Here is a 144,179-nt window from a genome sequence, read left to right as displayed (position 1 = left end):
CAAAACATAACAGCACAGTGCACAAAGCATACACCAGAAACACCTCCTGAAGTGCCAAGCTCTGGACAATGTATAACCCCTTTTTAATATAATATTACTTTCAGGTGCAGGAAAGATAACAAGCTTTTAAAACATGCAAAAGATAGAAATTTAGCCAAAATGACAAGATGGAGGAATTCTCCCCAAAAGAAAGGTTGAGAAAAAATCACAGCCAGGGACTTGCACAAAACAGATATAAGCAATATATCTGTACAAGGATTTAGAACAACAGTTATAGACTACTAGCTGGGCTTCAAAAAAAAGCATAGTAGACACCAGATAAACCCTTGCTGCAGAGGTCAAAGACCTAAAAACTAGTTAGGCTAAAATAAAATCTACTATAACTGAGATGCAAAATAAACTGGGTACAGTGATAGAAAGGATTGAAGAAACATGTGAGAATAGGTGAAATAGAAGATAAAATTATGGAAAATACTGAAGCTGAAAAAATAGGGAAAGGAAATTATTAGATCATGAGGGAAGAATTAGAGAACTTAGTGATTCCATAAAATGAAACAATATCCATGTCATAAGAATCCCAGAATAAGAGTGCGGGAAAGGGACAAAAGGTTTATTGAACAATTTATAGCTGAAAAATTCCCGAATCTGGGGAAGGAAACAGGCATTCAGGTCCAAAAGGTACAGAGAACTCCACTCAAAATCAACAAAAACAAGTCACCACCAAGACATATAATAGTGAAACTTGCAAAATACAAAGCTAGAGAGAATTCTGAAAGCAACTAGAGACAAAAGATCCTTAACCTACAAGGGTATACACATAAGGTTAGTGGTAAATCTGTCCACTGAAACATGGCAGGCCAGAAGGGAGTGGCAGGAAATATTCAACATACTGAATGGGAAAATTATGCAGCCAAGAATTCTTTTTTTAAATGTTTATTTATTTTTGAGAGAGAGAATGCAAGTGGGGGAGGGGAAGAAAGAGAGGGAGACAGAATCCAAAGGAGGCTCCAGTCTCTGAGCTGTCAGCACAGAGCATGATGTGGGGCTCAAACCTATGAACTGTGAGATCATGACCTGAGCTGAAGTTGGATGCTTAACTGACTGAGCCACCCAAGTGCCCTTGCAGCCAAGAATTCTTTATCCAGCAAGGCTGTCATTCACAATAGAAGGAAAGATAAGGACTTTCCCAGACAAAACAACAACAAAAACAACAACAAAACCCTAAAGGTGTTCATGACCACTAAACCAATCCTGCAAGAAATGTTAAGGAGAACTCTCTGAGTGGAGGAAAAAAAAAAGACCAAAGCAGCAAACACTACAGAAGACCAGAGAACATCACCAGAAACACCAATGCTACAGGTAACACAATGGCACTAAATTTGTATCTTTCAGTAATCTCTCTGAATGTAAGTGAACTAAATGCTCCAATCAAAAGACATATGGTATCAGAATGGATTAAAAAACACCAAAATCCATCTATATCCTGTCTACAAGAGACTAATTTTAGATCTAAAGACACCTGCAGATTGAAAATGAGGGGATGGAGAACCATCTGTCATGCTAATGGATGTCAAAAGAAAGCTGGAGTAGCCATACTTATATTAAAACAAAGACTGTAACAAGAAATGAAGAAGGGCATATCATAATTAAGGGGTCTATGCATCAAGAAGAGCTAACAATTATAAATTTTTATGACTCGAATTTGGAACACCCAAATATATAAATCACTTAATAACAAACATAAAGAAACTTATTGATAATAATCAAATAATAGTAGAGGACTTTAATATCCCACTTCCAGTAACGGACAGATTATCTAAGTAGAAAATCAATAATGAAACAATGGCTTTGAGTGACATACTGGACCAGGTGGACCTTATCAGATATATTCAGAACATTTCATCCTAAAGCAGCAGAATACATGTTCTTCTCAAGTGCACATGGAACATTCTCCAGAATAGATCACATACTGAATCACAAATTTTCAGATCACAGTGCTATGAAACTTGAATTCAACCACAAGTAAAATCTTGGATAGCCCTCAAATACATGGAGGTTAAGGAACATCCTACTAAAGAATGAATGGGTTAACCAGGAAATTAAAGAAGAAATAAAAAAATACATGGAAGCAAATGAAAATGAGTACAGGACAGTCCAAACCCTTTGGGGTACAGAAAACTGAGTCCTAAAAGGAAAGTATATTGCAGTTCAGGCCTACCTCAAGAAGCACAAAAGGTCCAAAATACACAATCTAAACTTACACCTAAAGGAGCCAGAAAAGGAACAGGAAATAAAGCCTAATGCCAGCTGAAAAATGGAAATAATAAAGATAAGAGGAGAAATACATGATATAGAAACAAACAAAAAAACCTGACTAGATCAAGGAAATCAAGAGCTGGTTCTTTGAAAGAATAAACAAAATTGATAAATCCCTAGTCACACTTATCAAAAGAAAACAAAGGACCCAAATAGATAAAATCAAGAATGAAAGAGGAGAGATCATAACCAACACCACAGAAATACAAACAGTTATAACAGAATACTATGAAAAATTATATGCCAACAAACTGGGCAATCTAGAAGAAATGGACAAATTCCTAGAAATATACAAACTACCAAAACTGAAAGAGGAAGAAATAGAAAATTTGAATAGACCCATGACCAGCAAAGAAATGAAATGAGTTACCAAAAATCTTCCAACAAACAAGAGTCCTGGGCCAGATGACTTCCCAGGGGAATTATGAGTCATTTAAAGAAAAGTTAATACCTATTCTTCTCAAACTGTTCCAAAAATACAAATGGAAGGAAGGCTTCCAAACTCATTCTGTGAGGCCAGCATTATCTTGATTCAAAAACCAGACAAATACCCCACTGAAAAGAATTTCGAGCCAATAACCCTGTGGAACCTGGATGCAAAAATTCTCAAAAGATACTAGCAAATCGAATTCAACGGTACATGAAAAGAATTATTCACCATGATCAAGTGGGATTTATTCCTGGACTGTAGGGCTGGTTCACATTCACAAACCAATCAACGTGATGTACCACGTTAATAACAAAAAAAGGATAAGAACCATATGATCCTTTCAATACATGCAGAAAAAACATTTGACAAAATATAGCATCAATTCTTTTTAAAAATTTTTTATGTTTATTTGTTTTTGAGAAAGAGACAGTGCGAGTGGGGGAGGGGCAGAGAGAGAGGGGAACACAAAACCTGAAGCAGACTCTAAGCTCTGAGCTGTCAGCACAGAGCCCAATGCGGGGCTCGAACTCACAAACCAAGAGATCACGACCTGAGCTGAAGTCAGATGTTTAACCAACTGAGCCACCCAGGCACCCCAATATAGCATCCATTCTTGATGACACCTCTCAACAAAGTAGAGATAGATGGACTATACCTCAACATCATGAAGGCCATATGTGAAAGACCCACAGCTAATGTAATCCTCAATGGAGAAAAACTAAGAGCCTTTCCCCTACAGTCAGTAGCAAGACAAGGATGTCCACTCTCACCTTTACTATTTAACATAATACTGAAAGTCTTAGCCTCTGCAGACAACAAAAGAAATAAAAGGCATTCAAATCAGCAAGGAAGAAGTAAAATTTTCACTATTTGCAGACGACATAATATTCTATGAGAAAACCTGAAAGGCTCCACCAAAAAATTCCTAGAACTAATAAATGAATTCAGCCAAGTTGCCAGATATAAAATTAACCTGAATAAATCTGTTGCATTTCTATATACTAATAACAAAGCAGCAGAAAAAGAAATCAAGGAATATATCTCATTTGCAATTGTACCAAAAGCAATAAGATACCTAGGAACAAGCCTATCTAAAGATATAAAAGATCTGTACTCTGAAAGCTATAGAAGATTTATGAAAGATATTGAAGAGGACACAAAGAAATAGAAAAACATTTCACGCGCATGGATTGGAAGAATAAACATTATTAAAATGCCTATACTACCGAAGGTAATCTACACATTTAATGCAGTTCCTATCAAGATACCACCAGCATTCCTTTACAGAGCTAGATGAAACAATACTACAATTTGTATGGAACCACAAAAGACCCTGAATAGCCAAATCAATTCTGAAAAAGAAAAACAAAACCAGAGGCATCACAAATCTGGATTCAAGCTATATTATAAAGTTGTAGTCATCAAGACAGTATGCTAACATACAGTTTGTGCCAGCAAAAACAGACCCATAGATCAGTGGAATAGAATAGAAAACCCAGAGATGAACCCGCACGTATATGGTCAATTTGCCTTCATCAAAGCAGGAAAGAATATCCAATGGAAAAGAGTGTCTTCAACAAATGGTGTTGGGAAAACTGGACAGCGACATGCAGAAGAATGGAACTGGCCCACTTTCTTACACTATACACAAAAATAAATTTGAAATGCATGAAAGACCTAAATGTGAGACAGGAAACCATCAAAATCCTAGAGGAGAACACAGGCAGCAACCTCTTTGAACTCGACTAGAGCAGCTTCTTACTAGACATGTCACTGAAGGTAAGGGAAAGAAAATCAAACGTGAACTATTGGGATCTCATCAAGATTAAAAGTTCTGCTTTTAATCTGCATCAAGATTAAAAGCAATGGAAACAACAAAACAACCGATTGAATGGGAGAAGATACTTGAAAATGACATATCCGATTAAAATTTAGTATTGAATATCTATAAGAACTTATCAAACTCAACACCCCCCAAAAAACCCAAATAGTCCAGTGAAGGAATGGGTAGAAGGCATGGACACTTTTCCAAAGAAGACATCCAGTTGGCTAACAGACACATGATAAGATGCTCAACATCACTCATCATTAGGGAAATACAAATTAAAACCATTATGAGATGTCACCTCACACCTGTCAGAGTGGCTAAAATGAACAGCACAAGAAGTAACAGGTATTGGTGAGGATGTGGAGAATGCTGCTGGTGGGAATGCTGGTGGGAATGCAAACTTGTGCAGCCACTCTAGAAAACAGTATGGAGGTTCCTTAAAAAAAACTAAAAATAGAACTATTCTACGATCCAGTAACTGCACTATTAGGTATTTGCCCAGTGGATACTAAAATACAGATTCAAAGGGTTATGTTCACCCCATATTATTGCAGCATTGTCAACAATAGCCAGACTATGGAGAGAACCCAAATATCTATTGACTGATGAATGGATAAAGAAGATGTGGGGGTGCCTGGGTGGCCCAGTCAGTTAAATGTTGGACTCTTGGTTTCAGCTTGGGTAATGATCTCATGGTTCGTGGCTTCAAGCCCCGCATTGGGCTCTGTGCTGACAGTGTGGAACCTGCTCTGGATTATCTCTCTCTCCCTCTCTCTCTGGGTCTTGCTCACTTACATTCTGTCTCTCTCTAAAAATGAATGAATATACTTAGAAAAAGAAAGAAATGGTATATGTACACAATGGAATATTACTCAGCCCTCAAAAATGAAATCTTAGCATTTGCAATGATGTGGATGGAGCTAGAATATATGATGCTAAGTGAAATAGGTCAATCAGAGTAAGACAAATACCATGATTTCACTCATATGTGGAATTGAAGAAACAGAACAGATAAACATATGGGAAGGGCGGGGGAAGAGAAAAAAGGGAAGCAAACCTCAAGAGACTCTTAGGAAGTACAAACTGAAGGTTGATGGAGGGAGGTGGGTGGGAGAGGAGCTAGAATGATGATGGGTATTAAAAAGGGCACTTGTGAAGAGCACTGTTTATTGTATACAAGTGATGAATCACTGAGTTCTACTTCTGAATCCAATATTGCACTATATGTTAATTAAAATATAAAGAAAACAATAAAGAAAAAAAGGCAATATGCTTCAGTGGTGGTTTACCATTAATATCATGCAAAAGAAATAAAATGTATATCCTGGCCTTTAACTCTACGTATACATTGTGAGGAGGGGCTATAGGATAGGCTTGTACATAACCAAAAACTCTAGGTTTTTATTCACTGTAACCAAAAGATGCTGCTACAGTGACATATAAATGCAGTACACACACACACACACACACACACACACACACACACACACACAGAGTCACAAAAGCCTGTACAAGCTCAAGGTACTTTATTAATGTCTAGTGTCCTAAACAAGTGAAGGAAAGAATAGTGTCAAAATACTTTATACTGGTCAAACCACATCTTCTATATTATGTTCAGCCTTAGGCACCGTATTTTAAGATTGACAGTGACAAACTGGAACATATATAGGATTGGTGATAAGAATGGTAAAGCATACGGAAATGGTATCAGAAGGAATGGTTGTGGGGACTGAAGATATTTAGCCCAGGATTGAAAACAGAGGAAATATAGTAGTGATCTCCAAGTATTTGAAGGACTGAAAAGGAAAAGAGATTACATTCATTTTTGCATGGTTTCAGAGGGAAAAACTAGAATCAACAAGTAGAAGTTGCATGATGTATTTTGACTCGGTATAAGGAAAACTTTTCTGACCATTAAAGCTATTTAATAATGGCTGATCAATGACATCATAAGTTTCATTTCAGTGACATCAAAGTTTTCAGAGGCTATAAGCCTATCCTTCAGTGACATTTCAGGATGGGTTTCTTCATTGGACAGGATTTAAAATATGGAAAGCAGTGGTTCTCAAACTTCAGAATGAATCCCATAAGGAGAGAGCCTTAGGAATTAGGGCATGAGTACATATATTCTTTTTTTTTTTTTAACGTTTATTTATTTTTGAGACAGAGAGAAACAGAGCATGAACGGGGGAGGGGCAGAGAGAGAGGGAGACACAGAATCTGAAGCAGGCTCCAGGCTCTGAGCCATCAGCCCAGAGCCTGACACGGGGCTCGAACTCACGGACCGTGAGATCGTGACCTGAGCCGAAGTCGGACGCTTAACCGACTGAGCCACCCAGGTGCCCCAAGTACATATATTCTTAAAACCGTAAGTGATTCTGATACAAATGGTTCACAGCCCCCCTTTGACCTAATTTATTATCATGGTAATATGTAAAATTCTGTTTCTTCTGAAGTGAAAAGAAGACACTGGTTAACATGAGATTAATAATATTTTAGCCATTCTGAAATTTTCTGTTAACTAAAAAAGTTTTAAAACCACTCTTTAATATCAGTCTAACCCATAGAATATGATATAATTCTGGGAAGAAATTTCATTAGTTTTCATTAAAGACCAGATAAGTATATAAAACATTGTGTGCAACTTTTAAATGATACTCATTCCTGTTTTATTTTTTTTCTGGGAAGAGTGGAAACACTGATCAACAGCAACTGAGTATGTTGTTGAATGTCCTGAAAGTCCTCAATTTATTTTAAATCTTTAACATATCCTAGAGGCATTCTTTTTATAAGGGCCTTTGGCATAACCAGCATTTCTTGAATTATTATAGAACAAATAACTACTGGCAGGTAAATTATTCAGAAGAAATTAAGTGTTACCAGAGAATTTAAAAAGACCTTTTGGTTTTCCTTCCTCTAAATTTGCAAAAGAAAAGCAACCAAGGAATTGGAAATGAAACTTGAATACTAATATATTACTTATTCTCATGGTATTTGGAAAAACTCATTCTTTGTATTTCTCTGCATGTACTTTCTAACCACCATTAGAGCTCAAATCAAGGGAAAAATAATTTCTCTCAGTGTATGCGGAAAACTACTTGATTAACATCAAGGAAGAGAAATTGTCTAAAATGAAGTTAGTTTTGTCTTTCCATGCATGTAATTATTAGGAAACTTAGCATCACTATTTTTGTCTGTATTTACTTTTTTTTTTTTTTTTTTTTACTATTTATAAGTGAGAGGCATTTAAATCAGGAGTCCCTTCTTCCATCTACTTCCAAAGGGACTCACCTGTCTACAACCCTTAAAGCCAGTTTTTTTTTTTTTCTATGTCTAGGTTGTGTCCCAATCTCACAGAGTTTTGTGAAGTACTATTTGATTGCTAATATAATAAATGTGTCAATGATTCCTGAGGGCATTATATTCAAGGGAAAGACATGTGGACAGAATTTTTCACTCTGTGGTAAGTCAATGTAAGAGAGCATTTTGAGCAAGCAGATCCTATTTTCCTTAAATCACCCTATATACCAGTTTGCCCTTGCTGGTTACTTATTCCATCAATTACTTTGGTGAGTCAGGCCTTTTAGTGTGAGCACCCTCTCTTGGGTACATGTCTTTCCCTCTACTCAGCATCTTGGTATCTGGATTTGGTGAGAGCATTTCTGTGACTGTAAGAAAGTGTCATGGATTATTTCACACCCTAAATACTTGCTATGATTCTTGCTCACCTATTCACCAAGAAATGCCTTCCCCAAGAATATGGAAGAGAATATTGGGCTCAAAGCCCATGACTGCATGATCTTTTGTCAAATTGGTTTGGGGCCACTGAATTAATGTAGCAACTAAAGCCAGACACTTCCTCCAGAGCCATCAACAATTCAAAAAGGGATGAATCTGTCCCCAAAGCAGAGCAACTGAACAGTTGCAAGAGAAAATTCCTACCCAAGAGAATGATATAGAACGTGTCATTTTTTTGGATGATCTTTTATAGGGTGATCAAGAGGCTTTCATTTAGTGAATACATTTGCTCACTCAGTTTTGGAGAGTCGCCCTTCATTTATTCTTTCCCTTTGGAAGTACTTTCGAGTGCAAATTACTGCTATCAGAAGCCTTGAACTGAGAGGCTATTATTCTCCTTGCTCAGATTAAATTAATTTTGAACAGTTTAATGCAGCATGTCCGAGCTGCAAGTCCAAGTGGTGTCAAATCTATTTCTCTGCTTTTTTAAGCTGCACCTTCAAGGGCAGTATGATTCATGGTGAATGTGTTCTTCTAATGTCTTGCTAAGCGTTATTATTTTCTTTCATTTGCAAGTCATGAGGCTACAAATGTTAACCATTCTCCTCCTAACATTGTATAAAGAATGCATGATTTAAGCCAGGCTGATTTTCCAAAAGGGAGCTTATTACATTTACTTGCTTTACAAATGAAATAAAGAAAAAATACTCTGGATCAAAGCAAGAAGTTTAAAAAGCTAATGAAACATTAGAGAACTGATTTGAGAAGCATTGCGACATCATCACTGTTGTGTTAAAAAGAAATTATCTTGATCTAAGCTTATGTAATAAAATAAAGGGGTTTTAATGATTGGCTATTTAATTCTGTTTGTGTTTTTGCAGACTTGCAAGAAAAAAAAAAAACAAAAAAGGATATAAATCTACTTATCTTCTCTCTTCCAGTTCAGGCAATCTACTGTCTCTCCAGTATTTACTCTGTCTAAAGTGTCATTGAAATGTGTAATGAAGTTTTTTTTTTTTTTTCCTGTGTTATTGTGGAACAAACAGTCAAAAGAGTGCAATCGATTAATGACAGAGTAGAAGATGTGCTTTAAGCAGTTAGACGTTTCAAAAACCTATCAACCTTGTGTCTATGTAAAGTACTTAAATTGTAAAGTCCAGGACAGTCTTTTCTACAGCTCTAATCACTAGTCCTATGGATTAACTAAATTAATGTTTTTAAAGGTTCTGAATGAAGATTGATGAAAATACTATATTGCAATCTTCCTTTGGAGTAGGGAGGAGGAAAAGATCAAGGGTATTGTCCCTTCAAAAGCTGGATAAGCATATTGCTCTTGTAATATTACTTTTTTTTAACAGATGAAATAGACTTATGTGAATGTAGTGATTTAATAGAAATGAATAATTGTTATAGTCTAAAAGATAAACATAGTAATAATATAATTTTATTACATTATTGCTATGAGCATTTGAGTCCTTTATCTTTATTCTATACCAAAACACAAGAATCTGTAACTCATGAAAACTTACCTGAGATTCTGGCACCACATGTGAAGAAGGACACTCTAATTGTTGAATAACATGCAGAAAAGGACCAAAAGAGCCTGCAAGAAATGGGGTAAGGGTCGGGGAGAAGGAGAAGGAGAAGGGCTACCATATGAATACAGACTAAGAGGATTAAAATTTTGTTCTTAAACAGTGTGAAATCTAAGTCTCTAAGATAAGGGGATAAACTGAATATGTATGGATTTGTTTACTAAATGCTAGAATGTCACAGTTAATGGACCTCCTTGAAGTTGGAGGACAATACCAGTTAGTGTACTGGAAAGGAATAGGTTTGAATCCCAGTTTCATTATTTCTTAGCTGTATTATCTTGAGGAGTTATTTAAATAATCGGTGCCTCTGTTTTCTCATTTGCAAAATAGGAGTAATAATAATACCTACTTTATAAGTCTGTTGTGAGGATTAGATTTAATATGTGTAAGATACTTAGAACAGTGTCGAGTACTTGGTAATCGCTATGTAAATATTAGCTATTATTATTATTGCTATTTTAAAAGAAAGTGTGAGTGAATGAAAAATAGTAATCCACATATGGAATGTAATTACCCTACAAAATGGTAGAGAACAAAAATATGAATAGTTCCACAGGGTTTATATTAAAGAGAAACTTTTATAACTCAAGCCAAGAATATTTGGGAAGTGACTTCTGATGTTGATGTCAAGGATAACTAAGTTTCTTGCCAGTATCTATCTAGGTTCTTTAGAACTTTATGTAGCTTAATAGAAGTTCCTTGTTATATAGTGTAATTGAATTATATTAGGAGTCAGCAGGCCTAGATTTTTGTACTGATTTTGACATTTAAAAGTTAAACCTTTGGGAATCTTGTTCAGGTTTTCAGGTCCTCAAATTCAAAATGAGAGTAAGTGTAGCTTCCTCTCTCACAGTGTATTGTTGTGAAGATTAAATCAAATAAATAAATACATGAAAGGGCTGTGTAGATGGTGAAGTACTGTGTAGATGGTGAAGTGAATAATGAAGGCATTATTCGTATATTCTGCTGTCATGGCATCTCATAAAAGATAGGATGATGCTCTGGCTGATCTAATTTCTGTCTCTTATACACCCAATCTATGTGGGCACTTTTTAGTCCTTATCTTACTGTACTTCCTTGGATCACTTGACCCTTTTCACCATTCACTTTTGAAACTCTCATGTCACTTCTTGGACACTAGTTTTTTTTATTTGTTTGTGTTTTACTGCTTCTCGTCCTGTATTTCTTAATATCTCTTCTCATTCCATTTCCATCAGCCCTCTTGCTCCACTCACCCTCTAAATATTTTTACATTTTTGGGGTATTTTATACTTTGTCCCTAGGTGATGGCAAATGATTCCTACTTATATGTATGCATTAGTTCAGGGTTCTTCAGGGAAGCAGAACAAATAGAATGTGTGTGTGTGTGTGTGTGTGTGTGTGTGTGTGTGTGTGCATATGTGAGTGTATGTGTGTATACATACATATGTATAATATACATATATAAAATATATATTAGGGGCACCTGGGTGGTTCAGTCAGTCAAGCATCTGACTCTTGATTTCGACTCAGGTCATGATCTCACAGTTTGTGAGTTTGGGCCCCACATTGGACTCTGGGCTGACAGAATGGAGCCTGCTTGGAATTGTCTCTCCCTTTCTCTCTTCCCCTTTCCTGCTCACATGTGCGAGTGTGTGTGCATGCTCTCTGTCTCTCAAAAATAAATAAACTTAAAAAAAGAAGCAAATGTCTTAAAATATACATATATAATATACATGTTATACATATATATTATACATATGTATAACAAGAAATTATACATATATATAATAAGAAATTGACTCACATAATTCTGGAGGCTAGCAAATCTAAAATCTGTATGGTGGGCTGACAGCCTGGACCTTGGGAAAGTCAACACTACAGTTCTGATCTGAAGATGATTTTCTATAGAACCAGGATGAGCTGATGTTGCAAATGAGGTTGGAAGGTAATCTGCTGGAAAATTCTCTCTTGGTCAGAGGAGGCTGGTGTTCTTGTTCTATTCTGATCTTCAACTGATGGCATGAGGCCAACCCATATTATAGAGGGCAATCTGCTTTACTCAAAGTCCACTGATCTAAATATTAATCTTACCCAAAAGTACCCTCACAGACACATCCAGAATAATGCCTGACCAAGTATCTGGGCATCCCATGGGTCAGCCAAATTGACACATAAAAGAAACATTCACATTATACAAGGAGAGGACTTTGAATTATTACCTTCAGGGCAGACCCTTTCACTTGAGTCTCACATTTTAATTTCTATCTGGATATCTCCATTTGGATGTCTTCTAGGAGCACAAATTATGTTGAAAAGTGACTTCAGTGTCTCCTTCCTTTTGCCCAGCCAGTCTCCCCTCAAAACCTGAACTTTTTCTCATATTTTCATTCTCAGGTAATGATCAAGAAATCTTAGAGTCATCCTTGACCTTCTCTCCCTGACTAAATCACAATTAGTCATCAAGTGTAGATTTTACCTTTCAGATCATTCTCAGTCTGTTTCTGTATATCTTTATGGTCATTTTGAGCCCACAAAACCTGAATCATTGTTTCTAATATTTGCTTTTGCTAATTTTTATTATCATTCTTAAATTCAAATCTGATTATGCTATTCTTTACTTAAAATTCTTCAATTACTCTTCATATTTAATAGTATGAAATATAAGGGCACCTGGGTGGCTCAGTTGGTTAAGCGTCCGACTTCGGTTCAGGTCATGATCTCATTGAGTCTTTGTACTTACAGCTCACAGCCCTGAGCCTGCTTTGTATTCTCTGTCTCCCTCTCTCTCTGCCCCTCCCCTACTCATGCTCTGTCTCTTTCTGTCTCTCAAAAATGAATAGACGTTAAAAAATTTTAATAGTATGAAACATAAAAGTTTTGACGTTCTATATGAGGGTTTTGTGATCTAAAGTAAATTATAATGAATTGCTGCTACTTATTAACGAATTACAACTTTATCCTTTATGTAGTCTGTCCTTCCTATAAATAAAATTAAGATGCCTAGTCAAAGAATTGCTCCAACTCTCTGACAGCATGCAGTACAAAGCAAGCCCTTGCTTCCTTAGACCCTCCACAATATCACCCAACCAAAACCTTATCATAAATTCTTCCTAACACCTTCTTACTGAAGACACTGAAATGAGTAATAAACCTAACATGTTCACCTATAGGTATGTTCCTGGTGGTCCTTGGCTGAAATGCATTAGCAACATAGTAAACCTCTTACTGAGAACTTGTATAAAACAAAATTTAATTTTAGTTAAAATTTGCTGAGGAAGTATATAATTTCAGATGAATCCTTTTTTGAAGTAAGCAGTTACTTATTAACTGATCTGTCTTATAAACCGATATTTCTGTTTATTAAGTTTGCTTAAAGTGAGGCCATACCTGTGTTTGGATTTCAGTTCAATAAATGACTGGCAAAGACCATCTTGAAAACTTCCTCAGTTTCTTACATACTTGTTGCAATGGTATTACTTATATGGAGAAAATAGATTTGATGAAAGGGGTCATATGTATCTCTCTCCCCTAGGACAACAAATTAAATATAATACAAAATAAAAATCAAACATGATCTGCCAAAATGAAGTGAATATATTGATTCTCAGTGCAACTAATGGTATTCTTCTAAAAGGAAATTTACTTCAAAAATGCATTCAAGGCGCCTAGCTGTCTCAGTTGGTAGAGCATGTGACTCTTGATCTTGGGGTTGTATGTTTGAGTCCCATGTTGGGTGTAGAGATTACTTAAAAATAAAATCTTTATTTTTCTCCAAGCTTTTATTTAAATTCCAGTTAGTTAACAGTGTAATATTACTTTCAGGTGTAGAATTTAGTGATTGATCACTTACATACAACACCCAGTGCTCATCACAGCAAGTGTCCTCCTTAATACCCATCACCTATTTGACCCACCCCCCTGCCCACATCCCCTCCAGGAATAAAATCTTTAAAAAATGCATTCAAAGAACTGGAGGCTTTATTTATAGGAGCCAGTGCTGCACTTTTATTTTAAAATCAATCTATAACTTTTCTGGTTTATTGTCATAAACTATGCTAGACTATAATATCTGTGATATATTTTCTGCTAGTGTAAATGATAAGCATTTAGCTGTTAAATTACTTCTAAGACTAGTGTGCCATATATAAATTAACTATTATTCTCGTAATATTATCTATATATTTGTCTTACTTATTATGGTTATATGTACTCTTATATTCATATACTGGATATATTTTAAGGAAAACATTTCCCCAAAACTCCAACCAATAGATATGAATTATTTTACCCAGAACTTATGATAGCCAAACTAGTTAATTTTGGCCAAGAAATGTCAAGTAATAATCCACCTAACATTTCCTTTTTTTCCTGAGTCCAGTCGCCCCTTTGGGTAGATATCATCTTAGTCTACCATAAAATAGGACAACTCTCCACAATTGGAGATACACACACATTTAATTAATTTTAATTTTTAAAATTGTGATAAAAACACATAACATAAAATTTACCATCATAACCATTTGTTTAAAAGTTTATAGTTCAGTAGTCTTAAACATATTCACATCATTGTGCAATAGATCTCCAAAACTTCTCCATGTTGTAAAACTGAAATTTATGCCTATTAAACAGCTTCGCATTTTCCCCTTATCTCAGCCTCAGGTAACCACCATTTTATATTCTGTTTCTATTAATTTGAGTACTTTAGATACTTTATATAAATGCATATAAATGTATATATACAGCATTTGACCTTGTTACTGGCTTATTTAACTTAGGATAATGTCATCAGTGTTCATCTACATTGTAGACAAGAATTCCTCCTCCTCCTCCTCCCCATCCTCCTTCTCCTCCTTCTCCTCCTCCTTTTTCTCCTCTTTCTTCTTGTTAGTGTGTTCTACTTTAAGACATATTATTCTTTGTGGTTAATGTCACAGAAAAATGATTTTTGTATAGAATTTTTTCTCTGAAAATTTGTACATGGTAAAAAATTTTTTCATGGACATTTTTTAATTCAGTTAAGACACAGAGTGGAAGCTTTGGAAAGTTAAATTCCTTCTTGGAAGAATAATCTATCTTTTAATATTCATGTTGCTTTTTCTTTAGAGTCATCTTCAGATTTCAGAATGTCTGTCATCATTAACCCTGTGATCATTGACTATCAGAAAAAAAAAGATTTATTCTATATAGTGCTTTAGGGGGATTTTCTTCCTTTTTAAGATTGAATACTATTCTATAGAGTGTGGGGCACGAGGGTGGCTCAGTTGGTTGAGCGACCAACTCTTGATTTCAGCTCAGGTCATGATCTCATGGTTCCTGGGATTGAGTCCTTCATTGAGCTGCACGCTGACAGCACAGTCTCCTTGGGATTCTTGCTCTCTCTCTCTCTCTCTCTCTCTCTCTCTCTCTCTCTCCCTTTCTGCCCCCCATAGTTTTTGCTCTCTCTGTCTCAAAATAAAAATATAAATAAACTTAAAAAATTCTATAGTGTGTATATACCAGAATTTGTTCATCCATTCCTCAGTCAATGAACATTTGGGTTGCTTCTACATCTTGGCTATTGTGAATAACGCTGCTATGAATGTAGGTGTGCAAGTGTCTCTTTGAGACCCTACTTTCACTTCTTTTGTATATATATACAGAAGTGGGATTGCTGTATCATATGGTAGTTCTATTTTTAATTTTTTGAGAAATGCATATATTTGAACTGCCAAAAATGACTCAAATATGAAATGCAATTCTTAGAATATTCTTGAGGAAATGAGCTACTAAATATTCTTAGAGTTAGGAAGTATACACTCCCCAAAATTTTCCTAATAGAAAGGAACTCTAAGGGTGGTACATGGAAATGAAAATGGAAAATGGAGATATAGCCAAGTCTGTTACATATTTGGAAAGGCAAATATGTTACAACAATTTCTTTATAAGTTTGGATTTCTAAATATGAAACTGTATTTCTTCTGTATACATTATAGTAGCTACTTTTTTGGACTTTTTTTCCTTTTCTAATTTTTCCTTCCAGAAAAATAACAATGCCTTTTATATTCAGAGGTGTGGCTCATGCCAACAAATGTATTTATTGAGTGTATTTCTGCTAGTATGAATAATGCTGCTGCTGTTGATGATGAGTGTATGCTATTGCCTAAGCTCTTCCCTAGAAATGATGAAAATATATTTTGACCCCTTTTCTTCAGCCCCTCAAATCTAACCCCATTGTTTTAATTGTATTCATTTAAGTATCACAAATGGTTTCTTAAAAGCCATGGCAACTACCACTATTAATGAATTATATCTAATTTAGTTTAATTTTCTCTTACTTTGGAAATTTAATATGAAGTTTCCTTTTTATAATTTTTTTCAAGAATGAAGAATTATAACACTCTCACCATTAACTGTTGTATGGTATAGTACTATGTCAATGTTAATTATTATTTTTTAAATTTTATTTGAGAGAGAGTGCACATGAGTGGGAGAGGGGCAGAGAGAGAGGGAGAGCAAGAATTCTATGCAGGCACCACACTGTCAGCGCAGAGCCTGACATGGGGCTCAGACTCACAAACCATGAGATCGTGACCTAAGCCAAGATCAAGAGTCGGATGCTGAGCCAACTGAGCAATTCAGGTGCCCCTGTTAATTATTTTCTAAATAAATCAGTAAATGAATAAAAGTTAATCATTAGAATACTGTTTCAAATAATAAAACTAGGGAGAATGATTGTTAATTGGAATCACCAGAAGAGATGGCTTCCCTAAATACCTGGAATATGAGATTTTTACTGGTCACATGGTATGACAGCAAGAGAGGGATTACAATGGATGTTTAAGGTTACAAAAAAGAAAAGATATTCCATAGAAGTGATATATGTGGTTGATAACATTAGGTTAAACAGTCTGTATCTGAAGATAAAATGAATGGCAGATGCAACAATGCAAGACCAAAATTCTCTAACAATCAGAAGCTGAAATAGAAAAAAAAATCTTAAGGGAAGGGATCTCAGTTTTTCTGCATTGAGTATGATGTTGTCTGTGGGTTTGTCATAAAAGGCCTTTATTATGCTGAGGTATGTTCCCTCTAAACCTGATTTTCATGGATTTTTATCATAAATTGATGTTGTACTTTGTCAAATGCTTTTTTTTTTGCTTCTATTGAAACAATAAGTATTTACCCTTTTTCTTATTGATGTGACATATCACGTTGATTGTTTTGAGAATAATGAAACATCCTTGAATTCCAGGAATAAATCCCACTTGATTGTGGTATATGATTTTTTTAGTGTATTGTTGAATTCAGTTTGCTAATATTTTGAGGAGTTTTGTATTTATATTCATGAGAGATACTGACCTGTAGTTCTCTTTTTTAGTTTTGTCTTTATCTGGTGGTATCCAAGTGATATCTGGTTTCAGTTTGGAAGTTTTCCTTTCTTCTTTATTTTTTGTAATAGTTTGAGAAGAATAAAGAAGAGTAAGTTTGAGAAGAATAAAGAACAATAACTCTTCTCTAAAATTTTTTTAACATGTATTAATTTTTGAGAGACAGAGACAGTATGAGCAGGGGAAGGACAGAGAGAGGGAGACACAGAATCTGAAGCAGGCTCTAGGCTCTGAGCTGTCAGCACAGAGCCCAACGTGGGGCTCAAACCCACAAACAACGAGTTCATGACCCGAACCAAAGTTGCATGCTTAACCGACTGAGCCACCCAGGTGCCCCACAATAACTCTTCTTTAAATGTTTGGTAGAATTTGCCTGTGAAGCTGTCTGATCCTGGACTTTTATTTTTTTGGCAGTTTTTGCATTACTGGTTATATGTCTTTGCTGGTAATTGGTCTGTTCAGATTTTCTATTTCTTCCTGCTTTAGTTTTGTTAGATTATATGTTTCTAGGAATTTATCTATTTTTTCAAGGTTGTCCAATTTGTTAGTACATAGGTTTCCATAATATTCTGTTACAATTGTATTTTTGTGTTGTTGGTTGTTATTTTTCTTTTCTGATTTGTAATTTTGTTTATTTAGGTGTTCTCTCTCTCTCTCTCTCTCTCTCTCTTTCATAAGATTGTCCAGAGGTTTATCAATTTTGTTGATTTTTTAAAAGAAGCATATCCTGGTTTCATTGATCTGTTCTATTTTTTTTTTAATTTTTTTATTTTGTATATCATTTCTGCTCTAATCTTTATTATTTTCTTCCTTCTGCTGGTTTTAGATTTTGTTTGTTGTTCTTTTTCTAGCTCATTAGGTGTAAAGTTAGGTTGTGAATTTGAAATTTTTCCTGCTTCTTGAGGTAAGCCTGTATTGCCATAAACTTCCCTTTTAGAACTGCTTTTGCTGCATTGCAAAGATTTTGGACCATTATGTTTTCATTTTCATTCATTTACATGTCATTTTTGATTTCCCCCTTGATTTCTTCATGGACCCATTCATTGTTAAGTAGCATGTTATTTAACCTCCATGTATTTGTTGTCTTTCCAGATTTTTTTTTTTGTGGTTGATTTCTAGTTTCATAGCATTATAGTCAGAAAAGATGTATGCATGGTGTGACTTGATTTTTTTCAGTTTGTTGAGACTTGTTTTGTGGCCTAATGTGATCTCTTCTGGAGAATGTTCCATGTGCACTTGAACATGTATTCTGCTGTTTTAGAAAGGAATGTTCTTAAATATGTTTGCTAAATCCGTCTGATCCAGTGTGTCATTCAAAACCATTGTTTCCTTAATGATTCTCTGTTTGGATGATGTGTCCATTGATGTAAATGGGATGTTAAAGTCCCCTACTGTTGTTGTTTGTTAGTAATTGTTTTATGTATTTGGATGCTTTCTATTGGGTGCATAAATATTTACAATTGTCATATCGTCTTGTTGGATTGTCCTTTTATTATTATAGTGCCCTTCTTTGTTGTTACAGTCTTTGGTTTAAAGTCTAGTTTGTCTGAAATAAGTATTGCTACTACATATTTTTTTTTTACATCCATTTGCATCATAACTCTTTCTCCGTTTCCTCACTTTCAATCTACGGGTGTCTTTAGGTCTGAAATGGGTCTCTTGTAGCCAGCATATAGATGGGTCTTTTTTTAAATCTATTCTGTCACCGTATGTCTTTTGATTGGACCATTTACTCCATTAACTTTTAAAATAATTGTTGATATATATCTATTTATTGCCATTTTATTGTTTTGTGATTGTTTCTGAAGACTTTCTCTGATCTTTTCATATCTTCTCTTTCCTGCTTTGTAGTTTTCTTCAGTGATATATTTGAATTTCTTTTTCTTTATTCTTTGAAGATTTATTAGTAGTTTTTGATTTGTGGTTTCTGTTGAGTTTCTACATAACATCTTCTGCATATAGCAGTCTATATTAAGTTGATGGTCGCTTAAGTTTGAACCCATTCTTTACTCCTCTGTCTCCCAGGTTTTAGGTATATAGTCATATTTTATATCCTCCTATTTTATGAATCCCTTGACTGATTTTTACAGTAATAATTGTTTTTACTGCTTTTGTGTTTTTTTCCTTTTCATACTCTCACTTAAGGTCTTTCCTTCCCACTCAGAGTCCCCTTTAATATTTCTTATAGGACTGCTTTAGTGGTCATGAACTCCTTTAATTTTTGTTGGTCTGAGAAACTCTTTATCTCTCCATATATTCTGAATGATGGTCTTGCTGTCTGGAATATTCTTGGCTGCAGATTTTTCCTATTCAGTACTTAAATATATCATGCCACTTCTTTCTTGCCTGCAAAGTTTCTGCTGAAAAACCCACTGATAGACTTACAGGATTTCTCTCATATGTAACTGTCTACTTCTCTAATGCTGCTTTAATTTTTTTTTCTTTATCACTACTTTTGTCATTTAATTACTGTATCTTTTGGTGTGGACCTGATTGAATTGAATTTTGGGGGAGATCTCTGTGCCTCATGGATCAAGATATATGTTTCCTTCCCCAGATTAGGGAAGTTTTCAGCTATTATTTCTTCAAATAAATTTTCTACCCCCCTTTTTCTCTCTCATTCTATAATGTGAATGTTTTTATGCTTTATGGAGTCATTGAGTTCCCTAAGACTATTCTAAATTTGCGTATTTTTCCCTGTCCCTTGCTCAGCTTGGTTACTTTCTATTACTCTGTCTTCCAGGTCATTAATATGTTCCTTTGCTTCATCTAGCCTGCTGTTTATTCCATCAAGTTTATTTTTAACTTCATTTATTGTGTTCTTGATCTCTGATTGGTTCTTTTTTTATCTCTCTGTTAAGGGTCTCACTGATATCCTCCACCATTTTTCCAGTCTAGTGATTATTTTTATGATCATTTAATTTGTAATTTAATTATAAATTATAATTATTATACATTTATAATACTCAATTCTCTATCAAGCATATTACTTATATCCATTTTGCTTAGGTCTTTTGCTGTGGTTTAGTCCTCTTCTTTAATTTGGGACATATTCCTCTGTCTCTTAATTTTGTCTAACTCTCTGTGTCTGTTTCTGTGTGTTAGGAAAGTCAGCTACTTCTCTTGTTCTTAACGATAATAGTCTGATGAAGAATAGGTCCTATAGTGCCCTGCAGTACAATATCCCTCGTTCTGCAGGGCCTGGTGATTCAGGGAGTGTCTCCTATGTGTGTTCCATGTGCTCTGCTTTTGGGTCTGCAGTCTGCAGAGGCTCTCTTTGCCTATTGTGGGCAGTATTTGGTCCCCAGCAGGGGTGGGGCATGTTTTTAACAATGTGTGCAATGGTGTCCTTGCAAAATGAGACCTGCCTCTGCCACTGCAGGAACTGAGGTCTTGCAAAACATGTGGGTTGGGAGATATTGGTGTTGGTAGGGTTTGCACAAGTCTTCCAGGGAGGCAGCTTGCAGTGTCAAGACTACAGCAAATGTGACTGGGAAGGATGGTTCCACTGAAGTGTGGTGGAGGGAGGCTTGGTGTAAGCAAGTTAGGTAATGAGTGTCAGTGTTGTGCTGGTTCTTGCAGGTGGCTATTTTTTATGCTGGGGAGTGAGGGAGGGAAACGGTGCCTGCCAGCTCCTTTGTTCCTGGAGTGGTCTCCCCACAATTCTTGTCTCTCTGGGCAGGGAGATGAGCAAATCACTCTCCCTCCTGTCTTCTCCTGACATTTTTTTCAAACTGGTGGTTCTGCATTGTATCTGCAGGGGCTGCTTGTTATGCTGTCACTGTGAGAGTGAGTACTCCACTTCCTAAGGCCCTTGGGACTCTACCAAAGCAGAGACTGCTGATTTTCAAAGCTCCAGGCTTTAAGTCCCTCTGGTTAAAACACACAAAATTCAGACTCTCTTGTTTTCAAGGACAAACATTATGGGGATTCAACCTCCCTGTTTGTGGGCCCCTGGTATGAAAGTCTGTTCTTTGCCCTTCTCCACACCACTGGCTCCTTCCCCACCTAGGAGTGCCATGTCTCTTTTGTTCCCAGACCATGCCTTCACCCTTCATACCTTCTTTGATGTGGCCTCTTCTCTACTTTTAGTGGAGTTTGTTGCATCAGTCTTCAGATTGTTTTCTGGGTTATTTCTTCTGACGTGTTATTTATTTGTATCCATGGGATGAGGTGATCTTAGAGTCCCCTAAAGTCAGGAATGAGGCATGGATGTCCATCTCACCATTTTTATTCAACATAGTGCTGGAAGTTCTAGCCATAGCAATTAAACAACATAAAGAAATAAAAGATATCCAAATGCATTAGGCATTTGGTAAGGAAGAAATAAAACTCTCCTGTTTGTAGATGACATAATACTATATATAGGAAACCCCAAAGACTCCATCAAAAAACTACTAGAACTGATAAATGAATTTAGTAAAGTTATATGATACAAAATCAATGTACAGAAATCTGTTGCATTTCTATACACCAATAATGAAGTAGCAGAAAGTGAAATTAAGAAAAGAATCCCATTTACAATTGCACCAAAGCAATAAAATATCTAGGAATAACTTTAACAAAGAGGTGAAAGCCTTGTACTCTGACAACTATAAAACACTGATGAAAGAAATTAAAGGTGATGCAAAAAAAAAAATGGAAAGACATTCCATGCTCATGGGTTGGAAGAACAAATATTGTTAAAACTGTACTACCCAAAGCAATCTATAGATATAATGCAATTACTATCTAAATACCAACAGCATTTTTCACAGAACTCGAATAACCAATCCTAAAATTCGTGGGTAACCACGAAAAACTCCAAATAGCCAAAGAAATCTTGAAAAAGAAAAAACTAAACTGGAGGTATCACAATTCCAGACTTCAAGTCATATTATAAAGTGTTAATTAAAACAGTATGGTACTGGCATAAAAATAGACACATAGACCAATAGAATGAGACAGAGTAGAAAATCCAGAAATAAACCCACAATTATATGGTCAATTAACCTTCAACAAAAGAAGAATGAATATACAGTGGGAAAAAGATAATCTCTTCAACAAATGGTTTTGGGAAAAGTGGACAGCTGTGGACCACTTTCTTACACCATATACAAAATAAACTCAAACTGGATTAAAGACCTGAGCGTGAGACCTGAAACCATAAAAATCCTTGAAGAGAGCATGGACAGTAATTTCTCTGACATCAGCCACAGCAACATTTTTCTAGATATGTCCTGAGTCAAGGGAAACAAAAGCAAAAATGAACTATAGAGACTACATCAATATAAAAAGGTTTTGCACAGTGAAGGAAATGGTAAGCAAGACTTGAAGGCAACCTCCGGAATGGGAGATGATATTTGCTAATGACATATCTCATAAAAGGTTAGTATCCAAAATATATAGGAACTTATACAAATCAGCACCGCAAAACCAAATAATTGAATTAGAAAATGGGCAGAAGACATCCAGATGGCCGACAGACGTATGAAAGATGTTCAACATCATTTATCATCAGGGAAATGAAAATCAAAACTACAAGAGATATCACCTCACACCTATCAGAATGGCTAAAATCAACAACACAAAACATAACAGGTGTTGGGAGGATGTGGAGAAAAAGGAACATTCGTGCACTGTTGGTGGAAATGCAAACTGGTGCAGCCACTGTGGAAAACATATGGAGGTTCCTCAAAAAGTTAAAAATAGAATTACACTATGATTCATTAGTGAGTATTTACCCAAAATATTCAAAACACTAATCCAAAGAGATATATGCACCCCTACGTTTATAGCAGCCTTATTTACAATAGCCAAAGTATGAAAGCAACCCAAATGTCCATTGACAGATGAATAGATAAAGATGTGGTGTGTGTGTGTGTGTGTGTGTGTGTGTGTATACACACACACATACATATATACATATATATAATAAAGTGTTATTTATATGTATAATCAAATATTATTCAGCCATAAAAAGGAATGAAATCTTGTCATTTGCAACAACATGGATAGAGCTAGAGAGTAAATGCTAAGTGAAATCAGTCAGTCGGAGAAAGACAAATACCATATAATCTCACTTATATGTGGAATTTAAGAAACAAAACAAATGGGGAAAGGGAAAAAGAGAGAGAGCAAGAAGCAGACTCTTACCTATAGAGGACAAACTGATGGTAATCAGAGGAGGTGTGTATGGGGAGGATAGGTGAAAAAAGTGATGGGGATTAAAGAGTACATTAGTCATGATGAAAAGAAATTAAATCTAAATAAAACAAAACTTTTTACATAATAACTGATATGTATGGAAAATAAAATGAATAAAACTAATATAACATCTTTAGATATTTGATATATTAAACATATTAATTAAATAGTAATATATCAGTATATTTTGTGCAAGATATGGGTGACATCTAATATTCTGATACACATATGAGTTTTCTAAGCCATTTGAATTGTGTCCAGAATTCATTTTCTTTATTCTGACACTTGATTATCAAGATGAATAACTTGGGATCCTAGATTAAAGTGAATAAGTAAAGGGAGTTTTGTTTGGTAGCTTTTCTTTTTCTGTTTTTAAAGTTTTGTTGAGGTATAATTGATATATAAATTTGCACATATTTAATTTATACATTTTGATGAATTTGGATGTATGCTAGTGGAAGGGGGAAATGGAGAATTGTAGTTTTTTTAAAAAGGTTTTATTTCTATCTTTGACAGAAAGAGAGCACACGAGTAGGGGAGAGGGACAGAGGGAGAGAGAGAGACAGAGACAGAGACAGAGACAGAGAGAGAATCTTAATCAGGCTCCACGCTCAGTACAGAGCCTGATGCAGGCCTTGACCCCACAACCCAGGGATCATGACCTGAGCTGATTCAAGCAATTATATATAATTATATAGAAAGTAATTTTAGTAATTACTATATAAGTATAGTATTATAGTGGTTACTATATTTTGGTTATTATATATATTCTCTGATTATTTTTATCTATATATAACATACATAAATATATATACACATATGTTATCTAATATATAGGTTTTGGTTTGTGAAATTTCTGAGCTATAAATTAGCATCAATGGCTAATAAATTGAAGTGAGGTTCATTCAAAATCCATTTAATAAATATAATATTTTATATAACATAACACTCTCTGCCAGGCACTATTCTAAATACTATTTTATATATGTTTATATGTACACTATATGTAAATTATTATATATGTATACATACATATATATAAATGTAAAATACACACATATTAGTGTCAAAACAACCATCAAGCAACCTTGTATTTCCTTCTTTAAGAAAGGAGAGTTTAAGCTGCGAAAGTAATGTTAGATTTTATTCCACTTTTTTCAGTTGCTGATCATGTCATTCGGCTGATTTTAATTGGGGTGTGTGTCTACTCTTGACTTTTTTTTAATTTTATTTTTTAAGTAATCTTTACACCCAATGTGGGGCTCAAACTCATGACACAGAGAGATGAAGACTCAAATGCTCTATTGACTGAGTCAGCCAGGTGCCCCTGTGTCTACTCTTTACTGATTTAAATAACTCTTTACAAATAATCTGTCATATGTGAAAAACACACTTCAAAGTTTTTTTTATTATTCATATTTTTGACATTTAAAGTAAGCCTGATGTTAGACTGTACATTTTGTTTTACTAGTTTCATTGTATATTCTTTTTCTGGCCAGTGTTATTCTGACAACAATAGTTTGAAAATAGTTTTTATTCACTCACCCAACTTCTGAACATAGCCTCTAATCCTACCCCTCCAGGAAGCATGCCTGCAGACCACCAGCTGAAGCAGAGCACAATCTGTGGTCCACCTGGATATGGGGCTAAGCCAGCAGCTCTGCCCAGCTACTGACTGTAGACTTTGACCCCAGACAACCAGGGAGCCCGGACAGTGACACTGAGCAACCTTGGAGCCCAGTCTATACTATCATCTGGCTGCAGAGCTCAACCTACCAACTCATCCAACAGCTGAACCCAGCATACAGCCTACCTTATTGGTGAACACAGCCTTGGGTGTCTCACCCAAGGAGGGAACACAATCCTTGATCCCACCCAATTGTAGAGCATTGTGGTTCCACCTGACCAGAGCAACTCTGCCCAACTTCAGAGCACAGTCTCCATCCCCACACAAACATTGGGTATAGCTAGAAGCCCTGCATGACTAGAGAGTGGGGCCAGTAACCTGACCCAACAGAGCACAGCCAATGGCCTACCCAATCACAAAGTCCAGCCTGAGGCTTTACCCAACTTTTTGGCACAGCCTGCTGCCCTGCCTGATCACAGAGCACAGTGGGAAACCCCATTCAGCCATGAAACCTGGCCCCACCTGAATGTGGAGTCCAGCCAATAGCATCATCTGGTCAGGGAGCACAACCTGGAGTGATCACCAGGAGTGATTGCAGAACATTGTCCAAAGCCTGTGACACCTACTGATCAAAGGTGATTGCAGAGCCCTGCTAATGGTCCCACCTGACTGTGTAATAAAGCCAGCAACATGGATGAAACTTGAGGGTATTATGCTAAGTGAAGTAAGTCAGATAAGAGAAAGACAAATACTATATGATCACACTTATATGTGGAATCTTAAAAAAACACTCACAGAAACAGAGTATATTGGTGGTTACTGGGGGTATGGATGTGGGCAAAGGTGGTCAGAGGGTACAAACTTCCAGATAAAAGATGAATAAATTCTGGGGATATAATGTACAACATGGTGACTATAGTTAACAATAGTGTGTTGTATACTTGAGTGTTGCTAAGAGCAAATCTTTAAAGTTCTCCCCAGAAACACACACAAAAAAATGGTAGCTATGTAAATTGATGGATGTGTTAATTAATCTGACTGTGGAAATCATTTCACAGTACATATGTATATCAAATCATTATGTCGTTTAACTTAAATTTACATAATTGTATATGTCAAATATATCTCAATAAAGCTGTAAAAAATTAAAAATAAAACAGTTCTTTTCATCTGATAGTACATTCTATTTTTATTAGTAATCTTTTTCAACATGTATCTGGCTATTTTGGTCTACTCAGTCTTACATGTAAATTAAAGAATAATTTTATATAGATACACAATAAAACCCACTGAGATATTGATTTAAATTTCATTAAATGTATAAATTAATTTGGGGAGAGTTCACATGTATATAGTATTAGGATTTTCCATTTTTACAAGAGAAAAGAGGCAGCGATCTCTTTGACCTCAGCCAAAGAAACTTCTTACATGACATGTCTCTGAAGGCAAGGGAAATAAAAGCAAAAATGAACTATTGGGACCTCATTAAGATAAAAAGCTTCTTTCTGCACAGCAAAAGAAACAATCAACAAAACTAAAAGGCAACTGATGGAATGGGAGAAGATATTTTCAAATGACATATTGGATAAAGGATTAATATCCAAAATCTATAAAAAAACTTATCAAACTCAACACCCAAAAAAACAAATAATCCAGTGAAGAAATGGGCAGAAGACATGAATAGACACTTCTCCAAAGAAGACATCCAGATGGCCAACAGACATACAAAAAGATGCTCAATATCACTCATCATCAGGGAAATACAAATCAAAGCTGCAATGAGATACCACCTCCCACCTGTCAGAGTGCCTAAATTAACAATTCAGGAAACAAGAGATGTTGGTGAGGATGTGGAGAAAGGGGAACCCTTTTTCACTCATGATGAGAATGCAAATTGGTGCGGCCACTCTGGAAAACAGTATGGAAAGTTCTCAAAAAGTTAAAAATAGAAATACCCTGGGGCGCCTGGGTGGCGCAGTCGGTTAAGCGTCCGACTTCAGCCAGGTCACGATCTCGCGGTCCGTGAGTTCGAGCCCCGCGTCAGGCTCTGGGCTGATGGCTCGGAGCCTGGAGCCTGTTTCCGATTCTGTGTCTCCCTCTCTCTCTGCCCCTCCCCCGTTCATGCTCTGTCTCTCTCTGTCCCAAAAATAAAAAAATAAAAAAAAAAAAAAACGTTGAAAAAAAAATATAGAAATACCCTATGACCCAACAATTACGCTAAGAAGTTATCCAAAGGATACAAAAATGCTGACTAGAAGGGACACATGCACCCCAATGTTTATAGCAGCACTATCAACAATAGCCAAATAATGGAAAGAGCCCAAATGTCATCAACTTGTGAATGGATTAAGAAGATGTGGTGTATATGTACATATATATATATACATATATGTATGCATGTATATATACATATATATGTACATGTATACATGTACATATACACACATATACATGTATATGTTTGTGTTTATGTATATATATGTATATATATATGTATATATATGTATATATATATATATATACATATACACACACACACACACATATACATAATGGAATACTACTCAGCGATGCAAAACAATGAAATCTTGCCATTTTTATCAACGTGGATAGAACTGGAGGGTATTATGCTAAGTGAAATAAGTCAGAGAAAGACAAATACTGTATGGTTTCACTCATATGTGGGATTTAAGAAACACAAGAGATGAACATAGGGGAAGGGAAGGAAAAAATAAGAAAAAAAAACAGAGAGGTAAACCATGAGACTCTTAAATATAGAGAACAAACTGGAGGGTTGCTGGAGGAGAGGTGGGTGGGGGGATGGGCTAAATGGGTGATGGGCATTAAGGAGAGCACTTGTTAGGATGAGCTCTGGGTGTTCTATGTAAGTGATGAATCACTGGATTCTACTCCTGAAACCAAGACTACACTGTGTGTTGACTAACATGAGAATAAAAAAATAAATAAATACAGAAAAAAGATTTTCTATCTAAGCATGTAATGTATCTTTCCATGCATTTACTTCTTTAATTAAGCTTATAGTTTTCTTTATATGTTCTTCAACATTTCTTGCCAAATTTATTCGTAACCACTTTGCATTTTTTTATTCTTTTATTGAGGAGGTTATTTTTTTTCCTGTTGTATAGATTGGGTATTATTGCTTTAATGGAGTGGTTCTCAATCAAGTTTGATTTTTTTTTTTTTTTTTTTTTTGCCATGGAGGATATTGGCAATGTCTGGAGGCATTTTTGTTGTCATAATTATGGGAGTAGGGTGGTACTACGGTCAACAAATTGGTAGAAATCAGGGATTCTGCTAAATATTTTATAGTGCACAGGGTAGCCCTGCACAACAAAAATTATCTGACTCAAATTGCCATTTGTGTTAAGATTGAAAAACCCTAGTATAAGATAAAGCTATTATTTTCTTTTTAAATATGTTAATTTTGTAACTGCAAGTTTATTGAACTTTCTTACTCTATTTTTTCTTTTTGATTATCTTGGATTCCTCATGTATATATTTTAACTATAATATACCCCATTCTCTCAAATATTTGAATCTCATTTTATTTCTTATCTGACTATAGTGGCCAGAGTGTCCAGAAGGTTTAATAATGATGATGACTAAAAACATTGTAGTCTCATTTCTTTTTTGAATGGCAATACCCTTGGTTCAGCATTTCCAAAATTATGTTTCACAGAACAGTGGTCCAACCAGATGCTTGACATTAAATAGTTTTTGTGTAAGTGCTACATACATATCCTTCTCTAGTAGAGTCACAATTTATATTAGCATGTTAAAGGAACACTTTGAAAAAATGGTGCTAGAGTGTGGTGGTTCTCAGTCTTCATTGCACATAAAATCAACGTGGCGCTTTAAAAAAAATATTGGTGTCTGAATCCCGCCTCCAGGGATTCTGAATTAATTGATCTCTGGTGGGACCTGGGAATAAAAAAAATTCTTTTTAAATCTCTCTGTGTGATTCTAATGTACAACCATGTTAGAAAACCACTGTTTTTGTTTCTCACCATTAAACATGAAATTGTTTGTTGTTTTGAAATAAACAGTTATATTATGTAATGGGTGAAATATTTTGCTCCTATTTAAAAATAGGTTTTATAGTTAAGAAGGCCAATTTGCAGTTAATTTTCTATTGTTTTTCTTCAGCAATCTTTTATTTGCTATCTTTTCTGATTTCAGATTACTCTTTATTTACAATTGCTTTGGCTTCATAAATGCAGGATTCTTTCTAATCACTTCAAAAAACCAAATTAGCTTTTTTCCTATGTTATCATAAGACTAGATAAAACATGTTGAGTTTGATTCTTGAAGCGTTCCCCTTCTTCTGATCTATAGTATCTCTTTGTAAATCCAGCCACCTTTTAAATTTTCTCACTTTATAGAAATATTTAGGTATATCAGCTTTTGCTTGTGTCTACTTATCCTCCTTTCCCGACTACACTCTATTCTTGAAGGGAATATGACTTGTCAGGAAGGGTAGTGTCCATGTTATTCTTCACTTGCTGTCAGTGGTTTAGAAGGTCTCAGGAGGGATATGTCAAGGTCCTCCATTTGCTTCCCAAACTTGTTGTTCTTTCATAAGAGAAAACACTCTGGGCATCTTCTTATATTTGTTGACATGCCTTTTCTGCATTTAAGCACCATTGCAAGTTTTTACCTATATTTATATTTTTCAATTAATTTCTATAGGAGTGTGGGAGGGAGGAAAGTTAACACTTCTGATTATGTGACCAGCTTACCTGGAATCTGTCATCCTTATACTCTTTCACTCATAAAGCCAATATAATGGCCTTCATAAATAAATTGAACTTTCTATTTTACTTGTTCTTATGGATTATTATTTCTGTCACTTTATATCTCTTTGCCAGTTATATTCATTTGGTATATAAATACTTCGTCTGATCCATTAATAATTATTGTTATTGTTTTGTTTTCTTTCTGCTTCTTTTTAATACAGTGTACACCAATATTAGCCTTTTTTTTAAAAGTACTCTGTGAAAAACAGATTGAAATTTACTATAGGTAACAGGTGGATTTACAAAGAAAACACTTTTCAGTGTACATTTCCAAGTCCAATACACGCTGTATTCTCTATGAGACATGACTATTTTCTATTGAAACCATATTAGAAAGGTTATGTGTAGATACTAACAATTTATTTCAATGCATACAAAAAATCATTTGGATAATTCATATTATTTTTGATGAACTATCAAAAGAATCCATTGTCTTAAAAGAATTAGAACAGTGATATAAGTGACTATCAGGTGTGTTTAAAGAATGATAGTGGATATATATTTAAAAACAAATATAATATTCTAAACATACCCATTGCTTGAAAAAATTAGAATTGCATCATATTATGGGCAATAGTTTGTCTCCTAATTCAGTGTAGCAGCATGATGATTCCACATTGTGTGATTACAAAGTGAGCAGATGTGTTTTCTAAATTTTATTTAAAAATATTTATTTATTTATTTATTTATTTATTTATTTATTTATTTAGGAGATAGAAGTATATTGAATACACTGCAAGAGAGTGGTGGGCAGGACAGCAGAAGATAGACTGCCAAAAATATTTATTTTTCTAGTAATGTTCCAATCCTTTTTTATCATGTCATTTTAGTGTGTTCTGTCTAATCATCTATATCTGATTGCCTCAAGTATTTAATCAGCTTTTTTTAAGCGCATTGCCTGTTTATTTGGGCTTACTGCTCAAACCCATACTCTGCTTGATTATCCCCGCCATAATGTTGTATATCAACAGTTTGAGGAAAATTGATGCCTTTAAAAGACAAAGGTGATGATTTGATTGTATCACTGTATTCAAGATATATTATACAATTTAAATATAAAGAAAATCCCTATACTTTAAGCCATTTCCACACCAACATGCATGGCAAACTGTGAGATATATTCACATAAAATACAGCCCCCAGATAAAATAAACATGCTTAAAAATGCAGAAAGTCATTCCAAGGAAAACTTGAAAAAAATTATGAGAAATTTGAAACATTTTAATGGATTAATGTTGTTATTGATATTAGAACGATATAATTAAGCAACAGTATATGAATATTATAAGGAAATATGAAATATTATTTCACAAACATTATTTAGGAGAAATATAAGCAATGTATATTGTATTCCATATTCTCAAAAAAGTTACGTGTTAGGGCAGTGAAACTGCTCTATATGATACTGTAATGGTGGATACATGACATTATGTGTTTGTCAAAACCCATAGACCTTTATAACAAAGAGAGTGAACTTTAATGTATTAATATATTTTTTAATAATTATAACAATTGAGGCATCTCAGGGAAGAATGCAGATTGTGAGAAAAGAATCTAATTGTAGCACAAATGTATGAAATAACCTTACTGAAGAGGATGGGAGAATGATACTGATTTGAGTAACTTTGGAAATGAGTGGAATCTATAAGACTAAAGTTAAAGGGAAATGTACATAAGCAATGTACTAAACTTGATAAATTTTTTTCTTATGGGAGTATGAGTCAATAATTCTAAAACTATTATATAAGTATATAAGAATTGAATCACTGAGTTAGTTGATGATGGGTGTTGGAAGCCTGATATCTTACAGTTGGAGTTTGAGATTATAGGTAAGCAGTGGAAGGAGGCTGTGACTCGTGATGATGAATTAGAATTGAACACATCAGTATGAACACATGTTTAGCTCACTATAGATACAGATGAAGATTGTGTGCGTGTGTGTGTGTGTGTGTGTGTGTGTGTGTATGTGTGTTTATACACGGGTTAGTACACACACGTATATTTCTTTGCTGTTTTAGCTGAGAGGACCTAGAAACAATGGCATCCCAATAATAAAAGAACCTTTAACACCCAGATCTTGGTTTTTATTAGTATTGTATCACAAAAAGAATCAGGGCTCTTTGGAGAAACAGCTGATTCTAGAACAGGGACTGGAAATATGTAAGCCTGGAAGGTCTGTTAGTTCCAGAAAATAAGGGCTAAGAGGAAAAAAAATAATGGGAGTGTGTCAAAAGGACATAAGGACCAACTGAAAGAGCTCCCAATGACCAAATAGAATAGTTTGAACAATAAAAATAAATAAAGTAGGTTAAATTATATACTGAAGTATAAAATAGACATCCACGTGTCCATAAAGATGAAAATAAATGATATAACAAATAAATGGGAGAGAAGAGACAAATCTCACATTCCGAAGAATTCCAAATAATTTAGGTAGATATTCCATCCACAGTGAGGTGAAGCATAATTCCCCTTAGGATTTTTGGGATACACATAGTGACTTCCCTTCACAGAGTACGTTGCTCAGGAAAGAAGGACACCTAACAAACACTGCCTCAGCTTGGTGAATAAAATTAACATCTACAGTGATAAGCCATGTAACCTTGATGAAATGAAATGAGAATAGCACTTTACCTCTGTGATCTTCCCACCAAAAACCTATAACCCCAGTTTAATCATCAGACAAATGAAGAAACATTGAACAAATTCCAATTGAGTCTACAAAATATTTGACCCACACTCCTTGAAATTGTCAAGGTCATAAAAAACTAGGAAAGTCTGAAAAATTATCACAGCCCGTAAGAAACTACAGAGACATGCAGCTAAATGTATTTGATATCTTGGATGGAGTCTGAGAATATAAAAAGGATATTTGGTAAAAAGTAAGGAAATCTTAATAAAGTGTGTACTTCTGTTAGTAATAATAATTAATATTGGTTCTTATTATGACAGATGTACCATACTAATATAAATGTTGGTTACTACTGGAAACTGGCTATGGAGCATAGGGAAAAGCTGTACTATTTTTACAATTTTTCTGTGAATCTAAAATTATTCTAAAATAAAAGTTTATTTAAAAAGAATGCCAGAATGGTTAACCCACTCCATTGAAGATACAAAAACACCAGATTGAAATTATAGCAATAATGCTATAATATCTGAGATGAAAATACACTGAATGGGCTTAACAGCAGATTAAACATAGATTCGTGAACCTGAGGAAATTGCAGTAGAAACTTCCAAAAGGAATTCAGAAAAAAATAATTAATTTTGTTAAAAGTATACCAAGTATTAATGAACTACGGGACAACTTCAAGTGGCCTCATGTATGTATATTTAGAGTCTTCAAAAGCATAGGAAGGAACAGAAAAGAATTTGAAGAAAAATGGCTGAAGTATTTCCAAATTTGATGAAAATCATAACCCCAAATACCCAAGTAGTTCAGAAACAAGAAACATGAAGGTAACTACATCAACACATATCAAAATTAATTACTCAAAATCAGCAATAAAGAGAAAAATCTTAAAAGTAACCAGGGAGAGGGGGAGATCCTTATATACAAAGGACCAAACATAAGGATGACATCAGATTGCTCATAAAAAACAATACAAGTGAAAAGTCAGTGGAATAACAGCTTTAAAATATTAAAAGGAAAAAAACCTCATACATAAGCTGAAATAATTTGTCACTGGCAAACCTGAACTATAGGAAAATTAAAGGAAGGTTTTCAGGCAAAAGAAAAATTATTCCAGATGGGAATATGGGTAGAAACAGAAGGGAGAGATTACAAAGGTATATAAAAATGCTTTTGAAGGTGATGGATATGTTCATTGTCTTGATAGTGGTGATGATTTCAAGGGTGCAGACACATGTCAAACTTGTCAAATTGTAACTTTAAAAATGTACACTTTACAGTTAAACATACAATTAGCATGTGACCCAGTTATTCCACTTCTAAATATTGAATATAAATAAAACTATATATCCATACAAAACCTTGTACACTAGCATTGATAGAAGGTTTATTCATAATATGGATAACAAACTGGAAACAACACAACTTCCATCAATAGTTGAGTGGATAAATAGTATATTCATACAATGGAATACTACTCAGTGATAAAAAGAAATGAATTATTGGTATTCTTAAAAAGAGATGAATCTCAAAATAAACATGCTGATTATAAGTAGGCACAAAAGACTAAATACTTCATGATTCCATTTGTATGAAGTTCTTTTTTTTTATTGTTGTTATTATTGCTTATTTTTTTTTATTTTTTATTTTTTAATATATGAAATTTACTGTCAAATTGGTTTCCATACAACACCCAGTGCTCATCCCAAAAGGTGCCCTCCTCAATACCCATCACCCACCCTGCCCTCCCTCCCACCCCCCATCAACCCTCAGTTTGTTCTCAGTTTTTAACAGTCTCTTATGCTTTGGCTCTCTCCCACTCTAACCTCTTTTTTTTTTTTTTCCTTCCCCTCCCCCATGGGTTTCTGTTACGTTTCTCAGGATCCACATAAGAGTGAAAACATATGGTATCTGTCTTTCTCTGTATGGCTTATTTCACTTAGCATCACACTCTCCAGTTCCATCCACGTTGCTACGAAAGGCCATATTTCATTTTTTCTCATTGCCACGTAGTATTCCATTGTGTATATAAACCACAATTTCTTTATCCATTCATCAGTTGATGGACATTTAGGCTCTTTCCATAATTTGGCTATTGTTGAGAGTGCTGCTATAAACATTGGGGTACAAGTGCCCCTATACATCAGTACTTCTGTATCCCTTGGGTAAATTCCTAGCATTTGTATGAAGTTCTAAGGAATGCAGAGTAATATGACAGAATCAGAATAGTGGTTGCCTAAGAAAGGACAACTTGTAGATACACTTCTTCACCACCCCCCAACAAAATAAATCAGAGTTCTTGGAAATGATAAAGTGCTTAAAAATCAGATTAATATAACTAAATATTGGTTTAACGACCAAGGACAGCCAAGGTCATTTTTCAAAATGGGGGATTTCAAAATGGGATTTTTCAAAATGGTAGTACAAAAGGGTAAAGAGATGAAAAGTGTGAGTGAAATGTTCTGACATGGAATACTTTGTAAAATAAATTCCCAAGCAGAGGAAGGAGAAGAGGAAATATTCAAAGAAATAAAAATATAGAAATCTATACACGTGCACATGTACACACTTACTTGACATATTTGAGTGAGGGGTACATATATGCAATTCTGAAACCCCTGACTCTCTAGAAACATTCAGTATTTCCTCTCTGTGAAATGCAGTAAATAGAGTATTTCAGAGCCACACAAAAATTTTCTCTCCATCTGCCCCCAAATTGGGCCTTTCATAATTTTTATTTATTTTTTATTTATTTATTTTATTTTTTAATTTTTATTACTTTTTAAAATTTTTTTATATATGAAATAATTTTTTTAAATGACAGTCTTCAAATATTTTTGTATTTTGCCACATAGAAAATTAAATTTTCAGTTGAGCCACTATGAGGGATTTGTCATAATAGGATTCAATAGCTTGGATTTATAAAAATTTTTAAAAATGTATAATTAAACCTCTGACACCTGCTATTTATGTCTCTATCTATCTATCTATCTATCTATCATCTACCTATCTATCTATCTATCAGTCATCTACCTATCTGTTTGTCATTCTATCTATGCAAAGGCCATGTTTCCACTGAATCAAGACTAGGTGTTCTTTTGACTAATGCTTGTAATGTCTTTGAAAAGAAACTATATTAGAGAGAATATGAAAATATTTAAATGATAGTCACTTAAGAATTATTAGTTATTTCAAGACATAATCTAAGCTACCATTTTTCTCTCTTGAATGACAAAAACAAGGTGGCCTGCTAGGACATTAAACAAAGGAAGCTGAGAGAATAAAGGATGCTTCTATGGTTTTCCTCTCTCCCTTTTTTTTTCTCCCCTTTCTCTATATTCATCTGTTTTGTTTATTAAATTCCACATATGAGTGAAATCATATGTTATTTGTCTTTCTCTGACTGACTTGTTCCACATAGCATAATAGACTCTAGCTCCATCCTATTTTTTTTTTATTTTTATTTTTTTAACGTTTATTTATTTTTGAGACAGAGAGAGACAGAGCATGAACGGGGGAGGGTCAGAGGGAGGGAGACACAGAATCCGAAATAGGCTCCAGGCTCTGAGCTGTCAGCACAGAGCCCGACGCGGGGCTCGAACTCACGGACCACGAGATCATGACCTGAGCCGAAGTCGGCCGCTTAACCGACTGAGCCACCCAGGCGCCCCTCTAGCTCCATCCTAAAGAGAACAAACTGAGGTTGATGGATGGGAGGTGGGCAGAGGATGGGCTAATTGGGTGATGGGGATTAAGGAAGGCACTTGTGATGAGCACTGGGTGTTATGTGTAAGTGATGAATCACTAATTCTATTCTTGAAACCAGTATTACACCATATGTTAACTAACTTGAATTTAAATAAAACTTGAAACAAACAAAAAGAGGATGCTTCTAATTTTGCCAGTGATTTCTTTAACAGATACCTGAAAAAATCATTATATCTTGTATTTTAAAATTCTAGATATATACGTGCAGTAATGTAGTGAGAAGTGTACAAAGCTGAGAATCAGAATCAAATTCTTTAATCATACACTGACATTGTGATCTTGGACATATTACTTATGAGTTCTGAATCTAATTCCTCATTCATAAAGTAGGATAGTTGACATATACTCTCTGATGGAGTTGCAGAGAGAATTGAATGAGACAGTAGATGTGAAAAAGCACTGAATGTATTAGGCATTAGTGTAAACCTTAATTTAATTTAAATTAATGTAAAATAATCTTATACATTAATTCATTCAAACACATTTCTTTATAGTTACATACAGTGGTGAACAAAAGATCTTCACAAATCTATGTTCTTGGCATACGTTTTAATGCAAGGGGACATGTAACAGACAAATACATTAAAGAATGATTAGTGCTACCGAGGAAAGTAAGTTAGAAAATAGTAAAGGCTGTTGAGAAGTAAAATAATTGGTCCAACTTTCAGTAGATAATCAGAGAAGGCCCCACTGAAAAGGCTACAAATATCTGAAGGGAGCAAGTGAGAGAGCTATATGGATATATTACAGAAGTGTGCTCCAGCCAAAGTAAACAGCAAATGCAATAACTGTGAAGCAGAACTATGCCTGAGTGCTGGAGGAGAACAAAGATGCCATTTTAACAAGAATGAAATTCATTTGGGGAACAGTAGTATAAGATGAGATTAGAAGATAAAGGGGTCCATATTATATAGAGCTCTGCAAGCCCTTTTAAGGACTTTGTATTTTAAATAATTTGAGAAGTGATATGGGCTGGATTACATTTAGCAGAATACAAGAGGACAAATGTGGAAGCAGAGCTTTAGCAGTGACCCAGAAGAGAGGTAATGCTGGCAACAGAGCATTATGAGTGGAGGAGGAGAGAAATGGTGAAGAGAAATGGTCGGATTCTAGATACTTTAAAATATTGACTTAATTCAACATTTTAAATATTGACTATGTTGGTGGCTCCACACAGTGAAGGTTTTTCACCCCTTAGTCTTTGTGGCTTGATTTTTTAAAACATCTAACGTATCCAGCTTTATTGGATCCTATTAGTTTTACAAAGTGATTTTACCATTGTACACTACTACTGTCAATACCTGAAAGTTCTAGTTGCTCCACATTCATGCAAGAATTTATTTTTCATTTTTTTCATTTTAAGCATTTTGGTGAATATATAATGATATTGCACCATGGCATTGGTCTTCTTTCTCTGATGACTAATGAAGAGCATCTTTTCATGTTAATTGAACATATGCTCTTCTCTGAAGTGCTTGTTCACCTATTTTGTCCATTTTAGGGGGTAGGACTGTTTTCGTTTCTTATTGATTTGTAAGGATTACTTACATATTTTGGATACAAGTCCTTTCTCAGATATATGGATTACAAAAGTGTTTTCCACTGTTCCTTGACTTTGTACTCTCTTAAAGTTCTCTTTTGATAAATAGAAATTTAAATTTTTTTTTGTTTAGTGCTTCTAGTGTTCTCTTGAAGAAATTATCTAATTCTATTTATATTTCACGTTTAGTAACACAATCCATATGTAATTTATTTTTGTGTATGACAGGCTGGAGGCAAGATTAGGGTGTTTTTTTCCCATATGAGTAATTAAGTCATTTGTCAAAAATTTTATTTTTTTCACATTTTACAGTAGGTATCCATATACATATGGTTCTACTTCTGGACTCACTATAGTGATCCACTGTTCTATATTACTAATAGCATACTGTCTTATTATAGCTTTATAATAATGTTTTTTATCTAGTAATGTAAGTCCTCCAGCCTTGTTCCTGTTCTTTAATATTGCATTGCCTATTTTTGTCCCTTTGCATTTCTATGTAGATTTATATTCAGATTGTCAATTTCCACGAAAAAACTTCTGGGATTACTATTAGGATTTATTGAATAGATCAATTTGTCGGCAAAGTGACATTATTACAATATTGCATCTTCTTATATATGAACATGTTGAATTTCTCTACTTATTTGGGTCTTTAATTTCTCTAACAAGTTTTTTATTTTCATTTTACAGGCCTTGCACATGTTTTATTATATTTACTCTGGGGATTTGATATTTCTGGTATTACTAAAAATGGTTTGTTTATTTTAAACTTCATTTTCTATTTGTAGTTGTTATATAAATAAATACAGTGCATAAAATACTGAACTTATATCAAGCAACCTTGCTCAGTTAACTCATTAATACAAATTGGAAATCATTTTGGATTGTCTACATACATAATCATGTAAAATTAACTCTACAAATAAGGGAAACTTTATTTCTTCCCTTCCAATTCCTGCGTCTTCTATATTTTATTCTTGCTTAATAGCACCGACCAGGATCTCCAGTACAATATTTAATAGAAGTGGTAAGAGTTGGCATCCATGCATGCAATGTGTCTGTTTTTAGGAGAATTGAGTTCAATTATATGTCCCTAAATTGTTTTTAAATATAATCTATTGTCAGGTTAGCTAACATACAGTGTATACAGTGTGCTATTGGCTTTCAGAGTAGATTCCCATGATTCATCGCTTACATACAACACCCAGTGCTCATCTCAACAAGTGCCCTCCTCAATGCCTATCACCCATTTCCCCCACACACACCACCCCATCAACCCTCAGTTTGTTCTCTGTATTTAAAAGTCTCTTATGGTTTGCCTCCCTCTGTGTTTGAAACTATTTTTCCCCTTCCCTTCCCCCATGGTCTTCTGTTACATTTCTCAAATTCCAGATATGAATGAAAACATATTATATCTGTCTTTCTCTGACTGACTTATTTCACTTAGCATAATAACCTCCAGTTCCATCCACATTGTTGCAAATGGCAAGATGTAATTCTTTCTCACTACAGAGTAGTGTTCCATTGTTTATATATACCACATCTTCTTTATTTATTCATCAGTTGATAGACATTTAAGCTCTTTCCATAATTTGGCTATTGTTGATAGCACTGCTATAAACATTGGAGTACATGTGCCCCTATGAATCAGAACTTCTGTATCCTTTGGATAAATTCCTAGTAGTGCTATTGCTGCATTGTGGGGTAGTTCTATTTTTTATTTTTTTTGAGGACCTCCACACTGTTTTCCAGAGGGGCTGCATCAGCTTGCATTCCCACCAACAGTGCAAGAGGGTTCCCATTTCTCCACATCCTCGCCAACATCTTTTGTTTCCTGAATTGTTAATTTTCGCCACTGTCACTGGTGTGAGGCAGTATCTCAGTGTGGTTTTGATTTTTATTTCCCTGATGATGAGCAATGTTGATCATCTTTTCACGTGTCTGTTGGCCATCTGGATGTCTTCTTTGGAGAAGTGTCTATTCATGTCTTCTGCCCATTTCTTCAATGGATTATTTCTTTTCAGGTGTTGAGTTTGGTAAGTCCTTTATAGATTTTGGGTACTAACCCTTTATCTGATATGTCATTTGCAAATATCTTCTCCCATTGCATCGGTTGCTTTTTAGTTTTTTTTTATTATGTCCTTCACTGTACAGAAGTTTTTTTATATTAATGAGGTCCCAAGAGTTCATTTTTGCTTTTGTTTCCCTTGTCTTCAGAGACATGTTGAGTAAGAATTTGCTTCAGCTGAGGTCAAAGAGGTTGTTGCTTATTTTCTTATCTAGGGTTTTGATGGTTTCTTGTCTCACAGTTAGGTACTTCATCCATTTTGAATTTATTTTTGTATATGGTGTAAGAAAGCTATCCCGTTTCATTCTTTTGCATGTTGCTGTCCAGTTCTCCCAGCATCATTTGCTAAAGAGACTGTCTTTTTTCCATTGGATACTCTTTCCTGCTTTGTCAAAGGTTAGTTGCCCATACATTTGTGGATCCAGTTCTGGAGTCTCTATTCTATTCCATTGGTCTATGTGTCTGTTTTTGTGCCAATACCATACTTTCGTGATGATTACAGCTTTGTAGTACAGGCTAAAGTCTGGGATTGTGATGCCTCCTGCTTTGGTTTTCTTTTTCAACGTGACTTTGGCTATTTGGGTCTTTTGTGGTTCCGTAAAAATTTTATGATTGTTTGTTCTAGCTCTGAGAAGAATGTTGGTGCAGTTTTGATTGGGATTGCATTGAATATGTAGATTGCGGTAGTACCAACATTTTAGCAATATTTGTTCTTCCAATCCATGAACATGGAATGTTTTTCCATTTCTTTGTTTCTTCTTCAAATTCTTTCATAAGTTTTCTATAGTTTTCAGATAGAGATCTTTTACCTCTTTAGTGAGGTTTATTCCTAGGTATTTTATGGTTCTTGGTGCAATTGCAGATGGATCTATTTCTTGATTTCTCTTCCTATTGCTTCATTGTTGGTGTATAGAAATACAACCGATTTCTGTACATTGATTTTATATCCTGTGAGTTTGCTGAATTCATGTATCAGTTCTAGCAATTTTTGGTGTAGTCTTTCATGTTTTCCATGTAGAGTATCATGTCATCTGCTAAAAGTGGAAGTTTGACATCTTTGCCAATTTCGGTGCCCTTTATTTCGTTTTGTTGTCTGATTGCTGAGGCTAGGAGCTAGGACTTTCAACACTATGTTAAACAACAGTGGTGAGAGTGGACACCCCTGTAGTGTTCATGATCTCAGGGGGAAGGCTCTCAGTTTTTCTCCAGTGAGGATGATAGTAGCTGTGGGCCTTTATATATTGATTTTATGATGTTTAATATTGAACCAGCCCTGAAGCCCAGGAATGAATCCCACTTGATCATGGTGAATAATTTTTTTTTAATATACTGTTTAATTCGACTTGCTTGTAACTTGTTGCGAATTTTTGCATCCATATTAATCAGGGATATTAGCCTATAATTCTCATTCTTTAGTGCGGTCTGTCTGGTTTGGGAATCAAGGTAATGCTAGTTTCACAGAATGAGTCTGAAGCTTTCCTTCCATTTCTGTTTTTGTGGAACACCTTGAGAAAAATAGGTGTCTGCTTTAAATGTCTGGTAGAATTCCATTGGGAATCCATCTTGCCCAGGAATCTTATTGGTTGGGAGGTTTTTGATAACTTATTCAATTTCTTTGCTGCCTATGGATCTGTTTAACTTTTCTATTTCTTTCCATTTGAGTTTTGGTAGTGTGTGGGTGTCTAGGAATTTGTCCATTTCTTCCAGATTGTCCAGTTTGTTGGCATATAATATTTCATACTACTCCCTTCTGTGGTGTTGGTTGTGACTCTTCTCTTTCATTCATGATTTTATCTATTTGGACCCTTCTTCATTTCTTTTTTGATAAATCTGATTATCTCTTGCTGGGCTGGTTTAGTGGTCATGAACTCCTTCAGTTTTTGTTTGTCTGGGAAACCTTTTATCTCTCCTTCTATTCTGAATGACAACCTTCCTGGATGAAGGTTCCTTGGCTACATAGTTTTCCTATTCAGCACAGTAAATATTTCCTACACTTGCTTCTGGCCTGCCAAGTTTCAGTGGACAGATCTGCTATTACCCTTATGCGTCTACCCTTGTAGGTTAAGGCCTTTCTGTCCATAGCTGCTTTCAGAATTCTCTCTTTATCTTTATATTTTGCCAGTTTCACTATGATGTGCCATGGAGTTAACCTGTTTTTGTTGACTCTAAAGGGAATTCTCTGTGCCTCCTGGATTTGGATGTCTGCTTCCTTTCCCATATTAGGAAAGTTCTCAGCTATAATTTGTTCAAATAAACCTTCTGCCCCTTTCTCTCTCTCTTCTTCTTCTGGAACTCCTATGATATGGGTATTGTTATGTTTCATTGAATCACTTAGGTCTCTAATTCTCCCCTCATGGTCTAGTATTTTTCTATCTCTTTTTTTCGGGTCATGATTTTCCATACTTTTGTTTTCTATTTCATTTATTCTTCCCTCTGCTTCCACCATCCTTGTTGTCGCTGCATCTAGCTTATTTTGCATCTCATTTACAACATTTCATAATTTCTCGTGACTATTTTTTAGGTCCTTGATCTCTGCAACAATAGATTCTCTGCTGTCTTCTACACTTCTTTCAAGCCCAGCCCAATAGTCTCATGACTATTATTCTAAATTCGTGTTCAGATATATTGTTTATATCTGTTTGGAGCAATTCTCTGGCTATCATTTCTTCCTGGAATTGCTTTTGAGGAGAATTCTTGTTTCATCTCTTTGGCTAGTTTTCTGTCTTTTACATGTTTGAATGGCTTGTTATGTGTCCTGCACCTGCAAGTACTACTATGTTAAAAGGGGTCACACACTGTCCTGGGCCTGTCCCTTCAGGAGGTGTTTTTGGAGTGTGTTGTGTACTCTGTTTTTATGACTCTGGTTGCTTTATCTCACTACTCATAGTGTTGTCTTGGACCATCCACCAGGTGTGCTTTGATTTGTTCATTGAAGTAACCCTGGGAAAAATTAAAAGTGGGAGGTGGTGGAAAAGCCTCATCCCATACAAAGAGAGAAATGACAGGGGTGGGGGGAAAAATGACCAGGCAGAGAATTGGAGAAACTATACACCTTAATCCAGAGACAGAGGAAAATAAAGAAAAGATACACAAGAGGAGTAAAAATAATAGATTAAAAATGCCTGCTTAAACAAGCCAACAACCAGAATAGAGAAGGGAACAAAGAAGAAGAAAAGAAAAACAAATATATCTGTATATCTACATATAGATATATAGGTATATAATAAGAATATGTATATATAGATATATATAATAAGAATTGACTAAAAATCAAATCAGAAAATGCAAAACCATGGGACCATTGTATGATGGTGCCTTGGAACCGGTGGCTGTGCTGTTCTGGAGGAGGGGCCCTCTGGTTGGTCAGTGTCAATTTTGCTTGGTTGCCAGGCATGGAGGGGCATGGAGGGGCAGTGGTCCACTGGGGGCCAACTGTCCTAGTCCCTGAAGCCCCACTGTGTTGATGATGGGGAGAAAAATGGCAACACCCCGGTCTCTCCTCCCCTGACCAGGTGTTCCAAACCATATGGTTTAGGCAGTCCTCAGCACCACACGGGCATGAAGGGGTCACTTTGTCTCTGCTCCATAGCTTCCTGTGCCTCCCAGGTGCTAGGATGGGATTCAAACCTCTAGGTCTTAAAAAATCCTGCTCCATGTACCCTGGTTCAGGGGTAGTGCCACTCTGCACAACCAACAAAGGACTTCTGGCTGGTGCCTGCAGGGTCCTTTGTCCTAGGAGCACAATCTTTCCACACCACTCAAGGGAGGAGACTGCTCTCCCAATGCACTTGTGAGCTAGCTATGAAGCCCATGGCTGGCTCCCCCTCCCCTCAGGGCAGCTGTGGTCTGGAGAAAGTCATGCCAACCCTGGATTGTCACTCCTAAGACTGTTTGCAAGTTAGACTGGCCTCGTTTTTTCCACTTCCCAGTCCGTGGTAGTCTGGAGAGGTTTTTCTCTTGTCCAAATATAATCCCACACTTCCACAGCCTCTCTTTCTCTTCCTTTTGTCTCTCCACCAAAGGGATTCCTTGATCCATGCCCATGCTGCCTGCTTTAACTCTCCCAATTCGCAAGCATGCACCTCTGTCCCACCAAGCCATCTCCATGGGCCCCTGGAGTGGTTTCTGTCACTTTATAGCTTGTATTCCTGGAATTCCAAGTCTTCTGGCCTCAATACTGCTGTATTTGAGGGACAAGGGAACTTCGGGCCCCCTCCTTCTCTGCCATGTTGGCCCACATCCATCCCCAAATTGAATGTTTACTGCAGAATTTATTGTAGATTTTTTTTAGATTTAAGAAAGTTTTCTTTAATTCCTATCAGGGTAATCTTTGTCATGAATACAAGCTGAATTTTATCAAATATTTGTTCATCATAGTGTTATTTTCTCCTTTTTCTGTTAATAAAAGAAACTATGATTACTGATTTTTTCATTGAATTATTATTTATTTTTGATTACTAAACCAACATTGCACCCCCAGGACAAACTTCTCTTGATTATGTTGTATTAGATTTTTGCATATATCAGGATTCAATTTGCTAATGTTTTGTTTAGAATTTTTGCATCAATGGATAAAAGAATGTTCCAAATGTATGTGGTATACAAGAGTGGTATACAACATTTTAGATTTAAAGATACCTATTGCTTCCTTCTAAAAGAATGTAATTAGAAATATCATGCAAAGGTTATCCGAAAGAAAGCTGGAGTGGGTACACTAATGTTAGATAAAATAGGCTTGAAGTCAAAAAAGTCAATTTTATAATGTTGAGAAGGACAGTTCTTCTAACGAATATAACAATTACAAACATAAATTTACCTAAATATGTAAATCCAAAATATAAGAGGTAGAAACAAATAGTTTAAGAGAGAAATAAGCATAAATACCTCACTTTTATAAGTGGATAAGACAGTTAGAAACAAGGAAATGGGAGGCTTGAACAACACTATGAACCAACTAGACCTACTAGATATCTGTAAAAAACACTCCCTCCCTTAACTGCAGAATAAACATTCTATTCAAGTGAAGATGGAATATTTTCTAGAATAGATGATGTGTTAAGCCATAAAATAAGCCCAATAAATTTAAAATGATTTAAATCATATAAAACATGTTATCTGACTACAATTGAATTATGACTTAACAGAAATAAAAAAGGAGTATAAGATAATAATATGAATAATTATATGTCAAAAATCAGTTATTATGTATGAACAAATTTCTAGAAGGAAACAAACTCAAGAAGAAAATATTAGAGAAAAACATTAAGAGGACCAGATTATCAGTTCAGGTGGCCCAATATCTGATGAGAATCCCCAAACAGAGAATAGACAACATAGAAGAGAGGAAACTATGAAAGTAATAACAAAATTTTCTAAAACTAAAGAACATGAGTCTTCAGATTTTAAAGGCTCATTATATACCCAGCATAATAAATGAAAGAAATAAATACTTGGAAAAACAATAACAGAAAAAACATCTAAACCTAACTTCATCCCTCTGAAATTTTGGAACCCCAAGGATAAAAAGGAATTTCTGGAGAAAATTATACAAGACAAAAAAGCAAACAGATCATTTATAAAAAAGCAGTACTCAAACTAGCATCAGACTTTTAATCAACACTGGATAAAAGTATCTTCCATGTTCTGATGTACAATGTTTTTAATTTATAATTCTTCATCAAACCAAACTATTAAGACAATGGTAGGACACAGAGCAGTGCTATCAACAGTAGCCAAATTATGGAAAGAACCCAAATGTCCATCAATTCATGAGTGGATAAAGAAGATGTGGTATATGTATACAATGGAATACTACTTGGTGACCAAAAAGAATGAATCTTGCCACTTGCAACAACGTGGATGGAATTTGAGTGTATTATGTTAAGTGAAATCAGTCAGTCAGAGAAAGACAAATATCATATGATTTCACTCATGTGGAATTTAAGAAACACAACATATGAACATAGGGGTAGGGAAGGAGAAAAATAAGATATAAATAGAGAGGGAGGCAAACCATAAGAGACTCTTAAATACAGAGAACAAACTGAGGGTTTCTGGAGGAGAGGCGGGTGGGTGGAAGGGCTAAATGGGTGATGGGCATTAAGGAGGGCACTTGTTGGAATGAACACTGGGTATTATATGTAAGTGATAAATCACTAAATTCTACTTCTGAAACCAATGCCACACTGTATGTTAACTAACTTGAATTTAAATAAGTAAATTAAATTAAGATGGTATATAAGCTTTTAAGCTTCAAGAATTTGGGGGTCTTCATTTTCCTTTTGAAAATTCCCATGTACATGTAAAATTATTAAATTATAACATAAATTTTATCTGCTTTTCCTGTTAAAAATATTTGCACATATAAGGACACAAAAATCAGTCTTCCTACAATTTCTTTCTTATGATAGTTCTTGACTCTATAATTTAGCAAAGCAAATGGTACAAGGAAGAGAAATACATTGTATTGCATGGATTAATCTCATCTAGTCCAAGGTTTTTTTTTGCTTATCTGTAAGTATTGATCCTTGGTCAGTACTGTTAAATATATTAAATAAAGATAAATGATGTTCTTAAATTCTGTCAGCATTGTTTCATAATTACTGGATTGATGATTTGCAGTCGGTTTTAGTGAGGCTTGGGGAATTGTGATGGGTAAGCTAGACACATAGCTAGTACATGCTTACATGACCAGCTTGCTATAAAAGACCCCTGCAATGAATAGGCTTTGGGCTTCCTGGTATCAAAACACTTTGCATCCATGCTGGTAATCATTTGAGATCTGGAGACAAAGTGGATCTTTTCATGTTCCAACAGTTGGAAAAAAAGAAAGCCAGCACCTGAGACCTTTGGGCATTTTTTCAATGCATAGTCGTCTTATGATAATGCTGAATCACATCCTTTGCCTGTTATGAAGCTATTTTATGAATATAAACAGTGTGAATCCTATTACCCTCACAACAATTAAAAACTTAAGGTGACATACATAACTTAATACAACATGAGATTTAAAAAATAATGATTCGAATCTTCTACTTCTTCAGGTGATATCTGTGTAGATGTGCAGCTGACCTAGAGTGCCACCAGCAAAGCATGGAACAACTCTGGAAGGCAAAGAGGGTTAAATGTTGGTGAGTGCATTAAGTTTCCTATTGCTGCTTTGAAATATTACAATTTTAACGGGTTAAAATGACATAAATCTAGTATATTACAGTTCTTTAGTTCAGAAGTCTGGTGTGGATGCGACTGGGCTAAAATCAAATGTCAACAGGGCTGTATTCTTTTTTTGGAAGCTCTAAGAAAAAGTCCATTTCCTTGCTTTTTCTAGCTGGTAGAGGCTGTCCACATTCTTTGTATCATAATCTGTCCCCCCATTTCCAAAGCCAGCAATGGGTGGTTGGATCTTTCTCACATTGCCTCAATCTGACATTGACTCTTCCTCTGCCTTATACTTCCACTTTTAAGGACCCTTTTGATTACATTGTATCCAATGGATAATCCAGAATAACTTCCCATCTCAAGGTGTGCAGATTAGTAACCTTCATTCTATCTGTGAACTCAAATTTCTTTTTCCCTAAAACTAACATATCTACTGGTTCTGGGTATTAGGACATGGTATCTTTGGGGAGACACTTTTCTGCCTATCACAATCAATTTAAAACCTACATTTAAGACAAAGGTAATTAGAAATCCCAAGTAGGGGTTACTTATGGGTAAGCACAGAGGAATCTCTTTTGTTCAAGAAACAACCATTTAAATAAAGAAAATTTACATATGTATTACATTTGTGTATATATATATGTGTATATATATGTATATATATTTGTATGTAAATACATACAAATATATGTATATATATACATATATATAAATAATGTGCACATTAATAAATACATACAAATATATATTTACACACATATATATATACACATATATATAAATAATGTAAATGTAAATAAATACAAATATATATTTACACACACATATATATACACATATATATAAACAGCTAGTTATGAATAACACATATTATAAATTTATGTATATTATACAACAACAATCATTGAGCATTTCTATAAATTGTCCTGAGGGTAGGGGCGCCTGGGTGGCGCAGTCGGTTAAGCGTCCGACTTCAGCCAGGTCACGATCTCGCGGTCGGTGAGTTCGAGCCCCGCGTCAGGCTCTGGGCTGATGGCTTGGAGCCTGGAGCCTGTTTCCGATTCTGTGTCTCCCTCTCTCTCTGCCCCTCCCCCGTTCATGCTCTGTCTCTCTCTGTACCAAAAATAAATAAAAAACGTTGAAAAAAAAAATTAAAAAAAAAAAATTGTCCTGAGGGTATACAACAAATGAGGAAATAGTCAAGGAAATCCACTGAATCTTGGTAAAAACAATGAAACTTTGTAGCATTTGAGCTAGCTGAAGAAAGAATCAAAGACTGGAAGATAGACAAATAGAGATTATGCAATCAGAAGAATAGTAAAGAATGGAAAAAAACATGGCCTCAGAGAAATGTGGAACACATATATATATAATGGGAATACCAGAAGAGAGGAAAGAATGAGAAAGAGGCAGAAAGAATATTTGAAGAAATAATGACTGAAAAATTGCCAAATTTGATGAAAATATTCATGTATATATCCAAGTAGTGCATAAAACCTCCAACTAGAATAAACACAAAGAGATCCACACCTAGACACATCACAGTCAAAATGTTGAAAGAGAAAGAACAAAAGAAAGAGAAAAGCAGTTTATCACATAAGAAGAAACACCAATAAGATTAACAATTGAGCTTTCATTAGAAACAATGGGGGCTAGAAGGCAGTAGGGTGACACATTCAAACTGCTGAAAAACCTGTCAGATTACTATATTCAGCAAAGTTATCTTCCACAAATGAAGGAGTAATTAAGGCATTTTCAGGTAAACAAAAACGGATAGAATCAGTCACTAGAAAATCTTCACCGCAAGAAATACTAAAGAGAATCTTTCAGGCCAAAATAAAAAGAAACTAAACAGCAACTCAATCCAAAAGAAGGAATAATTAGTGCCAGTAATGTTAACCACTTAGGGAAATATAATAGTATAAATGCATATTTATTACTTTATCATCTCTCAAATGATTTAAAAAGTAATTGAATAAAACAATAGCAAATTGTTGTATTTTGGGCTTGTAACATATATAAATGTAATCCATTTGACAATTGCAGTACAAAGGCAACAGATGGGAGAAAAGCAGTATTAGAGTAAGGATATGAAACTGAATGGTAACTCAAATCCTTGCAAATAAATGAAGAAATTATAAATGATAAATAAGTTTAAATATAAGAAGAGTGACATCAGCAAGATGACAGAATAGTTTTCTACTGTTATTCCACCAAAGGATGTCAATTTTGATATTCACCAATGGTATCCACCTTTGTAGGAATCTAGGAGTACAACACAGAAGTTTCAACACACCTTTGGAGCAAAAAATCTGAATGATGCATTGAAGAAGATAAGAACAGTTTCATTTTACCCATGTTACCTCTCCCCCAAGGTGGCATTACTCAATGCCAAGAGAGAAGCCCTAAGCTTGTGATTTCTTCCAGGAGAGTGAGAGCATAGTGAATGAATGCCTGCTTCCCCAGCTTTGTGGGATGCTGCCAAAGAGGCCCACTTCTCATCCAGTCCACCCAGTATACTGAAGTTATCTGTACAATTGAGGAGATAAGGGAGACTGGAATCACAGCAGCCAGTGTTCGGAACTCATCAAAGAGGCATGGATCCTACTATGGCTTCATGGACTTCATCAAGAAGTCTGTCCAGAAGCCAATGGGAACACCTTACCTATGGACCTTCCAACTGGTCCGCAGACATCCCCCAGTGCTGCACACATTTTACCCATACATGGCCTCATAGCCACTGCTCTATATGTGGCCATATGGGCATCAGGTGCAAGCCTTTATATATAGTTAGTGAGCATATGCAGAAAGCTAGCTTAACTCTTCAGGATTAGAAGAAAGCACAAAAACTTGAGCATTTCAGGATACCATCCTAGGGAAAGCAAGTGAGGGTCTCTCAGCACCTGGATTAGTTTCGCAGGATCAAGAGAAGGTAAATAATCTTAAGAATTGTCATTCAAGAAGAAACAAAAAATGTGGAGTGGAACATGCACAGAAAAGTTCAGAGAAAGCTTCAGAATCCCTATAACAGCTAATTGGTGAAGGTCTTGCCTGAAGTCAGTCAGTAAAGACTGGAGGAAGTGAGTGCTTCTTCAAATGTGAAGACAAAAGTTCAAGAAACACAGAAAATCAAAGTAACATGATAACACTAAAAGAATACAATAATTTTCTAGTAAATGACCCTAAAGATATGGAGATATACACATTGCCTGGCAAAGAATTAAAAATAATTGTTTTAGAGAATCTCATGAGTTGGGTGCTTGGGTAGCTCAGTCAGTTAAGCCCTGGACTCTTGATTTTTGCTCAGGTCATGATCTTGCAGTTTGTGAGACCAAGCCCTGCATCAGGCTCTGCACTGACAGTGTTTGAGCCTGAATTTCTTTGGGTTTATCCTACTTGGCATTTTATTAAGCTTCTTAAATCTGTAGGTTTAGTTATTTACTCAAACTTGGGAATTTCTTCACTATTATTTCTTCAAATATTTTTCAGCACCATGTGTTTTCTCCTCTACTTTTTGATTCTGATGATGTGAATTCTAGATATTTTGTTATAGCTCCACTGGTATCTGGGGTTCTGCTCATTTTAATTCTCAATAATTTTGTTCCTGTTGCTCAAATTTGATTATTTATATAGATCTATTTTCATGCTCACTGACACTTTCCTGTGATGTCTATTCTGTTATTGAGCCTATCTGTTGAATGTCTTACACATTTCTGTCAATGAACCTTTCAGCTCTAAAATTTTCATTTTTTCTACATTATATCTTCTGTTTCTTTGATGAGAGTTTCTGAGTTTCTATCTCAACAGTTGTAAAAGTACTCAAAATTCGGGGCACCTGGTGGCTTAGTCAGTTAAGTGTCCGACTCTTGATTTCAGCTCAAGTCATGATCTCATGGTTCATGGGTCAAGCCCTGCATTGGGCTCTGTGTTGACAGGTAGAAACCTGCTTGGGATTCTCTTTCTCCCTCCATCTCCCTCTCTCACTCTCTCATTCTCTCTCTCTCTCTCTCTCTCTCTCTTTCTCTCTCCCCCTCCCCTGCTCCCCCTCCCCCCTCCCCAAATAAATAAATAAATAAATAAGCATTTTTTTAAAAATGCACTCAGGGGTGTCTGGGTGGATCAGTTGGTTAAGTGATTCTTGGTTTCAGCTCAGATCGTGATCTCACAGTTTTATGAGTTTAAGACTTGCATTGGGCTCTGCACTGGAAGCATGGAGCCTGTTTGGGATTCTCTGTCTCCCTCTCTCTTTGTCCCTCCCATACTCGTGCTGTGTCTTTCTCTCTCAAAATAAATAAATAAACTTTAAAAAAACAAAAAATAAATAAACATGCATTCAAAATTTCTTGCTTAAGGATTTTTATAACACCCACTTTATTTTGGGTTTGTTTTTGGTTTTTTTCCAGATTTATTAAGATATAATTGACATACAACATGTGTAAGTTTAAAGTGTACAATGTATTGATTTTATACTCATATATTGCAATATGATTACCACTAGCATTATCTAACACCTCCATCATATGACATAATTACCTTTTTTGGTGCGGTTAGAACATTTAAAATCTACCCTCTTAACAACTTTCAAGTACTTAATAAAGTATTGTTACCTATAATCACAATGCTGTGCCTTAGACCTACAAAATTTATCTTCTGACTGGATGTTTGTACTCTTTAACCAATATCTCCCCATTGCTCTCCCTTTTCTATCTCCCCTTTCTCTCTCACAAAATAAATATTTAAAAAATCTCACTAGCTACAAGATAACACAAATAGACAATTCGACAAAATCATGAAAACAGGGAAACAAAAGCAAAAATGAACTCCTGGGACCTCATCAAAATAAAAACCTTCTGCACAGCGAAGGAAACAATCAGAAAACTAAAAGGCAACTGACAGAATGGGAGAAGATATTTCCCAATGACATATCAGATAAAGGGTTAGTATCCAAAATCTATAAAGAACTTATCAAACTCAACACCAAAAAAAAAAAAAACAAATAATCCAGCGAAGAAATGGGTGAAAGACATGAATAGACACTTCTTCACAGAAGACATCCAGATGGCCAACCGACACATGAAAAAATGCTCCACATCACTCATCATCAGGGAAATACAAATCAAAACCACAATGAGATACTACCTTACACCTGTCAGAATGGCTAACATTAACAACTCAGGCAACAACAGATGTTGGTGAGGATGTGGAGAAAGAGGGTCTCTTTTGCATTGTTGGTGGCAATGTAAGCTGGTGCAGCCACTCTGGAAAACAGTATGGAGGTTCCTCAAAAAAGTAAAAATAGAACTACCCTACAACCCAGAAATTGTACTACTAGGCATTTATCCAAGGGATACAGGTGTGCTGTTTTAAAGGGACACATATACCTCCATGTTTATAGCAGCAACTATCAACAATAGCCAAAGTATGGGAAGAGCCCAAATGTCCATTGATGGATGACTGGATAAAGAAGATGTGGTATATACACACACACACACACACACACACACACACACACAATGGAGTATTACTCGGCAATCAGAAAGAATGAAATCTTGCCATTTACAACTACGTGGATGGAACTGGAGGGTATTATGCTAGGTGAAATTAGTCAGAGAGAGACAAAAATCATATGACTTCACTCGTATGAGGACTTTAAGAGACAAAACAGATGAACATAAGGAAAGGGAAACAAAAATAATATAAAAACAGGGAGGGGGACAAAACAGAAGAGACTCCTAAATATGGAGAACAAACTGAGGGTTACAGGAGGGGTTGTGGGAGGGGGAATGGGCTAAATGGGTAAGGGGCACTAAGGAATCTACTCCTGAAATCATTGTTTCACTATATGCTAACTAATTTGGATGTAAATTTTAAAAAATAAAAAAATAAAATTAAAAAAAATCATGAAAACTGTGTTCAAACAAAATGAATCATAAATTAGAAATTATAAATAGAAATTCTGAACCAAACAAATTATGGAGCTGAAGAATGCAATAAGTGAAATGAAAAATGCAATATAAAGCACTAACAGCAGGCTTGATATATAAGAAGAAAAAAGCTGTAAACTTGAAGATAGGTTATTTGAAATTATCCAGTCAGAGGAAAAAAAAGAAGGAATGAAAAAGAGTGAAGAAAGCCTACATGAAGTATAGGAAATTATCAAATGAAACAGTAAGATGTACAGACTAATAGAATAGAACAAAGAGCCCAGAAATAAATTCACACATGTACAGTGAACTGATTTTTGACAAGGGTGCCAAGAATATACAATTTTAATAGAATGAAGGACAAAAAAGCACATGATCACTTTAGCAGATGGTGACAAATTATCTGACAAAGGTCCAACAATGATAAAAAAATCAACAAAATAACAATGGAAGGGAACCTCCTCAACCTGAATAAGGATGTCTATTAAAAAAACCTCACAGGTAGCATAGTATTTAATGGTGAATTACTGAATGCCTTATGTTAAGGGCAGAAACAAGGTGAAGATGCCTTTTTTCAGTACATTTATTCAACATGCCCTAAAAGTTTTAGTGAGGTCAACTAGACAAGAAAATGAAATTAAAACCATCTAGATTGAAAAGAAGTATCCATATTCACAAAGGAAAAAAAAACCATATAGATATTCTTAGTAACCTCTACATCCAATATGGGGCTCAAACTCAAGACCCTGAGATCAAGAGTTACATGTTCTTCTGATTGAGCCAGCCAGGCACCTGGGAAAATATTCTTTATGTAGAAAAAATCCATCAAAACCACTATTAAAACTGTACTATTGGAGTATAATTGACATACAATGTTACATTAGTTTCAGGTGTACAATATATTGATTTGACAATTCTATAAATTACTCAGTGCTCACAAGTGTAGTCATCATCTGTCACCATACATCATTACAATATCATTAACTATAAAAAACACTATTAAAACCAATAAGTTCAGCAAGGTTGTAAGATCTAATATCAACATATAAAATCAATTATATTCGTACATGCTAGCTAGTTCCAAGGTGAAATTAAGAAAATAATTTTAGTTAAAATAGTATCAAAAATAAAATAACTGGATGTAAACTTAACAAAAAATGTAAGATTTGTATACCAGAAACTACAAAATATCATTGTAAGAAATTAAAGAACACATAAGTAAATGGAAAGACATACCCATGGTTTGGATTGGTAGATTAAACATAGATGTGATGTCAGTACTCCCCAAAATAATACAGATTTGGTGTGATCCCTATCAAAATTTGAGCTGGTCCCAGTGCAGAATTTAGGGACAAGCTATTCCTAACATCCATATTTAAATGTAGGGACACATAATAGCTAAAAAAAATTTTGAAAAATACAACAAAGTTGAGGGACTCACACTTTCTGATTTCAAAATTTAATACAAAACAAGAGTAATCAAGACAGTGTGGTGCTGGCATAAGGTAGACATATAAGTTAATGTAAGAGATTGAGAATTCAGAAATAAAGATTTACATTTATGATCAGTTGATTTTCAACATGATCTCAGGAAAATTAAATGGGAAAAATAACCTTTCAATAAATGGTGCTTGGACAAGTGGATATCCACATGCAAAATAATGAAACTGGACCCTTACCTCAAACCATATTAAAAATTAACTCAAAATAGATAATAGATTCAATTGTTATAGGTAAAAATATAAAATTATTAGAAGGAAACTTAGGAGTAAATCTTTGTTATTTTGGATTTGGCAATGATATATTTGATACACCAAAATCAAAAGCAGCAAAAGCAAATAAATTTTACTGCATCAAAATTTTAAAAAATTGTGCTGCAAGTGATACCATCAAAAAGTGAGAAGATGGCACACAGAATGGGAGAATATGTTTTCAAATAATATATCTGGTAATAGACCTGTATGCAGACTATTTCAAGAACTCTTAATAATTCAACAAAAGACAACTTAATTAAAAATGGGCTGGGGCAGCTGGGTGGCTTAGTTGGTTAAGCGTCCAACTCAATTTCAGCTCAGATCATGATCTCATGGTTTGTGGGTTTGAGCCCCACTTTGGGCTCTGTGCTTAAAGTGCAGAGCCTGCTTGAGATTCACTCTTTCTCTGTCCTTCCCCCGCCCTTGTCCACACACGCATGAGCTCGCTCTCACTCTCTTACTCTCTCTCTCAAAATAAACAAATGTTAAAATACGGTCAAATGATCTGCTTAGATATTTCTTTGAAGAAGATATACAAATGAAATATGTATATGAAAAGATGCTCATCATTATTAGTTATCAGGGTAATGGAAATCAGCACCTGTATGAGATATAACCTCATATCTACTAGGGTGTGTATAATAAATAGGTAATAACAAGTGTTGGGGAGGATATGGAGAAATCGGAACTTCCCTACACAGTTGCTGGAAATGTAGAATGGTGTTTCCTATTTGGAAAACCATCTGGCAACTTCTCAAAATTTAAACATAGAGTTTCTATGACCCAGAAATTTTACTAATTATATATCCATGAGTAGTGAAAACAAATTTCCACATAAAACTTGTATACAAATGTTTGTTGCAGTGTTATTCATAATAGCCAAAATCTAGAAACAACTTAAATATCCATCAACTGATGAATTCCTAACTAAAATATGATATATCCTACATTGCAATATTATTTGGCTATATACAGGAATAAAGTACTGACGCATGCAACAATATGGGTAGATCTTGAAAATATTAATGTAAGTAAAAGAAGCCAGCCACAAAGGACATATATTGTTTGATTACTTTTTTTTGAGATATAACATATAACTGTGCAAGTTCAAGGTGTACGGCATGTTAATTTGATACATTTATATATTTCAATATGATTACCATTGTGGTGTTAGCTAACAACTCCATTGCATCATGTAAGTATCGTTCCATTTTATGTAGAGAACATTTAAGATCTAGGTTCTTAGAAACTTTGAAATATATAGTACAGTGTTATTGACTATAATCATAATGCCGTACATTAGATCTCCAGAGTTGGATATTGGGAGTGGCAGTGGGTATAAAGTTTCTTTTTGGAGTTATGAAAATCTTTAATCTTAGATTGTGGTGGTGGAAGCAAAACTCTGTGAATATGTTAAAATCCTGAACTGTAAAATTTAAAAGGATAAATTTTATAGTATGTGATTTGTATCTCAATGAAGATTATGTAAAAAGAAACCACAGCAAAGCAAAACATTGTAACAAAATAAAAAGCACAAAAAGAAACAGTTATAACATATTACTTACAAAAAGAGACACGATAGAAAAGAGACAGCATATAAGTATAAAATAGGAAGACAGAGGAAAATCATATGCAAACTATAAAATTGCATTTGTATAATGCTAAATCCCACTTCCACTCCTTTAAAATGTAAAGGTAAAATTCCTCATAATTATTAGGAAAACACAGGAATATATAGACTTTTTTTTTTTTTTTTGGCTGATAGAAATTTATTATAGAGTAAACATTAACAGATATACATGCATGTAAAGTAGCATGAAAATGACTGCAAATATAGACAATATTTTTATACAAATTTATACAGTAAAGTAAAAGGAGGAACAATCAAAATTCTCGAATTTTTAAAAACAAATAGGTGCATCTTGTGACTTTTCTCCCATATATCTTTTTTTTAATTTTTTTTTATTTTTTAATATATGAAATTTACTGTCAAATTGGTTTCCATACAACACCCAGTGCTCATCCCAAAAGGTGCCCTCCTCAATACCCATCACCCACCCTGCCCTCCCTCCCACCCCCCATCAACCCTCAGTTTGTTCTCAGTTTTTAACAGTCTCTAATGCTTTGGCTCTCTCCCACTCTAACCTCTTTTTTTTTTTTTTTTTTTTTCCTTCCCCTCCCCCATGGGTTTCTGTTATGTTTCTCAGGATCCACATAAGAGTGAAACCATATGGTATCTGTCTTTCTCTGTATGGCTTATTTCACTTAGCATCACACTCTCCAGTTCCATCCATGTTGCTACAAAAGGCCATATTTCATTTTTTCTCATTGCCACGTAGTATTCCATTGTGTATATAAACCACAATTTCTTTATCCATTCATCAGTTGATGGACATTTAGGCTCTTTCCATAATTTGGCTATTGTTGAGAGTGCCGCTATAAACATTGGGGTACAGGTGCCCCTATGCATCAGTACTCCTGTATCCCTTGGATAAATTCCTAGCAGTGCTATTGCTGGGTCATAGGGTAGGTCTATTTTTAATTTTCTGAGGAACCTCCACACTGCTTTCCAGAGCGGCTGCACCAATTTGCATTCCCACCAACAGTGCAAGAGGGTTCCTGTTTCTCCACATCCTCTCCAGCATCTATAGTCTCCTGATTTCTTCATTTTGGCCACTCTGACTGGCGTGAGGTGGTATCTGAGTGTGGTTTTGATTTGTATTTCCCTGATAAGGAGCGACGTTGAACATCTTTTCATGTGCCTGTTGGCCATCCGGATGTCTTCTTTAGAGAAGTGTCTATTCATGTTTTCTGCCCATTTCTTCACTGGGTTATTTGTTTTTCAGGTGTGGAGTTTGATGAGCTCTTTATAGATTTTGGATACTAGCCCTTTGTCCGATGTGTCATTTGCAAATATCTTTTCCCATTCCGTTGGTTGCCTTTTAGTTTTGTTGGTTGTTTCCTTTGCTGTGCAGAAGCTTTTTATCTTCATAAGGTCCCAGTAATTCACTTTTGCTTTTAATTCCCTTGCCTTTGGGGATGTGCCGAGTAAGAGATTGCTACGGCTGAGGTCAGAGAGGTCTTTTCCTGCTTTCTCCTCTAAGGTTTTGATGGTTTCCTGTCTCACATTCAGGTCCTTTATCCATTTTGAGTTTATTTTTGTGAATGGTGTGAGAAAGTGGTCTAGTTTCAACCTTCTGCATGTTGCTGTCCAGTTCTCCCAGCACCATTTGTTAAAGAGACTGTCTTTTTTCCATTGGATGTTCTTTCCTGCTTTGTCAAAGATGAGTTGGCCATACATTTGTGGGTCTAGTTCTGGGGTTTCTATTCTATTCCATTGGTCTATGTGTCTGTTTTTATGCCAATACCATGCTGTCTTGATGATGACAGCTTTGTAGTAGAGGCTAAAGTCTGGGATTGTGATGCCTCCTGCTTTGGTCTTCTTCTTCAAAATTACTTTGGCTATTCGGGGCCTTTTGTGGTTCCATATGAATTTTAGGATTGCTTGTTCTAGTTTCGAGAAGAATGCTGGTGCAATTTTGATTGGGATTGCATTGAATGTGTAGATAGCTTTGGGTAGTATTGACATTTTGACAATATTTATTCTTCCAATCCATGAGCAGGGAATGTTTTTCCATTTCTTTATATCTTCTTCAATTACCTGCATAAGCTTTCTATAGTTTTCAGCATGCAGATCTTTTACGTCTTTGGTTAGATTTATTCCTAGGTATTTTATGCTTCTTGGTGCAATTGTGAATGGGATCAGTTTCTTCATTTGTCTTTCTGTTGCTTCATTGTTAGTGTATAAGAATGCAACTGATTTCTGCACATTGATTTTGTATCCTGCAACTTTGCTGAATTCATGTATCAGTTCTAGCAGACTTTTGGTGGAGTCTATCGGATTTTCCATGTATAATATCATGTCATCTGCAAAAAGCGAAAGCTTGACTTCATCTTTGCCAATTTTGATGCCTTTGATTTCCTTTTGTTGTCTGATTGCTGATGCTAGAACTTCCAGCACTATATTAAACAGCAGCGGTGACAGTGGGCATCCCTGTCGTGTTCCTGATCTCAGGGAAAAAGCTCTCAGTTTTTCCCCGTTGAGGATGATGTTAGCTGTGGGCTTTTCATAAATGGCCTTTATGATCTTTAAGTATGTTCCTTCTATCCCGACTTTCTCAAGGGTTTTTATTAAGAAAGGGTGCTGGATTTTGTCAAAGGCCTTTTCTGCATCGATTGACAGGATCATATGGTTCTTCTCTTTTTTTTTGTTAATGTGATGTATCACGTTGATTGATTTGCGAATGTTGAACCAGCCCTGCATCCCAGGAATGAATCCCACTTGATCATGGTGAATAATTCTTTTTATATGCTGTTGAATTCGATTTGCTAGTATCTTATTAAGAGTTTTTGCATCCATATTCATCAGGGATATTGGCCTGTAGTTCTCTTTTTTTACTGGGTCTCTGTCTGGTTTAGGAATCAAAGGAATACTGGCTTCATAGAATGAGTCTGGAAGTTTTCCTTCCCTTTCTATTTCTTGGAATAGCTTGAGAAGGATAGGTATTATCTCTGCTTTAAATGTCTGGTAGAACTCCCCTGGGAAGCCATCTGGTCCTGGACTCTTATTTGTTGGGAGATTTTTGATAACCGATTCAATTTCTTCGCTGGTTATGGGTCTGTTCAAGCTTTCTATTTCCTCCTGATTGAGTTTTGGAAGAGTGTGGGTGTTTAGAAATTTGTCCATTTCTTCCAGGTTGTCCACTTTGCTGGCATATAATTTTTCATAGTATTCCCTGAAAATTGTTTGTATCTCTGAGGGATTGGTTGTAATAATTCCATTTTCATTCATGATTTTATCTATTTGGGTCATCTCCCTTTTCTTTTTGAGAAGCCTGGCTAGAGGTTTGTCAATTTTGTTTATTTTTTCAAAAAACCAACTCTTGGTTTCGTTGATCTGCTCTACAGTTTTTTTAGATTCTATATTGTTTATTTCTGCTCTGATCTTTATTATTTCTCTTCTTCTGCTGGGTTTAGGCTGCCTTTGCTGTTCTGCTTCTATTTCCTTTAGGTGTGCTGTTAGATTTTGTATTTGGGATTTTTCTTGTTTCTTGAGATAGGCCTGGATTGCAATGTATTTTCCTCTCAGGACTGCCTTCGCTGCATCCCAAAGCGTTTGGATTGTTGTATTTTCATTTTCGTTTGTTTCCATATATGTTTTAATTTCTTCTCTAATTGCTTGGTTGACCCACTCATTCGTTAGTAGGGTGTTCTTTAACCTCCATGCTTTTGGAGGTTTTCCAGACTTTTTCCTGTGGTTGATTTCAAGCTTCATAGCATTGTGGTCTGAAAGTATGCATGGTATAATTTCAATTCTTGTAAACTTATGAAGGGCTGTTTTGTGACCCAGTATATGATCTATCTTGGAGAATGTTCCATGTGCACTCGAGAAGAAAGTATATTCTGTTGCTTTGGGATGCAGAGTTCTAAATATATCTGTCAAGTCCATCTGATACTATGTATCATTCAGGGCCCTTGTTTCTTTACTGACTGTGTGTCTAGATGATCTGTCCATTTCTGTAAGTGGGGTGTTAAAGTCCCCTGCAATGACCACATTCTTATCAATAAGGTTGCTTATGTTTATGAGTAATTGTTTTATATATCTGGGGGCTCGGGTATTTGGTGCATAGACATTTATAATAGTTAGCTCTTCCTGGTGGATAGACCCTGTGATTATTATATAATGCCCTTCTTCATCTCTTGTTACAGCCTTTAATTTAAAGTCTAGTTTGTCTGATATAAGTATGGCTACTCCAGCTTTCTTTTGGCTTCCAGGAGCATGATAAATAGTTCTCCATCCCCTCACTCTCAATCTAAAGGTGTCCTCAGATCTAAAATGAGTCTCTTGTAGACAGCAAATAGATGGGTCTTGTTTTTTTATCCATTCTGATACCCTATGTCTTTTAGTTGGCGCATTTAATCCATTTACATTCAGTGTTATTATAGAAAGATATGGGTTTAGAGTCATTGTGATGTCTGTATGTTTTATGCTTGTAGTGATGTCTCTGGTACTTTGTCTCACAGGATCCCCCTTAGGATCACTTGTAGGGCTGGTTTCGTGGTGACAAATTCCTTCAGTTTTTGTTTGTTTGGGAAGACCTTTATCTCTCCTTCTATTCTAAATGACAGACTTGCTGGATAAAGGATTCTAGGCTGCATATTTTTTCTGTTTAGCACACTGTAGATATCGTGCCAAGCCTTTCTGGCCTGCCAAGTTTCAAAGGAGAGATCAGTCACGAGTCTTATAGGTCTCCCTTTATATGTGAGGGCACGTTTATCCCTTGCTGCTTTCAGAATTTTCTCTTTATCCTTGTATTTTGCCAGTTTCACTATGATATGTCGTGCAGAAGATCGATTCAAGTTACGTCTGAAGGGAGTTCTCTGTGCCTCTTGGATTTCAATGCCTTTTTCCTTCCCCAGTTCAGGGAAGTTCTCAGCTATAATTTGTTCAAGTACCCCTTCAGCACCTTTCCCTCTCTCTTCCTCCTCTGGGATACCAATTATGCGTATATTATTTTTTTTTTAGTGTATCACTTAGTTCTCTAATTTTCCCCTCATACTCCTGGATTTTTTTATCTCTCTTTCTTTCAGCTTCCTCTTTCTCCATAACTTTATCTTCTAGTTCACCTATTCTCTCCTCTGCCTCTTCAAGCCGAGCCATCGTGGATTCCATTTTGTTTTGCAATTCGTTTAAAGCGTTTTTCAACTCCTCGTGACTGTTCCTTAGTCCCTCGATCTTTGTGGCAAGAGATTCTCTGCTGTCCTGTATACTGTTTTCAAGCCCAGCGATTAATTTTATGACTATTATTCTAAATTCACTTTCTGTTATATTATTTAAATCCTTTTTGATCAGTTCATTAGCTGTTGTTATTTCCTGGAGATTCTTCTGAGGGGAATTCTTCCGTTTGGTCATTTTGGAGAGTCCCTGGCGTGGTGAGGACCTGCAGGGCACTTCCCCTGTGCTGTGGTGTATAACTGGAGTTAGTGGGCGGGGCCGCAGTCCGACCCGATGTCTGCCCCCAGCCCACTGCTGGGGCCACAGTCAGACTGGTGTGTGCCTTCTCTTCCCCTCTCCTAGGGGCGGGATTCACTGTGAGGTGGCGTGGCCCGTCTGGGCTACTTGCACACTGCCAGGCTTGTGTTGCTGGGGATCTGGCGTATTAGCTGGGGTGGGTAGGCAAGGTGCACGGGGGCTGGAGGGGCAGGCTTAGCTCGCTTCTCCTTAGGTGATCCACTTCAGGAGGAGCCCTGTGGCAGCGGGAGGGAGTCAGATCCGCTGCCGGAGGTTTGGCTCCACAGAAGCACAGAGTTGGGTGTTTGCGCGGAGCGAGCAAGTTCCCTGGCAGGAACTGGTTCCCTTTGGGATTTTGGCTGGGGGATGGGCGGGGGAGATGGCGCTGGCGAGCGCCTTTGTTCCCCGCCAAGCTGAGCTCTGCCGTCCGGGGGCTCAGCAGCTCTCCCTCCCTTTGTCCTCCAGCCTTCCCGCTTTCCGAGCAGAGCTGTTAACTTATGACCTCCCAGACGCTAAGTCGCGCTTGCTGTCGGAACACAGTCCGTCGGGCCCCTCCGCTTTTGCCAGCCAGACTCGGGGGCTCTGCTTGGCCGGCGAGCCGCCCCTCCGCCCCGGCTCCCTCCCGCCAGTCCGTGGAGCGCGCACCGCCTCGCCGCCCTTCCTACCCTCTTCCGTGGGCCTCTCGTCTGCGCTTGACTCCGGAGACTCCGTTCTGCTAATCCTCTGGCGGTTTTCTGGGTTCTTTAGGCAGGTGTAGGTGGAATCTAAGTGATCGGCAGGACGCGCTGTGAGCCCCGCGTCCTCCTACGCCGCCATCTTCCGGAACCTCCTCCAGGAATATATAGACTTTTAAGAGTTACTTTTATAATAAAGTCCCAAGAAAAGAAAATTACTCAATAAATATATATATTAATCAGACAAAGAGCATATTTTTAAGCAAAAACCCATGAGGAGATAAAAAGTAAATATTCATAACGACAAAAGGGAGGATAGTAATAATACATAGTATTAATATATACTTGCCAAATAACAGCCACAGTAAAAAACAAATACAAGCAAAAGTGGATGTGGTTTAAGAATTAAATTGGCATAACTACTCTACTATCTAAAAGAAATAAGTGAAGAATGTTAAAAATATTGTTAAGATGGTAGAAGTAATATGTGGGTATCTATGGTTGGTTGAATAATGGCCCCAAAAAGATATGTTCAGGTCCTAACCCCTAGTACCTGTGAATATGATCTTATTTAGAAATATGGTCTTGGGCCACCTGGGTGGCTCAGTTGGTTAAGCGTCCCACTCTTGATTTCAGCTCAGGTCATCATCACACAGTTCATGAGTTCAAGCCTCACGTGGGGCTCTGCACTGACACCATGGAGCCTGCTTGGGACTGTCTCTCTCTCTCACTCCTTCTGCCCCTCCCCCAGTCTGTCTCGCTCAAAATAAATAAATAAACATTAAAAAAATAAATATGGAGTAATTAAGGATTTCAAGATGAGATAATCCTGGAGTTAAGGTGAGTCCTACATCCAATGACAGAATCCCTTATGTGAAACAGAAAAGGGGAAAACACAGTGAAAACACAGTGGGGAAAGTTCATGTAGAGACAGAGGCAGAGATTGGAGTGATGCATCTACAAAGCAAGGAATGTCAAGAATTGTCTGCATCCACCAAAAGCTGGAAGAGGCAATGTATGAATTGGCCTAGAGCCTTCAAAAAGAGTGTAGTTCTACCAACATCTTGATTTCAGACTTTTAGCCTCCACAACTAAGATAAAATAAATTTCTGTTGTTGTAAGCCACCCAGTTTGAGGTATTTTGTTACAGCAACTCTAGGAAAATAATATATATTTTGGTAGTAGCATGTGGGGTGCTTCTCTAACAAGTACCTAAAAACATGGAAGTGGCTTTGGAATTGGATCATGGGCGGAGGCTGAAGGAATTTTGAGGCACATGATAAAAAATGCTTACATTGCTTTGAAGAGATTGTTGGTAGAAATATGGATATTAAGGGTTATTTTGGTGAGGGCTTAAAAGGAAGTGAGAAGCACTGTGGAGAAAGCTTCTATCATCTTAAAGAATATATATGTCATCAAGAACCGAATGTTGATAGAAATATGAATGTTAAGGGAGATTCTGGTTAAGGCTCAGATAAATATGAGGAACATATTGGAAACTGTAGGAAAGATGATCTTTATCCTAAAGTGACAGAAAATTTGACTGAATTGTGTTTTACTTTTGGGTAGGGAACAGAAAATTTAAGTAATGAACCTAGATATTTAGCTGAGATTTCCAAGCAAAGTGTTTCTCATTGCTGCTTCTAGTAAAATGCAAGAGGAAACAAATATATTGAGGAAGGAACTGTTAAGAAAAAGGAAACCAGCACTTGATGATTTGGGAAATTCTCAGGCTCTCCAGACTGCAAAAGATGCCAATGTTGGCAGATTTCATTGTTCAGAAAATATGCTTTGGAAAGAAGGCCAAGAGAGAGGCTGGAAAACTTTTGCTGACTGGAGAGATTAGGGGTATGACACATGGATCTAGTCAGCAATCTCAGGAGAGGCCAGGAATACAGAAGGGGTTATCCAGGGAGGATCTATGAGAACCCTTCTGTTTAATAGAGTGGACCCCCTTCACATACACAGGAGACTGATAAGGTTTTTCACAATGTTGATTTAGCAAAAGCATTGCCAGTTTGTACTGAAGGGGATAGAGACAGAACTAAGTGAAAGAGAGCAGTAGGACTTCCAAAATTCCTCATGCATGAAATGAGCTTCTATAGCTAGTTGACAGAAAACATGTTCCTTCAAAAAAAGAAATAATGACTCTCAGGGCAGAGTCACAGATGCAGAAGCAGAGGCTAGAGAGGCAAGTGCTTTAAAAGCAGAGGCAGTGGGGCGCCTAGGTGAATCAGTCAGTTAAGCATCTGACTTCAGCTCAGGTCATGATCTCATGCTCTGTGAGTTTGGGCTCCACATCTGGCTCTGTGCTCACAGCTCAGAGCCTGGAGCCTGCTTCAGATTCTGTGTCTCCCTCTCTTTCTGCCCCTCTCTCACTCACACTCTGTCTCTCAAAAATGAATAAATGTTAATTTTTTTTTAAAGCAGAGGCGGAGGACAACCAAACCACCACCCCAGATGCAAAAGCCAGTAGAGCCACTCTGTAAGCCCATAGGCCAAGGACAAAAGCGGAGCTGCCACTGGTCCAGAGAACAGATCCATCACAGACCTATAGGGTGGAGTCACCATAGGTCCAGAGGGCAGACACAAAGCCACAGAGAATTATTCTCAAACCTTGAAACCTTATGTAATTTACCTTTATTTTTCCCATTTTCTCTCTCTTCGATGGGAATATCTATCTTGTGCCTACCCTGCAATTGTATTTTGGAAGTAGATAACGTGTTTTCTAGGTTCACAAGTCCACAGATGCAGGGGAATTCCCCCCCCCCCCACCCATATCCACAATCTCACTCCTACATGATTTAGATGATTTTAGAAGATGAGATGTGGAACTTTTTGAGCTGATTATATTTAGAGTAGAGTTTAGACTTAAAGTTGAAGCTGTCATGATTTGAGACTTTGGGGGATGTTGGGATGGAGAGAATGCATTTTTCATATGGAATGAATATGAGTTTTGGGGCCAGAGGGTGGACTTTAGTGGGTTGAATAATGGCCCTGAAATATATGTTCAAATCCTGACCCCCTAGTACCTGTGACAGTTACCTTATATGGAAATAGGGACCATTGAGTAGATGTGATTAAATTAAGAATCTCAAAGTGAAATTATCCTGGATTTAGGATGGGCCCTACATGCACTGACAGTGTCCCTATAAGAGATGGAAAAGACACTGAGAGACATGTAGGGGAAGGCCATGTGAAGATAGAAGTAGACACTGGAATGATGCATCTATAATCCCAAGAACACTAAGGATTGTCTGTAGACACCAAAAGCTGAAAGAGGCAAGGAAAGATCATCTCTTAGAACCTTCAGAGGGAGTGTAGCCCTTCCAATACATTGATTTTGCACTTCTAGCCTCCAGAACTATAAGAGAATAATTTTCTCTTGTTTTAAGCCACCTAGTTTGTGATAATTTGTTATGTTGATCCTAGGACACTAATAAAATATCTAACTAGGGGTTTGTTGTGAGAATTAAATGAGATAATGTATGTAAAGTACTTATAGAGTGAGCATATAATCAATAGTAGCTATTGTTATTAGCACCGGGAAATCTATTAATAACCCATATTATTTATTTAAATAAGAAAAGCAATATATAATCATAATAGATACTAAAAGCATCAGATAAAGTTTAACACTTGCAACCTAAACAAATAAAAAATACATTAACAATACAGGAAACTTCCTTAAAATGGTAAGGAGGAACTGTTTTCAAAGAGTAGTGATATACTTGCTTATTTACTATATAAACCCTAGAGACATGCCTAATGGAAAAAAGGAAGAAAATATTGCCATTAAAAAAACTCATAATGCTATGTTGTTACCTTGTTATTCTCTATATAAAAAACCTATATATAACCTCTATATAAAAAAAGCCATGTTATTCTCTATATAAATAACCTATATATAACCTCTATATAAAAAAAGCCACGTTATTCTCTATATATAAGTTATATATAACCTATATATAAATAACCTATATATAACCTCTATATAAAAAAAAAAGCCATGTTATTCTCTATATAAATAACCATACATAGGAATCATGGAATTCAAATATTAAGTCAGTGATTGAGTAATGTTAATGATGGTGTTATTGAGATACTTTATCCTAATTCTTCTAAAGTTATTCAAAAGTTCAAAAGATTTCAAAAGTTATTGTGATGTTTCCAGGTTACTTTTCTCTAGATGGGCATTTTTAATTTGTTTTTTTAGGATTCTGACCAATGCAGTGATATTTGAAAAATAAATACATGGAAAAGTATCATAATTGAATAAATTAATGTGTTCTTATTTGTTGATAGCTTCAATAAATGTTAGATTATCTAAAAGAATTATCTACAAAATCATGTCACTCTGTCTTGTGTTAATTTATATACCCATACAATACCAATAAAATACCAACAAAATTTGTTCTAAAAAACTATAACATTCTTCTTGAAATTAATTTTTAAAATAAGCATGTAAGATTTTAAAAATCAGAAAATACTAGAGCAACAAAGGTAATCTACTGTAGAGGATGTTGGACTGTGGTTATTATATTATTCTCAGTGAAACACACCTATCATGTCATCCTAAAAATCAACCTAATTATATAGGAAGTTTTAATATATAATAAAATCAAGCATCCCAAAATAACACAAAAAATGAAGAATTATTGAATAATAAGTGCTAGGATAACTGGATAGTATTTGGGAGAAAATTTTGATTAAAAAATCTGTTTAGATATATATTTTATATCAACTTCCAATAAACTCCAGAAGAATTAAGGATCACACATTATACCATGCCATAGAAAAACTAGCAGAAAATAGAATAAGATCTTTGGATGGATGATAACTTTTCACATTGAAGTAAAAAAAGTTTTAAAAGGGAAGATTGACAGATTCAATTATATAAAATGTGAAACACCTATTCAACAGAACATGCAATGAAAATAAAAAAGAAAACTATACACTGGTATCGGGTATGACAGATGAAGAATTAACATCAATAATGAACAAAAAGAGAGTTCTAATTCATAAGCATATAATTAAGATGCCAAAGAGTAAGGGAAGGAACAGTCAGTAAAATAGAAAAGAAAAAAAAAAAAAAGCGAAGGAACATAAGGAAAATGCTCAGACTCACTAGTAAGTAAAGCAATACAATTTGAAACAATAATTTTGCACCTATTAAATGAGAAAAATTGGGTCCACTTAAATCAGCCAAGCCTGTGATTAAATTAGTGCCATGGCACATGTAAACTAGTATAACATGTAAAGCAATTTGGCCATGTATATCAAGACCCATAAAATTTTGACCACTTATTTTATTCTTGAGAATTGAACCTCAGGAAATATTTGTTAGAGGATTATCTATAATAGCAGAGAATTGGAAGTCAGATAATATGTATAAAAGTAGTTAAATAAGTAAATTGCAGTTTAGAAAGTATTAAATTATAATTGTAAATATGTAACAACATGGGAAATATATGAGACATTATTAAGTAAAGAGAGGATATCACGTAGAGGACAATAAAAATATAAAAGTGCAGATGTGGATTTAACAAATATTTATCATCCTGAATTTCACACTTAGGAGTTGTGCTTAGTATGCAGCTATATATATATTATCATCTCTGATCAAGATACAAAACTATGAATAGCCAATATTTAGGTTTTTGTAATACTGCAGTAAACAGAAGGATAGTATATTCTCTTACATATCTTTCCTGATGCAAGTCACTAGCCAATAAACATTAGAAGTATCTCAGTGAAAATATATGGTGGAAAACTATATCTGAACATTATTGAAAATATTTTTCATTATCTTCAATTTAGTGCCTCAACATTTTGTTTACTTTGGTGGAATTAATGAAAACATCATTGTCATGACTTGAGTGGAAAACAATTGTATGATCATTACCTGTTGATTTTGTCAACAGTTTAACAAGGAAGTTGCAACTTGCAGTATATAGTTTGTTTTAAAGGTACAAAGTAGTCTTCATTTTTCTCTTTGGAATATTGATTTTTAGCTAGATAAAAATATTGAGAATTTAATTAGTATGTGTAAAGAATCAGAAATACTGAATGGCACACATATAAACACCTGATTGCAAGCCATATGATTTGTAACATATTATTGTCTATCTAAAAGAAGGCTTCTTTAATATTTAGAAATATGTTCTAAAATAGACCATTCAATTGATTGACACTTTTAACACTATTAAATACATTATTTTCCATAATTTTTAAGTAGAACAACAACAAAAGTAGCCCAATTTCAGTTCTTGATATATGACATTGATGACAGCTCTGACATAGTTCTGTGCCCCCTAGTCTCAGCCTCACAAGCTCAACTGTCCTCAACAATTTTTGCTGCTAATAAAGATGTTGGTAGACAGTTACAAGAGGTAGTTTCCATGTAAGTCTCTTTCAGAGAAGGAAGAATGGAGGAGACAAGGAAAAAGAGAGAAAGCAGCATGGTATACTCATTAACGGTATAGATCTAAAGCCACACTGTGCAGTCCAAGTGCTATTCTCTTTAATAATTATTTGACCTTGGGCAAGTCAGTTTCTCACTAATATTTCACAAATTCCATGAAAAAGGTTTTGCTTTTCTTAGCTGCATGTTTTGCAGTTTGACCTTGATTATTCTTTCTTCTCTCTAAGCTTCAGTTCCTTATCAGTGAAATAGTACCTAATAACCCTGAAAGACCTGCTTTCTGTTACCCTTTATAGAAAAGTACCTAGTTAACAATACCGTATTGTTTACCTAAAATTTTGCTAAGAAGGTAGATCTTATCTTAAGTACTCTTAGCACAAAAGAAAAAACGTTAAAGGGAATAGGAGGAAACTTTTGGAGGTGATGGATAGATTTACGGTCTTGATTATGGTGATGGTTTCACAGGTGTATACTTGTCTCCAAACCCATCAAATTGTATACACTAATTATGTACAGCTTTTTGTATGTCAATCATACCTAAATAGTTTTTTAAATATCAATTTACATTTATTTTACAAGTTTTCATGTAAAGAATTTTATCGTACAGTTTTAATTACTTTAAAATTCTTATAAGGATTGACTAGTAGAACTTTAGCAATGTGTTTTTTAATGTCCAAATGTACAAGGTTTCAACCATTTCATTGTGGTTCTAGAACATGGTCTACATGATACTATTTTTTTAAGTTTATTTATTGAGTGAGTGAGAGAAAGAGAGAGAGAGAGAGAGCGAGAGAGAGAATGAGCGGGGGAGGGGCAGAGAGAAGGAGAGACAGAATCCAAAGCAGGCTCCGCACCATCAGTGCAGAGCACTATGTGGGGCTCCAACTCACGAACTGGTGATCATTACCTGAGCCAAGATTAATAGTCAGACCCTTAACCGACTGCACCACCCAGGTGCCCCTGCATGATACAAATTTTTAAAAATGTTTCGAGATGTGCTGTGTGCAATCAATTTTCCAAATATTTCGTGTGTATTTTAGAGGATTGTGTGTTTTAAAACTGTTGGAGGCAGGTGTGTGTGTGTGTGTGTGTGTGTGTGTGTGTGTGTGTATGTGTGTGTTCTTTAAAATTAAGTGCACTAATTTTGTTATTCAAATCTTCTATATCTTTACTATTTTAACTATGTCTCTTGACCCATCAATATTGGAAAGAGGTATGCTGATATTTCCTACTATGATAGAATTGTCGTTTTTTAAAATTTTGTCAATTATTGATTTACACAATCAAGGCTATATTATTAGGCATTACAAGCTTGACAAAATATATCTCCCTAGTGAATAAAACTTTTTAATATTAAACCTTAATAGTTTAATATTAAACTATTTAATATTAATCTTTTTCCCTAATGATATTGTCTTTGAACTTTGTACTTTTTGATATTAATATAGCTACCCCAGCTTTCTTTTGGTTAGTATTTCCTGGTATATCTCAGTTTACTATTTCTCTTATCCCCAAATTTTCTCTCAAAAATAAATAAAACTTAAAAAAATGGTAAATATAAGAGAGAAAAGCTAATACATTACTTAATAATTATTTCATGTAGTTCCTATAAGGCATTAGGGAGGCAATAGGGAAATGTAATGTTTTTATAATCTAAACATTGAGAAGTGAACTTATATGTTCAAAATTACATGATCTGCTACAGAGCTGAGCTAATGTAAGAGCCAATGTAGAACTACTGTTGTCTTATTTAATTTCAAATAATGATTAATGATTGCCCTCTAAATTCTTGGTAATTTATACAGAAAATTAATGTGATTATCCATATTTTATAGATAAAGAAAGACTTGAAAAGATTAATCAATTTAATCAAACAACTAATAAGTGATAGACCAAACAACTAGTGATCAAAATCAATCTGTAAGTCATAGAGCTGGTATTTAAACTCAGGGCTGTCTGGGGCACTTGGGTGGCTCAGTCAGTTAAGTGTCTGACTGGCTCAGGTCATGATCTCATGGTTCTTGAGTTCAAGCCCCACATCAGGCTCTATGCTGACAGCTCAGAGCCTGGAGCCTGCTTCAGATTCTGTGTGTCTTTCTCTGCCCTTCCCCTACTCATGCTGCCTCTCTCTCTCTCTCTGACTCTCTGTCTCAAAAATAAATAAACCTTAAACTCAGGGCTGACTCTAGTCTAGTGCTTTTACCTACAACTAACTGCCTGCAATTGAACTTTTGTTATTTTTGAAGGGAGATGTCAGAGTTTGGTTTTGGTGGCCTTTAAGTTATATACCTTGCTTGATTACAGATCCAATTACTAGAGTTCTCAAGATATGTGGTGGACAGGTGTGTAATATATGAGCTCTTGGAGTAAGGTTTCAAAATACATATTCAGAACTGATACAATTTTATCTTTGGAGAATGAACAAAAAACATTGTTTTCATAAATGCTATAGAAAACAAAGCTTTGCAAAATTTCCGTGGGTGCTGAGAATATGTAAAAAATAGCAAGAATTGTCTATGTATACATAAGAGGGATGGATTTCAGAATTTTCAAGCAGAGACATGAAATTTTGTATTTATTAAAAGAGCCAAGAGGCTTTCAAAAGATTGAAGAATACTGTTTTATATCATTCTGCCTTCATTTTTAGATAATCTGGCACATCTTGCATGAAAATTTTGAAAGATAAAATTAATTACAATGGATAATTAGTTGATGTTATGTCTAACATTATATCTTGTATAATGTTAACTGCACCTGTCCTTTACATTTTGATAGTAATTCATTAGTTCAACAAATCTGTATTAATCTATGGGCTGAGCCCTGTACTAAGTGATATGGGTGCATGAATTAAGTGATCCATGAACTTGATGTGAGTTATCAAGTCTTCCCTCCACTTGACAGCAATTGTGCCTCACATCTAAAAATCTTTACAACTAAACTCTTTAGCTTTTGACTTCTTCCATATCCCTCATGGTATAGTATAAAACTTTTAAGCACAAGTTTTGGACTTAATTTGTTCTTTGATTTGTCAAAAACAGAAAAGCCAGGTTAACTAAAATATCAGACAGAAACCTGATACTCCTTAGTGCCAGGTCAAAGACCTAGGAAAACAAAGTCAAACAGCAATTTTCATGAATACCAGGAAATTGGTTCAGGAGCAAATTTAAATAAATTACTGAGATTAACAGAAATGTGTAATTACATTTTTTTGTGTGTGAGCTCTACATGATCAGTGAAATTACTAGTGCCTTTTTAGAAGGTGCTCTTTTTGCTACCAATTCAACCTTGAGAATTTTCTTATATTTTAAAATAAAGATAGCTGTGTGTTCTGACATGCAGGATTTAAGACAAAATGGAGTAATCTAATTACAAAATTACCTAGTTTCCTATTTATTGTCACAGTCTGCTGAGGAATGAGGATAGAAATTAGATATCCTTCTGCTTTCAGAGCATTTGAGGCAAGTATATTCATACTGCCACAAGGGTGTGGAATAGCTGCAGAAAGAAAATTTATTTGACAAAAAATGTGATTAGGCAGGTTGGCTCTAGTTGTGAATTCATGGCAGCTAGAGAATTTGGTGTAGTAGTCTTAAATTCAACCTGCAAATGTTCTTAGAGAAGTTATTGTGTCTCATCACAAAGATCTTCTTTGGTACAGACTGGTCATCATGGTCCACTCCAATGACACAATGTTCTAATACTTTTGCTTTCACAGAGTATACATTTTGAGATTATGAAGGTTATTGTTATTCTGTTAATTTCTTTATGAGTTTCCTAATTTACATTCACTGCCTTTATATTTTTTTATCTTTTGTGCAACTGCATATGCATATAGCTGATGGTCAGATGCAATGTCACTTCAGAAACAGAATGATGTAACTTCACTTATATATTGAAGCCAAAGTTCTAACATTGCCTGTCAACATTAGCTAGTTTAACATTAAAACAAAATTATATCTAAGTATTAATATGTAGAAAAGATATGCTCAGTAACTGATTCTAGAGATGTATTTGCACTTTAGAAGTTCTTGGGTTATATTGGATTTAATGATATTTAAAGTTTATTGTGTATCTACAGTTAAGTGTAGTCAGAGTAGATTTTATATTCCAATTATAATAGATTCATACATACAGATTTTAAAAATCTAAAAAGAGAGGGGCACCTGGGTGGCTCAGTCGGTTAAGCACCCGACTTCCACTCAGGTCATGATCTCATGGTTCCTGAGTTCAAGTCCTGCGTTGAGCTCTGTGCTGACAGCTCAGAGCCTGGAGCCTGCTTAGGATTCTGTGTCTCCCTCTCTCTCTGCCCCTCCCTGGCTTGCACTCTGTCTCTCTCTCAAAAATAAATATTTAAAAATTTTGAAAAAAAAAACATGGGGTGCCTGGGTGGCTCAGTCAGTTAGGCATCTGACTTTGGCTGAGGTCATGATCTTGCGGTTTGTGAGTTTGAGCCCTGCATCAGGCTCTGTGCTGATAGCTCAGAGCCTGGAGCCTGCTTCGGATTCTGTGTCTCCTTCTCTCTCTGCCCCTCCCCAACTTGTGCTCTGTCTCTCTCCAACTATCAAAAATAAATAAATGTAAAAAAATAAAAATAAAAAATTTGAAAAAACTCTAAAAAGAGAAAGCATAGCATACAATAGGTTGTCTCATTATTTCCTTACTTTATGTCTCTGGCCCACTTTATATCTTCCATTTCCTGCATATCTTTAATAAATAATCTTGAATCAAAATTTGACATATTCCCAATAACCTAATTTTGAAAACATTGCACCTATTTAGGAGTATGGTGCTAAATATGGTCTTGATCTAAGGCAAAGGAAACAAATAATTAAAAATTTGAAAAAATATGACATAACATGCCAAGGAAATTTGAAGAGATGGAAGCATTTGCTGGCATGTGTCATAAGTAGGGCACTAGCTGGGCTAGTAGCTAAGTGTCATAAAACTATTAGAGATTCAAATTAGTAAACAGTCAAAAGTTCATGTTTTCAGATCTCAGAACAAGTGAGTAATTAATATTCAGGTCTTTGGAGCAGCCAAAATTCAAAGGCCAAGTAATATACTTCTTCATTTATTTAATATTTTAAATTTATTCCATATAGAACATTTATCATATGCCAGGCACTATTTTAATTGCTTTACAAATATTAATCCAGTTAGTCTTCATAATAACCTCATGATATAGGTATTACCCTCTATAGGCACCGATTTTATAAGAAAATTGCCAAATTTCATATACCCAATAAGTCGAAGAGCTTGGATTTAAATCTCACTCTAGAACCGGTGCCCTTAATCACTATATACTACTTTTAAAGGATTACTATTTACTCATTTCAGACTACCCAACACAGCTTCTTATTCTTAGCAATGGATGAGAAAAATAAATGAGAATCTTTATCCTATCGTCTCAGATATTTATCAGAGACCCCAAAAGCTGAGACCAATACAAGGAGAAGCAAGAAATATCTCCACCTCCCAAAGCACGGTGTTGGACCTTGTATATTTGCAGGACATGCTGAAATGCTACATAAATGGTTAAGGTTGGGGGAACAGAGATAACAAGAGAAAACATTTGGAGTGGGTTGTCAACATTTTAGGAAAGAATGGAAATCAGTGTTTATCCTCACTTTAAGCCAACTGAGAGGGAGCTTCAAGAGAACCACTCAGAAAGGTGGTCTCTTGGTATGAGGAGAATGCAGGGCCTGGTTTTGGAATCACACTTAAAAGAGGAAAACATGTTAAGAGACTGAGCCTCGGTCAGTCAGAAATGATGAAACCAAATGACAGATGCATCTGGAGCAAACTATACTTTCTCCAACATGGCATTTTCTCTAGTAAAAAGGACAATTTACACGATTGAAGAGCTCCCATCAGATAGACTAAAAAGAGATCAGAAGCATTGCCTATGCTAGGGGAACCTCAGAGGTGGGTCTTTAATTGAGAATCTCCAAGGAATATTTATACGTGCCTCACTATGGAGTACAATGCAGGTGTAAAAATGAATGAGGGAGTTCTCTAAATAATGCCATGGAATGAGCTCTAGAGTATATTGAAAAATGGAAAAGACCAAATACAGAGCAATATTTTTATTATTATACTACCTTTTATGGAGAGAAGTAGGGTAACATGATAATAGATATAAGTGGCTATACACACACATGTAGATAAATATAGGTAAGGGCCAGGAAGTATACTTTTCTGAAGTTACTTATTGTTTATTTTTTTATATTTTGGTACATGTGATGTTGTGATATAATAGGAAATATATGTTTGATCTTTGTCCCCAATCCTTGGCACAGAGCTTCTAAAACCCTTGGAATTTCCTGAGTGATAGGGGTGATAGAAGCATCTTTTGTTATATAAAACAAGCCTCTCTCAACCATACCTGAGTTTATGTTAATGAGATGACTGGTGACTGGAAGCCCCTAGATAGCTTCAGGATGGGAGCTGGTTGACACAGGAGCCAGCCATGTGATGAGAGGGTAGGAATTTTCAGCCTCTTACTCCATCCACACTTCTGCCTCAACCTCCAAGGAATGAAGAGGAGCTTCAGGTTGAGTTTATCATTATGATTAGTGATTTAATTAATCATGCCTACATGATGAAACCTTCATTAAAACCCTAAATGAAGGGGTTTGGAGAGCTTCCAGGGTTGTGAATAGATTCATGTGTCAGAAGGGTGTTGCATACTAAACTCCGTGGGGAGAACAGCTACTGTAATTGAGACCCTTGTCAACCTTGTCCTGTGTAACTTTTCATCCAACTATTTTTTTGTATTCTTCATAATACTGTTTATAATAAACAGGGAAGCACTTTACTTACTATTAAGTTTTGTGAAACATTATAGAAAATTATTAAAACTGAAGATGGGGTGTAGGAATTCCTGATCTGTAGACAAATCATACAGAAGTATAGGTAACTTGGGGACCCAATACTTGCAATTGATGTCTGAAGTAGGAGGTGGTCTTGTGGGACTGAGCCCTTGATCTGTGGAATATGATACTAACTCCAGGTAGATAGTGCCAGAATTGAATTCAGTTGTAGGACACCCAGTTGGTGTCTGCTTGGTTTGCAGAACCCACACATTTGATGTCAGGAGTGTTATGAGTAGAGAAAGTTTTTCCTATAGCACATGTCAATGTTTCATATAATTAAAATGACAAAATTAAACCAAAAAAACATGAAAGTAAATGAACTTATATATACCTCAAGTTGGAGAAATGAGAAATATTTTTAAAGACTTTAAAACACAATATTTTGGCTATATATTTTTACTGGGATATGTAGTAACGACAAAAAGAACTGTGAAGAAATCCAAAAACTAAATTGGGTATTCTTGTATTAGTAGTGATAACAAAGTTATTTTAACACTAATATATATATCAGGTAAAACAATTTAGTACAAAAATGTCTTTAATTACCAAGATTTTTAGAGTAAGATAGAAATAAATTAAACTTAGAGGACTTAAATTAGGACTTGTAATCCTAAATGTGATTGGAAATAAAATAATTTATTTTTCATTTTCAAAGATGCATATGTATGTGTTTCCAAATTTCCACGGAAGGAGTCTAAAACTACATCAACAATGTAGCCTAAACACAGGTCTCAAAATATGATTTCCTTGAAGAAATGGCTGAATCCAGGTCTGGAACAGGAAATGTATAGGATGAGCACGGGAAATCTCATCATACTAGACAGGAAGGAAGTTATGGAAGACGACTGAGGTCATGTCAACAGACAAGATAGAGGAGGCAATCTGAAAGCCTCTCACTGACCAAAGATGGGTCAATTTTAGCATCATTAGTAATAATTGGAATGCATTGAACCATACCAAATTATATATATTTTGAAGTCATAATAATATGTAAAAATAATGACAACAAAAACCTCACTGGTCATTGTTGTGAGTTTATTGTGTCCCCCCCCCAAAAAAAAAGATATGTTGAAGTCCTGACCCCCCCACCCCATACCTGTGAATATGACCTTACTTGGAAAATAGGGTCTTTAGAGATGGAATCAAGTTGAGATAATGTCATACCTGATTAGGGTGGGCCATAAATCCAATGGCTGTTGTCCTTGTAAGGAGCGAGAGACACAGAGACACACATATACACATAGAGGGAAGACAGTATTGTGAAGACAGATGCAGAAGTTTGAGCAATGCAACTGCAAGCCAGGGAATACCAAGAATTGTCAGCCCGCAACATAGGCTAGGAAAAGGCAAGGGAATATACTTTTCTAGATCCTTCAGGAGGAGGATGTCTCTGCCAACGTTGATGTTCTACTTCTAGCCTCCAGAACTCTGACAGAATAAGTGTTTGTTATTTTAAGCCACCCAGTTTGTGCTAATTTGTTATGGCATCCCTAGGAAAGTAATACAGTCATCTTTATAGGTTGCTAGACCACCAACTCATTATCCTAAAAATAAGTAAACAAAAATAATAATCATTTTTATACTTTTACTGTATGAATTATATTTCCAAGTTATTAATAGTTAAGGGAAATTTCCTCTTTATAGAAGAATCCTAGGTAATTAATGTAGGATTCATAGAATTTAAATATGTCATATTTGTATCCTCTAATAAGATAATGAGCCTAGGAAATGGATTATCAATGGATGCTGAAATAATTTTGTAAAAATTTGATGGGGGAATCTTTATACTGGATGGAAACTGATAGTACCTTGCTGATAATACCTGGACTCATTGATCAAACTTAACATCTCTAAAATTCGGACAACTACACATATGTGCTTCATGAGGTGATGGAATAAGAAATATGTAGTACCCCCTATGATGTATTCTTACCAACAACCTGAAACTAAATCTAATTCATCTTTATATCTACCTCCTATTTTATAGGAAGAAATAGAAGACAGAGAAAAACTATAAAGTTCACATTTGTACTCAATAAAATCCAGCAAGTTGAAACCCTATAGGACAAATGACCCTATTTCCTCAACAAATAGATGCCATGAGAAAATAAAAGATTGGAGGAAATGAGACAAGAGGCATATCAACTGAATGCAAAACTTGTTTAGATCCTATTCTTGAAAAATTAAAAATCTTTGATCAATTGTGAATATGACCCACTATTAGATGATGTCAAGAAAGGACAATTACTTTTCTTAGATGTTATAATGGTATTATAGTTTGCCAACAGATAGCATATTGTAAAAAAAATAAATACTTAAGTGTTCAAGAGTGAAATCAGGCATTTATTAGTCAGGGATTGCTTAAAAACACACTAGAAACCAAGAAGAGAGCAAACAAGCAAACAAAACAAACAAATAAATAGTAACAGAGGATATAGATGAAACAATATTGGCAAAATGTTGATAACTGTCAAAGCAGAAAAAGTACATGAGGTTTTGTTTTAATATTTCCACAGAAGACATCCAGATGGCCAACAGACACATGAAAAGATGCTCAACATCACTCATCATCAGGGAAATGAAAACCAAAAGCACATTGAGATACCACCTCCCACTGGTCAAGTTGCTAAAATTAACAACTAAGGAAACAACAAATGTTGGTGAGGATGTAGAGAAATGGGAACCCTCTTGCACTGTTGGTGGGAATGCATACTGGTGCAACCACTCTGGAAAACTGTGGAGGTCCCTCAAAAATTAAAAATAGAAATACCCTATGACACAGCACTACTAGGAATTTATCCAAAGGATACAGGAGTGCTGATTCATAGGAGCACGTGTACCCCAATGTTTATGGCAGCACTATCAACTATAGCCAAATTGTGGAAAGTGCCCAAATGTCCATCAATTGATGAATGGATAAAGAAGATGTAGCTTACACATATGATGGAATCCTACTTGGCAATGAGCAAGAATGAAATCTTGCCATTTGCAACAATGTGGATGGAACTGGAGGGTATTATGATAAGTGAAATAAATCAGAGAAGGACAGATATCATATGTTTTCACTCATATGTGGAATTTGAGAAACTTAACAGAAGACCATGGGGGAGGGGAAGGGGAAAAATAGTTTCAAATAGAGAGGGAGGCAAACCATAAGAAACTCTTAAATACAGAGAACAAACTGAGGGTTCATGGGGGTGGGGGAGAGGGGAAAATGGGTGATGGGCATTGAGGAAGGCACTTGTTGGGATGAGCCCTGGGTGTTGTATGTAAGTGATGAATCATGGGAATCTACTCCCAAAGCCAAGAGCACACTGTATACACTATATGTTAGCTAACTTGACAGTAATTTATATTAAAATTTTTAAAAAAATAAACAATACCTTTTAAATGTCCTATAAGAGGAGTCGGCAATACTTTTGTCACCCATAGGATGCAGATGCTAGGTAGGAACCATTCCAACTATTTAAGACTATTCCTTTTTTTCTACATTATTTATTATTGAAATATAATTGATATATTATACTATATTAGGTTCAGGTGTACAACATAATGATTAAATACATGTACATATCACAAAACAACCACCTTAGTAAGTTAATATCAGTTTCCACATAGTTACAATCTTTTTCTATGATGAGAACTTTTAAGATTTACTGTCTTAGCAACTCTCAAATATACGATACAGTACCATTCAGTGTAGTCACCATGTTGTACATTACATCCCAGAACTTATTTGTCTTATAACTGGAAGTTTGTATCATCTGACTGCCTTGACCTGTTTTGCCCTCTCCCTACTCATCTTCCATCTCTCCACACCCACCTCTGGCAACCACCAATCTGTTCTCTGTATCACTGAATTCTGTTGAGGGTTTTTTTTTTGTTTTTTTTTTTGGTACATTACATATAAGTGAAATCATACAGTATTTGCCTTTGACTTATTTCATTTAGCATAATATCTTCAGTGTCCATTCATGGTGTCTCAAATGGCAGGATTTCCTTCTTTTATATAGTTGAAAATGTTTCATTAAAAATATATATACCACACTTTATCTGTCCATTCATTCAATGGGCACTTAAGTTGTTACCTTGTAAGACTATTATTTTTTTATCCAAATTTCACCCTCTCTTCAGGCCCCTTTTTTGGAGGGGTAAGAAACTGCGAGAATGAAGGGAAAGGCTGGACTGAGAAAAAGAGAGCAACCACACGACCTTGTCTCCCATAGTCAGATTCTAAGTCTGAAACAGGTTCAAGCTAGGGAAAGAAGAAAGTTTAAACTTATGTGAAATAGGAAGTATTCTCCACTAGAAAATTTAATTATCGAAATCAGTCTTCTTGTTCTGAATGAGAATGGCTGAAAAGGCTGAGGGATTGCCCAAGATTTTATTCAGAGGTGTCCTAGGTAAACTTCTCTGGGAAGCTGACTCTTAAGCATAAATTCATATATAGGAGATTTAACTGGCACAAAAACAGACACATAGATCAATGGAACAGAATAGAAAACCCAGAAATGGACCCACAACTACATGGTCAACTAATCTTTGACCACGCAAGAAAGAATATCCAATGGAAAAAAGACAGTCTCTTCAACAAATGGTGTTGGGAAAACTGGACAGCGACATACAAAAGAAACTGGATCACTTTCTTACACCATATACAAAAATAAATTCAAAATGAATGAAAAAACAAATGTGAGACGGGAAACCATAAAATTCCCAGAGGAGAACACAGGCAGGAACCTCCTTGACATTGGCCACAGCAACTTATTACTAGATATGTCTCCTGAGGCAAAGGAAACAAAAGCAAAAATAAACTATTGGGACTTCATCAAGATGAAAAGCTTCTGCACAGCAAAGGAAACAATCAATAAAATTAAAAGACAACCTTTGGAATGGGAGAATATATTTGTAAATGACATATCTGGTAAAGGGTTAGTATCCAAAATCTATAAAGAACTATCAAACTCAACACCCAAGAAACAAGTAATCCAGTTAAAAAGTGGACAGAAGACATGAAATAGACATTTTTCCAAAGAAGACATCCAGATGGCTAATACACATGTGAAAAGATGCTCAACATCACTTATCAGAAGTACAAATCAAAACTACAATGAGATATCACCTCACACCTGTAAGAATGGCTAAAATTAACAGCACAGGAAATAACAGGTGTTGGTGAGGATGGGAGAAAGGGTAACTCTTTTTCACTGTTGGTGGGAATACAAACTGGTGCAGATACTCTGGAAAACAGTATGGAGGTTCCACAAAGAGTTAAAAATAGAACTACCCTATGACCCAGCAATTGCACTACTAGGTATTTACCCAAAGGATACAAAAATACTGATTTGAAGGGATACATGTACCCTGATGTTTATAGCAGCATTATCTATAATAGCCAAATTATGGAAATAGCCCAAGTGTCCATAGACTGATAAATGGATAAGCATGTTGTAGTAAATATATATATAAAAGAATATCACTCAGCCATGAAAAAGAATGAAATCTTGCCATTTGCAATGACATGAATGGAGCTAGAGAGTATTATGTGAAGCAAAATAAGTCAAAGAGAAACAGATACCTTATGAATTCACACATATGTGGAATTTAAGAAACAAAACAAATGAACATGGCGGGGGGAAAGAGAGAGGCAAGCCATAAAACAGACTCTTAAATATAGGGAGCAAACTGAGATGCTACAGGGGAAGTGAGCAGGGGGATGGATTAAATGAGTAATGGGTATTAAGGAGGGCACTTGTGATGAGCACTGGGTGTTGTATGTGAATGATGAATCACTAAATTCTACTCCTGTAACTAATATACACAGTATGTTAACTAACTGGAGTTTAAATAAAAACTTGAAATTAAAAAAAAATCACATACAGGAGATTTATTTAAAAGTGCTTGGGGGAACAGGTGTGAGGGGTGAAGAATGAAAGACTGGGTAGAGATTGCAGTCAAACAGTAGCAACAAAGGCCTTCACCATTCTGACCGAAAGTTCTGGAACTGGCATGGCCTTTCCAGATGGTTCTGTTGGAGAAGTGAATAAAGTACAGCACCAAAGATGGCCAATGAGGCTAAAACAAGCTCTGGTCTCTAGCATAGAGACCCCTCCTCCGGGTTCTTCCTTTGTTTGCTGTGCGCACAAAACCCCCCACAGATATGGAAGCTGATGACTATAAATTACCCTTCCCACTTGCATTCAGCGCTCAGATCTTTGGAGAAACGGTCTCCTCTGAGCCCGCCGGTGTTAAATAAATCTCCGATCCACCAAGATCTCTGAGTGCTGCTTGGTTTTTCCGCCAGCATTCCAGCCTGGTTCTGTAACAGTTCCAAAATTGAAGCAATACAGCTGAGCCTTTGTGACCCAGACATCAACAGTCATTGCAATCAGGTTACCTCTGGGAAGAGGGTGGTGCCTTGTTCAAGGTGAGGCCTTGTCTGAGGCTCAGCTGTGAGCCATCAGCACCCTATACTCTTGTCTGCTGAAGGAATGAGTACTTCCACTCAGAGGGGAGAAATAGCACAACACAACATCCTTCACAAGGGGACATGAAAACAAAAACTATCCAAAAGCTTACTCTACAGAGTCCAGCTAATTCAAGATACTGATTGAATGAATATCCATCCATCCATCCATCCATCCATCCATCCATCCATCCATATATACATATATTATCTGTGCAATGGGTTAAATAATAACCTGACCTTCCTACCTGTTAGGATGTTGAAGGAATAAGTTACAATAGTATTTGTAAAGGTACTTGTGAATGATAAATTGCCATAGGGAACATCATGGCAATGTGAAAAGACTAAAAGCCTGGAAAAGCTCTGTTAACATCCTGTCTCTGTTCTAACTAGCTGTGTGGGGTATCATTCCTCCATCTAGAAAATGAGAAACCACAATAGGCTGTGGTCCTCTAAGACAGTAGTTGTCACGATTTAATACACATAAGAATTCTTAGCGAAACCTGTTAAAATACAGAGTCCTTCTTCGGCAACTCTGAGGATGGAGTCTTGTCTGCATTTTTAGCATGTATCTCGAGATTTTGAGGAACACTGCTTTAAGAGCCTTTCCAGTTTTGAGGTCATACTGTCATATTTTTAGTTATTTACTTGGATCAACATTTTACATTCAGTGTTCTGGAAAACAACATAGGTAACAGAATATCACAGAATGTACTTTAGAAAATTCTGACTCAGATTTTACAAGAACTCACATTAGCTTAGGCTTTGCAATAATATTACACACTAATGATCCCTCTCAATTGATTTTTTAAATTATCTGCTGCTTCCCCTTTCCTTTACAATGCATATTTAATCATGATTTTTTTTTCTGCCAGTGTTGAAGATCATAGATTGATCAGCATAGCAGGATCTCCTGTACCCCCAACACAGCAGAATTAACCTAAATCATCTTCATAAAACATTAACATATTGAAATTAAAACTCATGAAAGATACCATAGTAATTGTGATATTAGATATAAAGTTTCATCAATATGTATATAACATACTTGTAATATGAGCATTATATTTGATAAAAAGAACACTATTTCTCAAAACAAGAAAAACAAGAAAGAATGACAATGGGACATTTCTTGAAACCCTCTGCTGTCTATGGGAAAGGTGCTGAAACGTGGAAGAACAGAATAAAAGCATTTGCAAATCAAAATAATGTCCAAAACATCAGGTTGATTTGTTATTTTTATTGGAAAAAATCTGACTCTATATCCTGAATATTCATATTGAAAAATGGGTAGCATATGCTTCCTATTTCAAAGTTATGGATGATTGCTCTACAATAGAAGGTATGCAGCACTGAATCTGACTACCTGCATATAAAAATTGAATTAATAAAACACAGATTGCTATCTTTAAAGTGTCTGATTTTAAGAAGTGTCACTGGCAGCCCAAATGTGCTTTAGATTCAGAGTTACAAGATGTTTTCTATCAAGAACTTTAACCATTATTGCTATAGACTACTCTAAACATTCCTGTTTCAGAAATCCTAGTGGCACTAAGAGAGGCACCTTCCAAGTCTAAACTTCAAGAAACTCTAGGTTTCTCCCTCTTTCTCTCCCTCTCACTCTCTTTTTGGCCCATTATAGAAAAATTCCAAAGAACTGTATCACTTATGGAAAGGCAATTGTACAATTCTATATCTAAATCTGAAATTCAGAAAATGATTCATTTCCAGTAAACCTGCTAATACTTATCTACTATCTGTCTTTATATATATTTAATATTTTTTATATTTAATTTTTTATTGAATTATTCAAAGAAGTACACATATCATAACTCAATTAATTATTAAAATGTTAATACATCCAGGGGTGCCTGTGTGGCTCAGTCAGTTAAGTGTCTGACTCTTGATTTTGGCCGGGGTCGTGATCTCACAGTCATGGGATCGAGCTCCCCATTGAGCTGTGTGCCAAGCATGGAGCCTACTTGGGATTCTCTCTCTCTCTCTCTCTCTCTCTCTCTCTCTCTCTCTTTCCCTGCCCCTCCCATGATATCTCTCTATTCCTCTCTCTATCTTTCTCAAAATAAGTAAATAAACTTTAAAAAATTAATAAATCCATGTAACTACTCCCCAGATCATGAAATAGAGCATTGCCAGCACGCCAGTCACTCTTGTCGACCTCCCAATCACTACCTCAACCTATTCCCCCAAAGCAACCACTGTCCTTACTTCTAAAATCATATATTTTTTCTGAGCTGTTATATGACTTAAATCTGTTGTGGTTTGTTTTTTCATTCAATGTTATGTTTGAAATATTTATCCATATCATTGTACATAATTATTACTTATTCAGTTTCACTGTATTGTAGTAAACCATTATATGGATATACATATATATATATATGTGTGTATATATATACACATATATATATATGTGTATATATATATATATATATATATATATATATTTAAATTTATTCAGTCTTCTGTTTTTAGACATTTGGTTTGGTCCCACATGGAATAAAATTAGAGATAAATAACAAAAAAATTGGGAAAACTTAAAATGCAAATGCATTTTTTTAATTAAAAAATTTTTTTTAGAGAGAGATAGTGAAACAGGGAGAGGGGCAGGGGCGGGGAGAGAGAGAGAATCTTAAGCAGACTCCATACTCAGTGTAGAGCCCAAACCAGGGCTTGATCCCAGGCCCTGGCATCATGACCTGTGCTGAAATTGAGTCAGATGCTTAACTGACTGAGCCACCCAGGATCCCCTTAAAGACATGTTTCAGCAACCATTGGGTCAAAGAAGAAATCAAAAGTGAAATTAGAAAATTTATTTTTTTAAAATGTTTATTTATTTAGTTTTGGAGAAAGAGCTGAGCAGGGCAGGGGCAGAGAGAGAGGGAGACAGAGAATCACAAGCAGGCTGCTCACTGTCAGCACATATGGCCTGGCTCTATGACACGTGGCTCAAACTCACCAACCGTGAGATCATGACCTGAGCTGAAATCAAGAGGCAGACGCGTGACTGAATGAGCACCCTGAAATTAGAAAATTTCTTGAAACAAAAATGAAAACAGCTGGGTGGCTCAGTCAGTTAGGTAAGCGTCTGACTTTGGCTCAGGTCATGATGTTGCAGTTCATGAATTCGAGCCCTGTGTCAGGCTCTGTGCTGACAGCTTGAAGCCTGGATCCTGCTTTGCATTCTGTGTCTCCCTCTCTCTCTGCCCCTCTGCCACTCGCACTCTGTCTCTCTTTCTCTCTCAAAAAATAAATAAACATTAAAAAAATTTTAATGAAAACATAGCATACCAAAGCTTATGGGATATAGAAAAATCAGTACTTTGAGGGAAGTTTACATTGATAAATGTCTATGTTAAGTGAGGAAGAAAGATCTCAAACACGTTAATTTTATGTCAAGGAACAAGAAGAACAAGCTAAGTCTAAAGTCAGCAGAAGAAAGGAAATAAAGATTAGAACAGAAATAAATGAAATAAGAAATAGAAATACTCTTTAAAATTTTTTACAAAACTAAGTTGGTTTCTTGACAAGAAACAAAATTCACCAACTTTCAGTTAGATTAAGAAAAAAGAAGACTCAAATCAGAAATAATAGAGAAGATATCACAACTGATCCCACAGAAATGAAAAAGATCATAAAGGATGATTATGAACAATTGTATACCAACATATTTGACAATGCAGAAGAAATGGATAAATTCTTAGAAACATACAACCCACCAAGACTGAATCTGAACCAGTAACAAATAAGGAAATTGAATTAATAATAAAAAATCTCCTAATAGAGAAAAAACCCAAGAACAGATGATTTCACAGGCAAATTTTACCAAACATTTAAAGAAGAATTAACAATAACCCTTCTTAAACTCTTCAAAAAATAGAGGAAGAGAGAACCCTTCCAAACTTATATTAGGAGGCCAGCGTCACCCTGTTAACAAAGGCAAAAAAATGGCAAGAAAAGAAATCTACAGGCTACTATCCCTGAAGAACAAGGATGCAAAAATCCTTAACAAGATATTAACAAATTAAATTCAACAGCACATTAAAAGGATTATATACCACGATTAAATGGGATTTATCCCTGGGATGCAAAGATGGTTTAGCATATACAAATCATTAAATGTGATACATCATATTAATAGAATAAAAGAGAAAATTATATGATTATCTCAATACATGCATAAAAAGCATTTGAGAAAATTCAACACTCTTCCATGATAAAAACTCTTGACAAATTAAGTATGGAAAGATCTCACCTCAATAAAATAAAGACCATATAGGAAAACCCCACAGCTAACATCATACTCAACAATGAAAACTGGAAAGTTTTCTTCTAAGATATGAAGCAAAGCAAGGATGTCCACTCACACCACTTCTGTTCAACACAGTACTAGAAATCCAAGGCAGAGCGATTAGGAAAGAAAAAGAGAAGAAGGCATCCAAATTGGAAAGGAAGATATTAAATTGTTTGTGGATGACATTTTCTTATATATAGCATATTCTAAAAACTCTGCCAAAAACTCATAGAACTAATAAACATAATCAGTTACATTTCAGAATACAAAATCAACATACAAAAATCAGTTGCATCTCTATACACTAACAATGAAAAATATGAATAGAAAATGAAGAAAACAATTCCATTTACAATAGAATGAAAATAATAAAATACTTAGGAATAAACTTAACCGAGGAGATGAAACACTTGTAATATGAAAACCATGAAATATTGCTGAAAGAAATTAAAGAAGACATAAATAAATGGAAAAGCATCCCATGTTTATCAGTTGGAAGACATACTATTCTTAAGATGTCTATACACCTCAAAGAGGTTCAGTGCAATCTCTCAAATTCTCAATGATGTTTTTGTAGTAGTATGAAAATCCATCCTAAAATTCATATGTAATTTTAGGGGACCCCGAATCACCGTAACAGTCTTGAAAACGCAGAATAAAGCTGTAGGACTAACACTTCCTGATTTCAAAAGTTACTACTACAAAGTTACAGCAATCAAAACAGTGTGATATTGACATAAAGACATACATCCAGATCAATGGAATAGAATGGAGAGCCCAGAAATAAGCCCTTACTTACATATTCAAATGATTTTTGACAGGGTTGCCAAGGACCATTCAACGGGGGAAAGGAGAGTCTTTCAACAAGTAATTCTGGGAAAACTGGATATTCACAAGCAAAAGAATGGAGTTTCACCTTTATCTAATGCCACATCCAAAAATTAGCTCAAAATGGACCAAAGACCTAAAGATGAGACCCAAAACTATAAAACTCTTAGAAAAACCAGAGGGCAAAGGCTTCATCACATTGGATTTGACAATGATTTCTTGAATATGACACCAAAGGCCCAGGCAACTGAAGAAAAAATAGAGAAATTGAATTTATAAAATTAAAAATATTTTTATGTCAGAAGACAATAGAGTAAAAAACTGACATATTGGGAGAAAATATTTCTAAATCATGAATTTGATAAGGGGTTAATATCCAAAGTATACAGAGAACATCACAAATTCAACATCATAAATACAAACAAATTGATTAATAAATAACTGGTCTTATATAGGCATTTCTCCAAAGAAGATATGCAAATGTACAATAAGCACATGAAAAAATGTTTAATATCACTAATTATTAAGGAAATGCAAATGAAAACTACAATGAGATACCAATTCAGACCCATTAGGATGACTGCTATGAAAAAAACAAAGTAAGTGTTAAAGAGGATATTGAGAAATTGCAACTTTTGTGCACTATTGGTGGAAATGTAAAATAGTTCATCCACTATAAAAAACAGTACGGCAGCTCTTCAAAAAATTACTAATAGAACTACCAAATGATTCAGAAATTCCACTTCTGGGTATATAGCTAAAGAATTGAAAGCAGAGTCTCAAAGAGATATTTGTACACTCATGTTTATAGCAGCATTATTCACAATAGTTTAAATATGGAAGCCACCCAAGTGTCCATTCACAGATAAATGGCAAAGCAAAATGTGGTGTAATCATACAATGGAATTTTTTTCACCCTTAAAGGAAATTCTGACATAGGCTACAATAGGGATGGACCTTGAGGACATTATGCTAAGCATAATAAACCAGTCACAAAAAGACCAGTAGTATATGATTCCACTTGTATGAGATACTTAGAGTAATCAGACTTCTAGAGACAGTTAAGTGGTAGTTGTTAGAGGCTGGGGAGAGAGGAGAATAGGAAGTCATTGTTTAGTGGATATAGAGCTTCAGTTTTACAAGTAAAGAGAGTTTTAGAGATGGATGATGGCCATGGTGCCACAACATTATGAATGTATTTAATACCACCAAAATTTACACCTAAACATGGTTAAGATGGTTTTAAAAAAAGTAAGATAGAAACCTACATGCGTCGGAAGTTCTATTTGTGATTTATACAGTTGCATATTTATGATTCACGTACATGTGTTAGATAATTTTCTCAGGTTTCAAAACAAGAGTAACAAAGAAATTAATTGTACAATTGATTCATGATTTATTGCCAATAATGATAAAAAATAATTCTTTTCTTTTTCCTGACATCTAAACTGAGTATACTTACATTTTAAAATGGAACACAAAGTATCACAATAAATAACTTCTCAGCTGTGCCACCATTTCTTCTCATTGTGATAACACTATAACACTGTCAGCACATAAAGATGGCTTTTTCAAGTATTTATATTGGAAGTTATATCTGTTTGATATAAATGTACCAAAAATTAGCCCAACGTAGAAACATGAAGTGAATTTTTCACTTCTTCTACAACATTTAGCAAGCATACATAGTATTGGTGAGCAATATTCTAATTGTTTTATCATATGAGTTGAGGATAAGTAGTAAGATTATTAAAAACAGAATGCAAGGACAGGGTTTAGTATAGTAATAAAACTCACAACAAATTTAAATTGACATATGTGTAATAGTATGCAAAATTATTAATGTGTTGCATGGTAATTATTCAAAAATATTGTGGAAAATGACAGTAATTGGCATTACTTTCCCCTGACCAAATCACTGGTTTCTAGGGTCCAAGGATTTTGTTGGACAGCTCTAATTATTTGAAAGTACTTCATCATATTGAGTCTTAAAGTTTTCATTGCAACTTTTATCTAATCATAATCCATATCTGCTTTGTGCAGTTACACAGACTCTAAGTCACTTAACTTCCCATATAGCAGTTACCAAATATTTGAAGATAGCTATCTTTGCCTTATCTCACTCTCATGTTATTCCTCTTCCAGGCTGAGCAATGCAGTTTCTCTCAATTGTTCATCACAGGATATGTTTTTCAAGCTATTAAGAATCTTCAATGCATTCCTCTGGATATTTTGTAGTATTTTTCCCAAAAATGTTACAGTACCCTAGATGTGGTATAGAAGTTAGAAATTTTGATATGATTATTTCACTTTATTCTATATAATCTGGCTTTTTTTTTGCTTGAATTACATTTTTTCCAAACAAGCTTTGTTTTTTTTTTTGAAGCATGATTGACACATAGCAAAACATCCACACTTTAAGAGTACTCTCTATGAGTTTTGACAAATTTACAAACCTGTGTAACTACCACCATAATAAAGATTTAGCACATGTCCATCACCTCAAAAGTTTCCCTACCCTATCCTATTCAGTCTTCCCACCACTCCTAGGTTCAGGCAATCCTTGATCTGATTTGTGTCACTAGTTTTTTCCCTATTCTGTAACTTCATATAAATGGTATCATACATTATGTATTCTCTTGTATATGGATTTTTACAAGCATTGACAATGCTAGTCTGTTCAGTCTGCCGTAATAAAATGCCACAGACTGGGTACCTTAAATAATGGAAATTTATTTTCTCACAATTCCAGGGAAGTCCAAGATCAAGGTGTTAGCAGGGTCAGTTTCCAATGAGTGCTCTATTCCTGGCTTTCAGACAGCCACCTTCTTGCTATATTCTCGAACATGGCTTTTCCTCAGTGTGTTATTCAGAGAGAGCATAAAAGCATGAATGAGAAAGTGAGAAACACAGAGTGAGAGAGAGCAAGAGAGTGTTGTGGTGTCTCTTCTTATAAGGATACTAATCCTATTGGATTAAAGTCCCATCTTTAATACCTTATGTAATTTTAATTGCTTCCTTAAAGGTCTTACCTCCAGATACAGCCACACTGGACATTAGGGTCTCAACATATGAATGTTAGAGGGACACAAACATTGAGTCCATTAACTAGCATAATGCTTTATAGATTCATCCATGTTTTTGTTTGTTTCAGTTGTATTCCGTTGTTGCTTCTGAATAATATTCCATTTATGGAAATGCTGCAATTGGTTTACTTATTCACCTGTTGATGTATATTTAGGTTATTTCTAGATTTGGGGATATTATAAACTAGGCTGCTAGGAACATTATTGTACAAGTCTTTGAATGTATTTTATTTCTTTGAAGCTAGTAGCTAGTAGTGGAATTGCTAGGTCATATAATAAGTGCAAATGTATGTTTCAGATGACAATACACTGCCAAAATAGGCAAATGTATTTTTCATATGACAATAAACTGCCAAAATGGAAGTATTTTACATTCCTATGAGGAGTAGGAAAGCTGAAGGTGCTCCACATCATCATGAATACCTGTCAGCCTTTTAATTTTACACATTTTAGTGAGTATGTAATGATATTACATTGTGATTTTAATTTGCATTTCTTTGATGACTAATGATATTGAACATTTCAAAATTTGCATACCTATAAGATGCTCATCTTTTGTTGTGCGGTGTCTGTTCAAATCATTTACCTGTTTTTAATGGGAGTTGTTTTTCATCTATTTGTCATATTGGGTGAGTTATAATTATATACTCTTGATACAAACTCTTTATCTGATATATGCATTGGGAATATTTTTCTAAGTTCTAACCTGCTTTTCATTTTCCTAATTGTGTCTTTCTAAAAGCAGACATTTTAAATTTTGTTGAAATCAAATTTCGTTTTAAATTTTGTTGAAATCAAATTTTGTTTTTCTTTTATAATTTGTGACATTTGTGCCCTATCTCATAAACCTTTGCCTGACTTGAATTCACAAAAATTTTCTTCTCATTTCTCCAAATTAAAAAAAAAATTTGTTATTATGTTTATTTACTTTGAGAGAGAGAGAGAGAGACAGAGTGCAAGTGCGAGAGGGACAGATAGACACAGAATCCGAAGCAGGCTCCAGGCTCTGAGCTGTCAGCACAAAGCCTGACGTGGACTCTAACCCACAAGCCATGAGATCATCATCCGAGTCCAAGTCGGATGCTCAGCGACTGAGCCACCCAGGCGTCCCTCCAAATGTTTTTATGGATTTACTTATACATTTGGGTTTATGATCCATTTCAAATTTCTTTTTGGGTATATAAGGTAATGATCAAGTTCATTTTTTTCCCACATGGATATCCAGTTGTTCTAACACCAGTTTTTGAAAAGCTTTCCCTATTGAATTATCTTGACATTTTTGTTGAAAACCAATTGGCCATAAATGTGAAGGTCTATTTCTGGACTGTTTATTCTGATTAATTGATCTGTAGATCTGTTTTTGCAGCAATATATCACTCTTTTGATTGTGATAGAAAAATACTAAGAAAGAGGTAGAACAATTCCTTCATTTTTTTTCTTTATTTTCACAATTGTTTTAACATCCTTTGCATTTCCATATAAATTTTAGAATCAACTTGTCAGTTTCTATGAAAAAGACTACTGAGATATTAGTTAGAATTGCATCAAATCTACATATAAGCTTAGGGGGAATTGACATCTATCTTAATGCTGAGTCTTCCAATCCATGAGCATGGTGTATCTGTAAATTTATTTAGGTTTTCTTTCATTTATCCAGCAATATCTCAGTTTTCAGTGTAACAATAATCTTTATCTTGCACATCTTTTGTTAAGTTGTAATGATTCTCTGGGGTGTTTTCCCTTTATTATATTAGTATGGAGAACAATACTGATATATTTTTGAGTGTTAGTCAAACTTGCATCTCTAGGATAAATCCACTTGGTCAGAATGTATTGTCTAATATCTTTTTTGTGTTTGATTTGCTAATATTTTGTTAATGATTTTTGAGTATGTGCTCATCAGGAGTATTGGTCTGTAATTTTCTTTATTATTTAATTTTTGTTAATGTTTATTTTTGAGAGAAAGACAGACAGACAGAGCATGAGTTGGGGAAGGGCAGATGAAGTTACAAAATCTGAAGCAGGCTCCAGGCTCTGAGCTGTCAGCACAGAGCTCAACGAGGAGCTTGAACTCATGAACTGTGAGATCATGACCTTAGCCGAAGTCTGACAGTTAACTGACTGAGCCACCCAGGCGCCCCTGCTGTGTAATTTTCTTATAATGTTGTCTGGCTTTGGCATAAAGACAATATTGAACTCTGAGAGTGAGTTGAGAAGAGTTCTTTTATCTTACACTTTTTGAGAAAAAACTGTGGGCTTTGTATTATTTCTTCTTTAATTATTTGAAAGAATACCTGTGAAACAGTCTGGGCATTGAATATTTATTTATTTATTTATTTATTTAAATTTTATTTTTTACTTTTTAAAATTTACATCCAATTTAGTTAGCATATAGTGCAACAATGATTTCAGGAGTACATTCCTTAGTGCCCCTTACCGATTTAGCCCATCCCCCCTCCCACAATCCCTTCCGTAACCCTCAGTTTGTTCTCCATATTTAGGAGTCTCTTCTGTTTTGTCCCCCTCCCTGTTTTTATATGCTTTTTGTTTCCCTTCCCTTATGTTCATCTGTTTTGTCTCTTAAAGTCCTCATATGAGTGAAGTCATATTATTTTTGTCTTTCTCTGACTAATTTCACTTAGCATAATACCCTCCAGTTCCATCCATGTAGTTGCAAATGGCAAGATTTCATTCTTTTTGATTGCCGAGTAATACTCCATTGTATATATATACCACATCTTCTTTATCCGTTCATCCATTGATGGACATTTGGGCTTTTTCCACACTTTGGCTACTGTTGATTAGTGCTGCTATAAACATGGGGATGGATGCCTGTGTCCCTTTGAAACAGCACACCTGTATCCCTTGGATAAATGCCTAGTAGTGCAATTGCTGGGTCGTAGGGTAGTTCTATTTTTACTTTTTTGAGGAACTTCCATACTGTTTTCCAGAGTGGCTGCACCAGCTTGCATTCCCAGGGGCATTGAATTTTGTTATTAAGAATGTTATAAATTACAAATTCAGTTTCTTTGATGAATATAAGGTTATTCATGTTCTAATTTTTGTGTCAATTTTAGTGATTTAACTCTTTCAAGAAGTGTGTTCCTTTCATCTAAGTTTACAAATTCATTTTCATAAATTCTTATGTCTTTTCTTTTAAATTGTGTATGATTAATAATAATGATCTCTCTTTTATTTCTCATATTTCTAATTTGAGTCTTAATCAATTAGTTGGAAGCTTATTAGTTTGTTTATATTTTCAAAGAACCAGGTTTTGGTTTTATTAATTTTTCTCTATTTTTTTTTTTTTTGACAGAAAAGTTCTTCTTTTAAATTAACATTGAAATAATCACATCTTTAAAAGAGTTGTGTCTCTATTTACAGATTTATATTAACATTCACATAAACTATTTGCTGCTGAGTACTTTGCCATTTGAAGATGTTGAGAAATACGGGTCTGTTGGCTCTTCATAAACAATAGGCACTAAATAAATGTTAAATTCAATACATATCAATGATAGGAATTACATATATATATTTGGAAGGCAAAAGTAAATTTTATATATCTGTCCCTACTTTTCTTTTTTTTTTTTTTTTTTTTTTTTTTTTATTTTTTAATATATGAAATTTACTGTCAAATTGGTTTCCATACAACACCCAGTGCTCATCCCAAAAGGTGCCCTCCTCAATACCCATCACCCACCCTGCCCTCCCTCCCACCCTGCCCTCCCTCCCACCCCCCATCAACCCTCAGTTTGTTCTCAGTTTTTAACAGTCTCTAATGCTTTGGCTCTCTCCCACTCTAACCTCTTTTTTTTTTTTTTCCTTCCCCTCCCCCATGGGTTTCTGTTAAGTTTCTCAGGATCCACATAAGAGTGAAACCATATGGTATCTGTCTTTCTCTGTATGGCTTATTTCACTTAGCATCACACTCTCCAGTTCCATCCATGTTGCTACAAAAGGCCATATTTCATTTTTTCTCATTGCCACGTAGTATTCCATTGTGTATATAAACCACAATTTCTTTATCCATTCATCAGTTGATGGACATTTAGGCTCTTTCCATAATTTGGCTATTGTTGAGAGTGCCGCTATAAACATTGGGGTACAGGTGCCCCTATGCATCAGTACTCCTGTATCCCTTGGATAAATTCCTAGCAGTGCTATTGCTGGGTCATAGGGTAGGTCTATTTTTAATTTTCTGAGGAACCTCCACACTGCTTTCCAGAGCGGCTGCACCAATTTGCATTCCCACCAACAGTGCAAGAGGGTTCCTGTTTCTCCACATCCTCTCCAGCATCTATAGTCTCCTGATTTCTTCATTTTGGCCACTCTGACTAATTTTTCTCTATTGTTTCTCTCTTTTCTCTTTCACTGGTTACCATTCTTAAATTTATTTCCCTCCTTCTCCTTACTTAGGGTAGCTTGCTGTTTTAATTATATTTGTCTTTCTGAGATGATAATTTAGATCACTGCTTTTAGACTTTTAAAAATATATGAGCATTTAAAGCTATGAGTTTCTTCTAACTGAGGGTTGATGGGGGGTGGGAGGGAGGGGAGGGTGGGTGATGGGTATTGAGGAGGGCACCTTTTGGGATGAGCACTGGGTGTTGTATGGAAACCAATTTGACAATAAACTTCATATATAAAAAAATAAAGCTATGAGTTTCTTGCTAAGTATTGTATTATCTGCATTCTATTGTATTATCTGCATATCTATAAATTTTGATATGTTTTATTTTCATTTTAATTCAGTTTGAAACTTTTTCTAATTTCCTTTATGAATTCCTTTTTGACCTATGGTTTACTTCAAATGTGTTGTTTAATTTATAAATATTTTATAAATTTCCAGATATCTTCCATGTATTAATTCCTAATTTAATGTTTCTGTGATCAGCAAACATATACTGTATAACTTGTATTTAAAATTATTGAGATGTGTTGATCTAACAAATTGTTTTGATTAATGTTCTGTACCTATTTTTAGGTAATGTTTATTCTCTTTCTTTAAATTTTTTTTAATGTTTATTCATTTTTGAAAGGCAGAGCTGTCAGCACAGAGCCCAATGCAGGGCTCGAACCCACAGTGTGAGATCATGACCCGAGCCAAAGACGGACACTTAACCGACTGAGCCACCCAGGCACCCTGGTAATGTTTATTCTCTTATTGGATGGCAGTATTTTACTTTTTGCTTTATAAATGTTTATTTAAAATAAAATAGAATGTTAGGTTATAATCTTTATCAGATGCATAATAATATTTCCACAGTAGAAATAAATATATAAGGTAGAAGTCAACTTGCATCCTGATGTAGGGATTGTGGTGATAGCAACATGATTTATTACTTACAATGCAGGAAAAAACTGACTATAGCAACATTCTTACTTCTAACTCCTCTTCTGCATCTAAAAACAACTATACTTCTGAGCTGCCATTTATAATTCAGGTTGGCACTAATAAAATAAATTATTTAATAAATAAATAAATAAATAAATAAATAAGCAGGGATGAAATGACAAATTTTCCTCAGGGAAGAATTCCAAATCACATATATAGATGTTCCTTACTCCATAAGGTAAAGCATAAGCCCCCTATCCCTGGCCAGTTGCCCAAATCAACCTATACCCTTTGAGTAGCAGTTATGTAAACATTTATTTTTCACTTATTTGTACTACCATAAAGTGTATACTTCTCAATCTTTTCATAAAGATAACCTGAAGAGTCTCGTGAAATTTATTTTGAAGAAATGTACTCTGTTTCTTTGAGCAACCAGTCAGGAAATAATAATCTAGTATGACAGTTTTAGTAAATAGTGTTGGCTTCAAGAGTCTCCATTTATTTTTCTAAGTGATTTTGCTTCCTTATATTAATAATACAGAATATTGTTGACGATCAATGTCAATGTCATGAGACATTCTTGGAGTTTTGGTAAAGTGTCATTCCTAGTCTTTAAGCATCTGTCCCATTTTCCACAGTCCTCAATTGTCACTGATTAAGGACTGTTCAATTTCTGCACTTTCTCATCATACTTTGGTATGCATTCACTTAGGCAAGGAGATTTACATTTATTATTGAGCTTATTTTAATATTTTATATCAAACATGACATATTTATATAAGTACTTGAAAACTCTAACAAAAAATAGTGGCACAATTAAATGAGAAGGCTTTACAAGTTGAAAATATATTCAGAGAAGTAGATTTACATTAAATTTGCCAGTTAAGGAGAATGAGTTTGAACAAAAGAGACTGAAGGTGAGAGACATATTTCTTTTGTACTGAGAGATCTCTAACCATTTCGAAATTATCATTTCTTTTTTCAAACTATGCTTCCCTTGGACAGTCTTGCTCAAAGTTCTTCCTTATTACTGATGGAAACACAGTTCCACTGTTACTTATGAGAATATCTATTTCTCAGATGTCTTGGAACAGAAAAAAAGGCTAAAAGCCACTGAACTAGGGTGATCACTTTCAAATACTCTTTCAAAAGAAACAGATCAGAGTTTAAGTGATAATGTGATGCTCTTAGTTGTGGAATCTCAACTAAATTACCTTCTCTAAAGTTGGGGTCTTTTTCTGTGAACGTAGGATATTAATACTTATGAACTTGGCAGGGTTGTTGTGGGAATTAGAGTTTATGTATGTAAAATGTTTTGTATATAGTAGATGCTCAATAATAGCAGCATGCCTTGTCATCATTGCCATCACTTGAAATTTAGTTACTTCTTGTGAATGTTTGTTCAGCCCCCCCTTCCCACACATGAGTGTGCAATTGAAAGTCATATTGTGACATGGAAATGTGGGCCAAGATTCTCCATTTTTTTTTATTTGTCAGGACAGGTTGCATTCATTCACCTTCTTACTCACCAAAATGACTATTTCACACCTGCCCTCTATTCACAGGTCTCTATCACTTCTTCCTCATTATCAGGTGACAATCTTTCTTCCAATTTCACTGAGAAAGTAGAAACAATCAGAAATGACTTTCCAGAAGCTCCCATCACCATATCTGCCCATCTGCCTGTACCAGCATCTGTACCCAGATGTCTTCCCTTCTATAGATGAATTATGTTTCTAGAAAAAAAAAACTAAACTATTTGTTCGTTATATCCTGTTCCCTCTAGCAAGTTCAAAGACAAGTTTTCAGCAATTTTTGCAAAGTTGCTCCCACATTATAAATTTCTCCTTTGTAAAGTATTATCTCTGTCAAACTCAGAGATATCCTTTTATCTTGGGAAAAAACAAAAACTAAAACTTTTTTTTATGCACCACATCCTTTGATACCCTTCAGCTGCCACGGCATTTTGTTCTTCCTCTTGACAACAAAACTCTTTAAAAAAAAGAGAATGTCACTTACTGTCTTCAATTCCTCTCATTTCATTCTGGATCCCACTCCAATGAATCCCCTATCATTCCACTGATATGCCTCTTACCAAAGTCACCTATAACCTCCATTGTATTGAATCCATTTCTTGATTCTCAGTCCTCATCTGTCTTGACATATCTATTTGACACAATTTATTATTAATTCCCTTCCCCTTGAAACACATTCTTCACTTGGCTTCTGGGGAAATATTCTTTTGGTTTTCTTCCTACCTTAGCTATTGTTCCTTCTAATTTACTTTGCTGGTTCCTTCTCTACTCTCTGGCCTCTAAACTTTGGAGTGGTTTTGAGTTTAGTTCTTGGAATATTTCACTTTTCTATTTATACTATTCATACTATTTCCATTTATACTCACTCTCTCAGTAATCTCATCCAGTCTCAGGATATAAGTCCTTTCTGTATTTCTAAACTTGATCTCCAAAATCATATACACAACTGCCTCCCTGAGGAGGCAAATATCCAATTTGATATCTATTAGGCATTGCAAATGTAATTTATTTAAAACCCAACTCTAAATATTCCTCATCCCCAAATCTGCTTCTCCTTAGTAAATAATAACTTCACTTCTATAATTGCTTAAGTAGAAAACCTTATAGTCATCTTTGACTGGTCTCCTTTTTTATCCCGTATTTTACAAATATTCAGACATCCTCTTAATTTTTCTTCCAAATATATCATAATTGAACAACATCTCTCTATATCTACTTTGCCAAAACTTATCCAACCCCTCATTATTCCTCATCTTAATTATTATAATAGTATCTTAGCCTTGCTACTACTACGTTTCCCATTCATAGTCTTAGTAGCCTGATCATGTCATTTCTGTTCTGAGAACACTTTAATGGTTTCCATAATAATGGAAAACAAGGCCATGCCCCATCTGACTCTTTTTAACTTTCTGACATCATCTCCTATTATTCTTTCTCTCATTCACTCTAATTCAGGCATACCAGCCAATGTCTTGCTCCTTGAACATACCTGGTATACTCCTGTCACAAGGCCTTTGCCCTTCCCTTTCCCTCTTTCTGCAATACAGCAAAATGTATATGTAGCTACCTCATCTCCTTCAGGTGTTTGTTCAAATGTGTCTTCTTATTAAAGCTTTCCTTATCTATGTCGGTTTTCATTTCAATTCTCCACCGTGGACTCTGTCAACTGTTTGCTTTATTATTCTCTATAGCACACATCAACATCTGAATTCCTATACATTTTGCATATTTATGCTCTAATTATCTGTTTCCCACTTCCAGAATGTAAGTTCTACAAATTTGAGGATTTGTGTTTGCTTTATTCCCAATGGCATACTCATTGTTTTTTTTTAATTTTCATGTATGTCCCAGGTTATTTATCTGAACTTCAAATTAGTTTTTTTTTAATTAAATATTTTTAAATTTTTAAGTTTTTATTAAAGTATAATTGATAGTGTTATACTGTCAACACTGGCAACCACCAGTATTTAAGGGTCTGTTTTTTATTTGTTTCTTTGTTTCCTTTTTCTTTGTTCATTTGTTTTCTTTCTTAAATTCCACATATGAGTGAAATGATATGGCATTTATCTGTGTCTGTTTATTTCACTTAGCATTATACCCTCTATGTCCATCCATGTTGTCTCAAATGGCAACATTTCATTCTTTTTTTGGCTGAATAATATTCCATTGTCTGTGTGTTTGTGTGTGTGTGTGTGTGTGTATGTATATATACATATATATATTCTTTCAATATATATAAATTCTTTCAATCTATATGTATATATACATATATATATTCTTTCAATATATATCTATATCTATGTATATATGTATATCTATATATATGTGTATATGTACATATATATGCATATACATATACATGTATATGTACATATACATATACATATATATATACATATACATATATATATATATATTCTTTCAATTCCTTTGGGTAAATACCCATTAGTGGAATTACTGGATCATATGGATATTCTATTTTTAATTTTTTGAGGAACCTCCATACTGTTTTCCACGGTGGCTGCATCAATTTGCATTCCTACCAATGGTGCATGAGGGTTCCTTTTTCTCTGCATCCTTACCAACACTTGTTATTTCTTGTGTTTTTGACCTCAGCTGTTTTAACAGGTGTAAAGTGGTATGTCATTGTGGTTTTAAGTTGCTTTTCCCTGGTGATTAGTGATGTTGAGCATCTTTTCAAGTGTCTGTTGACCATCTGTATGTCTTCTTTGAAAAAATTCCTATTAAGGTCTTTTGCTCATTTTTTAATGGGATGTTTTCAGTGATATGTATAAGGCCTTTATATATTTCATATATTAACCTTTTATCCAATATATTATTTGCAAATATCTTCTCTCATTCAGTAGGTTGCTTTTTGTTTTGTTGATGGTTTACTTCATTGTGCAAAAACTCTTTATTTTGGTGTAGTCCCAATAGTTTAGTTTTGTTTTTGTTTCCCTTACCTGAGGAGGCATATCTAGAAAAATGCTTTTATGGCTGATTTCAAAGAGATTACAGCCTATGTTTTCTTCTAGGAGTTTTAAGGTTTCAGATCTCATATTTAGACCTTTAATTAATTTGAGTTTATTTTTGAGTATAGTGAAAGGAAGTGGTTCAGTTTCATCCTTTTCCATATAGCTATCCAGTTTTCCCAGTACCATTTGTTGAGGAGACTGTCATTTCTACACTGTGTACTTTGTCCTTCTTTGTCATAGATTAATTGGCCCTGTAAGCATGGCCTTATTTCTGAACTATCTATTCTGTTCTATTGATCTATGTGTCTGTTTTTGTGCCAGTACCATACAAAGTTTTGGTTACTATAGCTCAGAAGTATATCTTGAAATCTGTGTTTTTGATAACCCCCAGTTTTGTCTTCTGTTTCAAGATTGCTTTCGCTATTTGGGGTCATTTGTAGTTCCATACAAGTTTTAGGATTATTTGTTCTAGTTCTGTGAAAAAAATGCTGTTGGTATTTTGATAGGGATTGCACTGAGTCTATAGATTGTTTTGGGTAGCATAGACATTTAAACAATATTGATTCTTCCAATCCATGAATATGAGTTCCATTTGTTTGTGTCATCTTCTATTTTTTAATCAATATTTTATAGTTTTTGGAGTACAGGCCTTTCATTTCCTTGTTTATTTCTTGGTATTTTATTCTGTTTGGTACAATTGTAAATGAGATTATTTTCTTAATTTCTCCTTCTGCTAATACATTATGAATGTATAGAAATGCAACAGACTTCTGTATATTAGTTTTGTATCCTGTGACTTTACTGAATTAATCAGTTCTAATAGTTTTTTGATGGAGTCTTTAGGGTTTTATGTATATAGTATCATGTCAACTGCAGATAGTGAAAATTTTACTTCTTTCTTACCAATTTGGATGCTTTTTATTTCTTTTCCTTGTCTGATTGCTGCTTCTAGGACTATGTGGAATAAAACTGGTGAGAGTGGAACTCTTTTGTCTTGTTCCTGACCTTAGAGGAAAAGCTCTCAGTTTTTCACCATTGAGTATGATGTTAGCTGTGGTTTTATCACATATGGCCTTTATTATGTTGAGGTGTGTTCCCTCTAAAACTACTTTGAGAGATTTTGCCATAAATGGATATTGCACTTTGTCAAAGGCTTTGTTGAGACTTTTTATCATGAATGGGTGTTGTACTTTGTCAAATGCTTTTCTGCATATCTTGAGATGATCATCAGGTTTTTATCCTTTCTCTTGTTTTTTTAAAATTTTATTTATTTAAGGGGCGCCTGGGTGGCTCAGTCGGTTAAGCGTCCGACTTCGGCTCAGGTCATGATCTCGCGGTCCGTGAGTTCGAGCCCCGCGTCGAGCTCTGTGCTGACAGCTCAGAGCCTGGAGCCTGTTTCGGATTCTGTGTCTCCCTCTCTCTGACCGTCTCCCGTTCATGCTCTGTCTCTCTCTGTCTCAAAAATAAATAAAGGTTAAAAAAAATTAAAAAAAATAAATTTTATTTATTTAAAATTATTTTAATTTCAGGAATAGAATTTAATGATTCATCACTTACATATAACACCCAGTGCTCATCGCATCAAGTGTCCTCCTTAATGCACCTCATCCCTTAAGCCCTTCCCCCCACCCAGCACCCTACCAGCAACCCTGTTTGTTCTCTGCATGTGAGAGTCTCTTATAGGTTGTCTCCCTCTCTGTTTTATCTTATTTTTTCTTCCCTTCCCTTATGTTCATGTTTTGTATCTTAAATTTCACAAGTGAAATTATGTGATATTTGTCTTTCTCTGACTGACTTGTTTCTTTAAAATTTTTTTTGGATGTTTTGTATTTATTTTTGAGACAGAGAGAAAGCATAAACTGGGGAGGAGCAGAGAGAGAGGGAGAGAGGAACCAAAGCGGGCTCTGCGCTGACAGCAAAGAGCCCGATGTGGGGCTCGAACTCATGAGCAATGAGATTATGACCTGAGCTGAAGTCAGATGCTTAGCTGACTGAGCCACCCAGGCACCCCTCTGATTGACCTATGTCACTTAGCATAATACACTCTAGTTCCATCCACATTGTTGCAAATGGCAAGATTTCATTCTTTTTGATCACCAAGTAATATTCCATTGTGTGTGTGTGTTATACACACACACATATATCTTCGTTATCCATTCATAAGTTGATGGACATTTGGACTCTCCATACTTTGGCTATTGTTGATACTGCTGCTATAAACATTGGGTGCATGTGCCCCTTAGAATCAGCACTCCTGTATCCTTTAGATAAATAACTACCAGTACAATTGCTGGGTCATAGAGTAGTTCTATTTTTAAATTTTTGAGGAACCTCCAACTGTTTTCCAGAGTGGCTGCACCAGTTTACATGACAATCACCAGTGCAAAAATTTCCTCTTTCTCTGCATCCTTGCCAACATCTGTTGTTCCTTGAGTTGTTCATTTTAGCAATTTTGGCAGATGTGAGGTAGTATTTCATTGTGGTTTTGATGTACATTTCCCTGATGATGAGTGATGTTGAGCATTTTTTCATGTGTCTGTTAGCCATCTGCATGTCTTTTTCAGAGAATTGTCTCTTCATGTCTTTTGCCCATTTCTTCACTGGTTTATTGTTTTTTGGGTGTTGAGTTTGATAAGTTCTTTATATATTTTAGATACTACCCTTTATCTGATATGTCATTTGCAAATATCTTCTCCCATTCCGTTGGTTGCCTTAAGCTTTGCTGGTTGTTTCCTTCCTGTGCAGAAGCTTTTTATCTTGATGAGGTCACAATAGTTCATATTTGCTTTTGTTTCCTTTGCCTATGGAAACATGTCAAGTAAGAAGTTGCTGTCGCCAAGGTCAAAGAGGTTGTTGCCTGTTTTCTCCTGTAGGATTTTGATGGCTTCCTGTCTTACATCTAGGTCTTTCATTCATTTTGAGTTTATTTTTGTGTATGGTATAAGAAAGTGGTCCAGTTTAATTCTTTTGTATGTCCCTATCCAGTTTTCCCAACACCATTTGCTGAAGAGACTTTTTTTTCCCCATTGGATATTCTTTCTTGCTTTGTGAAAGGTTAGTTGGCCATACATTTGTGGGTCCATTCCTGGGTTCTCTATTCTGTTCCATCGATCTGTGTGTCTGTTTTTGTGCCAGTACCATACTGTCTTGGTGATTACAACTTTGTAATACAGCTTGAAGTCTGGAATTGTGATGCCTCCAGCTTTGGGTTTTTTTTTTCAGGACCACTTTAGCTATTTGGTGTTTTCTCTGGTTCCATACAAATTATAGGATAGCTTTTTCTAGATCTGTGGAAAGGTTGGTGTTATTTTGATACAGATTGCATTGAATGTGTAGATTGCTTTGGATAGTATTGACATTTTAACAATATTTGTTCTTCCAATCCATGAGCGTGGAATGTTTTTCCATTTTTTTGTGTCTTCTTAATTTCTTTCATAAGCTTCTATAGTTTTCAGTGTAAAGATTTTTCACCTCTTTGGTTAGGTTTATTCCTCTGTATTTTATGTTTTTTGGTGCAGTTGTAAATAGGATCAATTCCTTGATTTCTCTTTCTGGTACTTTATTATTGGTGTACAGAAAAGCAGCTGATTTCTGAACATTGAGTTTACATCCTACAATGTTGCTGAATTCACATATCAGTTGTAGAAATTTTTTGGAGTCTTTTGGATTTTCCACGTATATTATCATGTCGTCTGCAAAGAGTGAAAGTTTGACTTCCTCCTTGCTTGCTGTTTTGGATGCCTTATATTATTTTCTGTTTTCTGAGCTGAGGCCAGGACTTCCAACAGTGTTGAATAACAGTGGTGAGAGTGGACATCCTTGTCGTGTTCCTGACCTTAGTGGAAAAGCTCTCAGATTTTCCCCATTGACAATGATATTAGTGGTGGGACTTTCATATATGGCATTTATAATCTTGAAGTATGATCCTTCTATCCTTAACTTCTTGAGGGTTTTTATCAAGAAATGATGCTATATTTTCTCAAATGCTTTCTCTGCATCTATTGAGAGGATCATGTGGTTCTTATCCTTTCTTTTATTAATGCAATGCATCCCATTGATTGATTTGCTGATTTTGAACCAGCACTGCATCCCAGAAATAAATCCCACTTGATTGTGGTGAATAGTTCTTTTAATGTATTGTTGGATCTGGTTTGCTAGTATCCTGTTGAGATTTTGCACCATGTTTATCAGGGAAATTGGTCTGTAGTTCTCCTTTTTAGTGGGGTCTTTGTCTGGTTTTGGAATCAAGGTAATGCTGGCCTCATAGAATGAGTTTTGAAGTTCTCCTTCCATTTGTATATTTTTGACAGCTTCAAAAGAATGGGTGTTAACTCTTCTCTACATGTTTGGTAGAATTCCCCTGGAAAGCCGTCTGACCCTGGACTTTTGTTTGTTGGGAGATTTTTGATTATTGATTTGGTTTATTTATTGGTTATGTATCTGTTCAAATTTTCTATTTCTTTTTGTTTCAGTTTTGGTAGTTTATATATTTTTAGGGATTTTGTCATTTCTTCCAGATTGCATAACTTGTTGGCATGTAATTGCTCATAATATTGTCTTATTATTATTGTTTGTATTTCAGTGGTGTTGGTTGTGATCGCTTCTCTTTCATTCATTATTTTATTTATTTGGGTCCTTACCTTTTTTCTTTTGATCATACTGGCTAGGGGTTTATCAATTTTGTTAATTCTAAGAACCAGCTACTGGTTTCATTGATTTGTTGTACTGTTTTTTCGATTTCTGTATCACTGATATCTGGTCTAATCTTTATTATTTCACTTCTTCTGCTGGTTTGGGGCTTTATTTGCTGTTTTTTTTTTCCAGGTCTTTTATGTGTAAGGGTAGGCCTCCTTTAGGAAGGCCTGTATTCCTAGATACTTCCTTCTTATGCCTGCCTTTGCTACATCCCAGAGGTTTTGGGCAGTATTGTATTCATTTTCATGGGCTTTCATGTACTTTTTAATTTCCTCTTTCATTTCTTGGTTAACCCATTCATTCTTTAGTAGGATGTTCTTTAATCTCCAATATTCATGGTCTTTCCAAATTTTTTTCTTGTGGTTGATTTCAAGTTCCATTGTGTTGTGTTCTGAAAATATGCAAGGTATGATCTCAATCTTTTTGTACTTGTTGAGAGCTGATTTGTGTCCCAGTATGTGATCTATTCTGGAGAATGTTCCATGTACCTCGAGAATGTGTATTATGCTGCTAAAGCATGAAAGGTTCTGAATATATCTGTTAAGTCCATCTGGTACAGTGTCATTCAAAGCCATCGTTGCCTTGTTATTTTTCTACTTAGATGATCTGTCCATTGTTGTAAGTGGGGTGTTGAATTCCCCTACTATTATGGTATTATCAATGCTTTTCTTTATGTTTGTGATTAATTGATTTATATATTTGGGTGCTTCTCTATGGGGACAGAAATATTTACCATTGTAGATATCTTGGTGGATAGACCCCTTAATTATGATATACTGCCTTTTTTCATCTCTTGTTACAGTCTTTGTTTTAAAATCTAGTTTCACTGATATAAGTATGGATGCTCCAGCTTTCTTTTATGACCATTAACATGCTATATGGTTTTCTATCCCCTTACTTTCAATCTGCAGGTGTCTTTAGGTCTTAGATGAGTCTCTTGTAGGTAGCATATAGAGAGGTTTTGTTTTCTTATCCATTCTGATACCCTGTGTCTTTTCATTGGAGCTTTTAGTCCATTGACATTTAGAGTGAGTACTGCAAAATATGAATTTAGCACCATTGTTTTGCCTGTAGAGTTGGTGTTTCTGGTGATTTATAGTGTTTGTTGCTTTTGGTATTTTTGTTTGTTTGTTTGTTTGTTTTGTCTTTTCTCTGCTCAAAGGTTTTCCCTTAAAATTTCTTGCAGGGCTGGTTTATTGGTCACGAACTCCTTTAGTTTCTGTTTGTCTGGGAAATTCTTTATCTCTCCTTCTACTTTGAATTACAGCCTTGCTGGATAAAGAATTCTTGGCTGCATACTTTTACAATTCAGCACATTGAATGTATTCTGCCACTCCTCTCTGGCCTTCCCCATTTCTTTGTATAGGTCTGCTGTGAACCCAATCTGTCTTCCCTTGTAGGTTAAGGACTTTTTCCCCTTGCTGCATTCATAATTCTTACCTTGTCAGTGTATTTTGTGAATTTTACTATGATATGCCTGCTTTATGGTCGGCTTTTGTTGAATCCAATGGGATTTATCTGTGCTTCTTGGATTTTGGTGTCTGTGTCCTTCCCCAGATTAGGAAACTTTTCCACTATAATTTGCTCCCATAAACCTTCTGCCCATTTTTCTCTCTCCATCTTCTGGGACTCCTATGATTTAGATGTTATTCATTTTTAATAAGTCACTGTGTTTCTAAGTCTTGTATCATGCTCTTTTGCCTCTTTTATTCTGCTTCATTATTCTCCATAATTTTATCTTCAAATCACTGATTTACTGCTCTGCTTCATCCATCCTTGCCTCTGTGGCATCCATTCAAGATTGCATCTCAGTTATAGCTTTCTTAATTTCATCCTGATTAGATTTTATTTCTTTTATCTCTGCAGAAAGGGATTCTATGCTCTTTTCAACCCTGACTAGTAGTCTTGTTATCGTCATTCTAAATTCTAGTTCAGACATCTTGCTTATATCTGTTTTGATTAAGCCCCTGACTGTCATTTCTTCCTACTCTCTTTTGGAATGAATTCCTGCTGAATACTGTGGCTCATGTTATGCAGATTGTTGTGTTAATCCTCAAATCAATATCATAGGTGTTCAAATTGGTTTGGTGATGATCTGGCTACATTTCTGGGAGGAGACAAGTTCAAATTCTCCGTGCTGCTCTGCCATCTGAACTCCTATCCTTTCTCTTGTTAATGTGATATATCATGTTGATTGATTTGAAAACATTGAACCTCCTTTGTATCCCTGAAGTAAATTCCACTTAATCGTGGTGAATGATTTTTTTAATGTGTTGTTGGGTTCAGTTTGCTAATATTTTGTGTAGGACTTCTGCATCTAAAAAATATATTAAATTAAAATAGTATACATTTTTACTTTAAAAATACACATTAAAATATTTCACCATTAAAATGATAGAATATATACTCATATATCACATATTTATTCATTGGGTAAGAAGAAAAAATCAGTAATTTTTGTTTGTTTATTTCTTTTGTTTTTTGGAGTCCACATGTAAGTGAAATCGTTACTGGTGGTTCCCAGAAGGGTGGGGGGGCTATGCGAATGGGCAACATAGGTGAAGCAGATTAAGAGGTACAAGCTCAGTTATAAAATAAATAAGTCACAGGGATGAAAAGTATTGCATAGGGAATATAGTCAATAATATTGTAATAATATTGTATGGTGACAGATGGTGACTATACTTATTGTGGTGAGCATTGCCTAATGTATGGGATTATTGATTCACTATGTTATTCACCTGAAACTAATATGATATATGTAAATCATAGTTCAGTTTAAAAAGTGAGTATATATAAACTAAGCTAATTAATAATCAGAAAGCAAAATTTATTTCAAATATAGATTTCCACTTTAATTTTTCTCAGTACTGTTCAAGTGTCAGTTTTAAATTGTCATTTTTTATATGGATTATTCTATTTTGGTTATCTTCCAGAAAATTGAAAAATGAAATTCTGTGTATCCAATTTATATATGTAACAATTTTCTCTTATAAAACAATGATTTAAAAATCATTTAGTGAAACTATCAGTCACTACAGTAGTAGAAATCACAAACTTTCTGGTATTAGTGATATAGATACAAGTTAAACAGATGAGAATGGATTGTAACTACAATTAGGCAATAATTCTATTGTTCACATTCCTTACTATGGAGTTAATGACTAGCTCTAGGGGCCATGAAAAGCAGGCAGCAAACGATGTTTAATGATCCAACAAGTCATTAAGTGCCTTAAAAGGAACCACAATGTCAGGTATCATTGACCTTATGAATGTTTATAGCTACACGAATACCAATTGTTTATTGTTGCATACATTTACAATTTAATAGAACTAATTCTGTTGGAAAAAATCAAAAATATTTCTGGAGCTCTGATATGACTGTTGACATTTTTGTTCCTCACTTATAATAAACCAAAACAGTTTCACTAAAGTGTCATCTTTATAATTAAATTTTAGGTGACACAGCAAAATCAGTCATGAATCTGAGCTAGTAGAAATTCTACTTTCAAATGTTAAAATAATAAAATTTAATTTTAAATATGTTCTGGAGATCTGAAAGATATATTTCTTTTGAGAGGACAAATAATGAAAAGTTTAAAATGTAGACATCTCAAACTAAGGAGTAATAAATCAGACAGAGATAACCATCCTGTCACAATATATCAATTCCCTCCCTTGCCCACCTCTAAGTTTTCAGATATCTTCAAGAGGAATAAAAGTGACAATTCTGCCTTAGTTTAGACTATATTTGGAAGTGAATCAAAAAAAGATGGCCCAATGTGTCTTGTACATGACATGATGATAAATATTGTAGTTTATCGCTCCAAGAATGGGAAGTTGTGATCTAAATTAGAATTTATAACCTGCTATATACATTAGATATCACTATTTGTACATGAATATTGAAAAATAGCTAGATCAAGCAATAAAAAAATGTTCCTTACATAAACTGTATGCTTGCTGCTTTCCTAAAAATTAAATAAACCATTGACGTCATATTAATTAGCATGGGATGAATTCATTTTATATACTTCTCCTTTACTCCTATCTTATTTCCTTTCATTATTAAGATTCAGTCTGTTTAACAAAAACATCTATAATTTATTAATATTTATTTGAAAAATGCAAGACAGATTTGGAGACAGATGGAGACAGAACTGTTCAAAGAAAGCCATCAGCAGAATACATAGTGGATGAGTATTAGCTAACAAGCCAGAACCATTCAAATTATTCAAATCAAGGCAGACAACAAAAGAAATGAAAGTTTTCATTCTTTTACTGAAACTACCTGTAAATAATTTAAACATACTGGTTTAAAATTTTAATATTAAACATTGTTTTAAAAATGGAGATTAAAAAATAAAAGCAGACTGAGATAATTCATTTTATCAAGGCATTACTGATCCAGTAAAATATTTAGATTTGTTATAAACCAAAATAGAAATATTTCAGGGAGTTCAATATAAAGTTATAAAAAGTTAAAATATTTAAATATTTGGATGACGATCTAAAGAAAATTATGGGTGGACAGAAGATAACTTTAATAATTATTGTGTATTGAGCCCTATTGTTTATTGCCACATTTACACAGACAATTTCTAATCCTATAGGTCTTATTATTCTAGGACTGTTTTTTTCTTCTTTTTTTCAAGGCTGTTTTTTTCTTAATGTGAAGAAAGGGAGGCTCAGTAATTCTAAACAAATTGATCAAGTTAACGTGGGAAAATAAAATAAAAATTTAGTTCTAGACCTGTGTTATCTTTGCTGTTTCCACTATGCCATATTATCTTTTTACAGATGGCATATTAGTGAGATACTACTTTGATTGTCCCAGAAGTCTATTATGCACAAACTTAGAGTATTTTCTGTTGACATTCAGGAAGAAAGCACAAAATGCATCTGAGAAATCAATATGTCCATGCAATAACATACTTTTTTTTCACATGAAAATTCCTTTGATTAAGACTTTGTTCACAGTCCCTTATTTCTTACTTCAAACACTATTCTAAGAAGCTTAGTAATGTGTTTTCCTAGTCCATAGAATGTTAAATATCTTATATAAAAATTGTAGTGGGAATGCTATGGAGAGACATTGGTATTAGCAAGAAGTAGCAGCTGATAGCAAGAAAGAAAACAGAAAAATGATAGACATAAGGATTTTAAAACCTCAGCAGTCTGAATCAATTTAATACAAGGGCAAACATCCTTACATATCCCAATAGCTTCTAAATGCATCACTTTATTAAAGCATTGCATAAAACAGATACTTATGTCAGTTCCTGATATCTTAAGGAAAAGGTGAAGATAATAATAGCTAATATTTTTTGAGCACTTACTATATTCCAAGTACTTTTCTAAGCTTTTTAAATTTATTGACTCATTTTGATTTCACAGTACTTTTTAATTATATGTGTAGTCCTTTTATTTCCATTTTTTACAGGTGAGGAAAATGAACTTTAGAGCTATTAAGTAACTTGATCAAGATCATATGGATAGTAAGTGATCAGAATAAGGAATTAAACTCAATTTCGCTGTTTCTACAACACACGCTCTTTATCCAGTATGAGCAGTGTGATGTATTGTCCCTTGTGTTTAGTATTTTCTTTATTAAAAAGGAATATAATACATTTTTACAAGCTTTTCATTTTATAAATATTTTAAAATTAAAATTTTTTGGAGTTTAAAGGGGTACAAGTTTATTTGGAGAAGACTTTGTTTTTAAAATTTTTAATGTTTATTTATTTTTGAGAAAGAGAGACAGAGACAGAGAGACAAAGCATGAGCAGGGGACAGGCAAAGAGAGAGGGAGACAGAATCCAAAGCAGGCTCCAGGCTCTGTGCTAATAGCACAGAGCCTGACAGGGGGCTTGAACTCATGGGCCCTGAGACCATGACCTGAGCCCAAGCCAGACACTTAACCGTCTGAGCCACCCAGGCGCCCCAACATCTTATTTATTTTTCAAGCACTTACTGCGTTTCTATAGTGTTTCAAACATTGTGCCATATAATAATGGGTAAATTGGAGAATAGGATACTGTCAGATCCCCTGGGAAACTCATATGTTTAGTAGAGAAAATAGGCACGTAAAGATTTTGTGCCATTTAGTAAAAAGTTCATCAATAGTTGTAGCACAGATGAAGGCATGCTTAACTCAGACTGGGAGTGAGGGAATCTTAAGGTCAAAAAAGACTTCTCTGAAGCAGTAGACTTCAATAAGGGCATTGAGTTTCAACAGTGCAAGAGCAATGTGTGTGTGTGTGTGTGTGTGTGTGTGTGTGTGTGTGTGTCCCTTTTACTGTTTTTGATCCTGAACCCTTACCACCACTGGTAAATTGTCACTCAGATACAGGTCAGGGGTAAAGATGGGAAAAAATGTAGGGGCGGAAGGATTCTGAGAAAGGGAGAAGTGCAGGCAAAAGAAGTGGAGGGTTGCTTTAGAAGTGTATTCTCATGTAGGAATTGGATATTGAGATTAAACTGATTTAAAAGAGAATGAGAATGCTTAATACTTGTTTGCTTGGTTACTCACTTTCAGATAAAAATAGTATTGTTTCTTTCTGTTTGATTAATTTTAGTATTCGGTGGTTTTTGAGAAAGTGACCATTCTTCAGTCCTAGTTCAAATAGTTTTTGCAATATTCCTTAACTGCTGATTGCTCTGTCAATTCGTTGGGCATTTCATGAAGCAACATAGTCACATGAAGTATGGGGACTAATGTTAACACAGTACTAGTGGGCACTGGCATGAAATCAGGCTTTGTGTCTATCATGCTATCAAGGGCTCTTTGGATTCTAGGAAGAGAAAACTCAACCTAATGCAAATCAAGAGGAATACCAATGAAAGCTCCATGGTAACTGAGTAAAAGAGAACTGACCCAGTGACAGGGAGACTAGGAATCAAGTGAGTACCAGAACTCATGTTCTTCCCATTTCCATCTCTAGATTTTTCAGGATGTCTCATCTCTCTGAGTCAGCATCAGTTCTTTTTGCCTATTTGTGTCAGTGTCTCTGTGTCCTGTATCTGTGTCTATCTCTCTGTGTCTGTATCTCTTTTTTTTGTCTCTCTCTCTTTTTCTGTGTCTGTCATTTTCTGTCTATGTCGTCACTCTCATTATGTTTTTAGGTGAGAATGTGTTTTCGCTCTCTTTCTCTTTAGGTCTCTATTATATATTTCACTCTGTTTGCCTCTCCCTTTGTCTCCTTCTGTTGCTCTTTGCTCTGGGTCTTTTATTTATTTCTCTCCTTTAGTTTCTCTCTCTGTGTGTCACTTTGAGTCTGTGTATCTCTTTCTGTTACTCTGTATGTATGAATCATCTCTGACTGTCTGTTTCTCTGTCATCTCTTTGTATATGATCACTGAGTCTGTTTTTCTCCAAATGTCTCTCTGGCTGTCTGTACATGAGTATTTCTCTGAATCTCTGTCTGTGTGGTTGTATCTCTCTATCTCTGTCTCTCTATTTATGTACATATACACATATTTGTATATGCACACAACACATATCTCTCTGTATCTGTCTCTATATATTCCCTTGCTTATTTGTAAAATGCTCCCCAAATTGTTACTTCTTTTGCTAACAGAAATACCAAAAAGGTCAATTTTATGTGACTAATTGCTTATTTCTACTCTTTTTTTTAATTTTTTTATTTATTTTTTTTTATTTTTTTTAAATATTTTTTTTCAACGTTTTTTATTTATTTTTGGGACAGAGAGAGACATAGCATGAACGGGGAAGGGGCAGAGAGAGAGGGAGACACAGAATCGGAAACAGGCTCCAGGCTCTGAGCCATCAGCCCAGAGCCTGATTATTTCTACTCTTAATTCAAGTTTCTTAAACATGATATCCTGATAAACTTATTTCTTCTTGAGGCAGTCCCCATCAGGCACACATTAGCCACCTTATGGATAAACCATGTTTACTCTTGGTTCAATAAAAGGATGGTCATAAGGCTTGGCCATGTGGCACACCAACTGCTTAGCTAAAAACTGTGGAGAGAGTAGATTCTCTGTGAAGGAATCATGGGGCAGGTTCTCCAAAATTTATCTAGTATTGGATAAAGTAGAAATAATTATATTTATTTTATCGACAAAGAAACTGATTCTAAAAGAGGTTAGTAAGTTGTCAAGAATCACAAAGATAACAAAGATGGAGCAGGAGTTGAAACCCAGTCTATCTGAATCCAACAGCCAAGTTCTTTCCACTAGATTATGCCTCTAAAAACAAATCATAAAACATTCCTAGCATTTAACCCAGAAATTCCACTGATAAGAAGTAATTCTTAATAAATAATTTATCTGAAGCTAAAAGTTGTTCATTGGAGCATTATGTATACAACCTAAATATTTCCACATGTTCCAGGATTTGTGGGTCATCCTTTCCTTTAATATGTAAATGAACATATTTGAATTCTCCCACATTCTTTGGAAATAAAATTCCCTCACCAATATCATTGAGAATTACCCTACATGGTCATTGCCACTCTGTTTTCACAGTTTCACTGAACTCTTCATCAGGATGACCAACCTTCCTGTGTGATATATTCTCCATCATAGATTTTTGCATTAACTTTGACTTTCAGGAAAAATTGTATTAAAACATTATTTATTTTTGATTACTAAGTATTTTGTTTTTCTTTAAATTTTGCACCCAGTAGAATGTCTCCTTGTATCACTATAATCCTAGCTCTAATGACTATATAGTTTTTGCCAGAGAAGCAGCAACAACATGTAGAAGACTGTAATCAATGACCACTTAAATAAGAGACACCTGCCTGTTCTTCCTTTATCTATCTATCTATCTATCTATCTATCATCTATCTATCTATCTATCTATCTATCTAATCTATCATCTATCTTGATCCTACCCTTCAACACATTTAAAGAGCCAGAACCTAGGGGAGGAGGTGGGAATAGGTTTTCTGGAGGCTGACCACTTTAAGGTGAAAAAGATAGCAAGATAACAAAGGAAAAGTATCAGACTACACATTCCTCCCAATTTCAGGTTCATTTGTATATACACAATCCTGGCTAGCAATAGGAGAGAGGAAAATTTGAATTAGTTATAGTCTAAACTAAGCTTTTAATAACCACACATGACTGGAAGTTGTGTAATCTACTCAAGGTGTCATTAAAGGACAGGACAAGGAGATGCAAAATAGCTCAGGTGCAGGCAGAAAATGGAGAAAAAGCATAAAGTGGTTTCACATTTATACCTCACCAAGTAGAAACTATTGCAAAAATTGGTTACATTGGGTATAAAAATATGTCATTTCATTATCTTTTAATAACATAGCATAGCACTAATTAATATAAGAGCCACAAATACCTGTTATTACATGACCTGATTCAGAGAGAAGAAATAAAAATTTTTAGTCATCAGAAAATTTAAAAATGACAAGATTGGTAAAGGTGATACACTAAACTCATCCAGGCATGTTGCTTAGGGTGACCCCAGTCAAGAGCAGGACAGAGTTATGTGAAAGGACAGCAAGCAGAAATGAGCAGGGAAGTTTACTTTTGATGTTTCTGACCGAATATTAACATTAACATGAGATTAGGAAGATAGGATTAGAACTAGTAAATAATCTCCAGAATTCATCATATCCAGCCCCCTGCCTTCAGGCAGGTGAGAGTCTTCAACATCCAGAACAACATACTGTAGATTATATTTTAAAAATCTGCTTAAGGTTTTTCTATTGCTTAGAACATCTATTTGGTAAGCATCTTTTCCAACATTTTTTGACAGATAACAACTTTTTTTGTTCCATAGGTATTTTGCTTTTCCCATAATTCAATTAATGTTTCTAAGAGAGTTTTTCTTAATATTGGAATATTAGTATATTAAAATTCAAGGACTTTAATTAACATATCAAAAAGTACATATGGAAAAAATACCATGAGGTATAATTAATACCCTGTACTAGTTGTAGGGCTATGTCCTATTTTCAAAGGCTGAGCTAACTGAATCACACCTCACAAATGACTTGTTTTTTTCTTGCAAGATTTTATTTATGTTCAACTTAGTTAACATATAGTGTACTATTAGTTTCAGGAGTACAATTTAGTGATTCATCACTTACATATAACATCCAGTGCTCATCCCAACAAATGCCCTCCTTAATGCCCATCACCCATTTAGCCCATCCCCCCAGCCACCTCCTGTCCAGCAACCCTTTGTTTGTTCTCTATACTTACAAGTCTCTTATGGTTTGCCATCTTCTCTGTTTTTATCTTATTTTTCCTTCCATTTCCCTATGTTCATCTGTTTTGTTTCTTAAATTCCACATATGAGTGAAATAATATGGTATTTTTCTTCCTCTGATTTATTTTGCTTTGCATAATACACTCTAGTTCCATCCATGTCATTGCAAAAGGCAAGATTATTTTTCATAGCTGAGTAATGCTCCATTATATATATGCCACATCTTCTTCCTCCACTCATCAGTCAATGGACATTTGAGCTCCTTCCATGATTTGACCATTGTTGATAATGCTGCTATAAACATTGGGGTGCATGTACCCATTCAAATCAGTATTTTTGTATCCTTTGGGTAAATACCTAGTAGTGCAATTGCTGGGTCATAGGGTAGATTTGTCTTTAACTTTCTGAGGAAGCTGCAAACTGTTTTCCAGAGTGGCTGCACCAGTTTGCATTCCCACAAACAGTGTAAGAGGGTTCCCCTTTCTGTGCATCCATACCAACATTTGTTATTTCCTGAGTTCATTTTAGCCATTCTGACAGGTGTGAAGTGGTATCTCATTGTGGTTTTGATTTATATTTCCCTGATGATGAGTTATGTTGACCATTTTTTCATGTGTCTGTTCGCCATCTGGACATCTTTGGAGAAGTGTCTGTTCATGCTTCTGCCCATTTCCTAGCTGGATTATTTATTTTTTGAGTGTTGAGTTTGATAAATTCTTTATATTTTGGATACTAGCCCTTTATCCAATATGTCATCAGAAAGTATCTTCTCCAATTCCATAGGTTGCCTTTTCGTTTTCTTGATTGTTTCCTTTGCTGTGCAGAAGTTTTTATCTTGATGAAGTACCAATAGTTCATTGTTGCTTTTGTTTTCCTTGCCTCTGGAGATGTGTCCAGTAAGAAGTTGCTCTGGCTGAGGCCAAGAGGTTGCTGCCTATGTTCTCTATGACTTTAATAGAGGTTGCTGCCTGTATGTTCTTCTCTATGACTTTAATAGCTTCCTGTTTCATATTTAGGTATTTCATCCATTTTGAATTTATTTTTGTGTGGTGTAAGAAAGCGATCCAGTTTCATCCTTCTGCATGTCCCTGTCCACTTTTCCCAACCCCATTTGTTCAAGAGCCAGTCCTTTTTACATTGGATATTTTTCCTGCTTTGTTGAAGATTAGTTGACCATATAGTTGTAGATCCATTTCTGGGTTTTCTATTCTGTTCCATTGATCTGTGTGTCTGTTTTTGTGCCAGTACCACACTATCTTGATGATTGCAGTTTTGTAATATAATGTGAAGTCTGAAATTGTGATGCCTCCCAGCTTGCTTTTATTTTTCAACATTACTTTGGCTATTCAGGGTCTTTTCTGGTTCCATACAAATTTTAGGATAGTTTTTTCTAGCTCTGTGAAAAATGCTGGTGTTTTTTGCTAGGGATTGCATTGAATGTATAGATTGTATTGGGTAATATAGACATTTTTATAATATTTGTTCTTCCAATCCCTTAGTATGGAGTGTTTTACCATTTCTTTGTGTCTTCTTGAAATTCTTTCATAAGTATTCTATACTTTTGAGAGTACAGATCTTTTATCTCATTGGTTAGGTTTATTCTTTAGGTATCTTATGGTTTTTGGTGCAGTTATAAATGGGATCAATTCCTTGATTTCTCTTTCTGCTGTTTCATTATTGATGTATAGAAACACAATGGATTTCTGTACATTGATTTTATATCATGGCTTTGTTGAATTCTTATATTAGTTCTAGCAATTTTTTGTGGAGTCTTTTGGGTTTTCCATATAAAGTCTCATGTCATTTGTGAATACTGAAAGTTTGGCTTCTTCCTTGCCAATTTGTATGCCTTTTATTTCTTTTTTGTTGTATGATTGCTGAGGTAGGACTTCTAGTACTATGTTGAACAACAGTGGTGACAGTGGACATCCCTGTCATGTTCCTGACCTTAGGGAAAAGCTCTTAGTTTTTCCTCATTGAGGATGATATTAGCTGTGGGTCTTTCATATATGGCCTTTAGGATGTTGAGGTATGTCCTTGCTATCCCTACTTTGTTGAGGGTTTTTGTTTTCAAGAAGATGCTATATTTTGACAAATGCTTTCTCGCAACTCTTCAGAGAATCATATGATTTTTATCCTTTCTTTTATTAATGTGGTATATCATGTAGATTGATTTGTGGATATTGAGCCAGACTTGCAGCCCAGGAATAAGTCTCACTTAAACATGGTGAATAATTCTTTTAATGTACTGTTGGATTCAATTTCCTAGTGTCTTGTTGAGAAGTTTTGCATCCATGATCATCACAGCTACTGGTCTGTAGTGGGGTCTTTGGTTTTGGAATCAAGGTAATGCTGGCCTCATAGAATGAGTTTTGAAGTTTTCTTTCCATTTCTACTTTTTGGAACAGTTTTGAGAAGAAAAGGTATTAACTCTTCTATAAACGTTTGGTGTAATTCCCTTGGGAAGCCATCTAGCCCCGGGCTGTTGTTTCGGGAGATTTTTGACTACTGATTCAATTTCTTTTTTGGTTATGGGACTGTTCAAATTTTCTACTTTTTCCTCTTTAAGTTTTGGTAGTTTTTATGTTTCCAGGAGTTTATCCATTTCTTTCAAATTGCCCAATTTGTTGGTATATTATTGCTCATAATATTCTCTTAAAATTGTTTGTATTTCTGTGGTGTTCGTTGGGATTTCTCCTCTTTCAGGCATGATTTTATTTATTTGGGTCCCTTGTCTTTTCTTTTTGATAAGTCTGGCTAGGGGTGCATCAATTTTGTTAATTCCTTCAAAGAACCAGCTTCCGAGTTTTGTTGGTCTTTTCTGCTGTTTTTTTTTATTTCTATATCATTTGTTTCTGCTTTAATCTTTATTATTCCCCATTTTATGCTGGTTTGGGGCTTTATTTGCTATTCTTTTTCCAAGGTTAGGTTGTGTATTTGAGACTTTTCTTTTATTTATTTATTTATTTATTTATTTATATTTTTATATATTTTTAATATGAAATTTATTGTCAAATTCGTTTCCATACAACACCCAATGCTCATCCCAACAGGTGCCCTCCTCAATGCCCATCACCAACTTTTCCCTTCCTCCCACCCCCCATCAACCCTCAGTTTATTCTCAGTTTTTAAGAGTCTCTTATGGTTGGGCTCCCAACCTCTCTTTTTTTTTTTCCTTCCCCTCCTCCATGGTCTTCTGTTAAGTTTCTCAGAATCCACATAAGAGTGAAAACATACGGTATCTGTCTTACTCTATAAGACTTATTTCACTTAGCCTAACACTCTCCAGTTCCATCCATGTTGCTACAAAAGGCCAGATTTCATTCTTTCTCATTGCCAAGTAGTATTCCATTGTATATAAAAACCACAACTTCTTTATCCATTCATCAGTTGATGGACATTTAGGCTCTTTCCATAATTTGGCTATTGTTGAAGGTGCTGCTATTAACATTGGGGTATAAGTGCCCCTATGCATCAGCACTCCTGTATTCCTTGGGTAAATGCCTAGCAGTGCTATTCCTGGGTCATAGTGTGGATCTATTTTTAATTTTTTGAGGAACCTCCACACTGTTTTCCAGAGCAGCTGCACCAGTTTGCATTCCCACCAACAGTGCAAGAGGGTTCCCGTTTCTCCACATCCTTGCCAGCATCTATAGGCTCCTGATTTGTTCATTTTAGCCACTCTGACTGGCATGAGGTGGTATCTGAGTGTGGTTTTGATTTGTATTTCCATGATGAGGAGCGACTTTGAGCATCTTTTCATGTGCCTGTTGGCCATCTGGATGTCTTCTTTAGAGAAGTGTCTATTCATATCTTCTGCCCATTTCTTCACTGGATTATTTGTTTTTCGGGTGTGGAGTTTGGTGAGTTCTTTATAGATTTTGGATACTAGCCCTTTGTCTGATATGTCATTTGCAAATATCTTTTCCCATTCTGTCGGTTGCCTTTTAGTTTTATGGATTGTTTCTTTTGCAGTGCAGAAGCTTTTTATCTTCATGAGGTCCCAATAGTTCATTTTTGCTTTTAATTCCCTTGCCTTTGGAGATGTGTCAAATAAGAAATTGCTGAGGCTGAGGTCAGAGAGGTTTTTTCCTGCTTTCTCCTCTAGGGTTTTGATGGTTTCCCGTCTCACATTCAAGTCCTTTATCCATTTTGAGTTTACTTTTGTGAATGGTGTAAGAAAGTGGTCTAGTTTCATCCTTCTGCATGTTGCCACCCAGCACCATTTGTTACAAAGACTGTCTTTTTTCTATTGGATATTCTTTCCTGCTTTGTCAAAGATTAGTTGGCCACACTTTTGTGGGTCCAATTCTGGAGTATTTATTCTATTCCATTGGTCTATGTGTCTGTTTTTGTGCGAATACCATACTGTCTTGATGATTACAGCTTTGTAATAGAGGCTAAAGTCTGTGATTGTGATGCCTCCCGCTTTGGTCTTCTTCTTCAAAATTACTTTGGGTATTCGGGGTCTTTTGAATTAATGTACAGAACTCAGTTGCACTCTTGTACACTAATAATGAAGCAACCGAAAGACAAATAAAGAAACTGATCCCATTCACAATTGCACCAAGAATCATAAAATACCTAGGAATAAACCTAACCAAAGATGTAAAAGATCTGTATGCTGAAAACTATGGAAAGCTTATGAAGGAAATTGAAGAGGATACAAAGAAATGGGAAAACATTCCGTACTCATGGATTGGAAGAATAAATATTGTTAAAATGTCAATACTACCCAAAGCAATCTACACATTCAATGCAATCCAAATCAAAATTGCACCAGCATTCTTCTCGAAGCTAGAACAAGCAACCATCTTTGTTTTAAAATCTAGTTTGTCTGATATCAGTATGGCTATTCCAGCTTTCTCTTGATGTCCATTAGCATAATAAATGGTGACCCACCCCTTTACTTATGATCTGGAGATGTCTTTGTGTCTAAAATGAGTCTTTTGTAAGCAGCATATCAACTGTTCTTGTTTGTTTATCCATTCTGATACCCTGTGTCTTTTGATTGGAGCATTTAGTCCATTTACATCCAGAATCATTATTGATTGATATGAATTTAGTGCCATTTTATCGCCTGTAGAGTTGCCGTTCCTGTATTTTGTCAGTTACTTTCTAGTCTTTATTGCTTTTGGACTCTGTCCTGCTCAAAGTGTCCCCATCAATAATTCTTGAAGAGCTGGTTTAGTGTTCATGAACTCCTTTAGTTTTTGCTGGTGTTGGAAACTATCTCTCCTTCTGTTCTGAATGACAGGTTTTCTGGATAAAGAATTCTTGGATGCATATTTTTCCCATTCAGTACATTGAATATTTCCTGCCATTCCCTTCTGGCCTGCAGAGTTTTAGTGGACAGATTTGCTACTAACCTTATGTGTCTACCCTTGTAGGTTAAGGACCTTTTGTCCCTAGCTGCTTTCAGAATTCTCTATTTATCTTTGTATTTTTTAAGTTTCACTATTATACACCTTGGTATTGACCTGTTTTTGTTGATTTTGAGTAGAGTTCTTGGATCTTGGATTTGAATAACTGTTTCCTTCCCCAGATTAGGGAATTTTTCAGCTATAATTTGTTCAAATAACCTTCTCTCCCTTTCCCACACTCTTGTTCTGGTACTCCTATGATACAGATATTATTGTGCTTTATGGAATAACAGATTTCCCTATATTTGTGATATATTTGTGATCTAATAGCTTTGTTTCTCTCTCTTTTTCAGCCTCCTTATTTTCCATAAATTTATTTTCTATATCATCTATTTGATTCTCTGCTTCATGAATCCTTATTGTGGTTACATTCAGTCATTTTTTAATAAAAATGGCTTCTTTTAAATTTACAGCCTTTGGCAAAAGCTACATGAAAAGCCCTGTTAGGATATTGAGTGGAACTGCATTAGACTTACAAGACAATTTGGGGAAATTAACACCTTTATGATATAGAATCTTTCCAAATTCATGTCTAAGTATATCATAGTTCTGGGTTGGTTTTTTTTTCTGTTATTATAAAATAGGTTATTTTTTACTATTACATTGTGTAATTGGTCATTACTGATATATAGTACTGTTGATTATTGTTTGTTGATTTGTATTCAGCAAATTTGATTAAGCCTTTTATTAGTTATAAAAATTTGTAGATTCCCTTAGATTTACAATGTAAAAAAATGATCAACTACAAATAACAATTAGGTTTTTCTAATTCTTACAATTATTATGTCTTCTTTATTTTCCCATGTGTGAGCCAGACTATCCACTAAAATATTTAATAATGATGTTAGCAGGAATTCTTGTCATTTTCTGATATCCATGGGCATTCTCTTCCAAGCTTCACTATTAGGCATGATGTTAAATGTAGAATTTTGGTCTATGTGGTTTGTCAGTTAGGAAAATCCCTTCTATTCCTTTTAAAACATATTCATTTAAATATTCATTATGGAAAATTGTTCTATACTGTGAAAACCCTTATAAGTGAATTCACCCACTTATTAAGTATTTTTCATAACACGTTTTTCCTCTCTGCTGTGAACTTTCAGTTTACAGGCTCATCTTTAGTGGGTCTTTCTTCAGTTCTCTGATATTTTTTTGATGTGTGTTTTTTCTCCCTTTTCTTATCTCTGCATGTCTAAAGATTTTACATTTGCCTCCACCAAACCAATCAGACTTCTCAGATTAAAACCAGGCCTCAGCTTTCTGGCTGGAGATCTCTCTTCCTAGAGGAAAATTTCAGAGCTTGTTCTAGAGCAGAAGGTGTCTTGCTACCTCTTGACTCTTCTGGCAACAGATTGACACAAACTACAGCCTTTGGAAGCGACCCCAGAATTTTTAGCCATGTTGTGAGGAGGTGGAGGAGGCTGTGCTACAGATACCTCATTTCCAAATACCCGAGTCAGCACGGAGAGGCTTCAGTTTCTGTTAATTCACAGAAGTTGAGTTCTGTGCCATCTTTTTATGGTTATAACTTTATACAGCAAAGGGTCTAAATATTGAGTTTAGACATCTAAATCACCCTAAGGTATAAAAAATCTATTCTCTACCCAGTATCCAGTGTTCTTGTGAAAAAGTAATTCTGATCATGTCATTCTCCAAAGTTCTTATATTCGCATATATAAATAATCTTGGCCTCATGTTATCTCTCTGAGCTTTTCTGTACCACTCTTCCTTTTATTCTTTGACCTCAAAATATGCAGATTTTGATGTCTTTTAAGTATACCAATCAGGGTCCTATCTGAAAGTTTTGAAATTGTAGTTCTTTATGGAAATCCCTCCCCCAGATATTTGCATTGTTCAAAGTCTCTTTTCATTCAGATCTCTGCCTAGGAGATCTGTCAACTTCTCAGAAAAACTCTTCTTGATCCCTCTCTACTCTCTCACCCTTTTTTCCTCTTTATGGCTCATAGTATTATAAACATTTATTTGTATTTATTATCTATTTCATCTATTTGAATGTCAGCTCCATGAAAGCCAACCATTCATTATAGTCAGTGCTGTATCCTCAGCTCTTGGAGTAGTACCTGCCACATAGTAAGGGCTCAGTAAGTATTTGTTGAATGAGTAAATAAAGTATCAAATTTGATCCTCAAACACTGTTTGATGTCAGTGTGATTATTCCTAATGCTTCAGAATCAGTGAAGACACTATATTGCAGAAGTTAAGTAACTTTCCCAAGGCTACACTGATAATAAGTGACAAAGATAACTGTCTGTTGCATTACATATCTTTCCAGAAACAAGAGTCTATCAAAACTTGATTATGAGTGATGTGTTATGCTGGGTATCCAGAATTACCTCATTTATGTTTTTCTCAAGATATAAGTTAGTTCCTCTAAAATAATTTTTTGCTTTTAAAACCCCTTCAAATAATTTTCCATTGCACTTAGAAAAAAATTCACACTTTCAGCATGGCCTTAAAGTCCTTGTATGATATCCAAATTCATCTGGTCCCTCTTTTTCCTTTTACTCACAACATTATAGCTGTAAAGACCTTTTTTTTTCTTTATCTCAAACACTGAGTCCTTACTATTTCCAACTCCAATCAGAGTTTTTCATTTGCTATCTTCTCTCAAAAAACTTCCCTAACTTGTTTCATAACTTATTTCATATTCATATCTTAGCTCAGAGAGGACTTCCCTGATCATTGTATTGAACCTTTTCACCCCCGCTCTCACCACTCTCTATCCCAGTATCCTGTTTTTATTTTCTTCATGACATTTAATGCTATTTGGAATTATTTTTTATTTTTATTCATTTATTTTTGGTCTTGTCCTGTTTCCACTACAATGTAAACTCTCTAAATATATGAACCTTGTCTGCCTTTTTATTATTTTGTCCCTAGCACCTAGGATAGTGACTAGCAAAAAGAAGGAACATAGAAATAATTATTGGATGAGAATGGTGATGATAATTACTTGTTGAGTTCTTACCACATACCATGCATTGCATGGAGCCTTGTATCTGTATTATTCCTCAAAAATACAATGAGATTGATACAGTTTTTAGCTCAATTTTAAAGGCAATGAAACTAAGAAATACGGTCAACAATTTGCCTAAGATCAGACAACTAAGAAGTGAATGCATGAAAAGAATCCAAGTAATTTTTTTTTTAATTTTTTAAATGTTTATTTATTTTTGAGACAGAGAGAGACAGAGCATGAATGGGGGAGGGTCAGAGAGAGAGGGAGACACAGAATCTGAAGCAGGCTCCAGGCTCTGAGCTGTCAGCACAGAACCCACAGACCATGAGATCATGACCTGAGCTGAAGTCAGACGCTTAACCGACTGAGCCACCCAGGCGCCCCAAGAATCCAAGTAATTTAGCTTGAGTGGTAGTGCTCTTCACCTCAATTAAAATGAAGCAATGAATAAATGATTTAGTTAATTGGTTTTGTACTCTAAATTGTCTCAGAATTGTGATCTTGCCTCCATGTTGTATTTTAACTTAAGTAGTGGAACATACCTAACATTGGGTAGAATGAATCAGTTCTGAAGAGTGCAAAGAAAAGTGTACTGGAGAAACCTGTTGGAATTGAGTTTTCTAAAATCTCTGGCTCCTCTTAGATTTGCCCATTGAAATTGCCAAAATACCACTATTTCCCAAGTGATACATCAACCTTATTCTTAGAAAAGAGGAAACATTTAAAAAATTGGCTATTTTAGTATAGTAATTTACATGTGAAATATTCTATAGCGTAGACTTCAGAGATTCAAGTTAGACAATCTCACTTTCAACCATCTGTTTCTAACTTCACAACCTTAGATTTGACTGTCCTCTTTCTCATTATAGTTTATTGAACACTACATGGAGTAACCAATACATTTTCTTATCTTCAAATCTGTAGCCATTTTCTAGTGAATATTACCCATGGGGTACAATTAGTCTTATGCCAAGAGGGAAGAGACAATATTCTAAAAAGCTGTTTTCCTAGTTTTTTTATATGGATGGCCAACTCCCCATCTAGAGAATCATGAGGAGCATAAATCCTCACTATGATTCACCTAATTTTGGCTCAACTAATTCCATGTTTTGGCAGTTGCATCTTAATACCAGTTACTCCAGTAAGACCTTTTGGTTGCAAGTAGCAAAACCAAACCAAAGCAGATTAGGCAAAAAAAAAAAAAAAAAAAAGGAAAGAAGAAAAGAAAGAAAGAAAGGAAGGAAGGAAAAAAGGAAGAAAGAAAGAAAGAAAGAAAGGGAAAGAAAGAAAAAGAAAAGAAAGAAAGAAAGAAAGAAAGAAAGAAAGAAAGGAAAGAAAGAAGAATAAAGTTTAAGGATAAGGAATTGTCTCACAGAGCTGAAGGGCAGATATTTACCAGGCCCCAGAGGGTGACTGGAGCCAAACAAAGACTGAAAAGGCTTCATCTCTTCATCTCTCATCTCTGTTTACATCTACTTATTTGTTTTGTACTTCTTTCTCCCTTCCTCCCTTCCTCCCTTCCTTCCTTCCTCCTTCTCTCACTCCCTCCCTCTCTTTCTTTCTCTCTTTCTCTCTCTCTTTCTCTCTTTCTTTTCTTTCTTTCCTTCTTTCTTTCTTTCTTTCTTTCTTTCTTTCTCTCTCTTTCTTTCTTTCTTTCTTTCTTTCTTTCTTTTTCTCTTTTCTTTATTCAGTTGAGATTTGGTTTTTCCTTCCATTCAGTAAACTATGGCAACCCTTCAGCTCTTAATGTACATGATACATTTCCCACTACAGTCTAATACTAAGTCCTAATTCCAAATTTCTAGGGGAAATATTCTTATCTGAATAACTGTGATCAGGCTTCCACATCTAGCTCAGACATAATAAGGAGTGTGCAATCACAAAGTACAATAAATGGCTTCTGGGAGCCCACACCTATGTATTAGTAGTGGGCATAGAAACAAATATTTCCCAGACAAAAGTAGACATATAATAGCCCACTATTCTTTTTTTTCTTGCTTTTGAAAATATACTCCATTTAATAATGCTTGATTAACTTAAAAACAATAACTATCATGGTTTAAACACTGTATTAAACATTTATTAGACATATTCTGTGTGTTCCAGGCACTATGCTGTGACTTTGTAGGCATCATTTCCTTTAATTCTAAGAACCCTAGGAGAGTTAATGCCATTATCTCCCTTTTCTTTATTTTTATTGAAGTGTAATTAACACACAGTGTTATATTAGTTTCAGGTGTACAATATAATGTCTCAACAATTCTGTACATTACCCAGTAGCCCACTATTATTAATTATCTTCATTTTAGACAAAATAATCTATGTTTTAAATCAAATAGATTTCCAAATTAGCTACACAGATAAACTAGTTTATAATTAATCAGATAAAAGTTTTCTTATAAAATATTAACCATTCCAATACATTTAAGATATAATGTATTTGCATACAATTTTTCAGGAATTCATCTATTTCACAAAACAAAGTACATCTTTATAGATTTACAGAGATTGGCATTAATGACCAGTTTTCTAAGGAATGAGAAAATATTATTTTATACTATATTGCAACTCTAACTTTTCAAATATAGTTTTACTTTAGTTGAATGACACAATATTTCAAAATGAGTACTTTATTATTGTTTACTTTTTTCAAGTGCAGGCAATATCTAGATTGGAGTATAATTTGGGCAATTGTTTCAGAGATCAGAATACACTATCAGGCAGTTCTTGTTGATTTTATTATGCCTATGTTATGCATCTCATTTTCTCCTCAGTTGTTTGAATAATTTTATGTAAATCAGCATTCTTTATTCATCCTCAAATTCTCATTTTCAAGTCCAAGTCTGTATTTTGGAACAAGTACAGTTTTGGAAGCTTTTTTAAAAAAGTTGAGAAAAAGATATTGTGATCAAATAAAAAAAATTGAGATACATACATGATTTCAGGAACTACCTAAATATAATTATTAGATCTACAGCTCCAATGCTAATCTCTCTTCCTCTATTTTGTCCCACATTCTCAATCATCCACATGACATTTCTCTTTGGAATCTAAATGATACCTCGAATTTAATATGCCCCCAACCTCCTGCCAACAGTCAGCCCCTTACTAATTTTCTCACTACAACAATTGGCTCCACCAATCTCCCAGCCTCCCCAATTCTACTATCCCTCATCTTTCACACTATCAAGATCTGTACATTTCCCACCATGAAATCTATTTTGGTTTCTGCCCTTTCATTCAACATTTGTGCCACCTCTCTTGTCCTTATCATCCAATCTTTAGATTATAGCAACAGGGTCATTTCTAGCATATCTTTACTCCAGTGTTTGCTATATAATTGTTAAAAGTATCTTTGGAAAATGAAATTTTTATGAGATCGCTCTCTGTTCCCATTATTTTGAAATAAAATTTAACAACAACAACAACAACAACAACAACAACAAAAGCTAACACTGGCATAGTACTTGATATTCTACAGCCTCTTTAAAGTTCTTTACATGTATTGATTTCTTTAACTTTCTAAATCCATAAAGTAGGTTACTATTATTATTTTCAATTTACAGAAACCAGAGAAACAGAGTGCTTAAGTAATTTGCTAAAGTTTCACAGATAATAAGTAAGGTTTCCTGAATTTATCAAACTCTTCTGCTTATTACTTTAACCACTTACCCACATTTGTTCCCCGTATCATCTCATTGACCTTAATTCATTAAGAGTAAATGCAGGTCCCACTGAAAGGCTATTTTAATGGAAGTGTCCAATAGTAAAGCCAAGGCTAATAAATGGAAGACATGAGCCACCCAAATTATTTAAAATACACACACACTTGCATTTACTTTAAGGGCAGCAGGTTTTTTGCCAGGTTTCTAAATCATATGTGCCAATATGTTTTCAATTTTGGCCATGGTAAATCTGTCCCTCATTTAAAGGGAAAGGAAAAGACTAGATCATCACACAGATTTATAAACAGGGAGCTGTACTTGGCAGATGTTGATGTGGCCTTAACCTCTCCAGGTTTAGCAGCTGGACTTAGACACTGTAATGATTGCTCTGTCACTCTCCAATTTGTGACTAATCCAAACTGCCTCCTGTTCTTGGGGGAAAGCAGTCATCTGTGAAGTGATTGGTCATATCAATTTTATGTTGCAAAGTTCTCATTTGCAAAGACCTATTTCTGCCAGCACACCTAGAGAAAGCTGTCAAAAGTCAAACTCCTACTCCGATCCCCCCATCCCGAGTCAGCACTGCCAGCACAGATGAGTCCTTACTTAGTTCTCTGCATCCCTCTTATCCCTCCTGTCATTTCTAAGAAATGTTAGATTTTTTACCAGTAGGAATAGAGCATATTGGATATTACATTCTCTGAACTTCTGAAAAGAAGTGATATAATACAGTGAGGAGGAAAAATAAAAAGCAGACATGAACCAAGCAGAACTAGGCTTGTTTTAGTCTTTTCTATTTACTGTATCTACCAGTACCAACAAACCATATCTGTTTTCTCAGCTTCATAAACTCACTTGTAAAACGGGGATAGGTCCTAACTTACAGATTTGCTATGTGGATAAAGTGGTATAACATGTGTAAAGTATCTGGCACTCTACATCACTTGTCATGATGAGCACTGGGTAATTAAAAAAAAACTTAAAGTATCTGGCACTGAAAAAATTAAGGATATTATGTACAAAAATATATTTAATATCTATCTAGAACGTCTAGTGTGTATTTAAAATGGAAAAACATGGGAGGAATACCACTTACACTGTTATAACACCAACAAAAAACTGGATAAACTGGAAATTCATTAACCCCAAATCTAAGAATACTCAGGCATTTTCAAGAGAAGATAGGACACAAGTACTTTCTTACCTGGTGCATACGTAATCAGACACCAGTAAGATTTCAACTAAAATTGTTATCAAACTGGTAAAGGCCAAGTCTGGGTTAGCAACAGAATATGGAACCCTATAATGTCACACAGTTCAGGGGAATATGCACTCATTTCAAGACTGATTTCCATGAAACTAACTGTTTTAGAATAGCAAGAGTTCTGAAAAAGCATTCCTCATTATAAATGCCAGGGGGAGCAAAAGTATAACCACTGTGGGAAAGGGGGGAAGACCATCAAGATCCTTTCCCCTACAGAACAAAAGTCTCAAATGGTGGACAAAAATGGCAACAAATACTATCACCCCTAGGGCACTCTTTCTCCTTGGAAAACAGGGCAAGCTTATGAGGATTTGAGAATTAAAAAAAATTGTGCATGTCTTTAAGCTTCCTTTTATATTGTGGAGTTTTGAAAGTTTTTAAAAAATATTTTGGATAAAAGTCACTTGTCAAATGTGTGATTTGCAAATATTTTCTCTCAGTCTGTGACTTGTTTTCTCATTTTCTTTGTTTTGTTTTGTCTGTTTATTCATTTTAAATGTCTATTCTTGAGAGAGAGAGAAAGAGAGAGCAAGCGGGGGAGGAGCAGAGACAGAAGGCAGAGGATCCGAAGCAGGCTCCACGTGTCAACGCAAAGCCCTATGTGGGGCTTGAACCCGCAAACCTTGAGATCATGACCCGACCTGAAGTTGTATGCTCAACCGACTGAGCCACCCAGGTGCCCCTCATTTTCTTATCAATGTATTTTATATAACAAACGTTTTTCATTTTTAAATTATAATTTAGGGGCGCCTGAGTGGCTCAGGCGGTTAAGCATCCGACTTTCGCTCAGGTCATGATCTCGCGGTTCCTGAGTTCGAAACCCACGTTGGGCTCTGGGCTGACAGCTCAAAGACTGGAGCCTGCTTCAGACACTGTGTCTACCTCTGTCTGCCCCTACACTGCTTGCACTCTGTCTCTCACATTGTCTCAAAAATAAATAAACATTAAAAAACATTTAAATTATAATTTATCTTTTTCTGTTATGAACTGTGCTTTTCATGTCATGTCAAAAAATATTTGCTTAGCTTAAGCCCACAAAACTTTCTCCTATCATTTCTTTTATAAATGTTATTGTTTTACATTTTTCAGTTTGGTCTGTGTGATACACCATACCCGAGTTTTATGTTGATGAGATGACTCGTGGCTGGAAGCCCCTACATAGCTTCAGGATGGGTGCTGGTTGCCACAGAAACCAACCATGTGGTTAGAGGGGTGGAAACTTCAAATCTCCAGAGAGTGGAGTGTGTGTGTGTGTGTGTGTGTGTGTGTGTGTGTGTGTGTGTGTGTGTAGGGGGGATATAGATAGAGGTTATATTAATCACCAGTGACTAATGATTTAATCAATACTCTCTAGGTAATAAAGCCTTCATACAAACCCAAAAGGACACGATTTGGAGAACTTCCAGGCAGGTGAACAAGAGTACCCCACTGCACCCCAAACTCCCTGGTGACAGCAGCTCTGTGCTCAATACCCTTCTGGACCTCACCCTATGTATCTCTTCATCTTGCTGGTTATTTGTATCCTTTAATATCCTTGGTAATAAACCAGTAATCTAAAAAGTAAATTGTTTTCCTGAGTTCTGTAAGCTGTTCTATCAAATTAATTGAACCTGATGGGGAGGGTCTGGGAACTTCTGATTTATAGCCAGTTGGTCAGAAGCACAGGTGATAATCTGCACTTGTAATTGGCATTTGAAGTGGAGGCAGTCTTTTGAGACTGAACCCTTAACCTCTGAGATCTGATGCTATCTCCAAATAAATAGCATCAGAGTTGAGTCAAATTGTAGATAACACAGCTGGTGTCTGCTGGAGAGTTGGAGAATTGCTTGATTTGGAAAAAAATCCCACACATTTTGTGACCAGAAGTACCAGAAGTATTGGGAATGAGTAGAGTGTTGAAGAAAACAGGTGAGTGTTTTCCATATTACTCTTTATCAGATTTTAAAAGTTTGTCTATTTCTAGTTTTCTGCAAGTGTTTTATAAAGAATGGCTGCTGTATTTTTTTAATACAACTGGCAACCATCAGTTTGTTGTCTGTATTTATAGTTCAGATTCTTCTTTTTGTTTATTCATTTTTTAGATTCCATTTATGAATAAAATCATATGGTATTTGTCTTTCTCTTATTTAGCATTATACCTTCTAGGTACACACACACACACACACACACACACACACACACACCCACCCCACATCTTCTTTATACACTCATGCTTGGATGGACATAGGTTGGTTCCATACCTTGGCTATTGTAAATAATGCTGCAATACACAATAAATAATGGCTCATATAACTTTTCAAATTAGTGTTTTAATTTTCTTTGGGTAAATACCTAGTAGTGGAATTACTGGATCATATGGTAATTCTGTTTTTAATTTTTTTGTACATCTATAGTTGACACACAATGTTACATTAGTTTTAGGTGTACAACTTAGTGATTTGACAAGTTTATACATTATGCTATGTTCACCACAAGTATAGATACCATCTGTCCCATTACATCGCTATTACAAATCAGTAACTGTATTCCTTATGCTCCACTTTTATTCCTGTGACTTACTCATTCCATAATTAGAAGCCTGTATCTCCCTCTCCCCTTACCCCTTTTTGCCCAACCCCCCATTACCCTCCCTTTGACAACCATGTTTGTTCTCTGTATTTATAGTTTTGATTCTGCTTTTTGTTCATTCATTTTTTTAAAGATTCCATTTATGGGGGCACCTGGGAGGCTCAGTCAGTTGGGCGTCCGACTTCAGCTCAGGTCATGATCTCACGGCCCGTGCGCCTTTGAGCCCTGCGTCAGGCTCTATGCTGTCAGTTCGGAGCCTGGAGCCTGCTTTGGATTCTGTGTCTCCCTCTCTCTCTGCCCCTCCCCATTCACGCTCTGTGTCTATCAAAAAATGAATAAATGTTAAAAAATTTTTTAAAAAAGACTCCATTTATGAGCAGAATCATATGATGTTTGTCTTTCTTGGACTCACTTATTTCAGTTAGCTTAATACCCTAGTCTAGGTCCATCCATGTTGTCTCAGATGGCATGATTACATACTTTTTTCAGCTGTATAATATTACATTGCATATATATATATATATATATACCATATTTTCCTTATCCATATGTATTTTGACACTTGGATTTCTTCCGTGTCTTGGCTATTGTAAATAATGCTGCAATAAACATAGGGGTGCATATACCTTTTTGAGTTAGTGTTTTCCCTGGGTAAATGCCAAGTGGTGGAATTGTATGGTATTTCTATTTTTAAGTTTTTGCAGAACTTCCATAGTGTTTTCCACAGTTGTACCAATTTACATTCCCACCAACAGTTCACGAGGGTTCCTTTTTCTCCTCATCATTGCCAACCCTGGTTTCTTTTGTTCTTAATTTCAGCCATTATAGCAGGTGTAAAGTGATAGCTCATTGTGCTTTTGATTAGCATTTTCCTGATGATTATGCTGTTGAGCATCATTTAATGTGTCTTTTGGCCATCTGTATGTATTCTTTGGGAAAAAAAGATTTTTTTTTCAGGTCTTCTGCCCATTTTAATCAATTGTTTTTTTGGTGTTGAGTTGTATAAGCCTTTCATATATTTTTGATATTAACCCTTTGTCAGATATATCCTCTCCTATTGAAAATACCTTCTCCTATTTAGTAGGTTGTCTTTTTGTTTTCTTGATGGTTTCCTTTGCTGTGCAAAAGCTTTTTATTTTGACATAGTCCAATAGTTTATTTTTGCTTTGGTTTCTTTTGCCTTAGGAGACATATCTAGAAAAATGTTTCTATGGCTAATGTCAGAGGAATTACTGCCTGTTTTCTCTTCTATGATTAATATGGTTTTAGGTCTTGTGTTTAGATCTTTAATCCGTTTTGAGTTTATTTTTTGTGTAGTGTTACAAAGCAGTCCCATTTCATTCTTTTATGTCCAGTCCCTGTCCAGTTTTCCCAGCACAATTTATTTGAAAGACTCTCTTTTACCCACTGCATATTCTTGCCTTTTTTGTCATGGATTAATTGACCATATAGGTATTAATTTATTTCTGGGTTCTCTATCTTGTTCCATTGATCTATGTATTTTTGTGCCAGTACAATACTATTTTGATATACTTTGAAGTATATCTTGAAATATGGGATTGTGATACCTCCAGTTTTCTTTATCAGGGTTGCTTTCGTTATTTGGGTTATACTGTGGCTCTACACAAATTTTACTACTATTCTAGTTTTGTGAAAAGTGCTACTAGTGTTTTGAAAGGGATTTCATTGTATCTGTAGATTGCTTTGGGTAATATGGGCATTTTGACAATATTAATTCTTCTAATCCATGAGCATGGAATATCTTTCCATTAGTTTGTATCATCTTCAATTTCTTTTATCAGTGTTTTATACATTTCAGAGTACAGATCTTTTCACCTCTTTGGTTAAATTTATTCCTAGGTACTTTATTATTTTTGATGCAATTATAAATGATATCATTTTAATTTCTCTAATGTGAAATCATTGTTAATGTATAGAACACTACTGATTTTTGGTATTAATTTTGTATCCTGCCACTTTACTGAATTTTTTTATTACTTCTAGTAGTTTTTGGGTATAATCTTTAGGAATTTCTATGTATAGTATCATGTCATCTGAAAATAGTGACAGATTAACATCTTTAGCAATATGGATGCCTTTTATTTCTTTTCCTTGTCTGATTTTTGTGGCTAGGACTTCTAGAACTATGTTCAATAAAAGTGGCAAGAGTCCTGTTCCTGTTCCTGACCTTAGAGGGAAAGCTTTCAGCTTTTCAATATTGTTGATTATGTTAGCTGTGGGGTTTTCATGGATGGTCCTTATTATCTTGAGGTGTGTTTCCTCTAGCCACATTTTGTTGAAGGTTTTTTTTTTTAATCAGGGATGGATGTTGTACTTTGTCAAATCCTTTTTCTGCATCTATTGAGATGATTATATGATTTTTGTCCATCATTTTATTGATGTGGTGTATGACATTGATTGATTTGTGAATACTGAACCATCCTTCCATCCTGAAAATAGATCCTACCTGGTCATGGTGAATATTGTTTTTAATATATTCTTGTATGTGGCTTGCTAATATTTTGTTCAGGATTTTTGTATCTATATTCATCAAGGATGTTGGCCTTTAGTTTCCTTTTTTGTGTTGCCTTTGTCTGGTTTTGGTATCAGGGTAATGCTGCCTTGTAGAATATATTTGGAAGTTTCCCTTCTTCTATCTTTTGGAATAGTTTGAAAAGAAATGATATTAACTCTTCTTTAAATTCCTGGTAGAATTGTAAATCCATCTGGTCTTGGACTTTTATTGTTTGGTAGTTTTTAGAGTACTGAGTCAATTGAGTTCCTTGTAATTGGTCTGTTCAGATTTTCTATTTCTTTCTGATTCAGTTTTGGAAGATTGTATGTTTATAGGAATTTATACATTTCTTTTAGATTGTACAGTTTGTTGGCACATAATTTTTCATAACATTTTCTTTTAATCCTTTGTATTACTGTGGTGTCAGTTGTTACTTCTCCTCTGTCATTTCTGATTTTATTTATTGGGTCTTTTCTTTTTTTTTCTTGACAGATCTGGCTAACAGTTTATCAATTTTGTTTATCTTTTCAAAAAACAGCTCTTGGTTTAATTTTTTTCTATTGTTTTTTAAGTCTCTATGTCATTTATTTCTATTGTGATCATTATTGTTTCCTTTCTTCTACTTACCTTGAGTTTTCTTTATTCTTCTTTTTCTAGTTCCTTTAGGTGTAAGGTTAGATTGTTTACTCTAGGTTTTTTTCTTGTTTCTTTGGTAAGCCTCTATTGAAATATACTTCCCTCTTAGATATACTTCTGCTGTGTCCCAAAGATTTTGGACCATTGTGTTTTCATTTTCTTTTGTCTCCATGTATTTTTTTATTTTCTATTCCCTTCATTGACCCATTGGTTGTTCAGTATCATGTTATTTAGTCTCTGTGTGATTATTTTTTCCCATTTTTTTGTGATTTATTTTTAGTTTCATACTGTTGTGGTCAGAAAAGATGCACGGTATGATTTCAATATTTTAAAATTTATTGAGGCTTATTTTATGGACTAACGTGATCTATTCTGGATAATAGATTTGGAAGCAAATGAAAATAAAACATGGCAGTCCAAACCCTTTGGGATGCAACAAAGGCGGTCCTGAGAAGAAAATACATTGCAATTCCATCCTACCTCAAGTAACAAGAAAAATCCCAAATACAGAACCTAACCCACAACTAAAGGAACTAGAGGCAGAGCAGCGAAGAAACCCCAAAGTCAGCAGAAGAGAAATAATAAGATGAGAGCAGAAATAAAGAATATAGAATCCAAAAAAAAGTAAAACAGATTTATGAAAAACAGCTGGTTTTTTGAAAGAATAAACAAAATTGATAAACCCTTAACTATGTCTCAAAAAGAAAAGAGAGAGAACCCAAATAGATAGTATCATGAATGAAAGAGGAGAAATCAAACCAACACCACAGAAATGCAAACAATTATTAGAGAATACTATGAAAAACTATAGGCCAACAAACTGGGCAATCTGGAAGAGATGGACAAATTCCTAGATACCCACACACTACCAAAACTCAAATGGGAAGAAATAGGAAATTTGAACAGACAAATAACCAGTGGAGAAATTGAATCAGGTATCAAAATTCTCTCAACAAATTAGAGTCCTGGACCAGATGGCTTCCCAGGGGAATTCTACCAGATATTTAAAACAGAGTTAATACCTATTCTTCTCAAGCTGTTTCAAAAAATAGAATTGGAAGGAAAGCTTCTGGACTCATTCTGTGAAGCCAGCATTACCTTGATTTGAAAACCAGACAGAGACCCCCCACTAACAAAGAGAATTACAGACCAATATCCCTTATGAACATGGACGCAAAAATTCTTAACAACATACTAGAAAATCAAATTCAGCAGTATAGTAAAAGAATTATTCACCATGATCAAGTGGGATTCATTCCTGGGCTGCAGGGCTGGTTCAGTATTTGCAAATCAATCAGTGTAATACATCACATTAATAAAAGAAAGGATAAGAAACATATGATCCTTTCAATAGATGCACAAAAAGCATTTGACAAAATACAGCACCATTTCTTTTTTTTTTTTTAACGTTTATTTATTTTTGAGACAGAGAGAGACAGAGCATGAACAGGGGAGGGGCAGAGAGAGAGGGAGACACAGAATCTGAAGCAGGCTCCAGGCTCTGAGCTGTCAGCACAGAGCCTGACGTGGGGCTCGAATTCACGGACCGCGAGATCGTGACCTGAGCCGAAGTCGGCCGCTTAACCGACTGAGCCACCCAGGCGCCCCAGCACCATTTCTTAATAAAAACCCTCAAGAAAGTCCAGATAGAAGGAACATAATATCAAAACCCATACATGAAAGACCCACAGCTAGTATCATCCTCAATGGGGAAAAACTGAGAGCTTTCCCCATGAGATCAGGAACATGATAGGGATGTCCACTCTCACCACTGTTGTTTAACATAGTGTTGGAAGTCCTAACCTCAGCAATCAGACAACAAAAGGAAATAAGTGGCATCCAGACTGGCAAAGAAAAAGTCGAACTTTCACTTTTTGCAGATGACATTATACTTTACATGGAAAACCTGAAAGACTCTACCCAAAAATTGCTAGAACTGATACTTGAATTCAGCAAAGTCACAGGATATAATAAAATCAATGTACAGAAATCAGTTGCATTTCTATACACTAACCATGAAATACCTGGGAATAAACCTAAACAAAGAAGTAAAAGATCTGGATGCTGAAAACTATAGAAACATTATGAAAGAAATTGAAGAAGACACAAAGAAATGGAAAAAAATTCCATGTTCATGGATTGGAAGAACACATATTGTTAAAATGTCGATACTACTCAAAGCAATCTAGACATTCAATGCAGTCCCAATCAAAATTGCACCAGCATTCTCTTCGGAGCTAGAAGAAACAATCCTAAAATTTGTATGGAACCACAAAAGACCCTGAATAGACAAAGAAATATTGAAAAAGAAAACCAAAGCTGGAGGCATCACAATTCCGGACTTCAAGATGTGTTACAAAGCTATAATCATCAAGGCAGTATGGTATTGGCACAAAAATGGACACATAGACCAATGGAATAGAATAGAGAACCCAGAACTGGACCCACAAATATATGGGCAACTAATCTTTGACAAAGCAGGACAGAGTATCCAATGGGGAAAAAAAATTCTATGTAGCAAGTGGTGCTGGGAGAACTGGACAGCAACATGCAGAAGAATTAACCTGGACCACACTCTTACACCATACACAAAAATAAACTCAAAATGGTTGAAATACCTAATGTGAGACAAGAAACCATCAAAACTCTAGAGGAGAAAACAGGCAACAACCTCTTTGACCTCAGCCGCCTCAACTTCTTTCTCAACACGTCTCCGAAGGCAAGGGAAATAAAAGCAAAAATGAACCATGTGGACCTCATTAAGATAAAAAAGCTTCTGCACAGCAAAGTAAACAATCAAAACTAGGGTTGCCTACTTGGCTCAGTTGGTTAAGCATCCGACTCTGGCTCATGTCATGATCTCACAGTTTGTGGGTTCAAGCCCCGCATCAGGCTCTGTGCTGACAGCTCAGAGCCTGGAGCCTGCTTCAGATTCTGTGTCTCTTTCTCTCTGCCTCCTTCCTGCTCACATTCTGTCTCTCTCTCTATCTCAAATATAAATTTAAAAGAACATGGGAAAAAAACCTAAATGACAACCAACAGAATGGGAGAAGATATTTGCAAATGACATATTGGATAAAGGCTTAGTATCCAAAATCTATAAAGAACTTACCAAACTCAACACTGAACAAGAAATAATCCAGTGAAGAAATGGGCAGAAGACAGGAGGAATAGACACTTTTCCAAAGAAGACATCCAGATGGCCAACAGACACGTGAAAAGATGCTCAACATTGCTCATCATCAGGGAAATAAAAATGAAAACCACATCGAGATACCACTTCACACCAGTTAGAGTGGCTAAAATTAACAATTCAGGAAACAACAGATGTTGGCGAGGATATGGAGAAATTGGAATGCTCTTGCACTGTTGGTGGAAATGCAAACTGGTGCAGCCACTCTGGAGAACAGTGTGGAAGTGCCTCAAAAAATTAAAAATAGAACTACCCCACGACCCATCAATAACACTACTAGGAATTTATCCAAAGGATATAGGAGTGGTGATACATAGGGGCGCATGTACCCCAATGTCTATAGTAGCACTGTCAACAATAGCCAAATTATGTTAAGAGCCCAAATGTCCATCAACTGATGAATGAATAAAAAAGATGCGGTATATATATATATATATATATATATATATATATATATATATGTACATACACATATATATACAATGGAATACTACTTGGCAATAATAAAGAATGAAATTTTGCCATTTGCAACAACATGGATGGAACTGGAGGGTATTATGCTAAGTGAAATAAGTCAGTCAGAGGATGACAGTTATCGTATATTTTCACTTGTATGTGGAATTTGAGAAACTTAACAGAAGACCGTGGGGGAAGGGAAGGGGAAAAAAATTTCAAACAGAGGGAGGCAAACCGTAAGAGACTCTTAAATACAGAGAACAAACAGTTGATGGGAGGGGCTAGAGGGAGGGAGAAATGAATAATGGGCATTGAGGAGGGCACTTGTTGGGATGAGCACTGGGTGTTGTATGTAAGCGATGAATCATGGGAATCTACTCTCAAAGCCAAGAGTACACTGTATACACTGTATGTTAGCTAACTTGAAAATAAATTATATTTTAAAAAATAAATAAAAATAAAGGCTATTTTGTCTGATAAAAGCACTGATACCCAGGCTTTCTTTTCATTTACATACACATGGTGAAGGTTATTCCATCCCTTCATTTTCAGTCTGTGTGCATCTTTAGGTCTGAGGTCTTATAGGCAGAATGTAGATTTTTTTTTATCCATTCTTCCACTCTATGTCTTTTGAATGAAGGATATAGACCATTTATATTTAAAGTAATTATTCATAAGTATGTACTTATTGCCACTTAAAAATTTTGTTTTCTGGCTATTTTTGTAGTTCTTTGTTACTATCCTCTTCTCTTGCTCTTTTTTTCTGTGATCAATGAATATCTGCAGTGTTGTGTTTGGCTTTCTTTGTTTTATTTTTTTGTAGATATCATAGGTTTTGTTTGTGGTTACCATAGGATTCATATATAACATCTTAAGTAAATAGGAGTCCATATTAATTTATGGTCAATGAAGTTCAAACACATTCTTTAAAAATAAACCTCTTCTTTCTTTTTATTTTCTCTTCTTTTCCCATTTTATTCCCTTCTCTGCACTTTATATAAATGTTGTCTTATTTTATGTGTTTTCATTTATACTTTTATGCCTAATTATGGCACTTTCTTTCCACTTAAAGAAGTCCCTTTAATATTTCTTATAAGGCTAGATTAGTAGTGATAAACTCCTTTATTTTTTGTCTTTCTGGGACCTTTTTATCTCTCCTTCAAATCTGAATGATAACCTTGCTGGGTAGAATATTCTTGTTTGTAGGCGTTTTTTTTTCCTTTCAGCACTTTGAATATATCATGCCATTCGCTTCAGGCTTGCAAAGTTTCTGCTCAAAATTCAACTAATAGCTTTTTAGAGTTTCCCTTGTAGGTAATTTTTTGTTTCTCTCTTGCTGCTTTTAGGATTCTCTCTTTATCTTTAATCTTTGGCATTTTCTTTTTTTTTAATTTTCTTTTTTCTTTTTTAAAATTTACATCCAAATTAGTTAGCATATAGTGAAACAATGATTTCAGGAGTAGATTCCTTAATGCCCCTTACCCATTTAGCCCATACCCCCTCCAACAACCCCTCCAGCAACCCTCAGTTTGTTCTCCATATTTATGAGTCTCTTCCGTTTTGTCCCCCTGTTTTTACATTATTTTTGTTTCCCTTCCCTTATGTTCATCTGTTTAGTCTCTTGACGTCCTCATATGAGTGAAGTCATATGATTTTTGTCTTTCTCTGACTGACCAATTTCACTTAGCATCATACCCTCCAGTTCCATCCACATAGTTGCAAATGGGAAGATTCCATTCTTTTTGATTGCCGAGTAATACTCCATTGTATGTATATATATACTACATCTTCTTTATCCATTCATCCATCAATGGACATTTGGGCTCTTTCCATACTTTGGCTATTATTGATTAGTGCTGCTGTAAACATGGAGATGCGTGTGTCCCTTCAAAACAGCACCCCTGTATCCTGTGGATAAATGCCTAGTAGTACAATTACTGGGTCGTAGTGTAGTTCTATTTTTAGTTTTTTGAGGAACCTCTATACTGTTTTCCAGAGTGGCTGCACCAGCTTGCATTGCCACCAACAATGCAAAAGAGATCCTCTTTCTCTGCATCCTCGCCAACATCTGTTGTTGCCTGAGTTGTTAATGTTAGCCATTCTGACAGGTGTAAGGTGATATCTCATTGTGGTTTTGATTTGTATTTCCCTGATGATGAGTGATGTAGAGAATTTTTTCATGTGTCGGTTGGCCATCTGGATGTCTTCCTTGGAGAAGTGTCTCTTCATGTCTTTTGCCCATTTCTTCACTGGATTATTTTTTGGGTGTTGAGTTTGATAACTTCTTTATAGATTTTGGATACTAACCTTTTATCTGATATGTCGTTGGCAAATATCTTCTCCCATTTCATTGGTTGCCTTTTAGTTTTCTGATTGTTTCCTTCACTGTGCAGAAGCTTTTTATTTTGATGAGGTCCCAGTAGCTCATTTTTGCTTTTGTTTCCCTTGCGTCTGGACACATGTCAAGTAAGAAGCTGCTGCGGCCAAGATCAAAGAGGTTTTTGCCTGCTTTCTCCTCGAGGATTTTGATGGCTTCCTGTCTTACATTGAGGTCTTTCATCCATTTGAGTTTATTTTTGTGTATGGTGTAATAAAGTGGTCCAGGTTCATTCTTCTGCATGTCGCTGTCCAGTTTTCCCAGCACCACTTGCTGAAGAGACTGTCTTTATTCCATTGGATATTCTTTCCTGCTTTGTCAAAGATTAGTTGGCCATACATTTGTGGGTCCGTTTCTGGGTTCTCTATTCTGTCCATTGATCTGAGGTCTGTTCTTGTGCCAGTACCTTACTGTCTTGATGATTACAGTTTTGTAGTATAGCTTGAAGTCTGGGATTGTGATGCCTCCTGCTTTAGTCTTCTTCTTCAAGATTGCTTTGGCTATTCCGGGTCTTTCCTGGTTCCATACAAATTTTAGGATTCTTTGTTCTAGCTATGTGAAGAATGCTGGTGTTACTTTGATAGGGATTGCATTGAATATGTAGGTTGCTTTGGGTAGTATCGACATTTTAACAATATTTGTTCTTCCTATCCAGGAGCGTGGAATCTTACCAAAGAGGTGAAAAATCTATACACTGAAAACTATAGAAAGCTTATGAAACAAATTGAAGAAGACACAAAAAAATGGCATTTTCATTATTATGAGCCATGCTGTGGACCTCCTTGGGTTCATCTTGTTTGGAACTCTCTGATTCTTGAATTTCGATGTCTATTTCCCTCTTTAGTTTAGGGAAGTTTTCAGTTATTATTTCTTCAAGTAAGTTTTCCACACCCCTCTGTCTCTCTTCTTCTGGGACCCCTGTAATGTGAATGTTTGTCTGCTCAATGTTGTTCAACACATCTTTTTATCTTCAGTTTTTAAAATTCTTTTCTTTTTGATGCTCAGCTTGTGTGCTTTCCATTACTGTGTGTTTCAGATCACTGATACATTCTTCTGCATTCTCTAATCAACTTCCTTTCCCTTATAGTGTGTTTTTTGTTTCAGTTAGTGTATTATTCAGCTCTGAATAGTTACTTTTAATATTTTCTATCTCTTTGTTTATATCTTAGTTCTTCCATGTTTTTGTCCAGTCCAGTGAATATCTTTATAATCGTTACTTTAAATTCTTTTTCAGGCATATTGTTTGTTTCTGTTTCATTTAGTTCTTTTTATTTAGTTCTTTTTCTGAGTTTTTTCCTTGTTCTTTATTTTGGAGCAATTCCTCTTCCAATTTTGCTTGACTTTCTGTGTTTGTTTCTATGGATTAGGGAAAATGACTTCTTCTAAAGTTGAGGGAATGGTCCTCTCTATGGTGACCCCTATGCAGAGTGTGTGTGCTTGGTGACTTTGCTGGCTGGCTGGAGCTGGGGCTGTATATGCTAGTTACTCTTTTAAACCATGGCTTTTTATGGAAATAATAAAGAAAACAATAATAATAAAGCAAAAAGAAAAACAAAGAAAATAATAAAAGAAGAAAAGAGAAAATTTAAAAAAAAAAATGGAGAAAGAAGAAAGAGAGAACAAGAAGAGAACAAAAAGGAAAATAAATAGAAACCAAAACAAATTTTCAAACGTAAAAAAAAAATTAAAAATTAAAAATACAACAAACCAAAAAACCCCACAAACCACAGCTTGTTTTCTGTGCACCAGCACCACAAGGTGGCTGGTGTGGGCTTATGGACCCTTGGCTTGCTGAGGTTGCCAGGTAATTGTGAGCCAGACCCTACTCTGGTCTCAACTTTTAAGATGGAAGGGGCAAGAACATTCTCATAGCTCCTTGCCCCTTTCAAACCATGACTATTTTTCTATGCCCCGTGTTGGCTAGGGCCGGTGTGAGCTTGAGGACCCTGGACTTGCTGAGGTTGCAAACTTCCTTTGATGACTAGAACAACTAGTTACAGCATCAGGGCCCACCCCTTTCAGTGTTGGTACCCTCCATTTATGGTGTCTGAATTTGCCCCTTATGATGTCCAGACCCTGCTTTGGTCTGTGCTTTTAAGGTGGAAGAGGAGAGCACTTCCACAGCTCATTGGCCCGTTTAAGCTGTGGCTTCTTTTTCTGTGTCTCAGTAGGATTAGGGCTGGTTTAGGCGTGTGGACATTGGGTTCCTTGTATTCACAAGTTCTCTGAGACAACTGGATAGGACCGTTATGGTGTCCAGACCCTGCTTTGGTCTACGCTTTTAATGTGGGGTAGTAATGTAAACTGTGTCATTTTCTTGTCCTAACCTAGAAAGCTTTCTAGCCACTCTGCTATTTGACAGAACTCTAGTGTTGATTCTTTTATATGCTAGTTGCTCTTTTAAATGGTGGCATTTTTTTCTGTGCCCAAGGACAGAGGGATCTGTTCCTTGTCCTTCAGTACTATCCCTCCTCAGTGCCCTTTGCAGTGTTGGAGATTGGGGTTCCCTTTGCTACTGTGTCTCCATCTGTCTTGCTGTTCTCTTGCCATTCTCTATATCTTTGGTTGTTCACTAGCTGTTTAGTTAGGCCTCAGTTATTTTTCATGAGGAATTGTTCTATTAATAGCTGTAATTTGGTGTGTTCATGGATGAGGTGGTTTCAGATCTTCCTATGTCACTACCTTGAACAATGTTTTTAATTAAAAAACCTCCAGACTGCTTTCCACAGTGCCTACATCAATTTTCATTTCCACCAACAGTGCACGAGACTTTCTTTCTTGCCTCATTAACATTTGTTATTTCTAGTGTTTTTGGTTTTAGCCATTCTGAGAGGTACAAGGTGATATATCAGGGTGGTTTTGATTTGCATTTCTTTGATGATTAGTGATGGTGAGCATTTTTCCATGTGTCTATTAGCCATTTGTATGTATTCTTTGGAAAAATGTCTATTCAGGTCCTCTTGCCCATTTTTAAATCAAATTATTAGTTTATTTGGTGTTTAGTTGCATAAGTTCTTTATATATTTTAGATATTGAACCCTTATTGAATATATCATTTGCAAATATCTTCTATTTAGTAAGTTGCCTTTTTGTTTTGTTAATGGTTTCCATTACTGTAATTTTGGCATTTTGTAATTTATTTTCATTTAATTGAGAAAAATTTTAAATTTCTTTTGATATTAATTTTTTTGACCTGTATGTTATTTAGACATGTTATTTAGTTTTCCAATATTTGAGGATTTCCAAGATATAGTTATTATTTATTTTTAGTTTAACTTTCTTATAGTCTGAGAACAAAATATTACATGATTTCTATTGTTTTATATTTGTTCAAGTTTATTTTATTGCCCCAAATAAGGTTTACCATAATGAGTTTTCCATCCGACAGGAAAATAATGTGGATTTTTTCTGGGTTTTTTGGTTGAATTTTCAATATATATCAATTAAGTCAGATTGGTAGTTGGTATTATTTAGTTCTTCTATATCCTTACTGATTATACATTTACTTTTGTTTAACTGACTACTGAGAAAAGAATGTTGAAGTCTCCAGCTGTGACTATGGATTTGTCTCCTCTTTATTTTAGTTCTATATTACTATTCTTTCTTTATTCAGTTCATATATTTTGAATCTCCATTGTTAGGCATATACTTATATAGAACAATTGGATCTTTTTATCCTTATGTGTTGCCTGTCTTTATCTTTCATCATATTTCTTGTTTTGAACATACATTGCCTAATAGAAATATAGCCACTCTAGTTTAATTTTGGATAATTCTATTTGTATTTTTGCATATCTATGCCTTTATATGTAAAGAGGGCTTCTTTTAGATAACATTTAGTTGGATCTTTTTTAATCCAGTCCTACAATTATCTTTTTTTAAAAA

At 35.2% G+C, this 144,179-nt stretch overlaps 1 long non-coding RNA gene across 1 annotated transcript; it reads left to right on the top strand.

The window, feature by feature from the left end:
- Positions 1-46,948: 46,948 nt before the first annotated feature.
- LOC145714678 (uncharacterized) lies at positions 46,949-130,089 on the top strand. Its single transcript, XR_014136926.1, has 3 exons — positions 46,949-47,030; positions 95,516-95,622; positions 129,904-130,089. It is a non-coding gene; the product is annotated as an uncharacterized LOC145714678 (long non-coding RNA).
- The last annotated feature ends 14,090 nt before the right edge of the window (positions 130,090-144,179 follow it).

Source organism: Panthera onca, chromosome X (assembly GCF_046562875.1).
Source record: "Panthera onca isolate mPanOnc1 chromosome X, mPanOnc1 haplotype 2, whole genome shotgun sequence".
Taxonomy (NCBI): domain Eukaryota; kingdom Metazoa; phylum Chordata; class Mammalia; order Carnivora; family Felidae; genus Panthera; species Panthera onca.
The sequence above is the reverse complement of the archived record's forward strand: the minus strand, read 5'-3'. Positions and strand labels throughout refer to the sequence as shown.